This window comes from Sylvia atricapilla, chromosome Z (genome assembly GCF_009819655.1).
Source record: "Sylvia atricapilla isolate bSylAtr1 chromosome Z, bSylAtr1.pri, whole genome shotgun sequence".
Taxonomy (NCBI): Eukaryota; Metazoa; Chordata; class Aves; order Passeriformes; family Sylviidae; genus Sylvia; species Sylvia atricapilla.
In genome coordinates this window covers 53,474,261-53,596,156 of record NC_089174.1, presented here as the reverse complement: position 1 = coordinate 53,596,156, position 121,896 = coordinate 53,474,261, and the positions used below count along the sequence as shown (strand labels likewise).

The following is a 121,896-nucleotide window of genomic DNA, read 5'->3' as shown; positions in this document are numbered from 1 at the left end:
GAACTGTAACCCCAATGTATTGACTAGATAGAACTCAAAATGCTATAGATAACCAAAAGGCAAAACAAAGAAAATAACAGTAGTTCCACTTCTCAAATTACAGCTATTGTTTTGCAAGGTTTTTACTAAACTAAAAAGTGGGAAAGGCATTTGTTGTTTAATGTCCATTAAATTCTAGCATTTATGGTTTATGTCAAAAGAGGGACTTTTTTACTTTTATCTGTAAAAGTGTCAATTTCTAAAATACCATGGTTAATTAAATATCAGGACATTTAAATTTTCTAAATTACTTATGTCAGTCTCCCCAAAACATAGCTACTTTACTGATCTCTTAACTAGAGGTAGGTCATGTGTAGGCCTTGTTAATATGCTGTGAACACTTCATTAGTTCACTAATATAATAGTCTGCAGGGTAACTATGCACAGAGCTCCAAGAATAGCAGCACATGTAATAAATTAAATGTCTAGATTTTATTTTTTTCATGTGGGTTAACATGTCTTTGTTTTCTCCTAATATTTCATTCTTTTGTGAAGAACTTTTAACAAGGAAAGGGTCATGAGATTGAGTAATCTGAAAGCCTTCTGCACCTTACAACTCAAGGCTGGGAGTCTAGCAATATCTATATGCAGCCCTTTTCCCCCATATAGAGTTTTTGCAAATCATGCAGTCAATTCTGACTGTTATCCAGCATTGAAAGTTTCTTTTCCATTTTCAAACTTTAAAAAGCGATTCAAAATCATGTGGCAGTATGATAAAAAAGTACAGTCTATACACCTTGACAATCAAAAGAGACTGAATTATAAAAAGTAAACTGCCCTTATAGCTGCATCATCCCACATCTGTAAGGACAGAGCCAGTTAATTTGTGAAAAAGGCAAGTTCCATGTTTCTGTAAAACACATATTACAGCTTTCTTGTGCTAGTGAACATTTAGAATACACAGATTCACAAGACATTTTCCTTCCCTCCTCCCCCATTTGTAACATTCAAAGAAAATACATCATTTCGGCAAAGTTAAAAGGGTTTCTGTCTTGATGTTTTTGCCTTCAGCTTCATGTTAGAGCCACAAACTTCTGGACTTTTAAGCACTATAAGGCATAGTAGAAACCACCAATCAAAACAACAGCAACACCACCACCACCACCACAATGGAATATACTACAAGTGGGAACAGCTGTGTTATCTAAAAAGAAAATGTTTTGTAAACTGTCATATTGCAATGCTGTGTTAGGTGATTCATATAAAGCTTGCCTTGGCATGCTGAATACTTTTTTTTTCCAGAACATGCTCAAATGATCTAAACATTGCCACAGGTTCAACTTACCTAAAAAATACCAGAAAATAGCCCAGTGGCACACACTCTTGAAAACTTTTGCAATCACAATATAACTATAAAGCATGAGTAAACTTTTGTTTTGTTTTTTGTACAACACTTGGAACCATATTTCCTTCTCCCCCACCCAATATCCTGTAAAAACAAACAAACAAACAAACCCACCCAAACCAAATCAAAACCAAACCAAACAAACAAAAAAAACCCCAAAAACCAAGCAAACAAAAAAAACCCCTCCACACACCACCACCACCATCACCTCAAAAAACCCCCAAACTTTTGTTATATACCACTCTCTGGTGTGGCTTTTTGTTTGGTTCTGTTTTTCTTTCTTCCTTCCCTGCCCCCCCCCACCCCCCGCCTTCTTTTTCTTTCTTCATTTTTTTGGCTACAGTTCCATTTATAGCACTGAATCCAGTGTGGGCCATGTATTCCCAGGTTAAAAAAAGGGATATTATCAACAGTGGAACTGTGAAAACAGAAGCTCTGTTGCATTTATAGCATGATCAGGACCAATATTGTTAAGCTGTATGTAAGAAAGAGTCATTGCTCTGATCCCCTATTCAGAATGTCAGTGTCACTTTTTATAATCTTAATCTACCTGCTTTAGCTTCATTAAGTAAAACACTTTAACTCCTTAAAATTGTTAAGAAAGTGACTTCTTGGTTGTTGTTTTTATACCTAAGGTTTCTACAGTTTCTAAAAGACTGATCTGATGTTTTGCATTATAACATGATATTTTTAGGGCAACAGTATATATGCATTAGTACTTATGTACAACAGTTTGAAATATCTTTGAATTTACTTTCCAATAGAACTATTAGAAAAGTGAAAGTAACCTAATGCAAATCAGTCAAATAAGAATTTAAACTTATATTTAAAGCTTATGTTCCAATACACCATATAATGGCATAAGTTCTTCTAATAGGATTGTTTTCAACGGCTGTATAAATCCCTGACAAGATTTGAGCATTGTTTTGAATGTGAATCACCTCTGTCTTGGTATCTCAAATTTACTTCTACTCAGGAATGTGCAAATGATTTTATACAGCACGATGCTAGTACCGCTCTGTACTATAGTATTTTGTTTTGTAAATAAAAACAACAACAAATCCCTAGTCAGAAATAAACTGACAAAATTTACATTCTTCTCTCTTAAAAAAGTAAATAAAATAACATTATTTAAAATGTGAATTAGCTATAAGACATACGATACAATTACATAGATACATATCAATACAGCACATTCAATTTGCCAAAAATTAATGATTACAAAGCCAATATGGATGCTGCCATATATATATATATATATATGTATGTACAATGATTATAGCATTCATAATTGCACTATACCTACAACCAGTTTTAAATTACAAGGTGTTTTAAGAGGGAGCAAAAAATAGCAACTGTTCTTATTATCCTTCTTTTGGATTTGAGAGGGTAGAGGACGAAAAACATCTCATTAGTATTTACTGTTAACTTTGGCAATCAACCAATAAGCCATTTTTTCCACCTCCCATCTGCTGCTATGTGGCAGCTATTTTTGTGTTAAGTGCACTCTACTGCCAGCTGGCATTACAGATAGTCAATCCAATTCCATGTCTGAACTTTAGAGTTTATCTGCTAGCAATCATACCCCTGGTCAAAAAACACTTTTCAACCCATGCTGTAGAAAAAAGGCTCATCAATACGTGCTGCATTTTTGTTGTTAAAAAATTGCGCATTTAAATTTCAAAAATTATTTTCTCACTGCTTCATTTAGAAGTCTCTCCTAAGGAACATTGAGAGAGGCTATGTTGCATGAAAGCCTATCAAATGCCTGTGAAGCAATTAACAATCAACCTTATCAAAAAAGGCTCCTGAACATGATCTCTCATCAATAACTTCTCGTAATACTACTGAAGGTGCCTTGACATTATTACAGAAAACAATCTCGTCATAACTGACAAAATGTGAGATCTAAACTGTCTTTAAATTACTAGACTACATGTGGGTGCATGGTACACCTCATAGCATACTCACTTACATGTTGGTTTTGGCATTAGAAAATGGTACACTTTCTAAAAAAGGTAACATATGAGCTGAAACTGTGTGTGTTAATCACTTGGCAGTTGATTCAATCAGGTTGGTTCCCAACCCATCCATTTGGCATTTCAATCAGCATCTTACGTTTCAAGTGTGTTGGTTTTATAAAAAGCCAGATTTGGCAACATGAATTTTGTATAATAAAAATAACTTTTCTACTGTGGAAAAAGAACACTTAAAAAAGCTCTAACTTAAGAAAAAAACACCCCATACAACTGAGAAAAACAGTTTCAGGCTGTAGCCACTGGGTAAAATGTAGTGTCTATGACTTTTCTATTTGGCATTTGTGAACATAAAAAGAGAGAAAAAAATATGGCACATGGCAATTAAAAAGAGGTTCTAATGTATTCCATGTACATCCCAGATTGTGTCTTAATTACTTCATTACTGTCTTCTGTGCACCTTTCTTAACTGTAAAACTGTGGTTAAATTTATTATCCTTAGACAACTGTAATGCTGTTTTGCAATCCAAATATTCTAGTTACAAAAGTGAAGACAGAATGAAGACACCAATGTAAAGAATTTAAAAATCACAGTATCAATACTTTTTGATCCTTCAAAGAAAGTACATACTATAAAATTAGAATGACTGATGACTTGAACTGTGATGATAGTGTTTTCCTAACCAAATCTTTCAACAGAAAATATTTCACCCAGGAATGCAACTGGGGGAAAAAAAGGCCATTGTACCTTTTAAAAGATAAGGGGAGTAGGAAAGGAGGGGGTGAGAAAGGGTTAGAGAAAGAGGAAACCAGCTCGATTTTGCTTTAATAGCAAAAAAACTGCCATCCTTTGTAAATGTACAACTGAGAATTTGAAACACATTGAGTCACAAGGTTTTGCCTAAAAAATGAGGAAATGTGCTGTGAATGTACTTCAGCATCTTTTGTTTTTCCTCCATATACTTTAAATAAAATCATAATATTAACTACAAACTCTGTGGATATTCACAGAGTCCAGGCCGGCAATAAATTAGTATTATGCAAATTGTTTTCACAGATTATAATACAGTCCCTCTTGTGTATCTTCAATCATGGAAAGTTGATTTCGGAGGATCCCCCAGGTACAGTTAGACCAGGTTGTACTCCTTCAGGTTTAACTGCAGGATCGTGTCCTTGACAGCAGCAAAGACGAAGCGGATGTTCTCTGTGTCAGTAGCACATGTGAAGTGAGAGTAGATAATTTTGTCACTGTCTGGATTCAGGTCTACGAACATCTTCAGGATGAACTCTCGTGCTGCCTGTGCGTCCCGCTGTGGTCCTGTGAGAAAAGAAATCCAGCTTTCTTAAAGTCAATTTCGTATTTCCACTTTAAAAGAAAATAAGGAATCCTTAGTCTGTGATCTCTAATAAGAGAAGATGAAGAACCTTTTACTAATCAATAGTATCATACACTGGTTGCACTCTTTGTGGTAGGAACAATTAAAAATAAAGATGGAAGGAAGTTTCAGAAGGTCACCAAATCAGAGCTGCTCTTTCACTACTGACTGTCTTCTTTCTTCACCAAGATAAATCAACTGTTTTACAACTGGTAATTTATAAATGCACAGAACGAAAATTAAAAAATTAGCGGTATCATTAAATCTTTAAGAAGTTAGTAGAAATGGTGAATATTCAGTATAAACATATTATATTTAAATTATACTTCAGTTATTTTAGCACTGCAAGATTCATTAGTTTTATATGGATTTTATTAGGAAACATAGTGAAATTATATCCTGATCTGGGTCTGACAGTGTCATCAATAGAACTTAATTTATTTTAAGTGATAATAAAATTCACAGCTGCTCTCCAGCTGAAACTGTTGCCTGCTAAAGGTTCATGTTCTAACCAATCAGTTGGTATCTAAATTATGTATGTTAATGATCCTATCAGATCTAAATTAAAATTGTAACTCTCAGAAAGAAAGAGCCAATTTAACCAAACTACATTTTCAGATTAAAAGATCACAGAAGGTAATTACTTCCAGCCTGGAACAGTGAGTATTCATTCATGTTCACAGGCAAAAAAGCAGTGCAGAAGCAAGAACATAAGCCACATGCTGGTGAATCCTGTTCCATTATTCTAGTGCTGCCACCAAAAGTCATCGTTCCCTTGTTCTCCTGTTTCTGAAATGTTCTATAGAACACATTTTTTCTGTGCTGTTGCCTCCTCCTATTCTCTTCATCAGTCCTGTTAATACACAGCATATAAATATCAGCACCCAGCTGTTACATGTAGCTCTGACCTTCAGCAATTATAAAATCAATAGTTTGGTGCCTAGCACATGTCCACAGATTTCAACAACTGGATAACAGACCTTATTTTTAATACTTCAAGCTTAAAGTCTGTAACACTTCCAATTTGCGTAACTGTAAAATTTAGGAAGAGAATGTATGGAAGAGAAAGCACATACTTTCTGGTGTGCTGCAAATCAGTCTGGAGGGAGAGTAAGCTTTGGCAATATATGGGTGTATGCATGAGAACAGATGTACATATATGTGCATACATACACAGATGATACATTTCCTGAGATTAAGGGATGTAAAAAGATAATAAGTTCTCTGAAGCAACACAGAGGACTGTCCAACACTTTTACAGCTTCTAAAACACAACTGGCTCTAGCCTTTAGCTTGGTCACCAGACTCTACAAAGAGCAGTAACATTAAGTCTCACAACAGCACATACTTGTAAATGTAAATGTATTTCTTCACAAATACTCACATTTGTAAATGTGAGTATTTGTGAAGAAAATTCTTAGGCTTCCAAAGGCAACCATTTCCTCAAAATAAATCACTTTGTTTTTAAAATGGTTTCCTAGAATTTTGTTAAACAGTTTCACAGTAGATGCAGCGTCTTCTCAAAATCCACTGGCCTATTCAGAGATACACCCAAATTTGCACACACCTACTCTTATGTTATTTAAACTTTTATCTGACTGAGGTTCAAGCACAGAAAAGTATGTTTATGACCCCAATTAAAAAGATTGAATGAGTTAAATTTAGATGGCAAAGTGGTTCTGGTCCAAGCAAGAGACTTAGAAAAGAACAATCACGTGAGTTAGTAGCTTTCTACCTAAACAGCAGTCTTCAGCATCTGGCTCTATATGATACCATGAATATCTATCTAAGCACTACACCAATATATTTTTTTTCTTTTCCTCCCAGCTATATCCTCTCTTGGTTTTTGTCCTCTCTCCCTCTCCCAGCCTGTGGGCCAGATGTCTAGTACTAGCAAGCAAAGCGTGTCCTCATGTGACACACTTACCTAGGAGCATGGCTTGGCCTCCCTTTCAAAGTTCTTAGTAATGCACTGCACAGCAAAACTCCTTAATTTTATCTGCCCAATTTGCCACCCTGGCCAGCAGTTCTCAACCCTAGGCTACTTTCTCTCTTCTGAAGGTGAGAGAAGCAATCCAGCTGAAAAATACCTGTTTCTGATACTTTTCTCAGATTTCCCACATCCCACATCCCCAATGTACTGGGAGAGAAGATGGCACCACATGGTGACCCTCTGCAAGCCACAGACCCCATCCTGCCACCAGAAGTAATCAAATCAAACTGTAACTTTGTCTCTGGAGTTAGGTCCTGCAAGAATTGCAGAATTAAGAAACAAAATATTCTCAAAGACTGGCAAGTCTTCACTCCCGCATCCCTTAAAGTCCACAATAATTTTTTCCCCTCACCAAGGTTAAAGGACAAAAGAAACAAAGTTTCTACAAACTAAGTGTTTGAGTTTGGGTTTTTTTTTGGGACAAGCTTTTTAGCTAGGCCTTGTCAACATTTAGGAGGAAGTAACAGCAGACTGTAGGGTCTAGTCACCTTTGGCATGCTGTCTATGGAACTTGTTACACAAAGTAAATTCAAAAGAACCAGCATATTTCTATTCAACTATGCAGTTCTTTTCTGTATATTACCATGAAACTAAATTTATGCTGACTCATAAATAATATGATCAGATCCTGCAGGCTTTTTATTCTTCTCTTCCTCTTTAACAGAAAACAAAAAATACATTTTCCTCATTATTACTTTCCATATTTAAACATGAGAGTTTTGATCTTTTTCTCAAGCTTCCCAATCAGCTATTCCTTCCTGGTGGGACAAAACTGATTTTCTTTTTAAAACATAGGAACATTTAGCTCTTTAGACCTCTTATTATATGAGTTTCACTGTTCTCTGTTTACCAAGGCCTCCTCCACTCAGTTATCTCAAAATACTTAGCTTTTCCCCTCATGAGAACTTCCTGAAAGTACAGCTTTAGTAGAAACACTTATACAGCCCACAATTTTTCTTATGGAAGAACACATTAACATCACATAATTAATGTAAAATTAAAACACAGTTTAAAATGATACAATAAAAAGGTGCAAGGGATGGTTGCTTGCTTCTCTGAGCGCTACAGAGAGCTTATGACACTTTCCCTTAGGTATTCAATCTTATATAAAGCTAACCTCAATACACCAAAAATATAGGTGATTATATGTACAATTGAGGAATTTCTATTTATTTTTAACTCTTGTATTTCAATTGAAACTTTCACCCTAACTTAGGAAAAATGACAGAACGTGGTTCACTGCTAATATGACAATACTCATCTAAAATTCAACAGTTTCCCAGTAAAGTTTCTGCCATCCTACCCAGAAGTCATCACAGTATAAAACAACATCGTAGCCATCTAAAAATTCCACAGATGTTCAATCACATTTTACAATTTTTTTGTATTTATTAAAAGGAATATACCAAAAGATCTAGTTGTCTAGCATTTGGACAAGGCTAGCACAATTTGCCAGCACTACAGTGTAAACAGAGCACGAGCTCTGATGTCATTATACTTACCATCATACTCTGGAAAATAATCAACTAGATGGGAGTACATAATTTTCTCCTCTAGTAGATCTTTTTTATTTAAGAACAGAATAACTGAAGAGTTCTGGAACCATGGATATGTGATAATTGTCCTAAAGAGTGCCTTGCTTTCTTCCATTCGATTCTGGAATAAAAAAGAGAGCAGAATTTTAGCAGTCATGAGATTTTTTTTTTAAATAAATCCGCACATTTCACTCCATTTGGTGAAAGGATCAATTTCCAGTTTGGCACTTTCCTACCAATATATAAGATCAAATTAATTAAATTAAAAATAATAAGCAAGCAGTAAATTAAATATTCACGCATCTTCCTTTTCCAAATTCAGCTAGTTATACATAAATGTTCTTTAAAACACTAGTCATAAGAATATTAAAGTTGTAACAGGTACATTTGTTAGGTCTGAATGTGCACAGTTACAATCAGCCAACACACTGGCAGTTATTGAAATGCAAGTGATTTATGGTACAGACACACATAACATCACAAGACAACCAATTCAAGGTTTAAGAACATACTCTATTTTACATGCCTTTCCCAAATTTTGAATACAGGGTTCAGCAATTCCTAGAAATCAGCCTAAAATAATCCCAAGTTAAGTTAAAACCTGAGAATATTTTAACTACACCAAAGGTTTATGACATAGAATGAAAAAAAAAATTGAATTGTTTCTAGCATTGTTTCCAGATGAAGAATTGTTTGCATCTGGTGGACTAATACAATGCTTATTGTTCAGAACCCACTACCCTATAGAACAACACAACACTTATTCTGTAGGAACTAAAACTGGATAGCAACCAGCCAGCCCAGTTATGTTAACTTTTACCAGTTCACCAGGCAGTATGACTTTGGGGTTGCTGATCACCAGGTACCACCAAAGAGACCACTAGGACAAAAGAGTGCATGTGCAGAGGAGAGGGACCACATGTCAAGGATTTTGGGGAAATGATTATAATATGTATATTTGCTCTGGGCCAATCAATGAATATGTATGTAAAATACAGTACATAAACAAAAAATGTCCTGTAGTCAGCATGCAAAGTATTTGGAGGAGCTACCCCTTCGTGCATGTAGCTGAAAAAAGAATGCCTGCTTCTTAATGCTACACTGGGACTAAGGAGTTTTATTTTTACTAATTTTTAATAATGATGTCATTGGATCAGCCTTTAACTCCTTAGCTGCTCCTAAAACCACTTTGCATTATAGTTGAAATATCAGCAAAGCCTACAGTTATTCCTATTTGTAACATTCTTTTATCATTGTAAAATAATATTACAATTTGATTAGTTCTGAACTGTTAGGCTAACTTGACATAGTTAATACAGAGCCAGAGTAAACATGGTTTGAAACAAAGGAACTAACTTAGTCCTTTTACTATTACTACTATTTAAAGCTGCAACATGAATCCTGCCAATTCTGCTGCTGCTGAGCCATACAACTGTCAGATAACTCAAGACAATTTTGCTGTAAGTGTATATTTACTTCCAATAATTTGCATTTTAGAGAGGCCAACATGAATGGGAACTTGAAAAACTCAAAACAAATACAAAAAAAAAAAAAACGACAGCAAAACAAAATAGTAAACTAATTCAATTTTGTAGTAAAAGTTGATGGTTTAGTCTGTTAAAGTTTATTGCATGTTGCTGTGGTGCATGAAAATAAATAGCTGAATTTATATACTGAGAACCTAAAGCAGAGTAATAAAACATTTACTTTCATGCAGTCAGATCGCATGACTCACTGAATTCAACAGCACCAGGATTTCACTCTGAAAGGATAGTGTCAACACAGCTGAGCATATAACATAACTTCTTAGACTAATTGTTAATAAGATGGTATTTTCTTCTCAAATTCTATACAGACTTCTTCTCTTAACAAGACCTTAAGAAAAGGCAATGGGAACTACATAGTATAGTTATATCTGTTACATGGTCCACCTCAAAAAGTTCAGCTCCATGGCTGAACTCCAGAAATACTTGCTGGCAAAGTGTTTTCTTCACTAGACTAAACAAGCTCAGGTCTCCCACACTGTCTTCACAGGACATTGGCTCTGGGTCCTTCATGTTTTTCCCAACAGATTAAGGTGACCATGAAATTTTATTTACAAACCCTTTGCAAATTATTTCAAAGGGAAATCAAAGCAAATTTTGTTAAGGACAGTGAACTGAGATTTTGATATGCTGTCATTTAGATGTGTAGTCTGCAGATGCTTTGTAGGAATTGAAAGACGGCCTAGAGATTTTAAAGAAAATTTATTTAAATACAGGTCCTCAGTTTGCCATAACCAATTAAAAAGCCATAGTGGTTTCATTATTTAATTTTACTATGATTGATTAAGAAAAACGTAAGTGATTAATTTTTGACTAATCAATCTCTGCTTAACTTTCTGCTTTCATCTCTGTTCAGTGGATTACTAAGGGCAATTCAACCTTTATGGATGTCACAGCAGACAAAACCAATTTTAATTCCTCCAACAATACTGCTTATTATCCTCTAAAATTTGTCTTAAACTGGTTTTCTATTTCTAATGAGAGCTCACTCCTTTGCATGCTCACTCTTGCTTTATTATATATACGTACCACAATATTTTTCATCAGCTTAATTAATCATAAGATGATATGGTTAAACTACTGTTCTGAAAAAACCCTTTTGTTTAACAGGATGCACTATTTCTTCTGTAAAAGATAGCTTCATGTTACCTCATTTTTATGTGAAGTAGGGATAGGATTACAGGGAGTATAGGAAGACTCTAACACTGGGGATCTGACCTGTCAGATGCAACATGAAGACCTATCTCACCAAACTGTTTCCAGAAAAATATTTCAGCTCCAACAAAAAAATGCTGCTGATAGAAACTTAAATATGTAACATACAGAAATGTGCAGCTGGATCTGGCACATGGAAAATGAGCAGCAGGATTACTTTTTACACCATCTCTAAAGATCTGCTGGCCTGGACAACTTCCTTGGTCAGCTTTCATCTGCAGTCATTCCCAAATTGCATAAAAACATATTGGTATCACTGGCTGTTCCTCTACTTTTCTTGTTAGGATATACAGATGCGAGTGTAAAATTCTCCATCTTCTACACAACCTGACAGAATTGCCAGTCCAATGTAAAAATATAATTATGAAGCAGAGTAAGAAATACAGCAGACATACTCCAATACTGAATTTGTTAACTATAAACGGGTTACATAATCTCGGACAAAGTTATCCTAATATTTCAACAGATATCAAGAAAAACCACTGTACATACTAATGAATCACATGACTGTTTAGTTTTATGACTGAAAATATGTTTTTAGGGAACAAAAAACCCTGAATTTCTTTCTATCATGTACCTCTTATGTAAAATATTTTATGCAGGAAAGTTTTTCTATGACATTAACAAAAATACAACCAGAAGTATAAACTATGTTGTCCCACATTTTTATCCACATGCAAACTTACTCTTCCTTAAGCTTTAATGGATTAAAAAGGAGCATGCTTCATTCCAATTTTATTTTTATATGTACATTTTCAATTTTTTTATTAAAATGATGAGTTTCTAGTTTACACATCAATACTGAAATTCTCTTTGCTATCTGTTGCTCTGAAAAAATGTAATTAGTCCTGCAATTAGAGAAATAACAAAATTGGGATCATTTATAAGCACTCAATTGTAAGATCCTGAGGAATATCTACAAGAGTGCTAAAACAGCATTTTGATAAGAGCTCTATCAGCTGGAACCCAGTGAAGGGAAAGCAGCATTACCTAGCTAACAGGCACTGCTTTAACAGAAAACACATAGTAAAATAATAATCACAAACAAGAGAGAAGCACTAGTAGAGTTTCACCCATTACTGTCCTAATGATTATCTGGAGTGGCACCTACTGGGCGTACAGTAACTTACATACTAAATGAAAACAATGCAGTAATTACTTTTCTCTTTTAAAAATTGTAAAAATTTAAGCAGCGTCTGTTGAAAAAAATTAGGATTTCAGAGATTCTGATGAACTACATTTTGCTGGAATTCAGTGAGAGAGAATGTGGCACGGGGATAAACAAACATGCATTTTTTAGTGAACAACTTGTTCCTGTGTATGTAACCAGGTGCATGCTGGCAAAAATGCTTATTTGAGTCAAGAGGGCATTCAGAGATGGTAACCGTGGAAAATGAGATACTAACTCAAGGGAGCTTCAGAAAAAGCAGAGGTTAATATTTCAGAAGGTTAGTGTCACTGTAATGGACTCTATTATTTTGGCTGACAAAACCTTTCATAATGATTTTTTTTTATGTACAACTCTATATTAACTTGGAATGTCTCCATTACCCAACTAAAACTTCCAGCCCTAATTTTCATGGAAGCAATGTCAAGCTATACAGAAAGACCTACAGTGTATTTCTTGGCTAAAAATTTAATGAAGCTGCTACACAAAAGCTGGGAAACAGTAGAGGAAATGAGGAAGTGGGAGGTAAGTGCAAAATTCTCCACTCTGTCAAAAAGTACATACAGTATCAAAATTGGAAATGCTTCACATTTTTGCCACCAGTATGAAGTATAATCTTGTAGCTCTACTGCTGTAACTAGTCATCCAAGTAAAAACTGCAATGGTTGTATAAATATTTTGATGAGTAACACAAATGCAGTCAGAGGCCATTTCAAAGAGAGCTCAAGAATATTTCCTCTATTTTGTTCACTGTCTTCAATCTTTCCATGAACTAGCGTGGAAGAAACAGCTTCTGGTAGAGGACTGGGAAGACATCTCTGCAGGTAAGAATCTTATTTTTAGATCACCTGGAAGAACTCTCAACTCTCCAACAAACTAAATTTGCAACACTGCACTTGAAAATGCATGGCAATCTTAGGTATCCAGCAGAGACACAGAGGAAGCAAGTGACAGCTGAAATCCATCAAACCAACATGTTTAAGAACCATCAAAAACCAAAAATACTTTCCAAACCAAAAATGGTCTATAGAGTAGTCACAAAACATGGTTCAAGTACTGCTGTCAAGTATTTTTCAAATGCAAAAATGGTTCTTATTTTTCACGATAAAACATGAATGCCAGAATTGGCTATTTTATTAATACCTACATTTGAGAAAAATAAGCGAAAATATTTAAAATCAAATTGTCTCCGACAAAAGCTCTTTTCTGGACAGTTCTGACACTGGTTATTGAGGAAAAAAAAAAGCAGCAGTCACATCTTTCCCAGTAGCAGCATTTACAAGCAGCATTTCTAGCAGCCTATTATCATCCAACCCCCTATTTCCATTATGAACCATCCACTTCAACAGAAGAGAGAAAGGCTCTGACACTTCCCAATGCAAATCTTTCCCAGCACTGATAATTTACACTCAAAAGGTTCTTTATGCACAAGCCAAAAATAAATATGAATTTGTGCTGACAGGTATGAACAGATACAATATATCCAGCAATGAGTTTGGTACAGGTAGTTAATGTGCTATTTTCTCAAGTTCCCAAATAAACAATCAGTTCTGGTGATTTGATTTCCGATGTGAAAAATAATTAAATAAATAAGTATGAGGACCATTTGAGGCTTTTAGTTCTAACTGCGAGTTTGTATTATGCCTCTGCCATATGCTCAATTGTTCTGAATTGTTCTGAAGCATTACACTTATTTATGATGTAGAAAGACAGAAGTCCTCTGATCTCAGAATTGTTTTCTTTCAGCCTTCACGCTAAGCCATGTATGACTAGCCTGTGAATAAGGAATATAGTGCTGGAATAGAAGTGGAAGCATGCTCAGATGAGAACAACATGAGAGTTCTGATGAAAAAAACGGAATATGTTGTTCAGATAACTGCCTCTTTGAAGAGTAAACATACCCTGAAATGTGCAGCCTCATGCCATTTCTTATTTTTGCCCACATCAAAACAGTGTGACTGGAACACTGTACCAATTTGTCACCTGTTAATGTATTACACAAATGAACATTACACAAGTTCCATCTAGGCTCATCTGGTTTGCTGATGTACTTTTGCTCGGATTCAAAATGTGTGCCTGCATCTCCACCTCTATAAACACAAATGAGCTAGCAGTGAAGATACTTATCCTGGATTTCATGTAATTCTTTTAATGTAATTTTAATAAATTAGATTTTAACCGGAATTTTTTTAACAAACCAAGCAACACTGATACTTTCTCCGTGGGGCAATCTACAAACAACAAAATTTCCCACCAATCAAAAGAATAGTGCCTTTATTTAGCTCCTTGACGCACAAAAAATTTGCAGAAAACCACTCTACAAAGTTTGTTCAGTTTCAATTTGTAGTTGTGGCTGAGATACTGAAGCCCTAATTTTCTTAATATCCTGTTCTGCCTTCATCTGATAAAACTGCAAGATAGTTCTTCAGTGTAAATTAAATATTGTACAGGTAACTGTACAATAATTAATGCAGTTATCCACTGTCAAACAAAGACGGGTTCTTCATGGGTATAGAAGAAGCTGTGGAAAAACTTTGACATGACTACAAAGATGCTCCCCAAGGAAACAAAGAAAAATCCCTTCCTTTCACTTGTCATACAATGTTTCTCCTAGAATCAAAGAAGAAATTACATGGGAGTGGATTGAGGAGTTGACATGGAAGTCACCAGGTACAACTCCTTGCTCCCAGCAGGAAAAACTTTGTCATCATGTCATTTTACTCATGGCTGTGTTCAGTCAAGCTTTGAACATCTCTCTTCAGGATGGATATCCTACCTCTCTAAACAAACAACTCCGCTTTCAGCTGTCGTGATATAGGAACACCAAGTCAAAAACAGTTTTACCGATGGCCACTGTATTTACGGACCATTAAATCACTCTAATGATCCCCTGTTGGTAATGTTTTGGACAATGCATTTTTAAAAGCAACTTTCTTCCGATAACATTTAGCTCCATGCTGCTTCCATAAGAGACTCAGTCAGATGGGTCCCTTCTTCCTTTCGTCTATTTTGTTCCAGAAATAGATATTCTAAGTTGTCTGAGACCCCTTGAATTCTTGAAAGATATGTGCAGTGGCTATCAGAAATGTTGCTTGAGCCACCTCTAGACCTATTGGTTCTGTTCACAACTCAAATTACAAAATTATGCCTTCCTACTGCTAAACAGTAAACATCTGGTTTACTGATGTAAACAGTAAACATGTAAACATCTGGTACTGGTAAATGAACTTGCTATTTTACATTTCAGAAACCTGGAAGACTTGATGGGGGATCACAGCTACACTTTTTAAGTAACAGCCACTGCTTTAGAAGTCTATAAACTCAGGATAAAAAGCTCTAAGACAATGGGATGCTGAACACAGAATGAGACCATAAGATACAGCAGCAGAATTCTCAACCACTGCCAGCAGCAGTCTTCTGCTGCTACACCACTGTATGTCACATCGCAGCGCAACGCAGCAGGTTTAGACAAGTTCCTGAGGAACTACTTCAGTTCAGAATGAAGAGAATTATAATTATACCTCATGCAAAAATCTATGTTAGAATATTTCAAAAGAGACTTATCAAGACTGGAACAAAAAACATTCAATCTGGTTATCATACCAGGTTAGATGATGCAGGTCCTTAAAAAAGACAAACCATATTGTAAGGAAGTGAAAGCCAGTGGATAGAAGATAGAGAAATTATCTTTATGGCATTTTTTTTTAATGTCCACTGAGCAATACAGCATTTGCCAAGCTCTCAGGAGAGACAGATCCTGGAAAATACCTTAGTAAGTGTGAAAGGAGAACAGGCAGGAAGTAATGGCAGTATTAGACACAGTTTGAAGGCACAGAATCATAGAATGGCTTAGGTTGGAAAAGACCTATAGCATAATGTGTGTAGAACTTCTTAAGCCACAAAGAAAGGAATTTTCCTATTATTTTAAAATCTCAGAATTCTTAAGCCATTCCTGCCTGCTTCATACATTACAATCCTTTTCCACAAGAACCGTAATCTGGGATCAAACCTGTGAATACATGGATTATAAGCAGATGGTACTTCTAATAAAACTTGAATGAAAATTGAGTGACTGAGGATAAAAAGGGAAGGAAAGCTGTTCCTGTTCTAAGAAAAATTCCATGGAATTATAATGTTAAAATCACCAATTCTGGCAGCAGCTAAATCAAATATAATTTCTTAAGACATAGTATAGAATTTAAAAAGGGCTTTAAAACAAATGGTGTTTTTTAAAAGGTACAGTATTCTACTTAACAACGATCTCCTCTTACCAAGGAGGTTAATAATTTACCTCCAATCCTGTAAGAATTTCACATTTTACAATTTAACCAAAATGTATTAGCTCTGATGAGAATAATCTGAACTGGCATTTTCTCCCAAAATATTTTGTGCAAAGTTAAGAATATTCATAATGACTCACATATAAAAATCATCTTTTATCAATGTATACTTCATGCTGTCCAGTGCCTCTGTTGCTTTGCAGCCTCTGAAAATGTCTCAGGGAAGACGGGATCTACTTTTCAATAGTTCAGAAAATTTCTAATTTTCACTTAACCTATAACTTAATTAATTCAGTTGAACTGAGGAAATTGTGTTCTGTCTTTTCTGGTTTTGCTCTAAGAACCCTAGAAAAATAAAAACATACACATAACCACCACAGAGCTATGCAAACTATATGAAATCTTACATACCTTAAAACTTTAAGTGCACTAACAAATATGTACAAGCTTCAATAAACACTGTTCTCTATTTTTCTGTTTCTAAGCACTTAACTAGCTGTGTAAAGATAATGAAAACCACTTTTTTAAGAAACTCTAGTTTACAGATATACTGTTATGTATCTAATTCTTCCATAACTGTAAGTGGTTATGTTTCTTTTACAAAGCTGGAACTCATTTTTCTAATTATTGCACTGAGATCCTGAGATTTGATATGTTGAAAGGACCTATCTCTAATACATATTCAAATACAGCATATCCTGAAAATCTAGGAAAAAAGTACTTTATTTAAAAAAAGTAAGTTGATTTTAAACATAAGAAAAAGTTCTAAACTGTGCCATTTAATATAACTGCCAATTTCTCCAAACTTGCTGGCATAATTCAGAGCCAGTGCATGACCCTCAAGACATAACACTTCATAAATCCATTAAAAAGAGACATGATTCCTTCATTTTTCATCTCACCTCTAATCCTACTGAGTTTTCTGAAAAACTGGAAAGGTCAAACATCTAATAATTTAATTTATAACATGTTGTCCTTTGTCGCATCACATCAGACTGATGGAATATTTACTTAATTTACAGTATTAATAATGTAATTAGTGTATTATGTTCACTGGTTAAAATTTTGTCCTCATTTTCCTAGACAGAGTTTCTATTTTATTAAGGGCAGAATCTGGAACAGTTAGCTATCTCTCCTTTGTGTTTGTTAGAAGAGAAGTACTTCATGACTGTACACCAACTGAAATTTTTGGTGGATTGGTAAAATATATCATCCTTACTGGCTCTACTGTTCTGTATTTATGCACCAAAATCAAGTTATGCACAATCACCACATACACTTAAAAGAGATGCCATTTGAGTCTGAGTATTGCCTGTTAGAGAAATCATAGCTAAAATACAGCTGGACAGACAGGCAGCCAAACCTATCTTCAGAACTGAAGCTCCCAACTCTTCAGATATTTGTCATGGGACAACACAACAATTTTATGGTTGTGTCATTTAGAAATCATCCTGCACATGTCTCTGAATAACAGGCAATCTGTACTCTTATTTTCCATGTATGTCCCCTTATACAAGAGTTATATTCCTCAGAACTTTTAATTCCTAACTCTGCCAAGGGCATAGAAATAGAAACAGTTCCCAGCTCCACCTCATATATCCAGCAAGAGACACTAACAAAGACTCACAACTAACTGTAACCTCATCCAATTTATAATCCAAACGTATTTCTCTTGAATAAGGCATACAAAGAAAGAAACATGTTTACTACTGACCATCCATCAGGCACCATTTTGAAATAAAAATCAAGAGTCTTTATTTCCTAAGGAGGAAGGTCATGTAAGTACCACCAGCCCCCCATAAAGAAAATAGTACTTTTTAAAGATTTCTATTTACTCATGACAATGATATTAATGAAAAACTGTATTAACTAAAAAAGATGACACAAATGATTAAACACTACACTTTTCTTTGTAAAAATGTACTATAGGAAATGAGACTTCTGGCAATATACAGTGGACTAATTAGAAAAATGAAAGCAGGCCACCTTACAAAAATCAGTTTAATCAGGCCATGAAAGCAATGAAAAGGAAATAGCAGAACACTGTAAATTTTCAATTCAGATATTTTAATTTCAATATGAGAAACACAGAAAAAAGAATTTCTAGATTCTATCCTAGTATCACACTGATGGCATACATTTTAAGAAAGTAGAGCATTCACACATACTCCCTCCATTTTGGTGATAAAATTTCAATACTATTCCACAATTTAAAGCTAAGTGTGAAAAGTATCTCTTGGCTGACTACCAAAGTCTTCATGTTAAATCACCATCTTCCCTCCTGAGCTTGTCAGACCTCAGTGAAGAATAAAAACACCTTTGCATGTTGAATTTCTTAATTCAAGGTGTCAACAAACACATTTAAAGCCGTATTTCTGCCACACCACATTCAGACAAACTATGCTTTGCTTAATGTGGAAAAAATAAACACAATCTTCCATTTACTCTGGGACTGCAATGTTTAGAGATACAGGGAAGAGAAAAAAAAGGGAAGAAGGCAGTGTCCTGGCATACCAACAAAATCCAGACAGACAGGTTACAAGTTTGCTGAAAGCCAAAACTTAAGCTGCCTATATTGGTGCTCAGCTCTAAGACTGGATCCTTTCCAGAGTTAAAGTAACATAGGCCTAAGTGTGCTGGAAATCCTACTAGGTTATGTATGTATTACTGGAAAACAAAAACTGATTTGAGTTAAAGTCATGAATATATTTAAAAGTCAAAAAGTTTCAGAAGTTTTCCTCTGTTGTTAAAAAGAAACAGTAAAATAGTTCAGTAGTGAGGTGTAAAAACCATCTGCAAGAAGATTTTGACTTCTATGAAGCTTATTTTGGAATAGTGAGAATAGTATTTGAAAATTATCATAACTTATTTTTCTTTATGCAATTTCCAATAAATTTTCCTTTGCTTAGTATAATTAAAATGTTTAGTATTTGTGTGTTGATTTTATGGCTACAAAAGCATAATGCAAACAGAAAAAACCCAGACATTTCCAGTTTGACTTGAAACAAACCACGTCTGACAGATTTCTCTTTTTTAACTGTCTAGCTTCCAAAATTACAGGAGATGAAGATGGTGCAGATCACATAATTTCTGGAAATTTAGCTTTGAATGACACAGATAATTATACAATTAACATAATAATAGTTTTGTTTCATGAAAACACTACAAACATAGAAGTTTCCAGAGCTCCAAGGCATTTAAAAAAAATTAATCCTAAAAGAAAGTTCCAACATACAAAATGTGATTGTCCAGAGACACCTGTTTTACTTTACATCAACCACTGTCTTAAGCAATGCAACTTGTATGCAGCCATGAAGAAGATACTGTCATATGTTCTCCTTATCTAATTTTTTAACGTATGTGCTGAAAGATTTGCACAGGACAGTGCTAATGAGTAAAACTCATAAAAGTTTGATGAGTAACTTAAAAGAGCTGTCATAAGAGACATAATACCCTCAACATAAAAAAATCATTCTTTGTCTTCATTCAAAACTGCATTCAAAATAATGGTTAGTGTGTTTTGAACCCCCAGCCCACCCACTTGCTTACTTCTCTTGTTTTTTTGAAATAAAAATACAATACACAGCTTGGGCTTTAAGTTGAAGGAATGGAGTTTGCTACCCTAGGGTCTGTTCCTTAAGAATCTATAAATTTTGTCTTCATTTACACCACCTATTATTGTGCCTTTACTCATAACAGTAACAGAGCAAACATAGCTCTGTATTCAACTATATTCCTCTTTGACACAAAATAGAGACTTTGAATCCTTAATGGAGTGGGATCAACTTAGCCCTACTTGAAGACTGAACCCTTTTCTCCTCTTTGACCCTTAAAGTGCTTCTCACTCCATTGGGTGCCAGTTGTGCACAATTGCTTGTAGATGCATTTAGAAAACACTTGGGAATGGACCAGTAAAATTATTTTTTTGAACTCGAGCATTTTGTCGACAATTGCTTACCTCATTATCTGATTCCACAAGCACTTGATCATATTCACTAAGCGCTACTAGGAACATGATAGATGTGACATTTTCAAAGCAATGTATCCATTTTCTTCTTTCTGATCGCTGGCCTCCTACATCCACCATTCTGCAAAATTAACAACCACATCAACTCCATGAACACCTTAACACAACAAACACAAACACAACAAAATTCAAAGATTTTGTTAAAAATGCCATTTAGTTTGGTTTTCTTAATGATTTTTTTTCCACTGATATGTAACAGAATCTGTTGTAAGCAGACAGTTAATTATGTTTGCTTTAAGTCTGATGGGTTTTCTGTATTTGAACTACTGTGAGTCTCAAACCCCTCAGAATTATGAGATTTAAGGTCTCAATGATTTGGCAATGTATGCCTCACATATTCAGCAACAGACACAAACCAAGATGTTGGACCACATTTTCCTCCTGTCACACCAGAACCAAAATCCACAACTTGTTAAAGCTGCCCCATGTTAAGCATACAAAACAATATGTATCTAATGAAGGTTTTGATAGTCAAAGTCAAAACTCATTTTTGCTTGCAGTGTATTCCCACTTCATCCCACGTCTCAGTGTACACATGGGTGTCTAACTTGTAATTACAACTCCATAGTTATTTTTTTAAACAACTGTACTTGCACTAAAGTAGGGTGATCTCTCTCTAAAAAATGACTACACAAATGGTAACCTTTTATTCCTTAATTTACATGAAGGACAAGGACATACAGTTGTATTTTCAGATTATTAGGCATAGTGCAACTTTGATATATTATTGAAAAGACGAATCACAGATTTTCTATCAGTAAAAACTACTTTCAAAAATAACAAACCTAACTGTCATTGATCCTTCTGACATCTTCAACATGAGCTCCTAAATATATGTGGACAATTGCATGAAGATAAATTGACCAAGCTCAAATTTCAGAAACAGAGTAATTACTTTTTATGTGCTTTAATCCAATATCCTTACTTGGCATTGCTAATGTAAAAGAAAACAAATGAAACAAAGGAAGTGGGTGCTAAAACTTTTTCTCCTACCTGAAAATGACACTTTGTAAGTCGAACGGATATTCAATGATCCCTGTTGTTGGGACTCGAACTCTGAGCACATCCTGCTGGGTTGGCAGATAGGTGGAATCTGCTATGCGGTCCAAGTCATTAAGATAGCTATAAACAGGGAGAAACAACAGGAATGCTAGACAGTGGCACCATCATCCCACTGAGGAAAAGAGAAAGGAAAACTTGGGAAGGAAATGGGCTGTGGCATAGGGAGAAGTACAACAGAAAAAAAAACATTATCAGCAGAAAAGAGGGGACAAAATATAAAAATCTACTCCAGCCCCACTTATATAGATTCAAGCTAATTCTACAAGAAAAGCAGCATAATTATTATGGGTTTTTTTTCCCATACAACTTTGCTTGGCTTTCACATGTAAATTCACCAAAAATGTCAATTACATAATTCTATGAAATTTAGAGACATAGTATTATACAAAGTGTGGAAAATACAAAATTGCTTTGAATATATAACGAATTTCTTGATATTCAGTCTGTAGTACCTACATACACACACCTGCATAAACTTAACCTGAACCTTCTAAATAACAACGGGCTGCTACAGAATAGACAGCAATCTATAGCAGTCTGGTATAACTGACTGGTAATAAATCATTACCAGGTATAAAATGACAGATGCACTGTTTTGAAACTAAATTAAAAATTGAAAAGCCCAACCACTGACAATTAAATACTTTTAATTAAAACATTAAAGATGTTACCAGAAGGCAGGACAACTAGTTAGTGGGATCTCTGGCACCTGAAGTCCTGCATTCACACTGAAACTTCTGATTAGGTTGATAAGCCTGCAGTAATTGAAACACACTCCAGTTGGCTAGCAAATAACCCAAAGTTGCTGTAAAATTGCTTGTAAAGGTTCAGTAACTACAACACAGAACTATTCTGCTTATTGGTTAATGGTGAGTTTCAACCATAAAGCACCAGCGTACTGAAGGTTTTAATTAGCTGTCACAAAAAATATCCTCCAGAAAAAGAAGGTACCCACGTGTGTGTCCAGGAGCTGGCCATCTTATGAAGTCAGTGCACCAGGAATCTTGCTCTCCCCATGGTGGACATGTGGCAGAAAGACTGCCACAAGAAACCAAGTTCTTGATATTGGGATAGCTCACAGCAGAAAAATAACCTAGAGTTAGCCACTGAGAAGATAAACTAATGTAGGCATTCCCTCATTTATTCTAGGGGAATAGAGTAATGGTCTTGTAATTTATTAAATGATGATGAAGTGTCACCAATTTCTGAATGTTCTTTTCCCTGTAGTAATTAGTGAAAGCACTCATTTTAAAATAAACCCACACAAGAAACAATCAGACTTCTAGATGTTCTAAATTACTTTTTAATAAAATAGTGAGAAGTTATACTGAAACAAACAAATTTAATTTCTGCCTTACAGTAAAAATACAGAAGAATTTGTTAGCTTTGGGGAAGATTGGGGAATAATTGTGCCAAATTATTTGGGCAATTATAAAATTATCGAATTTCCTTCACTATGACTTTATTAATTTTGAATTTATCAATTCAACAGTAAATACCAAAGAGAGAAAGATGTATTGAACACTATATCTCAGGTAAGCCAGAAGGTACTAGTCTGAAAATATTTTCTAAGAATGCTAATTGGTTTCTGGCAGTGAGAAATAAAAATCTACTCCAGCCCCACTTATATAGATTCAAGCTAATTCTACAGGAAAAGCAGCATAATTATTATGGGGTTTTTTTCCCATACAACTTTGCTTGGCTTTCACACGTAAATTCACCAAAAATGTCAATTACATAATTCTATGAAATTTAGAGACATAGTATTATACAAAGTGTGGAAAATACAAAATTGCTTTGAATATATAACGTATTTCTTTCACTGTCCTGGGATGTGGCAAGTCCATAAATTCTACCAGGAAAGCAGGGTGGAGTTACTTCCTCCACTGGCTTATCTGCAATAAGAAGAGTACTTGTGAAGCCACAGCTTTGTGAAGCATGTTGGGTTTTTGAATGCAGATGGATGAGAAGTAAACGAAAATTAAGATTCTGATGGGCTTTTGTATGTATCTGCTTACTAATAAACTGATTCACTGTGGTTCTAATGCACTTAGCTAATGCAGCCCTAAAGTACTGACAACTATACTGCCCTCCTGGGCAAATAAATCCTACATAGAAACAAAAAATTGAAACACCTAAGAAATATGCAAAGTGTGTTTCAGGATAGATGCCCAACTAGAGATGAATCAACCAACACATCAATCAGTCTTACCAACATCTAACTCTCCAATGTATACAACAATTGGCTACACATGCACTCTTGAAAACAAACCACAAGACTTGACATAACTACAATCTTACACAACAGGAGAGTAGCCAATAACTGCCTAGATAAGGCATTTTTTCAGTTTATTAACTTAAAATTTTCAAGTCAAAATAACAATATGGGTGTTGAAAGTACTCTGAAAGCCATCCTGAGGGTTACTGCAAAAGTGAGTAACTCCCAGCATTACCACAAGAAATTTAGCTGTACAGGTAGCAGCAACTGTGCAAGACAGTTAGGTCTTAGCTATACTGTACTCAGGAGTTCATTTTCACCACTAACTAAGAAATCTTGTTTGATGAGTCACACTGTAGCTATACGGCCTCTCATCCAAACAGTACCTACTCAACTAGGCAATATAGAAAGGAAAGAAAATAGGAAAATACACAGTTCGGAGTAAATTTATAATACAGAAGACCAAGTTTCAAAAGTTAATTATATCTGTAATTAGTTTTAATAAAAATGAATTTTAGTGGCTGATGAGGTAATTTTCCAGGAGGTTGCTATAGTGACAAGCAGAAGGTGCATTACTGTGGCAATGAGTATGTAATGAGCTGCTGGCAGTGAACCTCCCTTGACGCCAGGACAAGCAGCCAGCATCTAGTAACACGCCTGTGATCTGCATGCTGACCAGAAGTAGAGGAGGACTTTTGTTTCCAGTCAGCACCAAAAGCGAAGTAATTATTTTTAATGCACTTTACATCACCTATGACAAGATCCAAGTCTGCGGCCAGCTTCATGGAAGCTGCCAGGTTATGGAGGTGCTAATAATATTGTTAAAAGAAAGCATGTGTCAAAGGTACTGTCAGTCCACATCTCCAAATAAACAGCAGGAATAGGATTATGGGAGTAGACTGACCCTGTACTTTCCTACATGTACTTGCTAGATAGAAATCAAGCAAGGAAGTGAGACTCTTAAGCTTAATAAACAGAACACAGTTGTTTTAACCAGTTCTTTAATAAACTGAGTATGACTCCAGTCACCATGAACAGGTAGGTCAATACTGAGCTTTATTTTCCTAGGGCTACATCACCTAATGAAGACAGACCATCAAAACTTACTTGAATTTTCTTTCAGAAATTAAGATCTTGGAGCATCTTCAATATGGGGCAGACACTTCAAAGAAACACCCTTCTCCAGCCATGAGCTACTGCTTACCAGCATCTTTGAGGCCAGATTTTTCCAAGTAATCAGGTGATAAAGAGGCATTTTCTAAGGAATAAATCCACAGGATGAATTTCTGAAACATTAAACTATGTGCATCGTATACTCTAATTGATCAGGTGTAGGCACTAAGGCATGAGCAGACAAAGGTAGAAAGGGTGAAACCTTCAATCCATCTCTAACACAATTTCCCTTTCTAAGGTTAAAAATGAGACTAGTTTGGTCATCAGTATTGTCTAATAATTTCTCCTAAACTCAGCAGGCAAAACTGATGTAGCAAGGTGCTGAATTAATATCACTAGCACACTATCAAACCCTGTGCTTAGGAGTCTGAGAGACACTTTGAGCACAGAAGTCCTTGGAGAGCAGAATGCCTCTGCTCTCTCAGTGAAACACACTGCCGAAGAGAAAAGGATCTGACTGGCACCCTACCAGAAATACTATGTTATAAATCTCTAAACAAACCCAAACATGTTGAGATAGAAGTAATTATTGACATTGATGGAAAGCTCAGTATAAAACCAGTAGATCACCCAGCCAGCCAACACATCTCTATGGGAAGAATTAGAGTACAGGGAACAATGAAGGGACAAACCTCAAGAAATTCTATTGTTTAATACAAAAGTTTGTTGGTGGTTTCAGTGTAACCACAGCTATAAAAGCAAGCCCTGCCAGCAACATTTCACATGCAAATGCTTTCTTCACTGCATTCAATTACAAGACAGATTTTGGTATGGTAATTACCATAAACATTTACATCTTTTCCAACTGCAAAGTTTGGAGGCTTAATGCAAAAAAAGATCTTTTCCTCAAGATTAAGAGAGTTCATAGGTATGACCCTCCAAAAGCTATTCCATACACACACAATGGCAGTGCAAGAGGAAATAGAAACCTAACCAAAGTCTGTCACTAAGGATAATTAGGCAAGATATTTAATAAGATTTTATATATCTCTCTCCTTTGGAGCCTAGTATTCTGAAATGGGGTGGGGCTATGCTCCATACTATTGTTGGGGTTTGGTGTGGTTTTGGGGTGGGGTTGAAGTTTTTTAGTTTGTTCTGCAAAAGTTTAAGCCAGTTGATGAGGGCACTCTCTGAAAAAACCCTAGCAACAAATCTTGACCACGTGCTCTAAAAAGCCTTTTTTTAAATGTACATTTAAGAAAACATACAACTGGCTTGACTTCCAGCAGGACACATACAAAATTCTAAAGCTGCTGTAGGCAGGATTGTTCCTGCCTCAGAGCTGCCTGAATAATTGACACAAGTGTCCTCTATGCTAACACACAGCAGTTCAGCAAATGGAATCATTTTTCATTGTACAAAACTAAATGTAAACAAGTACTGGATGTGTTCTCAGAACTTCTGTAGAGGTTTGCGTATCTAAGACTCTATGCCATTGATCAAAAGTTGAGGTAAATTACCAGTTTCCAGAACTATCTCATCTTAATCTATAGTAAACACAATAAACCTAAGATTGAAGCGAGATAGGAGGAAGTCTGCACAGCATTGTTTTTACCCATATTCCACCCAAATCCTACCTAGCTGTCTTCCTCAATTTCCTACAACACTAAATCCAGCCTTAGCAAAGGCTAAAAAAGACAAGTCACCAAATTAACAAATGCTCACACAAATTTTTCTTTTCAGAAAATGTGGTATAAAAATTATAAACTCATTAAGAACATGTCATGTGCTGCAGGAAAAAGCATCCTGAAAGAAATACACACTGTATACTATTTTACACAGTCCCACTTCCCTTTCTGAATTTCCCAAGTTCTGTTGCATAACCTGCAGTTTTTAACCTGCAGGAAGGGGTACTTTGGTATGCATGTCCCATCTTTCTTCAGACATTGCTTTTATTTTGGGACTATATCTAAGGCATAAGATAGGATTAGCATGGTTCTGCTGCTAGTACTTGATCTTTGAAATTCAGACTTTCATTTTTATCTGCTGTTTCTCTTATTTAAGTTTATCTTACTCTAAACTTTACATAAGGCTGTGTAAACTGTGAATACACAAAAGCAGAATCTTTGATTCTACAACACAAATTGCCCTCAAGTATAGCTTTAGGACCTTCAGGTACATTTTTACAAATGAAGGTAAGCAAGAACTAATTAACAGTTTATTAAATAACAATGTTCTTTGGCATCTTTTAAATTATGACTATGTGGTTTAGTCACTGCAATCTAATGACTGCTACACAGATATCTCAGACAGTTGTTTAGAATTTGCTATCAGTTCAGCTGCATAGCAGGTCACAGTTTCAGATAGTACTACTCCTTCTGAAAAACCTGTAATGCTCTAAGAGTGCCCTACACCTTTATGAAATAATAAAAAAAAAATTGCTAAAGGCAATGCCAAGAAATGAAGTAAACTGTGTTAGCAAAAACTTAACATTCATACGCTGATCTTGCCCCCAGTGTGCCTCCAAGCATGTTATATTTAACAGGTGCTAATTTAATTCCACTAAATTTACCTGTTTCAGAAGAGTACAGCAGAATGAAGATGATATTTTCAGCTGACAGGTGTAAATGAATTGTTTAGCTTAAGTTTTGAAAATATTTCAAACTCAAATGGAATACCATCATAGAAAAATTACCAGACGACCAAAGCCTTACAACTTCTGCAACAGTTTTACAGAAGGTATATTTAACTGAGCAGACATCACTAGGTTTCATCTATTTCTTTCCTGTTAAAAATCAGTGATATGCTGTAAATGACCTCAAATTCATACCCTTGTGTCGTGGTGCCCTTGAGCTCTTATTACACAGTAGAATATGGGAATCTGCATTTCTATACTAACTGTCCAACTACCTCAGCTCACACTATACATAAAGCTCTGCAACTGCAGGAACTGAGCTGTTAAAGCTGACAGCAAATGCAGAAACAAAAGCCTGAAAGACTATACAGGTATGAGAATACAAGGCATGCATGACCAGTGAAACCGTACGTTATATAATAACAAAATGCACTACAGACACCTACCAGCATAGCTAACACACTAAGCGGAAAATTATATTTAATTATCTGAAGTGTTAGAAAACAGCCATGGAAGGGAAACAGAGCAGATGTGCTCAGCACTTCTGTAGCAACCAGAAGGTCCTTGGTTGGAGGTACACAGCAGCCAAATACTTCAATTTCAAATGGCCAGAGAAAGATGAAATTAAAAATACAAGCCAAGCAAGGCTCCAAGACACCTTCTAGGTCTTAACATTTTCATACATTTTGTTCATGAATAGTAAGTCCTTAGTGTCACACTGGAGAAAAATGGTGATGAATCTTCAAAAATTCCAATTGCAACCCAAATTCTCTAACACAGAAGACTATTGCCTCTCCTTTCCTTAGGCTCTGAAAAGGTATGATACAATCAAACTGGTAACTGATTGACTGGTAACCTTTTCACATTTGGGTTAAGGTCTAGGCATTCAATATAGTATATTCTGAATGATTCCATCTCACACAGCTACTATTAAAGGCAATTCTCCATGTATTAGTTAACATCTACCTTATACTGTGAGGCAGCACCTTAAAGAGAAGTAATTTGATGGTAATTAAGTGGGTAAGTCACATGGTAATGTGCATGGAAAGCAAATAACCTCTATACAGCTCATGTGCTCTTGACTTTGCTACAAAGAAATCTAATAATTGATTTTAAAATAACATAAATGCCCAAGCTTTGGAGAAACAGTGGTCAAGAAAGATAATAGTATGTATTTCTTAAGCCTCCAAGAAGTTCAAATCAATTCCCATAATGCAGGAATTTTCTTTCATAGACACTATTTCTACCTCTTCTAGTAAACATACATTGGATGTATTCTTCCTGAGTACAAGCAGGGGGTATAAGAACATGAAAAAAGAAGCTAATAATGACAAAGAATGATGAAGCAGGTCAAAAGACGGCAGAAACTAAAAGTATTATGATATACAGGACATATTAGAAACCTGAAGGATAATTTAGAAACAATAAAGTAACAGGAAGAAGACTATGGGTAGTAAGAGAATAATTTAGGTTGCTAAATACCTCAAGCATTACTGAGTCTAACACTTTGCAATCATCACCTCATCACTTGGACCACAGCCATAATAGACATAGACGTAGTACAGAGACACAGTACAGTAGGCATAGACCACAGTAGACATAGACATAGTACAGCATCCAATTACTTCTTGAACATCTCTAAGGATGGTGACTCCATTACTTCCCAGAATAGTCTGTTTTAATGCTTAACTCTTTCAAAGAAGAAATTATTCTTGAACTCAGAAAAATAAACCTCACAGCTGGTGCAACTTCAGGCTATGTCCTCTTGTTCTGTCTGTTGTTACCCGGAAAAGTGACTGCCTCCCAGCTGACTGTGCCCTCCTTTCAAAGCAGATGTATAAAGTGTTAAGTTTACACCTGAGCCTCCTTTACTTCAGGCTTAAGACCCTCAGCTCCTTCAGATGCTCCTCACAGGACTTGTGCTGCAGACCCTTCACCAGGTCTGTTCCCCTTCTTTGAATATGCTCCAGCTCCTCAGCATCTGAGCTGCAGTTAAGAGGGCCAGAACTGAGCACAGGATTTGAGGTGTGGCCTCAGCATTGCTGACTATGGGGGGATGGACCTTTCCACACTCTTTCTGATACAAGAAATATCAGATATTGTCCTGCTGACCACACTATTTCTGATCCAAGCCAGGACGCCATTGGCCTTCTCGGCTACAAGCTGGCTCATGTTCAGCTGCTGTCAGCCAGCACCCTGAAGTCATCTTCTTCTGGGCAGCTTTCCAGCTACTCCGCCCCTGCCTTGGCCTGCTGTGACCCAAGGGCAGTACTCAGCACTTAGCCTTGTTGAAGACCGATGGCAGAAAAAAGCAACATAGGCAGCAGACCGAAAATACTACTACTGCTACTACTATTACTATAAAAACACAGTGGAAAACTACTGAGAAGGTGAGAGGCTCATGCAAGGGATGAACAAAGAACACATCTGACATTAACACATACACTTACCAGACATTGGTACCTATGCTTACAAGAGAGCTGATGGACAACAAACCATTTTGGTTCATACATCGAGTCAGAAAACAACGAGCACCAAGTGCTTGTTTCTGCCTCACTGCCTTGTGAATCCTACTAGCAACTTTTAAGTGATTTGTTTCCTTGCTTTGTGACAGGGATTTAATGCCAAATTTGTTTAGGAGTTTTACTGATAAACCCATATACTGTATTTCTGAAACAATGTTTCTTTTGTGTCTGCTGATTTTTTTAGTGGACTTACATACCTGGAAAAAACTCTACTTGCAAGCATAAGTATACATAGAGGCTTTTCTAAATACTCATGCAGTGATTAACAAGTCTAATTTAAAAGATTTTGCAGAAATCCATAGTATGAACTATAATAAAGTCACCAAATCTATAAAAACTCATGGCAAACTGCTGAACATGCTAAGCTTGAGAAATAACCAATCAACTAGCACACATACCTTTTGCAAGACAAAGTACTAGGAATTTTTTTTAATAGTTATTTCATGATTATTCCCTACTATTTTTAATGCTATTGAAAAGATCCACTATGGTGACAATTTAATTAAAAGTAGGTCAAAACTATGGTATTCAGCACAATCTGATCTGCGGTTGCATCAGATCATTATTTCCTACTTAGGAGAGTAATTCTATTTTTAGCCTCTGAGGTACAGCACATGAAATACATACATTTATTTCAAGTTTAAAACCAGTATCACATCTGCTGTGGAAACATAGCTAGGACCTACAAATACAAGAAATTCAAAATATGAGATGAACTCTGCTTCACCTTCTACTTAACTTTGCCAATCATTTCAGTACAGAAACAATGTGAAAATACGTTATTAGTAATGTTTCTCTACAATTTTCCTTTCACTGTTTTGTATCCTGCAATTTTTCTCTTTATGCCATATTATATTTGTTTCCTTACCACCTAAAACTAAAACACAGTATGGTATGTTTGGGGACAGTGAGAATCTAAACAATACAAGAGAGATACCACTCTTGTATGGTATTTTGATGGTATTTTGTACCACTCCACGCCAAAATATACATTTAGAAATGATGGGCTGGGAAGGTAACCAGGACAGAGAACTGCACAGGACAAGAGAAATGCTATGCATAGGGCACAGGAAAGTCACGGCATTGTGACAGTATTGCAACAAATCCGAGGAGACTTATGTCATGCATCCAGAGGTATTCAGCTGCCTAAATTGTATCAGCAAGATCCCAGTTAAGTTTGTCTTGACTATTCCCTTATAAAGTGCTGTACTAGATAAGGATGCTCAGACTACCGTGCAGATAAATGACATTCCACATCTGTGATGTCTAATGTCCTCCTACAATGAGCTTAATGTAAGCTTCACGGTGCATTTTCTTAATTAAGAGGTTTACATTCACATATACATGTCAAATGGAGGTATTATGTCATTGGAATAATTTTTTTCATAGCAAATACAAAAAACAATGTAGAACCCATGGAGGTTTTTGCCACGGCTTTAATAACAAACAAACTATGCTATGGGTTCTGTAGCACTGGTCAGCATCAAAAGGCCATCATCGCTTTCTTCGGCAGCAGACGAGCAATTTTACCTAAGCTGTATGTTACATCACAAAAAAATAATAAAGATTCAGTAAACCTTCAGGCAGACATCAGATTCCAATGACAAATTTTACACTTTTTAAATCAGATTCCAGTCCCAAGAAACTAAAGGTGTAAGATTTCAGACATTTTTTAGTGGCATATGCATTTTTATTATTGTTGATGAACAAAACCCAATTTAACTTGAAGTGCTTTACTGATGTCTTTCTGGCAGCCATGTTCTTTAAAGTTTAGACTTTGTTTCCATAATAGAAAGGCAGTTCAGCATAAAACAAACCCCTTTGTTTAGTACTGTTTACCTCACCACTAAGACTGCAAATGCCAAGGAGGGAAAACAGAAAATCTGGAAAATAGGAGTTCTTGAACATTTCAATTTTTATGAATTGTATGGAGGTCTACTTTGATTGCAAGTCTCAGTATTCACTACTGTCACACTACATGAAATTATTTTTGTCCATCTTGCATTTGTGATTTCGCATATGTTGGAGCAGAGTAGGTTGAATAGGTTTAACAAAAAATCTCCCCCTAACGATCTCCAGTTAGAATGTTAATATAAGACTTTGAATGATCACAGACTGTCATTTTGAGAAATAACTGCAGATATAATCCTAAAATAGATATATGACACTCCTTAATTCGATTTAGTATGTGTATATCCATTTATGTTTGTGCTGCATATGCATAGAAACATATAAACAGACATACAGTACAATAAGCTAAAAAGTAAAAATTACTTTGTTAGAAACAGAAAGTTACAGATAGATGCTCATAGCTACCATGTACTTACTATTTAGTTGAATCGGATAATTGATATTCCCGTCGTCTATCGTAACACTCCTGAATTCCAGGGTCATTCCATAAGCTTCTTATTGCATCTACATACGGGTTCTCAAAACTTGACACCTTCTCTACATCAACTTCTCGAACTAATAGTGCATGAACCTAATTCAAAACAAACAAAACAGTAAAATTTACCTCATTTTCTACGTTTGCAGACAGCTCATATACAACAAACAAGATTAGTATTTCTTCACAATGTTTATATCACCAACACATATACTCAATTTGAAAAATCAAATATCATGAAGATGATTGTGGAGATAGAAAAGAGGTAACCTTTAAGTAAAAGGAGTGAAGTTGCTCTAGGGAAAATTGTATCTTCTTAGACTTCTTTCTTTTGGAACACCAGTAATTTCTACCAAAACGTTGAAACAAAGAAAAAATAAAAATGACAGACAAAACTGAAGGATTCTCTAAGTACTGCCGAACTGGTCATTAAGCTCTAACTACTGCTAGTTCAACTCAACTGTTCAACAACCAAAATCTAGGTCATGTAGGTGACTGTTCAATTCAATACACTTTTGACAACAGCAGCCAACATTTTCCATGGCCTTCTGGGAATATAACAATTTCCCCTTTATTTAGCAGAAATCTTGTATACATTTATTCAATTGTTTTTGGAAAACTACGTCTTATACATTTTGGATCTTCTTCATGGATTTCTACAAGTATTTAAAACAAGATTCCAGAATAAGAAAACTGGAATTTTTGGGAATGGTAATCAAGACACCTCCACTTCAGGAGATACTGAAATAGCTACCATGTCTTCTCCTTATTTATTCCCCTCAGAAAACTATGGGGAGGGTTAAAAACCGATTCTGAGCTTCAAAAGTGTTGCAGCTTTATGCTAGTTTTCCTGGCAATACTCCTTTTGCCACAATCCATAACACACTTAGAGAAGTGTGGAGGTTTTGTATCTAGGCTTCATCATCTCAGTCTTCTTATTACTTTCTTTATTACGTCTTATTTTTATAGTAACAGTTCCCAAGTTACTAGGAGATACCTTATCCTACAGAACCTACTTCAAAAGAGCTGAAAAACTTTGTGTAATTCAGCAGTATTAGAAAAAGGTTCATACTTTCTCTGTTCCTTGGTTTGTAAGACTATGTTAATGGTGGCTAGATTTGCAAAAGATCAGTGAGTAGACATTTCATTACTGTGAAGCACTTGCTTTCTTTGGCTATTTGTGTGCATTTAAATAAAAACTAGGTTTTACCAAAATGCTCTATGTATTTTCCTGAACTACCACAGTGATTATGACAACAACAGCAGTTAGCTGAATAAACTGAGTAAATAAAAATGTTTAATGCCAAAAATGTATTTCACTTTTCCAGGTACAGGAGGAACTAAATCAATCATCTTTCTTTGCATTTTTTTTGTGTAAATCAGTGTACATCTTCAGCATGAAACATTAGCAAAAACTCCGAGGCAAAATTTCATCAACTGAAAAGCTTCGGTCTTCTGTAGCCTTTGTATGAAGCAAAAATCAACCCCAACCACCAGAAGTCAGAAGACTGAGCAGTCATCACTCCTGGACAATTTATGATGCCATTGAAAATGGAAGCAACCAAAAAGCAGAGCGTGTTTTCCAAATGCCTGATTTGTAATAAGCATACCAGGAAAGCCTCTCCATACACATGCCACAGGAAAATCCACAGACTTTGCTTTGCCTCATTTTATTTGTATGTTCGTCTTCTTTGAAAAGAACGTACCACCTAAGGACTGGAGAGGATAACCATCCCAGAAATCTGATGTTGCCACAGGTTACTGTAGTCTTGTGTGACTGAACTGAATTATGAACCAGAAACTGCTACCATGTCTGAATTTTCTCTCATAAAAACTCTGCAAAAGGATTTCAGACCTAGCTGATGGACAGATAAAGAAAACCACTGACTGAACAGGCGACCTAAGAAAGAGATCATCTACTTGCTGCCAAATGTCTTCCAGGGATGGTTTTCTTGTGTGAAAAATCACACAAACCCGAATAAATTTTAATGGACTGATGCACAATAAAAGCAAAGTGTAGTGAAGAACTACTTAAATGTTTCGTTATACACTATATTTTTATTGCTAAAAACCATTCACTACCTAGCTTTGAGGTAGTGACAAAGTAGGTAAAAAAGAACATTATTGACACAGTTGGAATGGAAAATGTAATAAAATAAATACAGTAATATCAATTTCCTTAAGCAATGTTCTTGGCTTCTGGATCATACCATATGATACAAAAGATATGAATGAAAAGCTGAAAGTTTCAATTTTACGCAAGAATCAAGTTCAAATTTTCTACAGCACTGAATTTTAAAAAGTTGGGGCTTACCCAGACAGCGTATTTAGTAAATTCATTTCCAAGAATTACATGCACAAACATCCAAAATTGTAACACCTAAAAATTTATGGGAGATCTCAGAAAAGAGATTTGAAGTAGCTTCTGATCTAAAATATATATAATTTATATATATAATTTAATGAGTAACTAAACATTTCTCTGCCCACTCTACCACACAATGCTCTTGTATATATATTATTATATTAAAATGCTGATGTGACTTTAGGTGTTCATGAATACAAGACTTTCATGTTCCTGTCTAAAAATCATGCCACAGTTTTCATTAAACATCTCTAATTTACATTGTTTCACATGTTGTTAAAACAAAGTAAGACAGAGAATCACAGAATCTTCTGAATTGGAAGGGACCCACAAGGATGATAAAGTCCAACTTCCAACCTTTGGCAGGACACTCCAGGAGTCATACCATAGGACTGAGAGCATCGTCCAAACACTTCTGTGAAGCGAACAGAAGCAAACACTGTCAGACTTGGTGCTGTGATCCTGGGGAACTGTTCCAGTGCCCAACCATGCTCTGGGTGAAGAACCTTTTCCTAATATCCAGAGCAGAACTCCCAGCTGTATCTATCACTATCCAACTGCAGTGTTGGGGAGTTTCATGTCCTTCCCTCAGGTCCTGTCATGGTCACCACAGAAGTGCCTGCCCCTCCTCTTTGCCTTATGAGGAAGTTGTAGCTGCAATGAGCTCTCCCCTCTGTCTCTTCTCCATGCTGAACAGACCAAGTGACTGCAGCCACTCCTCACATGGATTCCCCTCAACGCTCTTCACAATCCTCATGGCCCTCCTCTGGAGCTTAGTTTAATATTCTTGTATTGTGGCGCTCAAACCTGCACACCAGACTCAAGGTAACACCACCACAGTGCAGAGCAGAGCAGGACAATCACCATATTCTAAAATCCCAGCTTCAGAATGACAATGCCACGACAACTTTGGATGATCCCAACACTTTCTAGTAGGCTGAACTTAAATGCAACTATGGATGTCTACTGTAACACTTAAAGACCAAGAATGCTGCAGCTGTCAGTCAGTAAGTATCTGCTATATAGTAATTTACATATAAGGCTGCCCAACCCTCACAAAACTTATTAGAGCAGCATCTTCCTCATCATGGCTCCACTTGCAACATGAAGATACAACAGTTATGAAGGCACAGAGAGAGAAAAAAGGGTGTATTAGAGCTTCTGTGTTTCTTCATAGTGAAAGGGTGAAACCTCAGTTGGGTGAACTAAAATCCATTAGAATTTCAAAACAACATACACAAAGCCTGTGTAAACTAACCTGTGATGTGGACTCTATGATCACTTCAGCAATGCCATTATGGGGCTAATCAAATGTTTAAAATACTACACAAACACGCAAATGAACTGCGTACAATTTGCACTCTGAGTATTACACAACTCTCATGACTTCCCATAACTACATCATATTTTAACAACCCTATGACCAAGTCGGTTATTTGCAAAACATCCCCAAGAACTAAGGTATGGAGTAAGCAGGTGTAAACTCTGCAGGTAAACTCTTCCATGAAGGCAAGAAATTGTACGAGATTTCTGATTAGCTACTCAAAAATCTTACACCTCCAGGCTACCTAACACAATTGTAGTATGGTGGGACATTTTTTTACCTCCACGCAAGTCTTAATTTGCATGGATACCACAGTAATACCACAGAAATACCACAGTATTTCCAATGTTTTCTCTGTGTTTGGTATACAAGGCAATTTACCAGGGATATAGTACCATTTCAGATACACTGGCATTTCAGAGACTTTAGGCTTGATGTAAATTACAGATATTACTTTGGTTTTCAAAAGCAAAATAAAACTGAAATGTATTCTAATATTTGAAATTATTTGACTAAATTTAATTAAAAACATTACAGTAATTTCTAGTCATCTTTTATTCCCTGTCCTGCTGGAATATTAAGAAAAAAGAGCTGAAACAAAAAATATCTGTTATTTGAACAGAGGGGGAACATCTTACTCCTTCTCTCTGCTACACGAGACTTAAACTCCACAGAGATAATGCAATAATCTCCTCAACTGCAGTGACAACAGAGGCAAAAGAGAGGAATTTCACCTTCAGATTTTAAATATTAATTTGCCTTTTATATTTTTCACTGGATCTAATTGACCCACCTGGAGACAGATTCTAAATATCTTTACATTTTTCACTAGGTCTTGTTTTTCCACCTATAGATTTGAACTAAAATATGAAGATTTATTAAATTTATTAAAAACCATAGGCTCTTTTTTCCTCTTTTTTACAAGTTTCATACCTCTAACTCTCCAGGCACATCCTCAAAACTTTTGGCTACTTTCTTTCTTAGAAGGTAAGACCATTAAGCATTACAGCTTTTAAACACTACAACTTGGCTTGTTACTGACTGCATAAGGTGTTAAACTCTTCAAAGACTGGCACGGCTGTAAAGCTAAGCTGCAAGGTGACATCAGTGTGCAAAACTGAACAGCAGGTTACAAAAACATATAACAAAAAATCATAGCTAATATTTACTTTTTTGTGTGTGGCACATTACATTTGCAACAGATTATAGACTAGGCACTTTCATATCTCCTGCTGGTACTAAATCTAGCACCTTAAGACGAAATTTTCACACACTGGTCCTAAAATTTTGCAGCTAATGAATACTTTCCTGATGTGTGCTGTAAAAAATGTGTCATTCTTGCTGTTGAGGATCCTATAAACAGAAACAGTTTTACTCTCTGGAAAACACTTCTGCTTTGTAGAGCTGGGGAAATTCTACAGCTGACTTTCTGAAGTATCTTTATGGACCAGCCAACTGCCACATCCTTTCCATTGCTTTAGTAGTTTACCTCCAAAGAGCTGGTTTGTATTGTTAGGACACTAAGTATTCTGCCCTGAACATAGTCAAGTCAGCCTGAACATTCTACTTGTTTACACTCACTTCCAAAATATTTTTAAAAACCCAAACAAACCTGACACACGCAATTTTATTCTAATTGTAAACAATACTTTCAATTACAGGATTCACTTATATATATTCAATTGATTAGGACTGTATGACATTAATTCACAAGTTCAGCTTGTTTTCCAGGCTTTGCCGAATTCCTTTTCAAAGAAAAGAGAGCAACAAGTAAAACACAGTCCATGCAAGTAAAGACAGATCCAAAATAACAGGCAAAAAGTTATTTTGCCAAGTTACTACTGGGTTTAAAAAGTAAACAGTCCCATTAAATCAAGTTTTGACTTGTTTTCCAAATGTTACTTTTCCTGACAAATTTTCAAAGGTTTTCAGCAGCTGATGAAATTCTGGGAGTAACACTTTGGTTCAGAAAAATCCTTAAGATTCCCAAGGATACAATGGAATAAACCTACTAATGTTTTGACTTTATTAAAAATGAATAATAGCATTTGAGTTCTATTATTGATAATCTGAACGTAAAACTAAACCAAATCTTTTTCTTTTAGACATAGTCATTAACAACAAATTACATCCTCATCAAGTCCTTACAGTTAATAACTGACAAGGTTAAATCTTTTTCAAGCAATGAAACCGATTTACAAATCTAATTAAAATCTTCAATGACAGAAACTAACAAAAACCATAAGAGATTTGAATTAGCATAAGCAAGAACCGGCAACAAGCTCTCTTCTCACAGCAGTTTTTGTAGCTAAAAGGAATTATCCAAACTACTGCTCCAACTATAATCATCTATAATTTGGTATTATCACCAAATGTGTACATAAACACATTCAAGCATGGAGCTCTAAGCAACCTGATCTGGTGGAAGATGTCCTTGCCCACAGCATATGAATTGAAATGAGATGATCTTTAAGGTCCCTCCCAGGCCATGCTGTGTAAATACAATAATATTTTCAGAAAGATATCAATGTTTTAAGGTTTTTTACCCTATTTTTGTTCTTTTTTTGGTATGCCATCTTCTTTTTTCTCCCGAGGACAACTTTTAAGCTGAGATCATCAAACCATTACTGTGTTATAATCCTACAAATAATTACACACAACATATAACAAAATACTTCTACTTCATAAACATTTCAGGGTTTTAGACCTCTAAAACAGGCTTCAGTATTTTTGAAGAATAGTGCTTAAAAAGCCTGGCAAATGGTAAATTTTTCTGCCAAATTTTTGTATAGTGTTCAGTTGAATTTATGGAACGAAATGTTATGGAAACATGGACATGCTGAAACTTTCATTCCATTTGCAAGCAAACTGGCTGTACTTCACAAGCCTCCAAGAATCTGCTACTTCAGTCAATCACTGCAGTACAGAACTAAGTGCATTAAAGGAAAAAAAAAAAAAAAAGGAAGGACAATGTTCCTGTATCAGAATTCTCATATAAGACATGTACCATTGAATAGAACTCCCATAAGCCTCACTCCTGTACTCACTCCTAGGCCGTGGTCTCGCACTACAGACTTTTTTTAAGAGTACAAAAAGTAACAGCCTTGCGTGGTCTCGTGGATTCAAACACCTAGAACTGAGATGACAACATGCCTCTTCACAGAGGTCATGGCCAGTTGATTCAGACAGTTTAGCATCTACTTGCTTACACAAAGAAACTGCAGGAATTGCATTGCATTTCAAGACCTAGAGAAAAAACTATCACAAACCTAGGGCACAGGGAAAGAAACAGCAGTCTATTTTTAAAGGAATAGCCTGGTTTTGGCTGGGATAGAGATAGTTCTCTCCTTAGCAGCTGGTACAGTTTTGAATTTAGTATGACAATCATGTTGATGACACACTTAAGTTTTAGTTGCTGTTAACTAGCATTTCCCACGCTCTGTCAGCCAGCAGGTGCACGAGAAACTTGGAGGCAGCACTGCCAGGACAGGTGATCTGAGCTATCAAGGGGATATTCCATACCACAGAATGGCCACTATATGAAGTGGGGAAGGTCAGCTGAGAGGCACTAATCACTGCTGGGCATTGTTCAGCAGGCACTGAGCAGTTGTACTGAGCATGCCTTGTTTCTCACGGGTTTTCTTCCACTCTCGTTCTCCTTTTCATTCTTATTATTCTTACTATGATGTTTTATTTTGATTCAATTATTAAACTGTTCTTACCTCAGCCCATGTGGTTTAATATTTTTTTCTCTGACTCTTCTCCCCACCATGGATGTAGTGATCAAGTGGCTGTGTGGTACTTAGTGCTAGGCTGGGATTAAACCAGGACAAGGAAACATGTAATCATACCTGTGTTTCAATTCAGGAGAGAAAGTATTACATGGAAAAATAATCCTCTACACAATCCATACTAACTAGATTTGTCAGATGTGATAAGTTAAAAAAAAAAAAAAAAAAGCATATATAAAAGAAAAGCATTTTGCCTCCATATTTTTAAGCCACTCTTTTTTATCTTTAAAGGAGCAGAGTGCCCTCTGCTGACTAGTAATACACAACAGTGGAAGTAGTTATCTCAAACTGGTATTTCTAGAAATATCAGAGAACTGGGAGGGTCCCTTTCAAAATAATGAATAATTCCAGCAGGAATAGTCCTCTGTAAAAATTGCAACTAACTGAAATTATTTGTGTGCTGTCCAACTAAGAAGACTGTCATTCTAAGCAATTATCTTACTCTTTGGAAGTAAACTCTAAAAGCGAGCTTCAGACTTACACTGCACGCAAAGACACATGACACCCTCTCACCTACTTATTTTGAGTGTGTTCATTAATCCCTTGGTGTCCAGAGCAATGAGTTGGCAAGACTGAAGTAAGGGGGGGCAAAATGTAATCTCAAATGAAAAACTGTTGTTTAGAACAGGGTCACAAAAAAATGAATTTAGCCCCAAGATGTTAATGATAGCAACCCAACATTATTTTCTCTAGAGAAACCAGAGATGTATTATACCATGGTGATGAGTAACTATTTGAAAAATTACTTTAGGGAAAATTAAAACCATGTTTTATGCCGTGTGTGACCTGAAAAAGTGATAGCTTCTTTATAAATTAGGTACTATCTTCTCCACTCCTAGAAATAAGACTGTATTGGTGCTGCCCAGTATCAGATGCCAAGAAGAGCTTATTTAAAGGAGGATGACAAAACACTGCTGACTCTTTCAAGGCTTCAAGCAAAACACCAGTGTCCTGAAACATGCTGCCAATTTATATCATTAGGAAAGAGGAAGAAAAAACAATAAAACACATCTTTCCAATAGTGAAAACACAGAAGCGTTTTCCATTATTAAGAGCTTGACAAACTTCTCACTTTGCTGCCTGGTGTATGTAAAATTGATTCTTATGTATTTTTCAATGATTAATTTAGCTTATTATCTATTCAGTATTTATGGTAAGAGGTCACAGTAGCCTTATTAACAACCATTTGGGAAGGCTTATTTACCCACCAAACACAATTGGATGAGACTCCGAGGAGAAAGAAGGCATATTCTTCATAAATGTACCATCAGTCATCACATGAGAGGAAATAGATTTTTGAAGGGTTATGTTTGCTTCCTTGTAGTACATTTTTAATAACCTACATGATTAATTTGAAAACCTGTGCTTTCAATAAGAGTGACATCTATGTGAAGGCAAACAAAATTGAGGGCTTTTTTGAGTTAATTTTTATTAAACTGTACCTGGAAAAAGCTTGTGAGAGGTGACTAACACAGATAGAGAAGTCATAAACACAGTCTACCGAGAAAAACTGTCTTCTCATTACTAGTATAGCGAGGCTTCCGAATTCAGTCACCTAAGCCCACTCTTCAATATACTCCACAGATTCTCCAAGCAATGAGATTAAGATCCACAAGTGAACATGAATGATGAAGTAAACATCACATCCAGACAATCACAATGCATCTCTTGGAGTCAACAGGTTCTACTTAGCCACAAATATCTAAATCTACCCTCTTAATTCTCTCCATTTTTTGTTTGTTAAATTCAGAAATGTCCAAGGCAATTTCCCAGAAAATATTCAAAACAAATTTATCAAGTTAATTTAGGGAAGCTGTTGATGTAAAAAAGACAAGCTGTTTGAGCTATATCCTGCTATCCAGAAAGAACGTTTATTAATAGGCCTTACATACCCTGTTCACAAGTATTATCAGAGACAGGCAGTACTTCAGAAATCAGCATGCAACAAGCACACACACACACAAAAATATTTTTAGTTGTAATTACAGTATTAATGCAAATGCTGCTAATAAGACTGAACTGTATGGTTAACAAAAATAACCTGTAATTAGTCTTTAGAACAAAATAATTAATTCACTGTAAGGACAAAAAAAAAAAAATCGTTAAAAAAGCTAGCCAAGCACTCTTGTCCTAAGTTACCACCTGATGATATTAAAATTTGTTTTCTTCAGTGGGCTTAAAATTCTCAATCAATATGAAAACAAACTCTAATTACTTTTTAGACAGGGTAAAAAAGTATTTTGTTTCAGACTTCTGGCATAAAATGAATCACGAATTGGATTAAACATTAATAACATTTAGCTTCGCTGGTAATTTTAGTACACTGATTTCATGCAATCCCCTCACCTGCAGAACACATCTCCAACTAGGAACACTTTTGCATTTTTGCAGGTAGGTCAGGACATTATTAATCTAATAAAAGAGAGCATTGCTGGAGGGAAGGAATCAGAAAAAGCTTTATGTTGGTTTTGCAGCAACCCAACACCTCCTTCAGAAGTGCTGCAGGCTCAATCTGCAAAGCACCACAGCCCCACAATCACTCAAATTTGCAATGATGGTTGACTGACCTGACAGCCCATGCCACGGTCAGCACCTAGTACGTTGTGCATTTACATATGTGAATCTTGAACAATCTCTGCAATGTTACACACAAAGCAGCACAAGACTTATGCAGGACAAAAGACTCTTCCATAATTGTCATCACAAATCCTAACATGAAATGCTATCAGAGGAGGGTAGAAGTTTAACAGACTAGAAAGTTGGAGAACACATAAGGATATGGCTCTGCCACCTCCTTTGTATGTTGGTAAGCTTTCCTTCATGCTATTATTTTCATGCTATTAATAACATGTATTCAAATGTCAGATTTAGTTAAAAAGGTCAACACAGAACACTTAATGATGCATGTAACCTGGTAACTATGGAATGAAGCATGGAATTTTATGATCTAAATGCCAGTTATAAAAATTGCCTAGCTTTGGATTATAGTGGATTTACAGTAGCTGAATAATTCACTACACTGGCATCAGACTTCGTGGCATTATTTTTAACTGAATATAAATCAATTGAAGGAAAGCTAGAAAATTCACAGTACAGTTCTAAGAAAACACTAAACTTTCTCTTATTTGTGTCATGGGACAAAGGAACCACAGAACTTATGTTTTTCAGAAGATTTCTGTGCTGTTTCCCTTGCACCTTCTTCATATCAGTGACTTCCTTTTATAGCACATTAGCTGCTGTAGCTGTAAAACTGCTCCTTACTGAATGGTTTTAAATTTTAGAATATGGCTTTAAAAACCCAACAAAAACCTCTTAGAAAATAGGGTTTGTAAATTCTGCTGTAATAGGGGTTGAAATTCTGCTGTAAGATTTTTCCATGCAGTAATCAGTCCTCTTTTTGATGAAAAATAGTATTTTTATAATTTTTCAAAATTCAGCAGAATTTTGAAAGCACAGAAGAGACTTCCTTATTTGGGGGTTCTATGACAGAGAAAGTTACCAGTATATCCAGAAGTCCCAGTAATTCACCACCAAGAGAAGTATTTATCCAAATGTAAATTTGGATCAGCAATCACATTTACCTTTCCTAAAGATACTAATCACAGAAGAGTAAAATCATTCCATTCTATAAAACTGTTAGCATTTTGAGGTCAGCAATTCTGCACTTGGTAGGCCATACTCTTTTCAGTTTAAGCAGCAAAAAGCTGGAAGTGTCTGAAGTGTTTCCTCCTGACATAGCACATGACTTAAGTTTAATGGAGGGAAAAAAATCACAAAGAACAAAACAGTTTGGACAAGAGCAAAAGGTTCTGCTTGTGCACACTTCTGTGGCTACTGGTCTGCAGAAACCACCTCTGCCTCTTGCACCACAATATTACAAGTACTGCATAGTGCTAAAAGGTCCCCAGTACTGTCTCAGCTCTGACAAGCCACTTGGAAAACACCTTAGCTAAGAAAAAAGTTAACTAGGTTTGTTAAAATGCAGGCTGTTGAGAAGGAAACACAAGTCTGATGCAATGAAGACCAAGGATTTGACAAGCAGTGTCATCAAATTGTGTTAATATACATTTGTGATTGGTGTCTCAGTGCTTTCAGAGATGTATCATTGCTTGTTTTTCTCCCACATAATTTACTGTCTAACAGGAATCCACAAATTCTGTCATGCCTCCTTGCAACTCCGTTGCTGCAAGCAACTATAACTATAAGCACAGCCTTTAATCAAGAAAAATAAATAAATCATTATCAGCCTTCAAACATACACAACCTTTTTCAATTTACAACTTACAGGATCCATGGCAATGTATTTGGTCTAGCACTAATACTTCCATGTCAAGAAGAAAAGGAGAACAAGGTGGAAAATGAAAGGGAATAAACATCAAAATCTAATTCTTTAACTTTTTAGTAGTTTTGTGGCCTCATATTCTGTCCACTGAAATCTAAAGGCAAGTAATTCCTGTAACTCTTACTGAATGAGCACTGCAGAAATCACTTTTCCTACAAGAACCCAATAAATTAGGCAAACCCCATCACGGTTTTACAGAGATCTGTAAGTTGTGTTGTTCTCCTTGCCTTGTCTTGGATCAGACCATACTGGAAATCCATCAACCATATATATTTGGTGAACGATAGCAACTGATTTGAAAGGTTGTGTTGCCTAATGACAGGTTTTGTATGTCTAAAATGCCTTGCAAGCCCTCTTGTGAGCCCTGCTGTGAATTCAGTGGCCTTAATTTACAGCAAGTCTTACTTCTGTTCATACAAAGTACAGCTCCTGAGTGCATTTTCCTGTTGCATGTGCTACAAAAAAAAAAAAAAAAGCCCAAAATCAACCAACAGATCAAACAAAAAAGTCAATCCAAAATAATGGCAACAAGTAAGTAGAGATGGGAAAGGAAATGACATTTTTAAATATGGGATCCTGTGGGCAGTGTCAACTCCTACTCACCTAAGATCATAGAATTATAATTATAAAAGGAAGATTATGTATCCCGAAGTCAGGGATATTATTAAAAACACTCCTAGAACATTTAAACTGATGCTGCTATACTGGTCTCCCCACTTTCATGTAGAGATTGGGTGGGTGAGGTAAAGATTTTCTTATTTACTAAGAATACCAGAGAAAAACAGCAGTAACCATATGGCTATAGATTTTTTACTATTATTTTCATGGTAAAGGCACTACTATATTGCCTTGTTTCATGTTCAGTCTAAAGCATCTCATTACAGGTAAGGACAGCTCAGTATTAAATGTTTATGTGATGCACCAGCAGTACCCAGACCAACAGAAAAACAACTTTTGAACCTTAAGGACACACCCCCTAGAAAACCTTAAGACAGATAATATAAGTAACCCTTTTCACCAAGAGTCCTTGCCCATAATAATGCTGGCCTTTCCTCTCAACATGAATAAAGATGCTGGAACAAGCAACAAGCAGAACAAGAACTCAGAGAAATCAAATTACTCATCCAAGCGTCACAGTGACAGCCTGCTATGAGTCTGGGATCAACAGCCAAATGGCATCAAACAAAGCAGGACACAGCTGCTCCTCCTAAACTGCATAACAATGGAGATGGCTAATGGCTTCTGGAGAATAGAAGAAGCTGGGCATGCCCAGTGATTCTACACTTTCATAATTAAATTGTTTATTGCATTTGCAGAATACCGGGGGGTGAATCTGACTGTGGACTGTATTTGGTAATCCTTGAAGTATGTTGTCTGAGTCAGGCTGCAAAAGAAAAGCTGAAACTGAAGATTTTGGAGAGGTTAATAACTGCAGATAAACCAGGAAGCAAGCTGATAGAAGATAATTTATGAATGAGAAGAAATTTCCCCTTTTCCATTCCTGCTTCCACTGCCTTCAGACCACATTTCAAAGGAGGCTGATGCCAATCCTAAACCCTAAAAATGCCATCACTACAGTTCCTATCTCAACACTTAAAACTTTGACAATACTGTACATCCTAAATCTTTACTTTTCATAGTAACCAAACATGTGTACTTAATCCTAAAAAAACTTAGAAAGCTCCTTGCAAGTGAGATGATAAATAGTCCACTCAGCTGATCCTTAAGAAATAAGCCTCATCACTTTGGTTACAGTCATATTCAAACACTACACACATTCATACAACTGTGTGAGAAACCAGTAACTCACTGCAACCTAAAAGAAATTGCAGAAACCTTTTACACAATGTACTACAGGAACGTATTTTACAAAAAGGTAATTCACATCTACACTAATTCTAACAAGTTAGGTATACCACAGGTAACAAAACTCTGTTAAAACAACAATATTGTGGTCTGTTCTCCAAACCTAGAACAGACTGATCCTTCTGTATGAATTGTAATTTTTAATTTTCAGGTGTCACACACTATTGAAGTCACTTACTCTGGACAACATTTACCTGAATGAGCCTATCTGAATGCTAGAGGGCTTTTTAGTACAATCTGTATCACGAGCAAAGCCAGTACTGGAGGAGAAAACAAGGCTTTGGGAAGTGATGAGCACAGAGGAACAGAACAGACGCAAGGAGAAGCAGAAGAGCTAGGCTTAATACTGTGACTAAGTGCCAGATACAGCATATGTGCTTCACTACTTTTAAATGGTGTGGCTGGAAATAGTTCAAAATTCTCAGCACAAATGAAAACATGGAGCTACATTAGAAAACAATGAATAGAGGAGATAGTGTGAAAGAAGACCTGAGACTGCCATTCCTCAACTCTACACTAGAGTTTCTCCAAAAGACAAAGAGAAAGCAGCTCCAGTGCCCTAAATCAGAACCTTACAGTGTTCTAGTGACTGTATCTATTGACTTACCTTAAAATGCATGCTTACAGACTGTAGAGTGTGATTAGGGAAAAAAAAAAAAAGAAAAAAAAGAGAGAGAAAAAAGAGCCAAGTAAAATGTTTGATATAAAAATTGCTTTTCTTGGCATCACATGAAATGGCTGAAAGGGCCTTCTCCATCTTCTAACTAAAATCTATGATTTCAACTCTTCTGATCAATAAAGAAAAAAATGCATTGTCTTTAATGAGAACCTGAAATCACACATTCAGAATAGACTACCTTGCCCATATCCTGAAGATTAATCTCTCAGCTATCACTAATATTACTTACCTGGCAAAAAGAAGACTTCAACATAAAAGACTACGTAGCATATGCAATTGTGTTAATGCAATGATAAGCTGGGGGAAGACAGACTTCTGGCAACTCTGGAGCCAGACAGCGACCTTCTAAAATCAGAACTACTAAGCAGACCAACGAGCAAAAGTGAAAGTTGCAAAGGGAAAAAACCCATCACACAAACCACGAATATACTCACGAACTTTTCACCACTGCATCCTTACCAGTAGTGTTCACCTTTTTTACCCAAACCATGCTCCTGTTTCCTCAGACAACCTTCCACTTGCAATTACTTTATTTTTATCCCACACTAAGTTCTTAAAACTTAACAGATATACACAAATAATTGTATATTAACAGCTGATTAATAGTTCAGTCTGCAATTTTAAACTCTTTTGTTCGATGAAGGCCTTGTAGGTAAGTCAATAAACTAACCCCCTTTGAGGAAAATACCCAACAACAAATAACACATCACTTGTTACTGCACTGCAAAACTAACACTCTTTCATGTTCTGTTGCACCACAGGAACCAGACATTTATGCCTTAACTTCCTTTAAAGATGTTAAGCTGTTCTGGGTCCTTCAGAAAGCTTGTAAGGAATCTAGCTTTCATGCTCTTGAGTATCAGTTTATCATATTAAAAAGAGAAGATCAACCAAACAAAACAAGACATACTGTATAGTGAACCCTAAAGGCAAATAACTGGTGTAATTCTGTACTGAATACTGTACTGTAGATGGAAACAGCCACTTTATTTTCTGGACATATAACCTAGATAGGTTAAAATGAGTTCCCTCTTTGGCAGTACAAGAGCTACCAATGAATCTCAAATTTTACTGGATTCCAAAGCTGTATACATTTATCATGCAGTTCACGAGGAACTGAGTTTAAAATAATTACTTTGGGTTTCCTCTTAGATACATTATACAGATATATATATTTACATCACAACTGTAGCTCCAGGTATGCGCTATGCTTGTTGCAGTTAAACTATTTAATTTTTAAATTAATTTAGGCTATTGCTTATGGAATGTATTTTTTCCCTTTTTTTTTTTTTTTAATTTTTTTAAAATTTCTTTGCATGCTTTTCTGAACAGTGAGAAATACAATTCTGGACCCTAATTTTTAATATATCTATTTTAAGAATAAATTAAGAGGTTCTGACATTTTTTCTCCTGCATATGTAAACTCAGAAAAACTAAGTGCAGTGTAGACACACTCATTCAGTAATCAGACCCTCATTCAGATCAGGCTGATAACAGAAAAAAAAGAGGGAACTGTATTAGAATGAAGACTTGGTTTTTATATGGACCTCCTGCTCATCTGTGAGCTCTGCCCTAGTTTGAATCCTGAGTGTGGGATGCTTGAGATGTTCACAGGTGGCATGTGTTTATGGAGATTTTTAGTTACTATTTTCTCTATTACTTAGCCAAGGAATGAGAAATTGGGAAAGACTTTGGAGTGATTTTTGGTCTCTTGAGAATAAGATGAGGTACTGCAATTTTCAAGGTGCTAGATTTATTTCTCTAGATATATACCTCACAATAAATGTTTATGAAATTGCAGTACACTAGACAATTTAGATTTATCACTCATAAAACTATACATACTACTGAGTTAGGATTTTCTGCAAGAAGAATCCACCAGACAGGAGGAACCATGGAGGCAGTCTGCAAGTAAAGGTGGCAAACAACACAAAACACCTTTAACTCTGTTTCACTGTGGAAAACTGTGAGAGGAGTTGGTAACTGGTAATTCTAGTGAGGAATATCTGGTGTACTGAAAGCCTCTGCAGCTATCTCCATTGCAGCAATCCTTGCCCACCCAATGGCAGGAGAGAAGGAAAGATGCAAAAATAATTGTATGAAACATAAATGAGCTAAACACCAAGAAACTTCTGTGGTGTATATATCCTTAACTGGATTTATTAATGAGATGTCTACTAGAAATGCTGCCTTTTAAAGGGCAACAGCTAAAACCATTATTTTTTTAGAAATGTGACATAAAATAGTTTACAATATTTAAATACAGACAAAATGTATTGAAACCGAAGTTTATTCAAAATGCATAATCCTTTGCTGAATTTCCTAAGTGTTCTAATTTCAAACACCTGTACTACAATAATATTTGAATGAAGATACTTATCACACACCCTTTCCTGTATGCATAAGCTCTTTCTAAAGCTGCTGGAGTCTAAGACTTACTGTATATAAATAAATCTCAGTTGTTGTGCTTGCAACTCTTAAAGCGAGACCCAGTGTTATATCAATACTGCTCCTCTTCCACTAAAAAAAGAACAATTATGTATTTTTTCCACTTATACAAAAATTTTTTCAAAACCTGAAAATTTTAAAGGGTGATTCATTGGTTCACTTCATTAGAAGATTACATCATAAGTTATAGTTCAATAGAATAGGTTGGATTAGAAGTAAAATATACTGATTCAAGAAAAAGTTTCCCCTTTTTGTAGAATTAGTATGAGAAATGTAAAACTCTCATTCTTTCTTCCACATGTTATTTATTGAAGAAAATGAAAAGAAGCGTTCACAGTCAGGAACTCTAAAAAATTCTGCTACTGAAAAGGGTCCTGCCCCTGTATATGCCATATACACCTTTTATGACAAATTATATAATAAAGAAAGGAGGTGACTAAATGATTTGTGGCTTTCTATAACCATTCAGGAGTATTTAGATTTGATCACATATGTGTACTTTACTAAAACACAACTGAAAAACATCTACTGCCAAATTAATTGAAGTTTCTCTTCACACTACTCATTTTTCCAATACTGCTTCTTTCCTTATTAGATAATCCTATTTTGTGAGTTTGGAATACATTAAAATATTTTCAAGACAGAACATTCTAGCCCTACACCTAAACTGGAAAATGGAGGTTTAACTCTGGAACCACCATGCTGGAAAGAAAGCCTTTGGTGGCAACAGTGACTTCTTTCACCCCATCACAAATCACAATGGACATTTAAGGTATTCTTAAATGGTTTGGATGAAATAAATAAACAGCAGAGCTATACTGTTTATATGCATTACAACATTGGTTATGATGGAAACATTAGCACTACATACATTTTAACAATGAAAATAAAATGCTAAGTAAAAAAATACATTTTAAAATGAAAAGGTTTCTTTTCATTGGGAAGTTGCAAATCTATTGGAACTTGGGACAATCAAAGAAAAATAATTATCTGCAATTGTTAAACACTGATTGCAACTGGTGTGAATCAGTGTAGATTGATTGAAACCACTGCAGCTCTGTCAGAATTTTCTAATCTTCACCAGTCTCTTACCCAACACCTTGCACTACATCATCAAACAAGCACCACCTTTTGATGAGTATTAGTTTAGGCCAGTAAATAGGAGACACATCATTGGTATTAACCCACAATCTCTTCTGCCAAATGGATTCTAAGTGTTCACAGTCACTCACTTCATCCAGAGAAATTATGTATCTATCATGTATCTAATGCTAAATGTTATAGAGATGTCATTATGTACAATGTAAACATTTTCAATTAAGGCAATCTGATCTGCTATCGATATCAAATTTCTCCTGATTATGAAATAAAAGCCAAATAGGAGGCTGGTATTCAACACAGTTAATACTTATGGTATTTATGACTGACTTCATATTAGATCAAGAAAAAGTATATAATGCAATACATAAAAATGGATTCTAGATAACTTCATAAAATTATTAAATTGGGATGACACGTAAAAATATAGGTACTCTCTAATTTTCAGCCTCCTCTTGGGTGGAATGCTAAGAAGAACACTAAGAAATTTCATAAAAGAGTAATATGACTTCAGCAGAATATTGCATCACAAAGTAAAAATATTTTAGAGATATAAAATTTTAATTTTTTTCCCCCTGGGAAAACATGAAATATGTAGAAAGGAACAAAATACAGGAAACTACTTCCTAGTTTTACTAACCTCTTTAAAGTGTAAGGAACATGTTAAATATAGCTGAAATTGTAAACAGATAAAAAATATATCTGCTTTGTCATAAAATATATTTTTTAGAGCTAGAAAGGAGGCATAGCATAGGTTTTGCTTCTCATCACTTATCTATAGCAAGAGAAAGTAGAAAAAGTTGACAAGAGATCATCCCTACTTTTGGATCCATAAATGAAGAGGACAGCACCCACAGGTGCTGACAGCCTCAGAAACAGAAAATAAATGAAAATTATATATTATATGTAAATAAGGAGAAAATAGTATTTAAAAAAAATCTGGAAAGTGAAGATGCTATGTTCCATATATATTGACTGTAATGTACTTAATACAGATATAACAACCAGCTAATTTGAACTATAAAAGCTGACATTACTTCAAAAGAAGTAAATCCATTCCAATTGCACATCAGTCATCTTTTGCAGGTTGCAATATGTAATAATAATTTAAATCCACTGAAAGAGGCATGGATGGCATCATCTTAAGAGAATGCTGAATTCAAAGTTTTTCCCACACTTCAGGGTTTCCCACACAGAACTCTTTTTAAGCATCAAGTTTGTGGGCAACTGTTATTTCTACAGCCTCATATTTAGTAATATGGATCTTAAAATCAGTGGCAGAGGTGTGTCTGTAATACAGGATCTGAGATAATATTTCATCTTCAGTTTTCAGTATCATTAACAGTTGAATTTAAATTAGAATAATTAATTATCTAACCTATTTACTATGTATTTTGAGTTATTTCATTAATAGAACAACAAGAAACAGCATGCATAGGGAGTTTTCTTAATTCTGGCCTGTTCCACTTACATTTTTTTCTTTCAAAAGGAGGCAGGAAGGCCCTTCTCCACTTGAGAGGAAAAATATTGGAGGTGGATCATGAAAAATTTATAGAACCAAGTTTTCAACCAGACAGAGCTTCTCCATAAGCAAGGATAGATATTCTCAGTGGGAAGCTAAAGGAAGTAACATTAGCTTGGACTTCCTTACAGAACTCCTTGCACACTACTCAGTTTATTCTTTCAGTAGCTTTGTGCTCCTGTATAAGTCATCTAATCCATTTCAAATACTCTTAAATAGGACATACAATTAAAGTGGGAAACATAAACAACCCAATGAAGTTTTGCTCATCTAGACTACATACAACTGTATGGAGAAGTGCCACTAACTCACTTGAAGAGCAGAACTCTTCCTTTCTTTCTGGCATGCCAGTAAGAAAAGTGCTCCCAATGAACAATTTTCTGGCTCCAAGCTAGATAATCAACAAGATCATCAGAAAAGAAAATAATTTTGAGAGATCAAGTTTTATTTTTTCTTCCAAGTCTGCATGTTCCTGCATGCATGTCAAGCCTCAGCTTGGAGCACGCAACAAGTCTGATGGAAGGTTTACGGCTTAAAGAGAAAACAAAGGGGCAGCGGGGGGACAGCACAAAAGAGGTGGCATGAAAAAAATTGCCTGGGAACTTTGAGCATAAAAAGACGCCAGTTCTGGCTAGCATTATACAAAATTAGGTGCATATTACCTCCTTTTTCATTAATCTATGATTGTAGGGTCTGACAGTCCATCTCTCACCCCTGTCCTCACTCCAATCCTCATGCTCTCAGATCTATCCTCCAAACTTATTTGCAAATAACACACAAAAAATTTGTTAGCCTGGACAAGGAGCAGAATAAAACAAAAACCAAATAAAAACCAGAAAAGATGCAGAATGGAACAAAGCAAACAACCACACAAAGACAGCAGTTTCTTCATAATTAAGCCTGAAACAAACTTTCCACTGCCTTCACCAGCACAAAGTAAAGTTTCCTTTTAAGCTTTTTACTCTCTGTAATCTAACAGATGATTCCTTGGAAGACAGTGAGGATTTCAGAAGAGATGAACTAACTACAGCAACATTTGTTTTCTTTTATTTGTTCAGTAAAGATTTGTAACAACTTAAAGAGTTAATGAATTGTCATTTGTTCTCCTTTGTCAGAAAACTCACTCAGCTAGTTTATGAAACAGAAAACTCCATGTGAAAAATAGGAAAAGAAATAACTAGAATTTTCTAGGATGCCTATGGGTTGCCTTCTAGCCTCTGATCTGTGAGAAAAACAAGCCCATTTCCATTCCTCCAGATCCTCCTGTCCAGAAGAGTACAGGTAACCCATTCAGGAATGCACTCCCCAAGAACTTCCTGGCATAAAACTCAGGTGCCATTATGCAAGATTGTGAAGGGAAGATTAATTTTTTTCCCCTGAGATGCAATTACCACATAAATTATGATTCCCAAGGTTCTTGGCAGGGTAGGCATCCTGTGGCTGACATTATATTGCCTCATCAGCCCCACACAAGACCATATGAATCCCATCCAGGCCCAGAAAAAAGGCTCTAAAGGACAAATTGTAAGCACACAAGAACTGAAAAAAATTGAAAGGTAAAACAAAGCAAAGTATAACCATGCAGCATTAGGGACCTTCAGGAAGGCAGGAAAGCAGGAAGAAATCTGGGGCAGAAGGATAAATGGGTCTGTTCCAGGAATTACAAGATAAATCTCAAATTGCTCTCATGATCAATGAGGTTTGTTAAAGAAAATTTCTTAATAAATTAGGAGAAGGAACTTTGATGTAAGAAAATACATGAAGCCTTTTAAAACCCTGATCTTTTTCCCAGTACCTGCAAATTATCTAAAGGCAGAAGTATCTAGGAATAGACAGAGAACTTGGGAACACTACTCCCTTCTTCTGTATGTTAAAAATATGCATAAAAGAAATATTAAAAATATGCTTCAGAAAAAGTGATGATGAAATATGATACAGCAGACCTACTGCCCCAAGTAAGGGCAGCAAACACAAAGATATCTTTATCTCATCAAGATTCTGAAATTAGACAAGTCATCTGAGAGACAGTAAGTTTGCTTATCTGATCTTACAGCAGATCCCTCCAAACAGAGAATCTATCCAGGAAAAAGGATGTTATCTAAATGTTCTCACCAAGCAGTTATCAAAACAGCCAAACAGACCCATTTCCCCAGGCCTGTGAAGTTACGGCAATATTGCTGATTGAAGACTACAAGTCTTCAAAAACAAAAGTAACTTGAAGTACTAGTAACTCAGGTATGTCTACTGCACAGCTATAAAAACACATTCAGAATCATGTCACCATTTTATAGGTGTTGCTATAGAATTAGCTCACTTCTAGGAAAAAGGGCATAGATTTTGAATTCTACTGGTGATATTAATTTTTTCATATATACGGGGAATTATGGTCCACCATGTGACATCCTGACCAATGTTCTGTTTACTGAGATAGCAATACCAAAACCAGTAATAACAGAACCAGTTTCCCTATTTATGGCTTTTTCTGTAAGTACTCAAAACTTATTTGAAACTCGGCAAAAAGCAGGGTGTGTGCATATGTACCAAAGTCACATAAATGGGACACGACTCAGTGGCAAAAATATCACTACTTTTGGTTTCTTGCATTAGATTTCTTGGCTGAACATACTCTGCTGTTGAAACTGCAAGTGTTTGCTGTTTCTTTACTATCAAATTTCGATTCCATTGAAGAGATAAAATGTGGGGGTTTTTTTTCTGCTCCAAGAAATGACCAGTTAAAGCAATGTTTTATTTCTAATTGTCTTTTTGATTCAAATACTTCCTTGTTTTCACATACACGATAAAAACTGTATAGCTTTGTACTGAGAAATATGTAGCCATTGCACTACTTATATTTAGTAACTGAAAATAAGTTAAACCAAAGTGAAAAAACAGATTACAAAAAATATCACTCCTTTAGTGTTTGCTGCATTGTATGACAATTTCAGAAACACGGAAAAATTGTAACTTAGTGTTTATCACAGTTCCTAAATACCAATAGCACACATTAGTCTTTTTAAACTAAAAAATTAGGCAATCCTATGAATACTTTCTTTTTACAGTTCCAGCGATGTGTAACTTGTTATTCCTGCTGAAGGCAGACATTAAACTTGTGCAGTTCTCACAAAGAGAAGCTTATATAGCATATTATGTACTAGCTAAACAACTTCTGAACACTGGAAAACTGCAAGTTTACAATCCCAAAATAAACTATGAGATTTAATTTTCTGAAGCGTAAGTGGAAGAATAAAACCAGGTACAAATTAGTAATTAAAATTAAAGCCCTTATATGGAAGGGCAGAAACGCTAAACTGAATCTAAACTAAGCTAAACTTGTTTTGATGGGAAGAAAGCGACTGCCAGTAAAGAAGAAAATCTAAAGCAATTGATTGATTTTGGTAATTCAGCATATGAAACTATTCTTGCTTTAAAGTCTCTCAAAACTTTTTGTTTTAAAGTCTCAACAACTTTTGTTGTCTACTGTCAACAAAAGAGAAATACGCAATAGCGACACCTCGACAGGTCAAAAGCAGAAGATTAGAAGTGTCTCAGAAGAACTAGGAGACCCTGGCTGCTGAAACAAAATAAACAAACAAAACGCCAAACAAAACACACACCCCTTCCCCACAAAACCCAAAAGAAAATCCCAAAAAACCCCACCAAAAAAATGGGAATGAAAAACTAAACAGAAAGCAATCAACCAGATCCCCCCAAAAACCACACCAGAATAAAACAAACCAATTTTGAACCAAAGCTGAGAACTAAATTATATACTTGGTATTAATGTTTTACTATTATTTTGAGAAGACAACCAGTAATAAATGGCAGGACTGTATGTTGCTACACAGTCAATAACTACATGTTTGCAATCTACTTTTCTCCTGTATGACTCCTTTTCCTTTCCATCTGTTTGCATATTTTCCACTGCTCTCAGTATTTCCTTCAATGATCTTGCAAGCTGCTACCCTAAGAGTTTGTCTTATATCCAATAGTACCTATAAACACTCCAGCTTCCGAACGTGTGTCCAGGGTACAGGACATGGGGGACAACATCTAGTGATATGGGTGTACAAATTTACAGTACTGTACAGTACAAGCCCAAAAACTCCTATGAGATTTCTAATTATACCCTTAATTCTCTTTTTCTGTTATCAAGCAGCATTTCAAAACAGAGCAATACACATTGCACTTATTTTCCTAAGACTCTGAACTGCAAGAGTGAGTTCAGTGCAAACACCTACGGAATTGTGCAGGAGTTAACGAATTTTGAACTTTTCTCTCAAATGTTATGCTTTTATTAACATGAACTCGTGGATTTTTTTCCTCTTATTTCCTGAATATTCAGTAGTATGTTTCTAAGCACTACTACAAATATTAGATGTCCTAACATATGAGGATTTTGAAATGAAACTTGAAATTTTCCTGTGTAGTCAACACTGCTTTTTACATCAACTACAAACTGCTTCTAATTTTATTTTATTACTGTCTTTCTTATACAGCATATGATGCTGAACACTTTGTCTAAGTGATAACTTAGATAACTTTAACTGATATCATCCGGGACGTTGGATTTTTTATTCAATAGCGGAAAAAGTTAAGATAAAGTTATTTTAGCACAGATAATTTAGGGTTGGTATGCTTTATCCGATCTGTTCTAAAATTACTTTAATCAAAAACAATTAAAGCAGCACTGAAAAAAAAATTCCCACAAAAATGTTTATCAGAAGATACATAATCATTGTCACAGAGCTTAAAACCAGTTTTTCAAATAGCTTGGAACTTTTTCTGAAAGAACTACAGTATGACATTCTCCTTTAAAAATGCACATGAATGTCTGTACTAATAAAGCCAAACATCATAAAACTAAGAGCATTATTAATCAGTTAGCAAGATGAGATAATCAAAGGACAGAACAGTTCTCCAGATCCACTGAGACAAACCTTACCCTATCAGGAGTTTACATGACCAGCCATCTCATTACAAACACAGCCATGTTACTAACAGCCTAATGACTGCCTGGTCACCTGTGTGGAACATTTTCTGACCTCTGCCCAGCTGTTTGCCATGACTCATGTTGTTGTCAAGCTAGGAGGTAAAAAACAAAACTGCAGCAATGAAGCCCTTCAGTGTTGTGTCACACCTGGTGCTCACACAGATCGGTCACTGCCTTCTCTTTGGGGCCTCTCACACCAACATCACAAATATCAGAGCCCAGATTCAAAACACTGCTTCTGATTGGTTCCCCACTTCTCACTGAAATGAGAAGAATCTGCTGTCTAAAGGTTTATTTGCATCTAAAACACAGCACATGCAGAGCTTATAGAAAGGCAGACGGAGTTTATGAACTAAGGAGGTAACTGATAAAGCATCTGCCTACTGTGTTTATAGAGAGGGGAAAGTATCAAGAAGCAAAGCAGTGTCATTAACACTAGCAACACCTTAGGCAGACACAGCCCCACTGACTAGTTCAGTTCTAAAAGTAATTAAATCAGAGGAACAATGAAATGGCTCCCTGCCCCCAACCCCTGAATGACACTGTATCTTACAGTTTATATAACCACTCATCTAGCAAGGCAGCATCCAGCCTGCTTTACAACAACTATCAGCCACTTTCCTAACTCCCTTGATATGCTTGTTTTGTTTCAGTTTTCAAGCCTATTTCATTAATAACTTAAGCTCTAAGTAAAGTATTACTACTTTGCTGGCCTTCTCCTTTTGTATTTACAGAGATAACAAGCATGACTCACATGCATATTAAAACAGTGCTGTCTTCCTGAGTTACTGGCCAGAAAGCCAAATTGTTTGTGCTGTTGCTCATTACTTCAACACCAACAGAAGGTCTTAATAAGTTTACTATCAGCCTCATCATTATTTTTTCATCATTAGCAACACAATTAAAATACTATGCTCATTTTATTCTGCTGCAAGTGCTTAAGGTTAGTTATAAAATGCAGAACTGTTGTTCTTCTAGACTTGAGTTCCTAAGGAGGAGGAAAACCTAAAATGCAGCCTGAGACAGTTATCGAGGGAAACATACACACAGAGGCTCTCATAAATAAAGGCTTCTCTGCTTTCTACCTTGACCAGGAGTCTTAACGCCATCACCTAGTAATGAGTCTAATGCAAAAGGGAGCTCCAGAAATTCCAGTCTAGGACCTTTCAGTTACAAAACAAATAACTAAGAGAGTTAGTTATTCTAACTAACTACCTTCTACTAAAGGTAGTTTATATTTGGATATACACTATTAGAATAGACTATTCTAATAGTATATCCAATAGAATAATATGTATTCTATTAGTATATTTGGATATACGAATAGAATACATACTATTCTACTAAACTACTTCCCTTCTCCAGCAGATATTCAGGCAGGTTACAAAGACTTTAAAACAAAAAGTATTGCAAATTTTAGATTTGTGTTTGTTTTGTTGTGGGTTGTTTTTTGTTTTGGGGTTTTTTTTTTGGTTGTTGTTTTAAATAATCATTATTTTGTTTAATTCTGGTTACACTATATTTAGACTCCTTGTGGAATAGGAGTGAAGTGTCTCCAAAAGAAAGAGTCAAATTAATGGACAGATGAATGACTATGACACAGTACTTACAAAAACTACAAAAAAATGTATGACTTTGCCAGGTAACCAGCAAATTCCTTCCATTTACTTCAGCTACTGCCTCAAGAGCAACAACAGAAGAAAACCTCAAATGCAACAACATACTGAAATGAAAAAAATTACTCATTATAGGATTTACTTCAATCAAGGTCTTCAATAAATATTTGTTTCACAGCTTGGAGAGGGAAAAGTAATGAATGAAGCAGATTAAAAAAAAACACAGTTAACTAGACAGTGACTCATCAACAACACAACTAACAACTAACATCATCTCTTCCTAGTTTGCTTGCCATCAAGCATGCAAACCTAAACTCAAGGAGTTAAATGTTGCTCCTGAAAAATGCATTTCTGGAGAAGGATTGCCATAAAGGGTTGCCATCTATACAGACTGAAAACATCTGTATCCCATTATAAGCTTTTTTTCTTAGCCCCTTAATTAAAAAGAAACAGTATTTTAGCAGTTAGATCTTCAGAAGAGGTCTAAAATGAATTAGGTCAGGCAGTATGATTTGAGGTGTACTTTTTTCCACCACCTCCACAAAGAGCAGAGAGAAGTGGAAAGAATGACTAAGGTAGCACAAAGACCATGCCATAGTTTTATATGATTAAGGTAAACAGTATTAAATATATGAAGTTAAAAAAAAATAAATCACAGAATATTCCACCAAGAAAAACAATAGTAACTGAATTTCAGTTCCTTACTATTGCAATCTTTCTCTGGATGTTTTCCCCATATTTTTCATTTCAGTACGCTATTCAGTAATATTAACATTCGTTCGTCAAGGTCTTAACAAAGAAAAGTTTCAGAAAAAAAGGAAAACCATATCTTACAAAAAATGTGTTCATGTTGCTCACCAAAGGACTTACTGAAGCACAGTCTAAAGCCTAATTTTAACTGGGTCCTATATAATAAATACAGAGCATAGAAATAAACCTGCAATTTTCTTGAACAGAGATTTTATTACTGGTAGCACATTGCATGTCCCATATTGTAACTTAGCCTTCACATCCAACACAGAAAAGATGCAGGTAGTCCCCTAAGAAGGAATCTGGTAAGTCCCATACTTTGGGAGGGGAAGGCAGTCAGCCAGAGACTTGCCTTTTGACATTTCAATCATACTAAGCTGATTTATGAAACCTTTGTTCATGCTTATGAAGACTTCCATGAATAAACTGGTATTAGTCTGAGCAAGTACTTACCCACGTGATTAAGAGGACAACCACTGGACTCATCACAACTAATGGCAAGTTATAAGTACCCTTGTATATGAGAAAGAAAATTACATATGGGCCAGATCTAATGCATTTTTTTACTAAAACATGTAAAGAAGTCTTTGAATACTTGTTTAATGTATTTTTCTCCAAAAAGTTTTTACACGAAGAATTCCCCTAGACTGATGAAATGTGCTTGGAAGGATACTTGATGTCAAGAGGGAATGCCTTGTAGAATGAATAAATGGAAAGAACACATTTTTGGTTATAGTTTCAACTACATCTTTCATCTTCATTACTTTGCTGAGGAAAATTTGTAGGAAAGCTTTTTACCATCTCTGTGTAATCTGAAACAAAGGTACTGTGGCTCAGGAATAAAAGCCTAAATACTGCTTAACTGCCAAGAATAACTCCTCCTACTGATAATCTCTGTAAAATCAGAGGCAAATAGGTTGCCATGTGAAAAAGAGCTCTGGGGTAAACTACCCATTCCTGCTAATCGCACATGAAACAGATGGCACTGGTTCAGGCTGCTGATCTGCAGTGGTAGTGGAGTGCTAACCAGCATAATAACAAATAAATAAGAAGAAAGTAACTGTAGATCAAAGATGTAAAACTTGGTGTTTCTTGAGCAAGTTTCTTTTGTACTGGAAGGGGCTTAGTTTGCTTGCCTTGTGCACCCTACTGTCAGCACACCCAACTTACCTGCCCTATGGACTACACATGATGATAGTGCACTTGAACAATCTGTATGGCAGTCACATGCCTCACTAACTGTGAGCTCACACTGGCTAAGACAAGAGGGGGAGGAGGAAAATACTGCTTAGCTGAGTCAGACTCTGGAGTCTGAGGCTGCCAGTGCAATTAAGAAGTATCTTTCAGAAATCTCAGTTGTGCTTTCACTATTCATCTACTAGGCAGAAATCACTTCTGTTAACATCATTTGACTAGAAGACCTGGAATAGGAGGAAAATAAGGCTCTGCCTTCCTAATTGTTACGTCTGACTTCTGCTCAGTTGTAAAGGCCTGTCCTTCCGTTTTCATATAATTGAAACAGTGATAGTGGAAAGGTCAAAAAGCACAGATTAAAAAGATCAAAGGTGGCAATGCAAGGAAAAAAACCAGGGTGGTGGCAGAAATCATTAGCATTTATTTACTACAAATTGTCTGTGTACAATCCTGCAATTTCCAAAATTAGGTTTCGTTTGTTACAACTTCTCAAAGTAGAAGATTTACCTACTCTAAAAAAGGTAAGGAAAAGGGAGTCAGTGAAAGCAGAATTAGAAGTTTAGATATCAAAAGCCTATCCTTGTTTAGAAACTACTAGTACAACTAACAATCAAATAAAAATGCTCTAAAATGGTGCCACATATGTTTTAGTAAGGAGTAGATTTTGGTTTTAATTGTCTAAAAAACACTGATGCCAGAAGAGGCAGCATTAGTTTTGTCCCATTAAAAGAAATTTACTAGAGGTCATCTTGAACTGTTTGTTGAAGCTAAATTCTTTTTCCTGCTTGTTACACAGCCAATATTAAAAGAATTTTGAAGGTAATTTCTTTATAAATTACCTTACTTACATGTTAAATGGTAGTTAAATCACTGCTGTTTCATAACCACAATACAGAATTTCACTACTTAAATGTAATTTTTCCAGCATCAAAAGAAATGAACACTCAAAAGCAGAACAAAACCCCTGACAACGTGTGAAATTCACATTCAGAAACAAACGAAGGGAGAATAATTACTTGACAGGCAACAGTTCACACTTTTAATCTCAAAATAAAGATGAACACGTAACTTTTTTTTACTGGCAAAAATACTTTCTATCTTGATTTTGCTGGTAAGTGAATAGTATCAACCTCTATAAGTTTAAGTGCAAATAAATATTCAACAAACCAAGTCAGCAAGAATTGAAACCTGGTAGCAAAACGTCAGTTGGTTACTTTAGCTTCAGGTAGATAGATCACTTAATTTAGCTTGGGTAAGTAGTCTGTTTCTTGTTTTAATCAGTAGAAGTCATATTCATTTAACTGCACAATCCCACAAGCCAGTATAAACATATATTAAAAATTACATCCAAAGGATCTGGTATGGACATATGTGACATTTTCTAGAATGTTCTATTGTTACATGTGAGGTCTGAGGTCAAACCCAGAAAATCAGCCAAGCAATGGTAAATTAAGGTGGGGGGGAGGGGAGGAGATTAGAAAGAAATAATTAAGCATATGATAGTGATAAATCATCTTTATACCCTCCTGACAGCTGATGCTTTTAGCTTCAGGTACTACTCCAAGTTAAGCTAGAATATCCTCCATGCTGACCTAACTTTCAGCAGCAGCTAGTTGAGTCTGTCAGACACTGCTCTGCTGTCTCTACTTCATCAAAGCCTATGGTGGTCAAATCACATCTCTGTACACAAATACTGCAGGGGAATGGATAAGTGCGGGCACCCCAAGGTTGGGCCTAAGTCACATGTATCCAAAACCAGTGCATTTTCTGAACCAGCTCTCAAGACTGTAGAGCATATACTTCTGTATGCATGTGCAGTTGCCCAAGGCACTGACCCACAAACATGATTCCAGCATTCTGTTCTGCAGTCATACAGGTTTTGAAGTGACACCAAACTAGCAAAGACTAATACTTTGGTAAAATTATGTCATTAAGGGAGGAAGCAGTTTTGATTCATTCAGAGGTCAGAAAGGGGGAAAAAAACTAGGCAATTACCATACTCAAACTAGTTTGCTTGAAGTTTCCTATCTTTGAATTAACTTATATTACTGTTAATTTAAATGTTATGAGATACCATCCAAGATCCATATTTAGGCTCTTAGCTATGCTGCTTGTGGTAAACCTCACATTTTCAGGGCCATATAAACCAGTGAAAGTGACAGGGACCAAAGAAAGCATCCCTACAGCCTACCAGGAGTGTGGGAGAACTTAGCTCAAAGAGACTAGTGTAGTTCATAGTGATCCAAGGCAGCACATGCTGAGCATGCTACTGCTGCTCTCCATTTATGAATCTGTGCTGCAAACTGGATGTGGGCTCATCCTGGGACTACCTGTCTTGCTTGCAGGACAATACTGCTATCACATGTAGGGCAAATGGCAGAGAGTCTGGGGCACTGGACAGAATCACAGTTAAAGACACTGGAAAGGTGGGAGGAAGAGCTCTGCCTTAGAAGTCTCCCCACAACAGCTCTGAACACTTTTCCAGAACTGGTCTTAATTTTAAGGTTTAGTAATTGGTATTTCACACATAACGACTGGTCTACTGAGTACAGGTCTCCACACAGCAAGATGTTGTAAGACGAAAGACAGAGACTAACACTCAGAATGGCAAGATTCCCACAGAACAGAAGAATTCTTTTAAGGGGTATGAGCCTTTCCCTTATTCTGTAATTGGTTGTGCTGAGGAAAAGAATTTCTGTGAAGTGCAGAAGACAATACTTAGCTCACTTAGTGATTTTATTTATAAATGATAACTGTGATGGCACCCATAACATACTGTAACAGTGGAGATTTATCATTATTTCTTTCATTAGACTCATCTGCTGATGTAGTGAAGCATAATTAGGAGATGGACACGAATGCATGTCTGAATTTTGCATGCAGTAGGGTTCTGGTACAGAGTGTTTTTACTCAGCCTTTCCTATGAACTCAATTTTCTAAGACAAAATCACTTCCTAGTGGAAGCATGCATTACATTTCTGCTCATTGTAAGGATGAGATAGTTACTGTCTCTTCTTTTCTTGTATTGTACAGAAGACATGTTATGTATTTTGTGCAATGCAGCCAACTGCAGACCCAAAATGATGGCCCTATTTTCTGTTTGATTTCTCAGCCATTTGGAAATACTTGTTTTTAACAAGAACTGCAGTAAAATTACCTGTAATTCTGAGGCTAGTATAAATCTGTATCTGCAAAGCAGGTGCTGGAGAATCCAACTGTATCAGGAAGCCTATATTTCACAGTTATCTCAAGCATTTTTACAACTATATGAAGCTGTGTTAAATACCGATTCACATGTTTATTTCCACTATCTTGCTGCTAAAGAAAACTGAGATTGTCCTGAGAAACTCACTGAATTCTAAGAAGTCTGAAAGCTCAAAAGGCATATCGGAACCAGGCACAAGGCACAGCAGTGTAAGAGTTCTCATTTAGTACCCTCCCTCACACTCTTCTGCTGAATACAATTGCACAGAATCTGAGAATACCCAAAGTGAAAGGAAAAGAATCCCATAAACATTAACACAAATAGATAAATGGAATAGCCAAATATAAAAAAACCAAAACAGTTGTCTAAGGAAATACCTTACTTGATACACTGTTGAGAAATAACTGCATCATGATCAAAGATTAATGACTTAATGAGACCATCTGAACACTGGGAAAACATTACTAAATAAACTGCAGGGACTAACCCTTTCTTTACAAAGTAGCATCCTCAGCCTCCATACCAACTATGTTCCTCCCTTCACCCATGTCTCTACTAACTCCTCTCCCAAAGGTATACTTAAATTTCCTCTCATTGTAGTAACTTCATATGAGAAATCCAATATTCATCCCTTTCCAAAGAGGAAAGAATTCACAAAATCTAATTCTTGTGTAGTTTAGATCAGTAATGAAGGACATGCTGAAAAACTGCATTAAAATCTAGCAAAGCCAGAATTTGATCGCATTTTATGTTGGCAAAGATTCTGTCTGTTTCAGTACATCCAGACATTTACAACACCTGCTTTGGTTGCGTTCATAAAAGGTTGTTTTCTACTGCATATCCTAGCCAGTAAATGATAAATGAAAAAGGACCTGCTGGATCACAGAAATCCATCGCAGCGTGCCTTAAGAAAGTAACTCTGAATAGTACTGACTTCAAGGAAGAAAAACTAAAAGCATTAGTGTTGCAGGTTCCTTATTTGTCAGATAGGCAAAACATTACCCACATTGCTGATTCATATGGTATCATCAGACAGCAGTGCACAGGAAGCCCTACAGGAAGACCACAAAAGCTGACGAGTGCCCAAAAACGGACAGATAGCCAGAAACATACCAGTAAGAACACACATCCCCCCACTGGAATCAGAAAATGACAAAGCTGTGAGTGAGCAAGCTATAGCTCCTACCAATCATTAAGCCTCAAAAAACTTCTTGAAAAGGTGCAAGTCTTTTCTTTAAGAAATGAGATGAGGAAAACTTGAGTAGTTTTTTACAGCTATTTAAAACATTTTGCAATGAGATGAATGAGTACACCACTACAGCAACGGCAGCCAGTGCAAGTCATTGTTTGTCACACAAGAAGGACATGAGCTACAACGCTTTACTGTCATGCTCCTCTCTGATTAGGATGGTTTTGCCTATAAAAGCTGCTCCAGAAAAAGAACCTTTTTTTTAAAACATGGTCTTTCACGATGAGTCTAATTTAAAATGTCATACAATTTCTCTTCCCTATGTGAATTACTAGAATATCCCACAGGTGAAATTGTAAACTTCCAAACTCATCTTGGAAAAACACTGACAGGTGTTTAGACATTTTTCATAGAACAGAATCTCTAGGCAGTAAATGAACAACACACAACACAATATCATTACAAAAATTTTGACAGAGCTTCTAAAAATTCACAAGCCTGCAAAAAATAGACAAAAGGGCCCTTAGAACCCTCAAAACCACAAAAAGGTCCTTAGAACCTTCCTGTTTGTACTTTAAACACCACTTGCATGGTCTGTGTTCTCTCTTTCAGGAATGCTTCCTTCATGTCAGTGTGCAGGCTCCTCTGCAACCTCTGGAAAGATGCGTCCATTCATGCATTTGTTAATCTTTTCATGCACAGTGTTAAACACCTTCCTTTATGAACAAGTTTGAATCAGACATAAGTAACTCCAACATTCTCTAATAAAAATCCATTTCACACTGCATACATAACAGTAGATACATGTACCGGACATATTTTCATGTCTTCTAGTTATGCCTCAGTTCACTACCAACAGCTCCTCCATTGCTCATTATCGAAGTGCCACTTAAGTTGTTTTACTTCAAAAGAGTTTTAAAAAGCTACTTATGAAGTGGCAAGTGGTTGGAAAAACTCCATCTTTTTCAAAACCAAGATTAAGTATTGAGGTTGATTTCTCCCCCAGATTCCTACTGCATAAATTAAAATACCTATAAGCTATTTTTGAAAAAAGCCACCACATTTCATTTTCTCCTGTGCCCTTCTTCTATTTGTAGACTACAGCAGAATTTACAATATCTGATATGTTTTTGCACTGCTTTGAATGGCTTCATTTTCAAGCCTTTATCTTCATTTCAACTCTTACAACTTCTCAAAGATCAAGTATTTGAAAGTTAAGAGTGACACAGAAAGTAAAAGAAAGAAAAATGGGGAAAAATAACTAAAGAAAATCCATTTAGTTCTAGGGTTATATTTCACCTTTAAAAAGAAATCCTTTTTCAGTTCAGACTTTGAATAAAATCAACTTTAAAAAATGTACAGGGTCAAAGGAATAATAACAACATATATTACAAGTGTTTCAAAAATATTCTGTGTCAGAAATCAGTTTTATCCATTTCCATAGGTTTCTGACTGAGGGTAAAACCTATTAGTACACAGTATCTACAAATTGGCTTAGAAGATTAACATCTAAACAGTTAGCCAAATTTTAACCCTGGCTAGTAGGTCATATTAAGTAAATTGGTAAGTCATCATCAGAAACAACTTTAACTACTACTCTAGTTGTAACAGCTTTTCCACAGTATCATTTGTCTCAGAAACTCATACCTATGACAGGACTAACAAAAGTTACACGGGAGTTAGAGAAATGCTACAAAGCAGCTCTTCATAGTTACCATCCCTACAACCCAATATGCACCTTTTTTTCTCATGTTTGAAACTGTTCACAGAAGTGACTTGCTCATAATAAATTATTTTTTTACCTACCTGGTAACCTAGGTCTACCATAGCAATCTAAACATTAAATAATCTACAGGCAAGATCTCTACACCTTCTTGACAAAGATGAAGCATACAACCATAGCCTTGTGATTGTCTCTTTGTTATGTAACTGATACAAAAAAGCTAAAATGTGATATGACTAATGTCACGCTTCAATTTTCTTCTGCCAACCTACTCTTGCAGAAGCAAACCCCTGGATTCTTGCCTCATTATTCACCTTTATGCGATCACCCAAAGTAAATACAAAGTCTAGGAGTAGAGCTACAGGTCCATATCCTGAAAACAGATAAACATGTGATTGGACGGAGGAAGTGTGAATATGTAATCACCTCTTCACATGCAGACTTTAAGCCTAATTTAACCAGGGAGAAAAAAAGCAAAATAATCTTTCAGAAAAAGCAGAGCTCAATGCAATAATGTTAATACCTCTACTGGGTGATACATCCAACTAAACAAAACAAATTATACTTCAGAAAGAAAAATGAGGTTGGGGGGAGGAAGGCGGGAAGGGTGGGCTGTGTTTTGGTTTTTTTTCTTTAACTACTGTTTTGTCAAGCTATGACTGAATTTTATTGTGAGACAAAACCTGCTTGCATCTCAGACACTGCAATTTTTACCATTTGGAAGAGCACACTGAACAAGGGACTGACACAATCTGGAGAAAAATACTGTCATTTAATCTGAGGAACTATTAACTGATTGTAATAAACCTTATTTCAAAGCATCTTGTGTGTTACCAGGAACTACAATGAAGAAACAAGTAACTTCTAGTCATTCTACACAGTAAAACACAACAGAATCTGAGTTCCCAAAAAAAAAGTTTACTAAGAGAAGGAAATATTCTCATAAATTTTCTGAGGAAAATATGACAAAAATACTTCTAATTTAGAAGTAAGTATTAGAGAAGCTTAGCCTATCTCCTGTAGAAAGTAATTAGGAAACTTGTAATTATCACTTTTAAATATTTCCTTCTTGAAAATACTTACATATGATTATGTTTATCCATTATTTTTATAAAACTTTATTGTATAAATACCTGTATTTATATAATGACTGTTAATCATGAAGAAAGTCAGAACTACTCCAAGGGTACACAAACTCACTACCTTAAAACATATGCCAAACTCCCATTACACATAAAGGTTGCCCCGACCGAATTGGGAGAGAACACACTCATGTCAACATTTCCTTTCAGACACACAATATGCTCTGCAAGCAAAATAATTAAATGACAAACATATTTAAATAAAATAGTCAGAAAGGAAGGAATAAAAATACTAGAAACATGCTTTCCTGCATTTATGGTCCTTTATCCAGCAATCACAAAACCTACAAGAATCTGCCAGCATTATTACCACCCATTAGTTTTCCACTCTAGCAGGAACTGTGAAACAACAGAACTGTGAAGATAAAATATGGTCATCAGGCCTCATGTGAGTGCTTTTTGTACATGACTTACTACATCTCATTAGTAAAAGGCAGTTAATCACTTAAAATGTTGTATTTAAAAAAAACAAAGAGCTTAATGTAAAATCAAATATTAAAAAAGGAAGGAAGAAATCTTTTTCCTTTGTAAAAAGAGTAGCCAAAAATTTTGTTTTCAAATTTATGTTGAACTGCAAGCTGGCAATTTCCCCATTTCATATCAGTAAAATTAACTGCTATTTTACTGGAGAAAGGAAGAGTGCTCATTTACCTATATGTTTATTTCACATAATGTGTTCAAAACTCTTCATGGGAGCATTCAAACCTGCTTCTCCAGCTTACTTCTCATACACCATCATCTTCCCCATATATTTGGAAAAATAGAACTTGGGCTTCTGTTGGGATGAAGTATGAAACACTTAAGCAGAACCTAACAAGATGAAACAAGTAATTTAGTAATCCATTAGAGCAATACAGACAAATGCAAGAGACCGCTGCTCTAAACAGAGAGCAAGCAAATGAGTGACTAGGAGAACAGAACGTAAACTACTATGTATATGGGGGGCTTTTTGTTTGTTTATGTTAATTTTATTCAAATACAAAGAAGGAGAACAGCAGAAAGTAGGACAAAATGATAGGCCACAGATACATAAAGATGCACTGAGGTCAAATATATGTAAGACTGAGCAGGTGCCAGAAAGAAAGGCAGGGAATGAGAAGAGCAAACTACTGACATGAGACTGATAAAAAGATGAGAAAGACAGCTGAGGAGAGGCTGCTGTCTATTTAAGATTGTCAAGGTCCTCATAAAGGACTCTTTACGAAGCACTCAGGAAAAAACTGCTCCTGGCATTATTGGAATCCCTAAATCTCATGGATCAGTGTCCCCACAGGAGGAAACACAGCTATCAGGGAGATGGGCTTTCCCTCCTATTACAGATTCCAGGGGAAAAAAGGCAAGCTATTTTCAGTTCCTTTGTCTGAATAAATGTATTTAAAGGACCATGATATTTTAAATCTTCTATACACTCTTGCATGTTATCTGACTGCAGCTATCTATTTCTTGCTAAAATAATGCCTGTGGAGCTTCCTAGTATTAGAAGCACTAAACTCTTCATCAAGACTTGCTATTTATTGGGCAATTTTACTTCGGTTTTGAGTGCTTGGAGAAATATCTCAACATCTCACCTTAAATACTAACCAAGCATTACAGATTGTAAAATAATAACTAAGAATGATACAGGTTTCTCCATCTGCTTGAAGAGCCATTTGATTATCTCCATTGTAAAGCAAAAAGCATTTTATGTCACTGTCCCAAGAACATAATTCTTGCTTTTATGTTAAATAAAAAACCCACTCTAAACTAGAAGACTTACTCTCACAGTTTGTACACTACTGCTCTAGGGTCAGTCCTTCACACTCTGTTTCAGGTGAGGTGTCTGCAATAGGCCCTTTCCTCCAAACTATGTTTGTTCAAGATCATATTCCACCAAGAGATCTAAACCACTTTAACATCCCCAACTGTTTATCCAAGACAAAACTTTACGCAATTTGATTTCATTTCGTGTCCTATTGTCCCACCTCTGCCTATAATTTTATTAGCTTTCTTCAGTGGATCTGTCTGACATAGAAAAAAACCAAGCTAACAAAGCCATTATGGACTTGAAGATAATGCCAGTAAGATTTTGAATTTTGAAAGCATTTCTGATATCTGCTCGTTTTGACTGCAAAACATTTCCCAAAGGAAACAGGCACAAATAAAGACTAAAATTAATCAGAAAAGACTCTTAGAAACTCAACAGTAAATGTTTACCACAAAACTTGCTTTTATGCTTCCAGTTTCTTGAAAAACTTTCCTGTAGCCTGTTCTTAAAGGTTACAGTTACTTACATTAGTTTTATTGCTATGAATATTTAAGAAGTCTCACAGGAAATTATAGGAATGGGATTCAAGTAAGGTTTCCTGCCTGTTAATCACCATGGAGTGCCACCTTCCTGACACTGTCTGCTGGAACAGTGGCAATTTGTGTTTTCAAAGTTACATTAAAATGGAATACTATAGGACAACAGTGGTATTTGGAGTTTAGTATAGCAGTAGATTCATTTGTCTAAAAAGACAAACTGCAAAAAGCCTAAGACTGTATTTTGTTTTTAAAAAACACACACATTTGAAAGCCTGTGGTTGCGTGAGTTAGTCTGTACTAACAAAATTCTGGAAAAGACAGGCAATTGTCAGAATTACTTCGGAATATTTCTATAAAAACTAACATTTTCCCTTATTTAATGAAATACTTAATAGCCTAAAATTCAAAAGCCATATAACAACTTCACAACTTCTAGTTTAAAAAGAAATAATGGAAGCACAGTAAAATTTACTCAAAAAGAAAGTAAAGAAGTCTATAAGCAACCATTTCCTCTGATAGGCAAATTCCTAAAAGAAGAGATCACACTCATCCATTATCTTAAACCTCAGAAAAGCTCACATTCTGAAATATAAACATGTAAAAATAAATGTCTTTCATGCTATAATGCTCTATGATCAGTTCTGAGATATTAGCTTCCAAATACAGTTACATTTCTCAATTGGCTTTCACTACTCTGATAATGAATCTTTCAAAACACTCTAGGTTATTATAATATAGGACAAAGCATTTTACTCTCTGCCTCTTTAGTTACATTGTTGACTATGAAGCCAAACACAATCTCACAAGAACTGACTTACAAAATTTAGAACTTGCCTCCTGCTATGTTGATTACACTAAAATAGCCCAATGTAAATGCTGTGATATTGTACACCACACAAAGAACACAGCTGTCTACTTAACTGACTGCCAGGTATAAGGGCAATTCAAATTCCATCAGCACTCAGAGATTCAAAATACTTCCATTTTAATAAATCACAATTAAAGGTATGAAAATTGGTACGGTAAGAGAAAACCATTTATACTGTTGCCTGAAAGTCCATTGCAGAACATGAAGAATTTGACCCAAAAAAGGGTAATTTTTTTAGGCTCAACCACATCAGTACCAGCTTGACCTGCAATTTTCTAAACTACAGTGTACGACAGCTACTGTGCTAAAAATATGCTGTTACTCAAACCTCGAGATATTCTCTCCAGAGATGGGACTTCCTGATAGGAGATTCAAATTAATAGGAAGTGCCCTTCCTGTGTTTTCTAGACTGCCAGACTGATGAGTTTGTTTTCAACAGCCAGTAAAAAACGAAGGAGCAGATTTATCTGTTGACTGGTGTTCAATGCTTTGAAGTGAAGTGACCTTGCATACAAAGCCAAAGTGTAGTAGACCACAATCATGCCTATTTAGGCACCATGCTGTAGCATGTTTGGTTTTTCCTGTATTCCTGACAGAATTTGTACAGGAACTGCCTTGAGAGCCTCGTAATTGTTAGTTTTATTTTACTCTGCAAGGAGCCCTATAGAAACTGATGGGAACGATTGTAAAGGGCTGAGCAGAGATTCCTAATTTCAACAAAGTAATTTTTATGTAACTGAACAGCTTTGGACATGTGTATACAGCTATGGCAAACATACCCGACTCACTCAGCCATATAAAAACACTACAAAAAGCACATCTGAAAAATAACTACAGAACACGTACTCAGTAATACAATATAAGGGAAAAAATAATCATAATCTTTCATTAGGATTTCCAGATATTAAGGCAAGTGACAGTCAACACCAATTTTTAAGAAAAAATTATGCTTTAGTATCAACTAACTTTTCAGGCCAGTATGTTTTATGCTTTGCACACAGCAAAAACATGGATCCAAAAGGCTGAAATGCAAGGCTGAAATGCAAATGGAAATACCATTTTCAAGCTAATTAAGAATTTGATCGTGGTTTATAGAAGATGAGAGGAAAACAGACAACTCCAACACATAGCTATACTAAGAAATGTAACAGTCAAGAGTCTTACCAATTAAACACTTTTCAATGTTTTTCAAGTGCATGAAAAACCCCACTCCCCATTAAAGAAGGCCAACAATATTGATTCTGACAGATGGGATCCTCCTGACATCCTACTGCATGAACTCACACTCCCTCAAGACTTTTATTATTGCAACATTACAGCGCCAAGTAAGTGATCATCTGCAATTACTTCAGCAAATGAAAAAAACAAGTCATTGTTAATGTGGTAATAAACTTTATCTTTCCTACTTGTAAGTTGGCTGTCTTAAAACACATAGAGCAGTTCAATTCTAATAATTAAATTTCAGATGTTTAGACACAAAAGACTCTAACATGAACAGAAGTTTATCTCATTTTCTCTTTCCAAGTTAATGGATGCTTTTTTAAAATTGTAAATGTGGCTGCTCTTTGATATTTTCTCTTAATGGAATAAAAAATGGGTAAGAGAACTTTTGGGTAATTTATCAAAGAAAGTATTACTTTCATCCAGGACTGCTAGATAATAACTGCTAGATAATAACTGCTTCTTCACAAGATGGAAAGAAAGGTGAGCCATCCAGTTTGTCATGTTTATTAAATTCTCCTTTCGGCAAAGTTGCAGATGGATAATGGGTCAACAGTAAAAATGCAGACAAGGTCTCATGGAACTGTTATCATAGAATGCCTGCTTGAGCAGATGATCCAGTGTGGTCCCTTCCAATTTGACCCATTCTGTGACTCCGTGATATTCAGAGATATGGACATGTAATTCTGAGGCTTACCATGTATTTTAAGTAAATAGTAGGCATTTCATTCTTAGTCACAGAATGAGACAAACTATTGTAGTTATCACACTATCAAAATCTGAATATTAAAAAAAATGTACAAAAGTCAAGGTAGTCAGAGATGAACCTTAAAAACACTTAAAACGTACTCTGTCTTTTTAAACTGCAGTAACAGCATCAATCTCAGAACACACTGACTGTTTTAAGGTCTTGTGAAGAAAATTTTAATTTAACAATCTATTCACACACAAACAGATACCCTCACTTATTTTTCTAATAATTTGATTTTTTTTCCACTTGTAATGTAATAGTAAACCTTAAGCAGTAAGGTTTTGCTACACATCACAAGAATGGTTCAACTGTGCTCTAACCAGAGGGAAGGACAAGAGCAACTGAAGTCAAATGGCAGCCTGACATTAAACCTCTGTTCTGTGACAAGTAGAAAGAAAGGCAGAGAACTAAATGCAGGACAGGAAACACCCTTTTCTTCTGAGCCTTTAGTATCACTTCTGTGATGTGTCATTCTTTTGAGACCTTCAGTATATTTCTGGAAAAAAAAAAAAAAAAAAAAAAAAAAAGGAAAAACTTCAGCTACAGAAATAAACAAAAATCTCACCTTGTTATTTTCACACTTGTATGGGATTTTGAGGGTATCCATGGCCTTGATCATGGCCTGCATTGCTGTAAATATATTCTGGTACACCAGTTTTGTAAAGCCCCTTTTATCTTCATCAGAGTAACCTGATCCATGAATGATTCTCATCTGCTTGATAAATGTGCTTTTGCCACTCTCTCCTGTGCCTGCAAGACAAATAAGAAGGATATGCTTTACCCAGTGGACACAAACACAACTTTTTTTGCACAATGCTGACAGCTTGATACTGCATGGCTCAACAGTGTCGAATGGTGCTTGGAAGGTAGCTACAAGGACCAGTTCAGGGTCAAACAGCAGCATCAGTAGCAACTGAAGAACAACTGAATTAATATTTGCATTTTAACAACTAACCTAATGATCAAAATGGAACTCCAAAATATACATATTATATGTGAGTTCATATTTGAAAATATTTTGTTTTTAAAGATGTAATTGTCCAAAACTCTAACTTCATGAGACTTTTAATTACAAAAATTCAGAGAGGAAGAAAAAGAATCTTCCTAGGCTAACTCTCAGGACATTACAGTAATCTGGTATTACAGCAATCTGGTATTACAGCAAGCGATGTATCTGTGTTTTGGTTTTCTGGGCTTCTTTTGCAGGGGTGTCAGCTTGTTTGGGTTTTTAGTTTTGTTGCATTTGTTGGTTTGGTTTTTTGCTCTTTTGTTTGAGGGGGTGCAGTTGGGTTGCAGTTTTGTTTTAAGCTATTCGAACAATAAGAACCCATCACATTTCAATCTCAGAACCATATAAAACCACTCTTAATTAAAATTTGGTTCATATTTATTAATGAGCAGTCACTCGTTCCCTTAATTTTTTTCATGTTTTCTTATACTTTGTACTAAAAAGTTTAAACAAAAGTCTATTGATGAAATATGACTATTTCTCAACTTAAAATTAATACCTGCTTGTTGGAAACTTCACAAAGGTTACAACACAGCATTTTTTCCTTTGTTCCAATTCAACAAGCTCATCTGTAACTACAAGACCTTATCTATATTATCCCTGTGTTTGCTTAAGACGAAGAGTTGAATCTGCACAGCTACATAAGCCCTGTGCTCACTCAGCTACTCAGCTCTGCAGAAAGCAAAATGAATTGCTCAGTGCTGTGTTTTTCAGACTTTCAGCCTGGGCTTTATTTTAATAATTTCTGTAAAGCTTTCATGCCTTGTACCATAATACTCATGTTCAGGACAAAGGCAGCCTTGTAGGCTTCTTAGAAAATATTTTAGGTGTCTGATCAGGAAAGTGTGTTTCACAGCAGTGCAGTTTACACAAGCAACCCTTAACGATTTCTGAGATAGCACACACTGCAAAATCCAAGCCTCTAAAAACTTCTGCCCTTACCATGAGCATACTTTTGAAACCACCAATCCCATTTCCTGTACATATATAATGAAGTTCTAATGCAAGTTTTCTTTACAGACACATTCCCAGAAAATCAACGATGTTACATACTACAGAATCAGAATGGTTTGGGTTAGAAGGGACTGTAGAGATCACCTAATCACAATACCCCCTTGTCATAATCAGGGACTTCTTCCATTAGACCAGTTTGTTCAGAGCCCCATCTAACCTGGCCCTGAACACTGCCAGGCATGGGGCATCCACAGGTTCTCAGGGCAACCTATGCCAGTGCCTAACCACCTTCGCAAGTAAAGGATTTATTCCAATATCTAATGTAAACCTGCCCTCTTGCAGTTTAAAGCCATTCTCCCTGTCCAATCACTACGTGCCCTAGTAAAAGGCCCTCTCCAGCTTTCTTGTGGACGCCATTAGGTAACAAAAGGCGGCTAGATCATCTCCCTAGAGATCAAGACACTGACTGATACCAACTTGTGCTTTCTACAGCCCCATCTGTTCACTAAAGAGCAAGTTAAAAAATACACCGTTGCAATTCTTAAAATTTTTTAAATTTTTTAAAATTTTACCTATTTACCATGATAAACAAAACCCACACTGGGTAATAGTCTGAACAGGACCCTTCAGTGGGCCCGTTTTTTCACCTGGTGAAAAGAAGAAAACCTGAAATTATATAAGAAAAGACATCCTCTGAGAGGATATAAATGCCTCATGGGCTTTGTTAGCCACTGCTTCCACCACCAGCATTCTACAAACACCTCTAGCTGATACAAGATGAGAGCAAATGTGAAATGGCAGTTCAGTGGATCAGCAGAATGGACCAATGGGGGACAAAATTATACTGAGACAAATTTTCTGCTACATACTACTGCACATTTAAATTAGTCAAGTCAGTTCTCTGAAGCCAGATGCATAGTATCTTCTCATCTGTAAGAAGACTGCTGAGGCTAGACAATGTACATGAATCTCAGTCATAATCAGAATACCATCACCACACTCCCTTAGTCTTTTAAAAAACATGACTTTTAACTTTCCCCTGTCCCCCTCCCCTACCCATCCCCCCTCCAACCTAATTTAATTCCTTTCCTAGTATTTAGGTGAGAATTGAATATTGTGACTGAATAAAACCCCACACTCCTGATTCAAGCACATAGCTTGGTTGGTCTTTTAAAACTTTTTCCCAAATAAACTCAAACTAATGAATGAAAAAAGATTAACAGTCTTCTAAAAATAATAAAGAAATGTCCGTAACAGTGAACTCCTGATCAGTTATGACACAGAGGATTATAAAAATTTGTAAGAGCTTAGCATCTTAAAACCAGAAAATTTCTGAAAACCTCTTGGTTTTTTTTCCTTAAAATGTTAAGAGCAATAACTATTACTGCACCATCAAGAATTTTACAACCAGAGATCTGAAAGTACTTTTAGCAGTATTACATCCACAAGCAGAATCAGGAAAGAAGTCAGGTTGCTTAAATGCAGAGTAGATCCTTATGCATGCACCTGTATGTACATATATCCATATCATGTACAATTTAATGCATTGTTGCTATTTCTCCTGGTACACATCCTGAAAAAATCAAGCTACAGAATGCAGAAATGCAACATTCTTTGCTCTGTGACATCTACGGAAAAACTTTAAACATGGATAATTTTATATAGGTGACAATGCAGCTACTGGCAGAGAGGTTTCAGAACTTGTGGTGATTGACAAAGAAGAGATGGGAGACTAATTTAAAAGTAAGACAACCGTAGAAGCCTAAAATGACAAGCCTTTCTTTCATGTGCTTGTGCTATGCATACCTGTACTTGTTTTTGCATTTCTCTAGTATCTTCAGATCAAATACAAGACTGTTTTTTAACTAAAGCAACATACCATGCTCTAAGCAAAATTCACTCTGGCACCTGTTAAACAAACACTGCTAAACTACACCTGGTGGTGTTTTTTTCCCAAGTTTGATCAATGAAGAGGCAAGAAAAACACGCTATTTTATTGTTCGAAATTTTATATTCAAATTAGATAGAAGAGGATATTCTTAACATGTAAGGAAGAAGGAGAAAGCCATTGAAATCCACTACCCTATTAGTCACCGTATGCACATATTTACTAGGAACTGTCAAAACAACAGTGTGTACACCTGCAGAAAACTGGCTTTAATCTTGGAGCTTGGATGCAGACAGAAAGCCTAGAAAGTGGACAGAAAACCTGGAAATTGAAGATTCATGGGTCAGAGTGGAACCAACATAGATGAGCAGAACCATCCTATAACCACAGTTTCATCAAACACTCAGATAAAGCAGTCAGTTGTACACTGTCTCACAGATTTACAGAAAAGGGGAACAATCAATCTCATCAGATAGTAAGTAGCAGAGTAAGTCCCAAAAGGAGTAAGAGCTAAAACAGTAATAGAGAGGTATGCACAGGAAGAAAAATACTTGATTTCACTTAAAAGATGCATTTCACTTGGAAGAGAGTTTTATGTCCTCTACCCTATTACTAATTCAGTGACAGAGAAAACAAAACAAACAAACAAACAAAAAAATATTTGGTCTGTTGCTGTTCCAGCAGTGGAATGCAGTGGGATCACATTTCTGCTGAAATCAAGTATGAAAAATGAAATGGCTAAATGAAAAAATAAAACTGTGCAGAATTCAGGCCTTGGACCAGCTTGGCTTTGTAAGTGACAAATCAATTGAAATGTATCATGGAATGCATGAGATCCTCCTGGGAGCTGAAGCAAAGAAGCCAGTCTGTCCTACCACAGAACAGCAGCTTCCAGGCTCACACTTCAAGGCTACTGTTGGGAGGGATACTTGGTTGGCAAGAGTCTGTAGCAAAACGCACTGAGGAGGAGACAAAGTTCCCAGCTTACTCTGTAACATGTATCTGGATAAGAACTAGAGTATCTCTTCTCCATCAAAGAAGGCAGCAAGGCTAGCAAAAAAAGGTGGCTCCCACACAAATAGCCCAGTCCATCTGATGTGCTAGTCATAGACGGAGGCAGACTGCGTTCCTATCTTCCTATCTTATGAAGAGACCTATCCAACAGCCTTGACCACTGCCTCTGTCAACAGCTGCCACAACTGAGTTGACCTCCTTGAAGCTGGCACAGCTATTGCTCAGGCAGTCCTTTCTAAGTGTAGACTGCTAGTACTCTATTAACTTTTTTTCTATACTGCTTAAAAAGAATTATCTCCATAATATTGTATCACTGTATCATACCTCTGGAAAGATACATAAGTACTAGCCTACACCTCCAACCAATTTATACTACTGTAAGTTAATAACTGAAACTGACCATTTTCATCTTGGTCATAAAAACGCCAAAGAATTTAAGTGACAACTCATCCAGAGACATGAACAGAATTCCTGCAAGGAATTACCAGTCTCGATAATGCATACAGTAGGCATATTTGTACTTTTCATAAAATGAACAGTAATACCATTGTATTTTCCTTGTGTGATTATCCAACTCCTTAATTGACATTAATAGATTAAACCATACAAGAGTTGCTTGATATTAGGAACGTTTTCAATGGCAATTCACTTAGTTACAGAAAAGCCTATGAAACAGGAAACCATCTCAAAATTCAAGCAAAAAAAGCCAGAAAGAAAACTAAGGCATCCTGAAGTCTGTTCCTTTATCAATAGCACCATGTTTTGCAGTTATGTTAAAACCTGAACAGAATAACTACAAAAAACTGCTAAATTAGGTGAGAACCTCAGTGATGGCTTTTTGAGATTTAATAATGAACAGATTTAAGTTATGAACCACTTAGGAAAAAATGGGAGAAGGGTACATATTATTCTACTGTGAAGTGCTTGCTCCACTGATGGAGTATCTTTAATTTAAAATCACTACATAATCTTCTTCCTTTTTTTGCTTACAAGCCACATTTGCATATTTCATTTGCTTTAATAAAAAAAAGCAAGCATATAATCATTTCACCATTCACTAAATTATCTCTCCTGTATCATTTTAGTAATTTATAAACATTTCATTTAGATGACTGTCAATATTCTACACAATATTATTTAATGAATTCCTAATGTACCAACAGAAGCGTCTGGCAACATGAGAAAAGATTTATTCCAAAAAAGGATGGATAGCATTTTATGAAGTACCTCATGAAGTAGATAATTACCTCAAATAAGAAACATGAAACATCTACATTCATGTAGAGCACTTTGTTTCATGAATAATATTGAATGTCTTAAATATTTATGAAAAATTAAGCAAATGTTATCCATTACATATATTACTCAAGTTGTTCCATCATTTCCTTCCCTACACTATTGAAATCGTATCAACCATCTTCCTTAAAAAAAGGGAAATAATACCTCCCATTATGTGAACAGCTAGTCTAAGTGCTTTCTACAGCAGAAAAATCCTCTTACAAATTTAATTTGGTTGTTTTTGAGACAATAATAAAGTTAGTCATTCAAGTGCAGCCACAAAACTTAAGAGAAATAAAACACTTATCCTCATTGTAAAAGTGGTGCACTCAAAATTGTTCAAGTGACTACTACTATAAAGCCTAAGACAGATACTGAATTACTGAAAAACTGAAAGGAAATGGAAGATACAATTGAAACGTGAAATTCAGTTGATGTTCTGCAGCTTCTTAACTAATGTTAATTCAAGCTTTTTCATGAACAGAACCTCAAACTCTTTTACAGCAAATGCAGTTAATCAAATACAGCTTTGTGCCAGATAAAACTACACTGCAAAACTACTATTATGCGGCACAGCTCATTACTCAGTCAGCATCCTCTTCTCTCCACCTTCAATTCAGAAAAAAACCCAAACCCAACCAACCAACCAACCCACCCGCCCCAAAGGAGTAAGCCCTCCAGATCAAAACAACCAAACAAATCAACAACAAAAAATACCACTGGCACCTAAGGCCCCACCCAACAAAACAGAACTTCCTCCTTATCTTTTACAGGTACAAACAGACAATTTTCACCATTTTAGAGGTATCTTTTTATGGTTTAGGTGTAATTCAGAAACAAGAAAGCAAGAGAAGAGATGAACTGGGTGACTTCACAGAGGACAAGTAATTCCTCAAGAATTCACACAGCTTTGTAAATGGGTACAAAGCAGGACAGGATCCCACCTTGTGTGACCCACTCCTCCCATCTCCAGAAAGAATCCCTCTGACAAACCAGACTCCCTAAAGAGAATCAACACTTTCCACTCTCTGCATTATTTCCCATTTCATACGGTTTAGATCAACTTAGACAAATTCTGCCTAAAGGACTTATATCTGCAGAAAAAAAGTCACAAATCAAATTTCACTCTCGGAAGTACTTTCTTGATGTTACTCACAACTCAACCGAACAGCAAACTGTTTACAATGAGTCTGTTGGCCACTGCTGTTCCATGGAAATGTTATAAACAAAACCAGAAGCAAACATCAGCATTCATAAAAGAAGGTATCATACAAACTCTTACCTTCCCTCCACAGAGGAAAAGCAAAATCTGTCTTTAGAAACTTGTGATTAATTTCAAATGAATGTCTGTGCGAGGGTGTTGGTAACCAAACTCAAGTAGATTCCAAAGCACAAGCAATTGAATTGATAATTTATTACCTTCTTCGAGATCAATACAGTATACAATTATCTATAAATCAACATATATGTTTCCTGCAAGCTATTTATTAAAAGAAAACTATAGTAATATGCTGACTGCCACCCGATTTTCTGTGAAAACAATCTTAACTACTAATTAAGCTAGAGACTGGGTTTAGGTTTTAAATCTTTTATGTTTCCTTTATATTCCACCTACAGTTCTTCACCTCTGCACCTAAGGTGGAATGAAAATGATGGGCTGAGAGGTCATACAACCCTATATATCCTGCAGGTCTCCGGGAGGATTCTCCAGGAATTTCAGTATGAAATTTAAGTTTCCCTGCATTGCAAGGTAAGGTTTGAGTTAACTCTAAACTTCTATTGAGGAAGATACTTAAAATTTAATTATCTAATAACTCTTTCAAGTTTCTTTTACCTTCTGTTACTCAGAGGGATTATGAACAGATAAACACAACTCCTCCTCCTAGCAATTCTGAGAGACACTATTTCAGGGACAGTATAAACCACTGTGACTAATCAAAAGCAAGGTTAAATACTGGTAGCATTCATAATTGCAATAGTTTTCCTTTATTTTTATTATGGAATGGAATAAAATATCTTTACTACTTTAAACCCTATGTCTTCAGAAAAAGTGAGCTTTAACTCTAAGATACCACAACAGAGTTCGTTTGACCATTTGTGTTTCCCTCATGCCATGGGCCAACTTTCTTCTACCCTAGAGAAAACTGCAAAAGGTGAGTATTTCTCTCTTGATATGTTCTATCATCAAACATAATTATCATGCACATGAACATACCAACAAAACAACAGCTGTATTTACCAAGCACACAAAGCATTACAGTTTGCATGTTCTGCTTTCTTAAGGTATAGTTAGAAATTCTGTGACCTGTTTTCTAACCTGTGTTTGAAAGAAGTATTGTAGTATTCAGAGTATACTGGATGTGCATTTGCATCCATCTGAAATAGCAATATAAACCAGTATATTAAGCTATTTGTTTATTTTTAACAATATGTTAGTAACAACTAAGTGCAAAAACATGAAAACACCATTTCCAAAGTGTTTTTTAAAAATATTTACTCTATTCTATGTTTATGAGCTCTATTTTGAAAGCCTGCTATAAACTTTTGACCTACCACTCATACAAGAAAGCTCCATCCAGAAGCTGAACACATACCTACAGTATTTTCTTTCTTAGAATGGAAAAATGCTTACAAGTGAATTGCTTTGCTATACCAAAACTAGTATATAAATATGAATTTACTGAAGTAATATGAATAATAGAACATTTGTTATGATCAAATATTCAGGTCAAGTAGTACTTCTGACAGTAAACACTATTATCTGAAATTAAAGACTAAGAACAGCAACTGTTTTGCAGCATTTTGGTACATTTTTTCCTCAAGAATGGTTGGTTACTGCTTCTAAGATTGATATTCACTCCAGTTCCAAGCTTTACTCTAGATATCATGAAGCACTCCTTCCAGGGCAAAAATACAGATGAATGAACATAAAATCCATTTGCTTTTCCACATTTTTTTATGTCTTTCATTCATGACGAAGAAAGAACATTTTCATATGGATTGAGATGATTTAAAAGTAAGGAAGAAAAGCAAATCATGCTGGTTCTTCTTACACATGAAGAGAATAAATAATATTTTTTCCACTAAGCTATTTGTGATTTTTCTGTGTTATATTATGTACTCCTAAGGAAGACATTGAAGCTGTTCCCTTGGACTCTTCTGCTTGTGCTTTTTTGCTGTTCATGTTTCAGAGCTCTCCATGACCTCTGTACTAGTATGGTAACACGACAGCTGTATCTGAATACCTAATTAGACAAGAGTCAGCTTACCAGTATAACTATCAAACTTGCACTAGAAACAGAAAGGAACTACATATCAAATGTTGGTATGCAGACACCTGTCAGATAGCTTCCTACATCCATTCACAAGCGGCACTAGACATGAGACAGAGGCTTCTTTCCAGGCTCAAATATACTCCTAGCACTAAAATGATGAAGTAATTTTTACTTCAGTCTAACTACACACAAACAAGTACAAAGTGCAGGTCTTTCAAGCAGAGCTCTGAAATGACTGCAGTAAGGATCAGCTTAGGTAATCAATAGTTTTTTAATACTACACCTTTCAAGTCTATGACACCTTGTGTATCTTTCTGGTTTCCTAGGGGAACACATCTTGATCATAAATGAAATATTAAATGGTATAAGTGAAAGTCTTACTGTAAGTATTTTCTCTAGCATTTAACCCCTATCTCTCATGCCTCTGTGAAGGTGATGCTTCTCCTTCCCTAGGGAGACTGAAGACATTATGGTAACTTAAATCCATGCCCACCTGGTTTCAGGCCCTCTCACTGAATGAGCATCCATTTCACTCCCATACACCACCAACCCAGTTACTCCATTCAGGAAATCATTGTCATTAAACTGGAAGGAGGCTGGGGTGGGGGGAGCTCAGTCATTTTATAAGGAACAAAGAAACCTCCTAACAGAAAACAGAATGGGAAAGCAGCTTCAGCAGACATAGGTTGCTGGGAGAGCAAGAAAGGAGGTAAACTGAGGAGCACAAAGGCAAGTTCAGTGCAGACACTGCTTTCCAATCAGCAGCTGTGAGTAGCCCTCAGAAGAAATTCTGCCATCTCCTACGAGGCAAAGCTCCTCCTGGCCGGCCTTCACCCCATGGGCATGCAGGGCTGTGGAGCCCAGGGCTGCTCCTTTTGACAGCCTCCTTACATGTGCAAGTTTCTCAAAGGCTATTTAGCAACCATTAAAGATACTCTGTCCCCAAAAGACGTGTCTCTTACTACAGGCAGTGTTCCCACGTCTCTTCACCCTCAAGGCACATACAGTCCAGCAAGGCTGACAGACCATGATAAGAAGATCTGGCACAGCAACTGTACAGTAAAAATATGACTTCGTATTTATTTTGATCCCACAAATACTGTGAGACACTCAAACGCTAGGTTTGTGCTCCTCTTGTTCCTACATTCACAGTGTTGCTCACAACTTTTATGTGTTTCTCAATGCACACTGGCAGGGGTGTGCACATACACAGTGAAATGCAGGTGGGCTCCAAGGCCGAGCCCATTATAAATCCACCCAGAGGGAAGCACAGCTCCAGATACTGTGGCACATTTCCTGCAGCTTACGGCAGATCATCCTTAACCTGAGAGTGCTTTTTGACTGTTGCTTGCCCTGGAGAGTCACTAGTTTTTGAGGGGTTTTGCTGTTCTCTTCCATTTTATGTCTTCTGAGGCATTGCAAGAAGCCATACACTAATTAAGCAGCTCCTCCAAAATAAAAGTAGACCCCTTGGCACACTTTTTCCTCCTACAACGAGAGAGGACCTGGGCAAGTCAGCTCATTAGCTGGATAGGTGTGACACAACTGCTATATTACCGTAGCTCTTTTTTCAACCATTCCAAATCTAGCAATTTTGGAATAATACCAATAATGATTGAACAAATCATGTTTTAATCATGTTCCTTGCTTATTTTAATATAAATACCACCTATGCACATAGTTGCATGTGCATACATACACACATGAAGTGACAAAGGCTCTAAAGACATAAATTTACCACTGGCACTCTCTGAATTTAAGAAATCAGGTCAAGGTTAGTATTAACAAAGAACAATTTTATAATTAAAAAAATATAATTAGATTATCCAACCCCCCCACTTTTTGTTAAAAAAAAAAAAAGGAAATTGAATAGCTAAGTTCTGAGAGGACATCCTTGCTAGCTTTACACACTACATCATATAGGTACTTCAATTCTTAGTACATGACAGAAATTTAGCATTCTTTTGAGATGCTGCATTTGCTCAAGCAAATAGATGAAAAACTGAAAAAAAACTTTAAGCTTGGGGAAAGTGAGGGATGAAACTACCAGGTCAGTAAGAAGATGGACTGTCACAGTCAGTAAGCACAGAGACAAGCAGGCAGATTTTACATACAGTCAAAGCATGCATACCGTTTAAAGCATCGCTTTGGTATGGCTGAACAGAGTGACATTCTAATGTTCTGCTTCTCCAGCAGGGAAAGTCAAGAGGCAGCACTCTGAAGTACCACATTGTCACAGAGGCAGCATCCACGGTTAGTGCCCCTGCAGACTGCCCAGACAGGGCCCAGCTCCCATGCCACTGACCTGCTCAGCTGAGCAACTTCAGCAGTTCAAAGGAAGAGTTTCCAGTCACATCTCTGACATGCCAAAACAGACAGCTACAGAACTCTTGTTCTCTTCAAGAGAAGCTTCTGATCCTCCTTATAATAACCCAGTTGCTGAAGTTACATATTTCTTAAGACCTGATTATATAATCTGATTATATACCAGATTATTATCTACTCTGAAAGTTCTTAGATATTTTTTGTATTTTTATTTACTTTACACACGTACTATAAACAAAGAATGCATAGATTAATAAATAACTACTTTTTACTTATCAAGGTAATAAAACTCGTAAGATAATGTCGATCAGAACCCAATTAGTTGTGGATAAGCATCATGCCTTCCTGAGTCACAGAAAAATACTGTTTTGCTGGATACTCTTACAATATTAGAAGAAATCTCCAGAAATCCATAAACAAGATGGCGTCTAAGATATAACTATCTTTTTTTTACTCAACTGATCTTTTTTTTACTCAAACATCAGCTGCTCTAGCCAACAACATGTACCACCTAGACGTGGATATGTAACTTAGGAAATGCCACCTCCTTTCCTTCCTAGAGTCATCTCATTGCTCTGACCACTTCTGAAATTGCATTTGGCTTTCTGTTTAATTAAATAAAGTTCACACGCTTTTAAGTAAGTTATTTCCATTATAGATCCTGGGTCATCTGAAAGAAAGTTCTAAATTCACTTAATATCCTTAGACATTATGTCATGGTGAAAGGTCCTTGTTTTATGAACATTCATGTAATTCTGGTTTTCACTTTTTGTACTTGCTTCTGGTTTCAAAAAGAGTAAATTGAATATACTTTTAGCCACTTCCAGTGCTATGGTGAAACATACTCAGCATGATAACACTAAGAACCTATTCTTGTTCTTATTTAATACAACAAAGCAATAACAAATTTAACTGTCAGGGCAAAGAACTGTAACACAATTGCAGTTCACACAGGCATGAGGTGGCAGGGTGAAGGACTACTTTCTGTTAGCCATTATTTTTCTTTCTAGAGCAAACTTTTCCTTTGAGGAAATAAACATTTATTTAACACATGACTCCTTTGCACAATAGTCAAGTAAGAAGTATTTGAATCCAAATTTTTATGTTTTAGGCTATTAAAATGTTATCCAAGTCAACATTCTTTATATATTTTTCTAAATTATAATTTCAGTTCAGCTAAAAAAACCCACAGCCAAACAGCCAAGTGCATATCCAGCTGTCACCACAAACCACAGTTAACTATTCAAAGCTAAACAAGAATTTACTCACAACACAATGGTATGATACTGAAAGGTGACTCATTATATTTGGCACCTCTGTATTTACTTCTACCTTTGCATCATTCTTTTTATACCCTTGCAGTAACAATAAAAAACAAAACTAACCACCCCACTTATTCTGGACTTACACAGGCCTGCAAATGTAAGGAGTCCCTGTCCATGAAGATGTGGAGGAAACATGGCACGAAATTCATTCAATTCACCAATTTTTAAAAAATACTTTTTTGGAAAAAAGTAGCCTCTGATCCCTTTTGTATAGGGTTGGACTGTCTAAAAATCTATCATGAAAATCTCTCAGAAGTCCAACAGAAGATATTAAAGATGTTCTTTTTGTTATCAGGCTTGTTCTAGGAGAAAGAAAGGCAGGCAGAATGAAACTACCTGCAATAGTTTACCTGCCACACCTTTTGGATGCTAAAAAAAAAAATCCCCATGTCATAACACCCCTATTGCTCTAAAGGCTTTGAATCTTGTGAAATAGAAGTTAATTTTACAGAGTACAAATGCTGAAAACACTAACATTTTTCAAAACAAGAAGAAGTCTTGAGACAAACACCAATTTCCTACACTAATATCACCATTTCTAACCAACAGACCCGTCCACACAGCTTTTGCTACTGTTGTGCATAATTTGCAAAATCACCACCAAGCACAAAGGTGCATGTCTTCTCCCAAACCCTACAGCAGCTGTCCAGCCTCATCCTGCAGGTTACTGCACTGTGCAAGCCAGGAGAGGAGAGCTCCATGCGGCAGAAATGATTTCTGCCTGGGACATGATGGTGAGAGCTGCCAGCCAGCCCTCCTCAGCCAGGCAGAGCTTGGCCCTTGGGAAGGGAGTATCAGGAAAAGAGCCCTTCCTCCTGTCAATGAGTAGAAGGTGACAAGGCAGTTCCTTACGAAGGTCATGGTGCAGAATCATTTCTGGAGAGTTTTAAGCTCCCACCCCACCCTTCAAGTACTAGCAACATGGAGCCATTTTGCTGCCATCACACTGGTGAGCAAGAGGTGTCTGCAAAAGAACAAGGCTGACACTTTCAGCACCAGCAGGCAATCCTTAGTCCACCCTTCACAACACTTTTGTTTTCAAGACAATGGGAAGCAGAAAACAAAGTGACAGCCAGGGAGTTCTGAACTATCCTTCTTTTCCCCTCTGGTCAGTTGTCAGGTTTTGGGATGTTTTACGGACTCCAGCTGTCTCATTTGTCATAAAAAAAAAAAAGCTGCTTCAACATCTGTACTACCCTACAGATCCAACCACCACTGGAAGCCTTTGAGCATTAGTAAATGGTTAAGCATTGCACCCTTCCAGGCTGTTGAATCACATGTACACATCCAGTACAATCAACACCTCACACTAATCACAAATTATCTAAACCACTTATAACACTTAAAAAGTTGTCTGCCATGAAGAAGATACAGGCAATCTTCTCTTTTAACATGATCTCCAAAATCATATAGGCATTCTGACATTTACTGTACAAGGAAGGATGCTGGTCCTCTAATCTCTGCCACATGGGAACAAGTCCCATAAAAGGCAATTGAAGAGCTTGGGGATGCTCTTTAATGTGTAACAGCTCTGGGAAAATGTTATCTACCAAAATCTAGGTTTACCAACTCCGATAAAGCAATTAAGTTAACTAAAATATGTAGTTAAAGACTACTTTCTCTACTTTTATGGCTGATGAAGAATAAAGGTATGGAATTGTGTTTTAGACAATAGCTCAAGAGAATTCTGGTGCCCTGTGTCATTCCCTGAAACAAAATCTAAGATGAATGCTTCTGCTCAGATAAATATGAATCCACTTTTCCTGTCATCAGAGATAACTTTTTTTGTTGGTCAAGTTTTCTCACACCATCTTAACAGCTTTTTTTATTTCTAAAGATGAAGAAAATTAAATTTTAAAGCCTTCTGCACAGGTTTTCAGAAACTAGCACTTTTGTCAAGTATCATGTAACTTCAAACTGTCACAGTTTTTGTTTCCCCAACAATAAACCACCTAAGTAGAAATTAAGAGAGAGTTTCCTACACTTAAAAATGAAATTTCCAAACTGTGAAAATCACAAAAAGAGAAATTTGAGTTGCAAGTGCAAAATTGGTTCTGCAATCTAAGTTTCCAGCAGAAAAAAAGAGCAAATTAACACTAATTGCATAAAAATATGAACTTTTACACTATGCAGCCTACAGTCAATAAGTAAATTCCAACCACCAGAACTAAAAAAAATTGCAAACCTTGCTGCAACTAAGAGGACCAAAGGTATGTTCAAGGTATGTGCAGGGAAAACCTCTAAACAACCCACCACCACTCCCCAGCTTTGCAACCGTTACTTTCTTCTATATACTGACTCCTCTGATGTCAGTAGTAAAGACAAATCCCTCGTATTTCAAAGAAATTAAGTTACTGAAGAGCTTGGGGAAAGAAATTAAAGACAGTGATAATGACCTCAGGAGAGGTTAATTGTACCCCTCCCCTACTCTTCTATCCTGTGATCCTTACTCTTTAAGTAGTCCCAAGAGATTACTGCAAACTATGCCCTTATTAATATAAATGATGGTACAAAACTGAGAGTAGATATGAAGAATACTGTACATCCACTTTAATAATTTTAGAAGTATTCTTGAAAAACAAGGGATAGGAATAAAGAGCATCAAATGTTTTCCAAAATTCTCTGCCTATCACTTAATAACCCAAGTACTTGAAAATTTTCTTAAGATGGTGAGAGTCTAAGAACAATGACGTGACCAGTTACCTTGTATTAGCTGCTCCACAGTGGTTTTTGCAGTTGCTTCAGTTATGTGTAAATGTTAAGTTTTATCAAACTCATTTGTTGGTCCTTTTTAATTTCAGAGAACCCTGCTGCACTAAATAGCTAATTAGAAGATTAAATACCTTTAAACATTGTCCTAAAACATGACTTCACCTATGTTAGACCATATTACCAAATGAAGATAAAATTAATTGAAGAATGAAGTCTATAATTTTATACTAACTTCTTATTTTTTAAACTGAAGTATCAGATGAAAGTAGCATTACATTTTTACTAATTCTCTGATTTTATTCTGCTGCAGCTCTGCTGTTACAAGTTTATTATAAATGTGCTCTTTAACTTCTACTTGAGAAACAATCTTTTGACAAGGTATTTTCTTACATCACACAACTAGGTGTACAGGTCATGATCCCATTCCTTCTCAACACAGAGGTGAAACATATATTTACCTGAATGAGAACATTTCAGCACAGTGTGGTTACACCTGTTGTGGGTGATGTACTAGTCCTCTGAACAGCTCCTTATGAATGTGTTTGTTACTGCTGTTAATTCTTATTACAAAAAAGATCACTTACTTATTCTATTTAGGAAATAATCAAACAGACCAGTTATTACTGACTCATTACTTAATTACTTTTAAACATTACTGGTACCTAACCAATAAGCACCAATTAGCACTAGTTTCACCATTGTTTTTCTTGAGGTTTTTTTGCCTTACTATAAATCTCATCTGCATGGTAGATTTTACTGAGACTCAGAAAAAAAATCCACATACCATTTTTCTACATGAGCTATCCACCTCAAAGCAGTTATTAAAATGTTATCTTCATTTTGCTTTGAATATTTATTATTTTTAAAACAAAATGCAGTATTATCAGGAATAATCTCAGTGCAGAGAAGGTGCTCCATTCTGACTACATCTACACACACTGTCATTGGGATTTATTCAAAATCCTGCTTACAGGCATTCCATGATGAAACCCATTCCTTTTCAATCCCATACCTTCCAGCAGAAAGTGTGTGAGGCTATCTTCAGTAAAACATAGATGCTGTGACAACAATCCGGGATGAAGTAAGTGCAGATGCAATGATTTGTACATTATACTCCGTATCGAACTCCAAAAACACAAACACTTTTTCTCTCAATACACGACTGCAGGCAATCTAGTATTTGCTAAACTCTGGAAGGCATGTGAAATTTGAAATAAAAGTTCTACATTTTTATAGCCCTAAATACTGCAACCTAAACCCTAAATTAAGTATGTTAAATTCTTCTCTTCCCTTACACAGGTATTTTCTGAATTACCAAGACTGAAAGGCAACCATTTCTATTTCTGTAGAAGAACACTATACAAACTTTATGTTGGAAGGCACCTATAGCACTGGGTTTCAGACTGCATCTAGTGACAGCTACTACATCACCAACATAACTTCCTTGGACAAGGAGTCAGTGCTTTTATGTTAATTACCATATGCATGGCTATTGATTCATATTCAATACTATACATATTATTTGAGACTGTACAACCATAAAACAGACTTATTAAACAAAAAACACTGACTTGACTTTTGCAAGGATGATTGCTGACATAATGCTACCTGAACATATATGTCTTTTTATATATTCTACCAGTAACTTCAGTTAGAACATAATGCATCATATAATTACACTACAATTTGCTTGAACTGATCACCCTTCTAATGAAATATGCTTTCCAAAAAACAAGTTTATACATTTATTAGTTTGCTGCAAAGCCACGATATAAAGTCTGTAATTCTCTTTTATTTGTGAACTTGGACATAAACATTTTGTATTTCCATGTCTCGTAAATTCAGCTAGCAGACTATCTAGCTCCAGATCCAATCCTGCCATATAAGTGGTATTTTACATATTGTGCTTTCTCATTTTTATTTTATTCAAGAAACAACAATTTTTCTTCCAACCAAGAATAGTACAAGGTCCATGGTGGTGAACTGTAGTCTAAATAGAGCCAGGAACCTCTTACTTTCCGTACTATGTAACATCACCAGGCAGTATTTGACTCCTATAACATTAGGTAGGGGTTGCTCCCTTAAAAATGCAATTGATGGACTAAGGTTCATTTTTCCTATTTACTGTATGGTAATTTCTGACACATACTTCCCCAAGACTTCAAACATACTATATCAATTACCTGATCAGAAGCTTCCTGTCCCATTATTAAATTAAAATTTTCTTTCCCAATTTTACTGGTAGCCAAAAATCTCCTGAAGAATGTGTGAAAGATAATTGCACAAAGTTTAAGGCATCTAGCTGACTTTAATGCATGAAAAAGTTCCATACAGAGTTCCATACAAGTTCCATGGGAAAGCCAGCATCAAACTTCTCATTCTAATAGCTCTGTTGTGTAGCTACATAAACTCTATAGGCCAAAACTGTTTTAAAGGTTGCATTAATATAATTGCACATGCAAAGAGAGACAGAAGGATAGCTATTCTTTTGCTTCTTGACAAAAAGACAGCCTGAAGGATTGTATTTTTCCCTGCCCAGTTCCTTTTTTTTTAAGACCAAAAACATCTGTTAACATCTGTTTTTGATGCTTCTGTTGAAGAATATTGATATGAATTGACAGTAGTGTTGCCATTAACTGAAACAAAAAGTCAAATCAAACAAAAACGACTGCTAATTTAGATGTTAATAAAGACACTGCCTAATCAAAGAATAAACACTTCTCTGATCAACTAGTCATGCTGCAATTTAAACTTACTGCAGGGTCCAACACTGAAAGCAAAGCAAAGGGGGAGTGAAATGTCATTAATGGTTTAGACAATTTAGAATAAAAAAAGATGATAAAGAGGAAACTTAATCCAAGTTTTTTCACATAATGGACTAATTACTAATTAGTACTGGCACTGAAACACAGAAAAAGAGAGTAAGTAGCTCATGTTCTTCATAAAAATCAGACTTGATCAGAAGATCAAGAAACGTGATCATCAAGTTTTCTCAACATAAATCAACCTACTTCAAAGAACTAATATTTCATTATCTCTAGCAGTTATAGGAAAACTCCCAAGGTGAAATCAAGTTCTGTCACTTTTATGCAAAGTAGCAGCCAATTGCTAAGACCAGATTCTTTTTTATGTATATAAAATGCTATTGGGAGATGTTTGCAAACACTCACCTTTTTTTCCAGCTGAAATACCCTTAGCATCTCTGAAAATCACGGAAGTATAGAATCACTTTGATTGGAAAAGACCTTGAAGATCAAGATGAAGTCCAACCATTAACCTAACACTGCCAGGTCCACCACAAAACCACATGCCTAAGCACCCTCCAAAGATGCTGACTTCTCTGAGCATCCTGTTCTAGTGTTTGACAGCCCTTTCCCTGAAAAAATTTTTATTGATACTCAATTTAAATCTCCTCCAGCACAACTTGAGGCCATTTCCTCATGTCCTGTCACTTGGGAGATTAATCCCAACCTTGCTACTCCCACTTTCAGGTAGTTGTAGACAACCCCTGAGCCTCCTTTCTCCATGCTAAACAACTAACCTGAAGATATAGTGAAGCTTCCACCTCAAAACATTTGCCAGAGCATCCCTGTGGGTAGACATATACTAGTGTTTATTTTCAAAAGTGTTCTCTGAACCTAGCTTAAATGTCCTCAACTCCTTTGCTGACTGTGCTCTTCCCATTGCTATCAAAGTATCCTCAAGTAAGAACATAGATTTTTTTTTTTATCAAAAGCAGTAAAAATTGAAGTTAAGGACCACAACAAATGCATTCTAACCACAAACAGCTTTAAGTCCCATAATGGCATAAACATTAGTCCAACCATAAATGGCATTTAGTTCCTAGCATCAGATTAGACCTGGCTAAAGCAAAAAATATCCCTTGACCATGGACATCGGGTTCTCCCCATCTACTGTTTTGCCCTACAGACCCACTCTCATTCTCAGTATTTGCTAACTTAGATAGCCTTTGTCTGCACTCCCCCACCTATCATCACAGGGATAATAATTATTAACTATATGGAAGTGACAAAGTGACTGATTAGCTAGTGGGTAGACAGCACTCTGAAAAATCTGCAGTGCTATGTGGCTATTCCCTCTCATTACAAATATTCTTGTGCACCCACCATCCAAAAAGACAGCAGTGTATAAACAAGAATCAATCCGGAACATCCTTGATTTCTCTACAGTATGACTTTGCTCCACCTGCTGAAGCCACTCTGGTGACAGCAGATTCATGTCATGGAACTTAACAATGATCTGACATGTCCACTCAAAGTATATGCATTGAACAGTGAGGATGCTGCTCAGTTCAGCCAAAGCCTGCCTGTGGAAATACAAGTCTGTCCATATATAAGCTTTTCTGTATCTGAAAAGGTTATTCAGCATTTATCAGCCAGGATCCAAAAACCCACTAACAACGACTCCCCAACACCACTGTTAAACTGTCATATAGATTGTTATATACACTGTTACATACACTGTTATATAGAAACCACAAGTACCTACTCTGGTTCTAATGCATCTAGTGCTTATTTATTCTTCCTTAATAAAACTAAAGACAATGTACAGAATTTATTAGTAAGTACTTCAGAGACTGCAATTTTGTTAATTACTATCTTACATGTTTCATTTTGGGACTGTACTTATGCTTCCAGAGTTCCTTACCTCCCAGGCTTTGTAGTAAGGCAATAGCCCCAGACGGGGCTCACCTGAGGAGTCAGTCTACCAGAGCAAGCCTCCTATAAAGTGTGAGGCAATTTTCACTGCTTCAAAATACAACTATAGGAGAAAATAACCCTTTCTACTTCAAACAGCTTTCTGCTTAGCTTAGTCATATATTACACAGAAAAACTTTAATTATCTTCTCTTGCTTGGCCAAATCAGTTCAAACATCCCATTTCAACCTCTCAAGAAAGATGATTTGCTGTCCAACTACACTGCCATGTATTGCACATCCGTGTATTGAAAAGCAGGATGCATCATGAGATGAAGGAAGGAAAGTTCTCACTCTTGATAAAAAATTAGTCTCAGCTTCTGATCCTGCGAGTTCTAGCTATTTACACACATGCTTATTCATTCAACCCAGTTCTCTCAGGGCTTCTAAATCAGGTAAAAGGGTAGATAAATACTTCAGTGCTCACTGGCAGAGGTCACAGCTCTCTCCAGGAAACCAGCAATATCTCTAAGAGATTCTTCACCTAGACAGTATGGCATGATGAAGATGAATATAAACGATCAGGTGTCCAAGCCTGCCAAAAGCTGCAGTTTGCAAAACCAGTAATTAAAGAAACTAGAGATACTGCAAATAAATTAATGAATTTCAGTGCCTTTAAAGAGATGCTTAGAGGAGTGGATAGGACCTTTCATGTACAGTCAAAAATATTAGTCAAAATTACTTCCAAATACCAGTATGACTACAAAGCTTAGACCAAATAAGAGAGCATTAAAATACATTTCACAATAAGGTTTTCCAGAAAAAAATTAACTACTGGCACCAACAAAAACATAAGTACCTGACTGTACACGACAGAAAGAATGAAAAAAGAACTTCTATAAATAGTCACTTTTTATGGAATTGTAACAAGATGTTCCCAAGATATTTAAATGTGAAGTTTAGTTCAGACATTTAGGCAGCATTGGCTAAGATATGAAAAACCTATAACTGCTAGGCAAGCATTTCCAGTGCAATGTAAACTAAAATCTGCCTCCTTGGTAGCATTGGCACCTCAGTCTCTTTCCTATCTTAGTGTATAAACTGGTTGATGTGCTGGAGGGGGAAACAGTATCACCCATGAAAGTAACAACTACTACCTTTCAACTTACCCTGCCTGAAAATTCAGTTTCAGTATGGCACTTTTCCAAAAAGAAAAGCAATTGTGTGAAGGTAAGATAATGATCCCCACAAAGCCATGAGTTAAAACCTTATTTATCATTTAGGAAAGAATCATGCATTATGATCCAAACAGTAATGATCATTTTAAGCGGATCACAGAAAATTAGCAAAACTGGCAACACGTTGTTGGTTCCCTTGTAATATACAGCATCAGAAGCATTACAAAATAAATTGAAAGAAAAAAAATAGAAAAAACTCAACCAAATCCAACCCTTGATCAGTCTGAATCATGATTTTGTTTGAGAAATGATGGTATGGATTTATTAATTGATCCAAGAATAAAGCTTGGGGTCATCCCCAGTATCATTCTGAAATGTAATTCGTAACACTATAATTACAAAGAGATTACTGGGAAGAGTAAGCAGCTCAAGATACTTAGTTACAGAGATACCATTAATTTAAGAAAAAGAGGAAATACTCCTAGGTGACTTTTGCGTCACAACATAGAATCAGAAAAAAAATCTACCTTGCTTGCTGATGGACTTAATGGGTTGCCTAAAACTGAGTAAAGATTACTGTGGAAGTAATAAACTTCACAGTTTGCATTATGAGTTGTTGAGGAAGGTTTTCTCCTTCAAAAAAACTTCATCAGATCATAATTTTTCTCCTCTCTGTGAAAGGGCTTCATCAACAAGGTTAGTCCAAAGGAAGAATTGCAGGAAGATTTATTTTTCATCTACAGTTAATTTACAATTGCAAAACTGTAAATTTAATTTACAATTCATTTACAGTTGCAAGTCTGAGATATTTCAAGGTAACTGTATAACATGAAAGAGGGTTGTTTTGTTTTCAGGGATTTGTGGTTTTTTTCTAAGGATGTGGGTTTTTTTCTTATTTTTAGTTTTTGATTTTTTATTTAACATACCTTATTCTGAGGGGGAGTGGGTAGACCAAAAGACAAATCTTTGTAGGAGGCAAAGGCTTTTGTACACTTAAAGCAGGCTATTAAGAAAGGACAGGGGAAAAATATGATCCATCCAAGGCTTTTACCTTCCTTCTATTTACTGGTTTTCATAAAGAAAAAAAAGAAAACAGTATATCCCCAAACAGCTGACTTATTACTGGAATAATCTTAGGAGAGTCTGGCAAACAACTTGCCAGTATTCGATTTTACAGATTAAGACACAAAGAAATTTTACAGATGGAGAGCTCCAAGGACAACCAAAATCCAACACCAAACCAACAGACCCTAAACAAATGACAGTGTTACAACAAAAGGAAAATAAATCCAAGAGTCCATTTTTAGCAAATAACATTGAAAGTATCATTTTTAGAAAGTAACAGCAAAGAGCCAAGCATAACTACATACTTATTTGCTAAGGTACAGGCCTTCTCACAGATTCCAGTGTCTAGTTTCCATAGGAGCACTGAGCACCAGTCTCTAAAACACAGATCTAGGGATGGGCCAAGGTTCCAACTCCAGTGCAGCCTAACAAATGTCCCATGCCTCCCTAACTGTACTGAATGAGATGTTTTACCAGAAGACCATGCCAATATCTCCATTTCTCCCTGCATCACAGCCAAGGTAGAGAGAGTAAAGGTGTGCTTCACAACCTCCCTCATGCTTCACTGTCCCAGGTATCACAGAGATCAGTGGACATGGAGACAGCAGATACTTTAAGGTACTGAGAATGGGACACTGGAGATGTAATGTACCGAATCACTCATCTGTAGGGTACAAACTCATCTTCAAACACCAGCTAGGAGAGGTGTTCTTAAAGATAGCAATAAGGATGTCGGAGTAGGATTGTTACTTTAGAAGTGGGTGCCTCTCTGCATAAAAGCCTCTATCCTGCCCCACCATTCCCACAAATCCCCTGAGGGAAGCCACCAGGCCCTCTAGCAGGCATCCATATGCTAAAGAGTAAAGTCCTGTCAGCTTAGACAGTAAAGCTCTGCCAAGAACCAAGGCAGGTGCTGGTTGCTGTGCTATTATAGTACCTGGCCTGAGCATGGCAGGACTACAGACTGGCAGTACACGCACTTCTTACTCCCAACCTTGTCAACTTTGACTGGACAGGCTGGTTATTTTAAGAAGTTACTTGTATGTATTTTAGAATACACATATTTGGTGCACAGTACCTTTGTAGAGAATCACAAGTCTTATGTATTTCTTTCTCTCATGAAAAGGTTTTTTTACAGAAAGGACTGGAATGGCCTAGCCGGGGAGCTGGTGGAGTCACCATCCCTGGATGTGTTTAAAAAAAGAATGGATGCGGCATTTGGTGCCATGGTTTAGTTGAGGTGTTAGGAGTGGGTTGAACTTGATGATCTTGAAGGTCTCCTCCAAGTAGTGATTCTGTGATTGTGCAAACCGAGAATTAATATTCATCTTTGCAAATGATCTTCTGACTTTGCAGAATGCATCTAATAGTGATAACTATTTTGATGTAGGAGAAGAGACTATTTTTCCTTCTGCTACTTTATCTAGAAATAATTTGTCTTCTGCAAAAGGAATTTGCTGACAGCAGACAGAGCATCTTTCTGACTACCAGTAAAACAACTGAGTTTGTGATCACATCCATGTGCACTTACCAGGATGTTTTGATACTGACCTGGGCTTACATTCACAGTTAGCATCATGCATCTAGCTTACACATGGTCTCAGGATGTTGCCAAAGCGTGTGTTTCCAAGCTGGAGGGTTTCAATCCTGCTGTGCCTACTTAGTTTATAATAATGTGTCAAACCCCTAAAACTACAACTACCCTATATAAAGATGCATAATGATGTGACATTACCAGGAGCACTGACACTGTATCAGGCCCAGAAACCACTCAACCTACAATTCACTGCTTAAAGCTAAGCCTGTGTTAGTCCTGTAGCTGCGCAGGGATCAGCTGAAAGACAGTCCTATATCAGCCCACAATTCAGGATAACGAGCTACCTTGCTGTCTTCCCAGACTCGGGCTGCACAGGTGGCTGCTTCGGGAAAAGCATGCTGGCATACTGCCACTGAGACTTCTAAATTGCAAAACTCACATTTTCAGTGATTTCTCCTCAGGTTAACTGTGGTCCAGGACTACTTACAAAATGATTCTTTATACACCTACAAGTACTGATAAGCAAGTGTAGCATAATGAAATATAAATCCCATAGGATTTCCCCCACATTGTATGATTAAAGGTCAGGGCAAACCGATGACTCAGCTGATCTGTATCTGCAAGATGATGCTGCAGCATAGTCACCATATTTCACAGAATCACAAATTGGTTGAGGTTGGAAGGGATCCCAAGCAGGGCCCCAACAAGCTGCCCAAGACCATACACATATGTTTTTTCAACAAAAGGCATATGCTACAACCGCCCTGAGCAACCTGTGCCAATGCCGAGTCATCCTCACAGTGAAAAAGTGTTTCCTGATGCTCAGAATCGCCTGTGTTTCAGTCTCTGCCCATTGCCTCTTGCCCTATCACCAGTCATCACTGAAAAGTGCCTGGCTCTGTCCTCTTTGCAAGTTCCCTTTGATTACTTACATAAATTGAAAAGATCCTCCTGAGTCTTCTCTTCTCCTGGCTCAACAGACCTCTCTCAGCATTTCCTTACAGTAGAGTAAGGAAATTACCTCATTACCTTAGACACTCCTTGCTTGAATCCCTCCAGAAGCTCCACACCTGTATCTCTTGTACTGGCAAGCTTAACGTCAGACTCACTGCCCATTAGGTAAAAGGAAAAGACGACTAAGTACTCTCTCTACTTGATAAAGAAACCTTTTCTGCAGAGTGTTCAGGCTGCATCTGTGTCAGTACAGTGTTAAGTCCTGACCGTGCTTCAGCTGCATTAACACACATCTGAAAATTAAGTAGGAACTTTCTGAGCTCCATAGGTACACAAGAAAACACAGTCCCACAGGCAAGCAGAGGTCCTATGGGCCTCAAATTTTCGTTTTTGTAAGATCAAATCTATTAATGAAAGTCTGATACCTAGATGAGGTAAGTGGAAGAAAGGACCCTATAAGCATCCTAGACTATTCCAACTGCACTTAACTCCTAGAACATCCAGATCTTCATTGATATCACAAAGTACTAACTTTCTACAGATAAATCCGACTCCTCTGCAGAAGACGTGGAACTCCTTACAGCAGGCCATTAGAGACAGTGTTCCTCGAGGTACAACCTAAAGCTGCTTTCATATTTCAGACAAGAGCTAAGCAGCTGCTACCAGCATTCAGAGCATTGACCCTTACATAAAAGCACTGCTGCACAGTCTGTACAGTCAGACAGTGCTCCCAGGGTGGACAAGCCATGATCACTGTGCATGAAGTTACAGGAGAAGCCTGCAGGTACTGAGGCGTAGGCACAGACAGCTTATAAGGGATTCTTATGTCATTTATATGTGCACTTTATTTGGATGCAAGCAACACCCTGCAAATAGCTCAAAGGAATTACTCAACACTTTTTAATAGAAATAATGACAGCAATATGGTACATGTGCCTGAAGTACATTCTATCAGACTAATTATTCTGAATCTTGTAAATTATAAATATCTAAACACCTAACATTTATCATCCTGACAACTACTTTAAACATTACTGTGCTATACCAGAAGGAAACAGAAAAATCTGGAGGTAAACTCCTGGACAGGAAAAGACTACATGACAGAATTCTGGGCTGGGGACTAGTCTCTGGATTTCTGTGGAAAACAAAGTTGCAGAATTTGGGCAATTTATATGGTCAGAAGAGGAGGAAAAGCATTCTGAAAGAAGGCTGGCAAGAGATGTTGAAAGTGAAGGGGAGGATGGGGAAGAGAGTGCACTTATTTAGCAGAAAAACTGAAGGATTGAAATTAAATGAATAACCGAAGAATGTGGAGAGGTTGAACTGCTTGTACAAATATTCTAGACCAGTGATAAACCCACTGAACTGCTGATACACAGATGTCAATTTTAAGAAGGAGGTATAACTAAAGAAAGAATTTACCCAAGTTGAAGTTCAGTGATTTGCTTTATTTTATACTTCAGAATTGGCTGAAAGCCAGTGATCTTTATATTTTTGGTTTAAATTCTAATAGAGAAAAATTGAAACAAAAGCTGATGCCATAGGAGATGACAGTCACAGATAAGGTGACAGACAAGCAACTCAGGCCCCTCTAGTGCTTTCATGGAAAGGGAAAAATATAATCTCCTAAGGCCATGTAACTGATGCTACAGGTCTCAAGTAAATTACCATGGTATTTCTGCAAGTTTAAAAACTGTGACTCCTAAACCAGAAAAGCACCAAACAGAAATACCTCTGAAGAAAATGTGCACGTGTCAGAACTACAGTCTTATTGCAGGAGCATATGATTATGACTGTACACCACTTGCTATGTGTTAACGAAAGAAGTTCAACACCAGTAGTAAAGGCATGTTATAAGCATATTCATGAGTTCATGAGTGTTCATGAGAGCTACTTTAGCAAAAACCTGACAGAAGTAGAAGTGTAGATAACTGGATTTAGATTTAAAACAGGAATAACTGGGAGTAATTTCAGAACATTTTATGAAGTAGCCTAGACAGCCACAATTATACAAAGAAAATAAAAATGAAAAACAGTTACACCAGCCTGGATAAGAGAGGCAGTAAAAGAAGAAAACTGAAATAGGTAAGCCAAAAACATGGGAAATCTCAACCAATTTTAAGAGAAAAAGTCAAACTATGACCTCTGGGGCTCCACATAAGACCACACTTTTTTTTAATGACAAGCCACACTAGCCCCATCATGAAACTGCTTCTGTAGACTACTTAATATTTATTAACACAGAAAAACACCCATATATTTTTTTTCTTTTTTTCTTTTAGAGAAGCACAGACCACATTTGCAATACAGTGAAAGAGTGCCTACCAAAGACCAACAACACAGAGGATTTATTCAAGTCAGAATGTCAGTCAGAGGTTCAAAGGTTTTAAGAAGGACTGGCTAGTAAGGCATACTGACTTGAAACTCTTGAACTATCACCCAAAAAACCTCAAAGGGTGAAAAACAGGTGAGGGAAAGAGATTGCATACCAAGACCAATGGAATTACAGTATTCAGATGGTGATGGTTTGCTGTACAAAGCCAGTGGTTTTGAAGAACTAGGCATCTGCTAAGCAACTGATTGTACAACAAACCAACACAGCATGCACTCAGTAACTGTTGTTTGTCTGGTACTACACAGGCAAAGTCCTCAACAGACAACTGTCTTCCAAACTGGATCCCAACAATATTAAGACTTCAAAAAACCTTAAAAATCTTCACCCATGTGACAAAATAAAATCATTAAATTATTACTGACAGTACTCACAGGTGACGCAAAAGCTGTGAACTGGTAAACAATGATTATATCATGCTGAAAACTGTATTAGAATAACCTGTAAAACAGAAAATCAGGCAAATACTGTGTATCCAAATACTGTTAAATATAAACTTGTCAAACGATGACTAAACCTACGCTAAAAAGCAATTATTTAGAAAAGCATTTAAGTTACAGCAGTCATCTAAACATAAATAGTTTAATGTCATGGCTCAGTAGGCTGTTACACTCCTTGAACACACTTCAACAGTAGTATTCCACCTAGCAAGACCTATATACTTGTAATAAAAAATATATATACACATCACTGTTCAATTCTCATGATCTGTACTTGAGTACTGACCTTGAATTAGAAAGAAGTAAAAAACCAGCTACAAAAACAATTAAGGAATCATAAAATCCACCCTACAATTACGAAGTCAGAACTGAACTATGGAACCATCCAGACTGAGCCCCAAGATACTGGAATAGTTTCTTTCTGTCTTCAAAATTGATAAAAAATGTAATGTTCATGATTATGATGAACTTAAAAAATCAGTTATACAGTTATTTTACTTCTTACACTTTATCTAATGTCAGCAAACAAATTCCACAATATATAAAGCTTATCAGACAGGTTGCTGGCATTGTGTGCAACCATGTATTTTGGTTCAAAGAAACACATACCACCCTCTCAAAAGACACATACACACACAAAAAACCCCCCTACCATAAATATCACAAAAACAAACCCTTCTAAACCCACAAAAAAGCCTAAGTTACTGCGCAGAGTGATATATACAATTAATGTCACTATACCCAAACTACAGTCTAGATTGGTAGGTTGAAATACTGTTTTAAGTAAGAGAGTTATACTCAATCAACAAATTAACATTTGTCTTGCTTATGGCTCAATTTTTACAATTTCTCCAGATTTTTGATCCTCTGCGCACATTAAAAAAAAAAAAAAAAAAAAAAAAGGTTGCAAAGAAATGGAAAGGTATTAGAAAATTCTTTGTCACTAAGCAGAAGTAGCTTGGTATCATATAAACAAGACAAAACAAACAGACACGGAAGGTGATCACATGTTTCTGCAGCTACGAATTATTCCAGAAAATACTGTCACTCTTTGAAAATAACTAAAATATAAAGCAAAAGCGTTACAAAATATTTTTATGATACTTCCTCCCTCCCTTTTTTTCAAGCTATTCTAATAAAAGACTACATCCTAGCAGCCTGATAAATCATATGGTCATGTATAGTAATTTTAGGCATGATTACCAATTAAAAAACATCCCACTATATTTTGTTTTTTAAACAACAAAAAGACAATCTTCTCTCACTTTAATGGTTTTACTTAATGGGAAAATTCCACAGACAAAAAACACAACATAAATATTTAAATCTATCCTTCTTACTTTACCTCATGAAACTGCAGACCAAAAAGGTCTGTAAATCAAAACATTCAGACAGTATTTTCTGAGAACAACCAAATGAAGACTGCACTAATAAAACTAACCCGATTGTAAATTTACAAAACAAAACAAGTAAGTCCAATAATGTCATTACCCAGAGAATGTTTGTGTCACAAATTTCTCCAAGAAATCAATTCAAAGGTATACTTTGAACTTTGCTGTTCAGCATCAGAGGTTTGAATTTGGTCTAAGAAATACAGCCACAATTAAGCTACTAGCAAATTCTGCTTGTGTTGTTTATGTAATTTTGGTTCAAAGGCCAAAATTTTCAGAGATTACTGTGAGTCTAGTTTTTAACCCTAATTAAATCTAATAATTAATTCGAGTGTATTATTATATTGTGGAGTCAAACAGAACAAAATCAAAGTGAATCCAAATTCACTATTATCTTGCCTTGCAGGTAAGAGGATGAATGCAATAAACCCCAAGAGAACAAAAATTCTTCTGGGCAGAGCATGTTTCTGGATTTCTATGAACACTAACAGTGTTAAAATCCAAGCTTAAAGGAATTTAAGACAAGACATTTTACTGATGCTAACTGTGGGGGTGGTGGGGCACTGGCACAGGTTGCACACAGAAGCTGTGAATGCTCCATCCCTGGCAATATTCAAGGCAGGCTGTACGAGACACTGAGCAATCTGGTCTAGTGGAAGGTCCCTGCCCATGGCAGGCGGTTGGAACTTCAAGATATTTTCCCACTCGAACTGTTCTGTGATTCCATGAAGCATGCTGCAAGTCAATTTAATGAAATGCAGTGAATTCCAGTAAATCTTTGTTCTGTTTGTAGAAAATACCCACTTTCACATTTAGATGAAAGCATATTTACTCCTAAATTGTCTGTTCCACTTTTCTATGAAATAAGCTACTAAACCAGGAGAGACAGTCACCTAAATGAAATCCATCTTTGCATCACTCAGAGTAAATGTTTATCATCTCCTTTAATTTATTTACCAATTCAATGCTGAGCTAAACAGAGACCAAGAAAAAACTGAATGTAGTACAAAAATAATCCCCATGTTATTTTCTTCTCAATATTCTCTTCTTACCAAGAAAAATAGAAGTAGGTTTAGGTGCATTTTGTTTTCAGAGGTGGGAAAAAATATGTATAAAACCATTGTTTCATACAGCTATCAAGTTAGGAAGACATACAACAGCTTTAACTTCAGGAAATCACTTATTACCACAGCAGTCCATTCATAGCATCACAGAACAGTTTGGGCTGGAAGGTACCTTCAAAAATCATCTGTGCCACTCATGACACCAGGTTGCTCAAAGACCCCTCCAGCCTGGTCTTGTACACTTCCAAGGATAGGGCATCCACAGCTTCTCTGAGCAGTCTGTTTCAGTGTCTCACCTGCCTCCCTACAAAAGATTTCTTCTGTAAATCCAATCTCAATCTAAGTTAAAGTTACTCACTTTGAGTTGAAAACCACTGCTCCTTGTCCTCTTATTGACAGACACAGGTAAAAAGTCTTTCTACAGCTCTCTTATATACACTCTTGGTATACTGAAAGGATGCTTCAAGGTCTTTCTGGTATCTTCTTTTCTCCTGGCTGAAAAACCCGCACTTTCTCAGCCTCTCGTCACAGGAGAGGTGCTTTATCCCTCTGATGATTTTTGTGGTTCTTTACTGAGCTCTTTTCAATCTAAAAGGTCCATGTCATCCTTCTTGATGGATGCAGCATTCCAGATCCCACCAGACAAGAATCACCTCCCTTGACCCCCCCAGCCAGACTTCAGATGCAGGCCTGGCTTTCCTGGTTCCAAGTGCAGACTGTTGTCTCAAGTCCAATTTTTCATTCACTAATACCCCTAAATCTTCCTGCACAGGGCTAGGCTACTCTCAATCCATTCATCCCCTGCACGGTACTCATGTTAAGGGCTGTCCCAATCCACAGGCAACACACCCACAACCTTAGACCTGGTACTGCTGAACCCTGTTGAGGTTCCCACAGGCCCACTTACCTTCCATCAAAGGTACCAACTGTACCTCTCAGATTGGTGGCACCTGGAAATCTGCTCGGGGCACAACTTCCCAGTGCTTTTGTCACAATGAAGTTATTAAAGAGTATGATTCCTTGAGGGACACCACTCATTACTGTTTCCACTTGGCCATTATACCACTGACCATAACTCCTTCGATGCAGCCACCATGTCAATTCTTTATTTATCAAAGAATGTATCCATCCAGCTTCCTTCACTCCAATTTAATAGTAAGAATGATGGGAGGTGGCACCATATCAAAGGCCTTACAGAAGCTTAAAGAGATGACATCTCTACCTCTTCCTTTGTCCTCTGATACAGTTACTCCATCATAGCCACAAGATTAGTCAGGCATTTAGTCCTTCGTGAAGCCTTGCTGGCTGAATACATAACAAACACATCCACATCTTCTGTATGCTTCAACAAACGTTTAAAGAATATCTGTTCCATGATCTGAAGACTAAATTATAGCCTGAGTTTTGTCTTGAGTTTTAACACTGCCAAAGAGATTTCTCCTACTTGGGGGGATTAAAAAAAGTTTCTCAGGTATTTGTCATGGGGTTTTACACTAAATCCTTTTGCCATAACATGCAATACCTGTAACTTCCCAGATCAAACCTCTCACAAAAAATCACTTAATGGATTGGGGAAATGGTAATGAGCCAAACAGATTTTGATCTCTAAGTCTCTGTGAATAATGGGCCAAGCTGGCCAAGAGAGCTGTTTGGTGGCCTGCACCCTGGGATTGACTACTAATCCCATTACAGTTGACAATGACCAGGTGCATACATCATAACCACCCCTCAAAAAACCAGGCAGTTTCAGGACAGGAGAGATTCAAGTGGCATGAAGATTGTTGCCATGTATGAAAACACTTCTAAGAGTCAGGTTCTATTAACACACAAACAAGAAACTAAAAGAAGGAAAATAGAATACCAGAGTTATTCAAATATAGGCGTAAGAATATTCTTTGGGTTTTTCTCCCTAGCACAACTACACAGTGTCTCTGTTTCCAGGCTACTATTATTTTCTTTTTAAAAACAAACAATCAAACAGAAATACAAGGGAGTAATATCGTAAAGAATCATTATTTTCCCTCCTAAAAGATTAACTGAGTAAAAACAAACTTCACAAAGGAGTACTCTGGGTTTGTTATTTGTTTGTTTTTTCATTGTTCCTTTTTGCAAACCATCTTTGAAAGGTTTTAACTGTCAACATAAGTATTTTATTTTAACACCATCTAATCAGCACACTCCAAAAACACAAGCATCAGATCCTCCAAGTACCCCAATGGCTTTGTAAGAATGTACTCAAGATACATGAATGATGCCTTTATTTTTCAGCATTTAACTTCAATTGCTTTTGCTGGTCCGGTCTGTGAGACTAAGAGGCATTTACAGTGCTTTGCAAATCCATTATCACAGCAAATTGTAAGTTCCATACTTGATCATCAGTTTCCCAAGCCCAATCAGTTCCCAAAAGCATAAGGAATTATGGCATCTTTTCCAACTTCTATGCGTTTTGCATTTTTCTGGTGTTCTGAGCTAGCAGCTGCTTCAGAAGCCTTCTGTTTGACTTTCTGGATGTTCACCTGGAAATGTGGGCTAGAATACCTTTCAGCATTCTTTCTCAACATTCCCTAATATAAGCAAGATAATGAACATTAACATTGAAGATTAAGGAGTTAAAAACTCTTGTGATGGTTTTGTAGAACAAGGAAGTAAAAGCAAATTTGCTTAACTCACAGAAATTCTCATTCAGTATAAGGATTCAAAGATTATCAGTAGAGCAATGAATTAGTCAATGACCAAAAAGTGTATGCAAGCGTGTAGTGAGCATATAGCTCAGATGCAGTGACAGACACACTAACAAAACCAGATAGCAATGTACATTCTGTGTTGCAAGAATAAATACTATTATATTTAAAATATTTTTTCCTAATGAGTAATTTCAAAGTGTACCTAAAACAAATTCACTGTGTTATACCTTAGCCTATAAAAGTATGAACAAGAATGGGATCTCTTTAGATTGATATAACGGCTATCTAGTAACTAAATGACTAATTTCTACCTTGATTCCTGTTTACTCAAAGAATCTCTAACAGGCTGACTTTTTCTCACATCCAGATACACCAAGTTCCTACAGAAGAGAAACCTGTGCTCTTACCTTAGATTTAGCTTACAGGTGGCTAACCCTATCTGGGCAAACACTATTCTGATGCACATTTGGTGATACTTACTTTGCACATTTGAGCTGTACTTTTCAGTTAACTCCAAACGACTTAAGGATATAACTGCACTCAGCTCTTTATAGAGAAGAAGATTCGAGGTAGAGGGGGGAAATATAACATATTTCAAAATTTAACTGCCCTTTCCAAGATTTCCTTTGGGAAAAAACCAAATTCTCCTTCAACAGACTTTTGACAGCTGGGACTGGCATTCTCCTAGATACAAAACAAAAGACACAGATCATCAGTGTGTCCAGAACAGGGCCTTGGGTAGAAATCTTAACCATGTACTCTGATGAAAACAGACTCAGACTCTGGTACTAGTCTAAACAACCTTGTGTCATTCATTCCTAACAGATGCTTCTCCCACACTCAGGTCAATCTAAATTACAAATGGCAAAGCTCCCGGATGAAGCTGTTAATACACAGCTCAGCTGTACTGAGGCAATAGTGATATAGTCTTCAACTTTTCATTTACTGAATCACTAGTTGCTTCTACCTTCATAAACTTTGTAATGCTCTGTTGCTTAGTCAAGCAATACATGTATTGCACACCACATACTTTCCACAGAAAGATGAGCTGAACCAACACAGTGGGGCTCACCTAAATCATACAGTTAATTACAGTAGCTTGTCAGATGATTCTGCCTTAACGGGTTGAAAAAGGAATCTTGCTTGGTGGGGTTTATTTTTGTTTCTGGAATAGCCACACCACCTTCTCAAATGCAGAATGAAATGAACAACAGTACTTTTCTGTTGGCAACTGCATCTGCCTCAGGGTTCTGGGATAAAACACTGCAGTACTGACAAACAGAAAAGAGAGTGTACAAATTAGGTAGTTTAATTATTCCATGCCATTTGTCCTTTGAAAACTTACAAAGGACAAAAAACTGTAGACAATCGTGCTTCAGTTTAGTCTCAGTATCAGCACTACTTACTGAACGACAATGTGCTTTCAGAACACTTCAGATTTAAACCTTAGTATAGCCTGAAAAAACATTTGTGCTGTTCCTGGAACTCCCCCAGTAACCTTCAAAACTTTTAACTTCTAAAACTTTGGTATCTCCTGGACTTCTCTCATCCAGTTTTAACACATCTGACTTGTTTGCACAAAGTAAATAATATTTAAAACATGTGGCATGTTTCTTTCTTTTCGACCAACACCATGTGTATGGCTTCCAGTGTTTCCTCTATGCTAATTCTTTCTTTGTTTTCTCTTGCTTTCCTGCTCTTTGTTCTTGCCAGGTTTGATAATTACAGTAAATAAAAGGTGAATACTGAAAAACTTCACAATTTCATCAGCAACAGATGTTCATACACAGTTGCATTTGTGTACAAGAACAGATTTTCTTCAGTCTTCTACCACTCAGCTTAAGGAAGTTGATAGAAAAAATACTGTGCTTATAGCATTCTACTGCTGCAACAAAGCTAACCACCATTCATTGGACATCTACCTTCCTTTATTTCACACCTATCTGTGATTAGTTTTGCAGAGATTACAAGGTAGTGCTTCCCCCTATGAAAATACAACAACCAAATTAATACGAAGCAACTAAAGAGCAGAATTACTATTTCTTCATTTTGCAGCACACACTCAATGCCCATTCTCCAAAGATTCCTCTGCTCAGCACGTATTTTTTCATTCTACATTTACTCAACGCTTTTTGTCAGTATAACACACACATTAGGGGCCACCTGGCTTTTTGACATGTAAAGAAAACTAACGTAGTCTGAATTCTTTAACTGTTTAGACCCTCTGCTAGTTCCTATCAACTTTGGTAGGTGTAGATCACTTCTCAAAAAGTAAAAACAAAAGAGTAACAACCCTTTTTAATGGCTGCACACAAAGTATCCTTTTGTGGTGCTCTAAAAATAAATGTTCCTAGATTTTCTAAACACATGTTCTTTACATTATCATACTTATACCCAGATGATGATTTGTGTTTTCCTACCCCACAAAAAAGATGTTCCTATATATTGACATATCTGTATATATGAGAATACATCAAGGCGTTACTATCCAGAATGAAAGTATATTTCCTGAGAAACACTTTCTGCTAAATATTTACCTATCTAGCTACAATAAGTAAGAAGAGGTAAGTTAATTATTTGTTCATTTTACAGTAGTAAATATGTACTGTATCTATTGCCTAAAATAATTTGAAAGAGTTCAGTGAGAGCAAGGCAGACTGATAAAAATGCAACTTATAAGAAAAATAAGGAAGCTTGTTTCTCCAGCTGAAGAAATTATATGAAACAAGAATCTGTCATTGTTGGCTTAACAGACCCATTTCCTCTTCAATGTATCTACACAAAGTCTGTCTCTCTGTGAATACAACAAGTTCTGCATGTTCAACATCTAATTCTGCTGACACAGGCTTAAGAAATAATAAATATATCCACCTTGTGTTCAAAATCATCTTTTGGCATAAGGTTGCTGCTCATGTCAATTCAAATGGCTTATCGCCCATTTACTTTCTGTGCTACAGCAGGGAGAATAGAAGGACACTTGTATCAAGTCACGTCTCTTCACTGACACATTCACTATCTTCAACATAAGAAGCACCTAAGTATTAAAAGCCACGCTTTGCAGGTGACACAATACCAACCAATATGCTGCAAAAAAATAGGACTGTCACACATCTCCAGTACCTAATCTGGCCAGGGTTTAGAGACACACACAAGGCACAGCTAGTACAACATTTGCAGATTAATTTCTCAGATACTCAAGGCATATCCCAGTGAGAAAACGGTGTACGATATTAATGTATAGAGCCCACAGGAAGACAATATCCAGGACTGACGGTTTATGGCTACAAATCTGCCATGCAGACCCAAATGCTGCTTTCTGGAGCCCTGGAAAATTTACATGGATGGCAGGAAAAAATCATATACAGAAGCAAGACAAAAAATTATGTATGTAAGTACTTAGCTCTTACTACTTAAGACCTTAAAAATAAATATGTACATACATGCTTAAAATAAAAGCATGCAGAACACATTGGCATAGGCAAACATAAAACAAATCTCTTTGTTTTCTCCCCTAATTACAAAAACAACGTGTTTTTACAGCTAACAGCAAACAATGCATGGATATTAACACCTGTAAGCTGTGGAGAACACTCACAGTGTTTTACAAAGCATTCAGCAGTAATGACATTCAGAAGAGTTTGAAAAATACAGATTAAAATCAAATTTGGTGGAAGACTGTATTAGTTCCAAAGTGTCTTGAAACACTACAGCCAAGTTTTGCTAGCCGAAGCTACTGCTATGTAATAAGCTTCAGTGCATATTTATGGATTCTGGCCTTCCACAACTACAACTGCAAAAACATACTTTGTCCTGTTCTAATATGTTAAAAGAAATTAAAAAAAAAAAAAAAAAAAAAAAAAAAAACAACCCACCAACCAACAACAACAAAAAACCACCAAATAATGATGTACAAAACAGTACCTAAAAGCGGTATTTTACCGTTTAATCAGAGAGTGTTTATTTTTAAACTAATACCTACAAATAATCTTAGCACACACTAAAAGCTTTACACAATTTACATTGGATTTTGAACTCTTTGATTTCATGGAAAGTAAAAAGGTATCATAAGCACATTAGAAGAGTGTATCAAGCAGTGTGTATTGGAGCATGGGTGTGTGACACAGTAACCATTAAAACGAACCTACTTTACCAAGAAGGCAGTGTTGTCTTTCACAAGTTGAGGAGGAAAAAAACCTTTTCCTTTGAAGCAAAAAGATTATTTTTTTCTTTATCTTTGCTACATATGTGTATTTTCATGTGTATACATCTAATTTTTAGGCAAGTGTAATAATAAAACAACCTAGCACAAATACACTTGTTTGTCCCTTGAAAGGTAGATAATACTTTTCACTTTGCACTTGCAACTAGTCTGAAAAACATGCACAGCCACTTAACAAGCATCAGCTTAAAGTGCACTAGTATTCTCTTTACAAGTCAAAGGATATTCCTTAGTCGCATATGTAAAAAACCTTAACACGCTATTGGGTTTTTCATACCCAATAATACTTAAGAGACTGGGACTCAGAAATTGGCACTTTCAGAAAAGAAAAAAAAGCAAACCCAAACAAGTTTGCTTATGTTTACATGAAATTAAGCAGCACTAGTGATTTTCCCCCTAAAAATGAGGGGGAAAGAGATAAAATGGAACAGTAAACATCTATTCAATGTAAAAAATCAAATGATTTTAAGCATGTTCAGATGGTTTTCATGCTACCAGCCTCACCATTTTTAATGAATATATTTTCTTTTGAAAATGGTTTAGTCTGTTTCACAACCATGTGAATGACTCGTACCAACAACAAATTTAGTAACTGAGCAATTGCTGATGCTGGGGAAGCAATGAAAGTGACTAAAAGAAAAAAAAGTGCTCTAAGGTACTTAAGATAAACCCACTTATGAAAGAAGCTTCCCTAAAACTGTTTTAGAAATTGAAACCTGAGTCTGTGCAATACCAAGACACCAAGGGTCATTTACTACACACTGCATTTCACAAGACAAGATCATTAAGTGTTAATCCAAATGTGCACATACATTTTCAGTAAAACATGACAGTGGATGACAAAACAAAAGACAAAAAATGCACGCACCGTAACAATTTCTGTACTGGTTTTATTACCCAGGCATATGGATGTGCTATTAAGTACATGCAGTCAAAAGTTCATCTCTTTAGATGTCTAGTACACCATGCCTTCACTTTCAAAAGCCTGTTGGAACTCTTAGTTGGCATTGATGATGAATCCAGCAAACTTTTATACAGTAACTTCACAGAGTTTTCCCTAATTCTTTCTGTGGGTTGGCTTCTCCCCGTTGTGCAAATCACCACACATTATCAGGTCCAAAGTGATGCCGTAAGTGGGCTCCAGCCTAACAGCATCTACCCCAGTACTTTAAGTAAGTGGTTAGAAGGACCTTGCAAAGCAGCTCAAGTTCGCGTTGCTAACTGCAGAACTGAATAACTGAATTTCTTCTCTAGGTAATATATATTGGTCTCATTCAGTAAATTTCAAACATATCTGAAAATCTAGGAGAAACCTCTAGCACTATTGTAAGAGAAACCAAGAATACACAGAAAAAATCTAGACCTGAGTAACAGGTGCCGCTTTTGAACCAAGTGTCTATCATTAATCATACTTAGACATCCATAATATTAAGCGAGGACAATCTATTTTATCTTCTTTGTGACTCTTGGAAGTCACATCATGCACTGCCAAAAACCAAAATCAGGTCAAAATCCAACAGAACGTCATTACTATGAGTGCTGCATCCATGTCCACTACTTCTCTCCCACACCAGTTAGAGATCCCAACCTTCTCTATATGCAGAAGATAACCTTCAGGAAGTACCACATTAATATGGAAGCTCTAAAATGTATCCAAGCTTTTCCTTTCAACTTGCCTTACCTCAGTGAAAAGGCAGTTTACTTCCTCGGTATAAAACACTACTTCCCATACATATGGCCCAAGGAAAAAACATCCCATATCCATTTGGAACGTACTCACTCATCCACACTCCAGATAGCCGTGCAAAAATACTTTAAGGCCTGTGAATCCAGGCAGGAGCTATTACCAGGGAGCTACACGACACAGTGCATCATACTGGATGCCACGGGCGGGCATATTTTAATTCGAAAATTTTAACATAAGCCAAATTTCTATTAGATAAATGCTGCCTCTGCATACTTGCAACTCTAAAATAGCAACCTCTGTTTTAATTGAAGAGAAATTATACAGTTGACTTTTATATCCAGTGGGTGGATTCCAACGGCATTAAAGATCCTATAATCATCCTGCACACTTCAGGTTACCCCTCAGCTTGGCATGTGCATCTGGGCCTTTGCGGCTCCCTTTCTTTTACAGACCGGCGCGCAAGCTGAGCACAAGCCCCTTATCCCACTTTACCTCAATAAATAAAAACCACAATAAAAAAAATGCAACCTTCCCGAAGCTCACGGAACAATGCAGATATCACACCCGTTACCGTCGACCTGCACAGCGATTCCCTTAATCCGCTTCGCTACCATCGCTCTCCCACACACATCGACATTTGCCACTTGTCCCGCAGCCCCCTCACTCACCCGCCATCAGTTCCCTCTCCATTTTGAAACGCCGCTTCCCGTTCCACAGCGAACCCACCCGCCGACGATGCCCGCCGGGCAGGCACACACGCCCCGTTCCCCGCGGCGGGGGCTCGGCCGGCGGCTCCCTGCGGCGGGGGCGACGAGCGCCCAGAGGCACCGCGGGCATCGTGGCTGCCGCCTCGTGCCCGCCGCCGGGTGCCTGCGCCCCGGCACAGACCGCGCCGTCGGCGATGCCCGGGCTGCAGCCCGGCGGCACCTGGGGCGTGCACGCCGGCAGCGGCCCGAGGCGTGCGGCCCGAGGCGAGCGGCCCGAACCGGGCGGAGGAAGCCCCGCACTCACCCAGCAGCAGCAGTTTCAGCTCGCGGCGGGCGTCCCGCTTGTCCCGACGCAGCTGCCGCTCGATCTCGTCGTTGATCCGCCGGGCTTCCTTGGCTTCCTCGCTCAGGCAGCACGCCATGATGGACTCCAGAGTCATTCTTCCTAACTGGTTCAGACACAGCCCCCACCCCCCCTAAACCCTCACGCACACTCGCACACACGCACCCCGCCGCCGCTCCGGCCCCGGGGGGCACAGGCGCTCTCCGAGAGCCCGGGGGCCGCCGCAGGGCAGGCGCGTAGGCACAGCAGCCTTGATGCCACAGAGAGGCAAGAAGAAAGGCAGGGCCGCTGGCGGCGCGGATCCCCGCTCCCTGCCGCTGACACCCGCCGCTGCCAACTCCTCCTCTCCTCTAAATCATGCACCGAACAACATGGAAACATCCACCGCGGCGGCAGCAGCAGCAGCAGCGCTACCCAGCCGAGCTGCCCCCCGCCCCGCCGCTCGGCTTCCCCCCGCCCGCAGCCTGCGCGGTCCCCGAGTGTCCCTGGCGGCCGCAGAACACCCCCGCCGCCCTCCGACGCGACCACCCCACCCCCTGTGGAAGCGCTAATGCCCACTAATCCCGCCCCGCACACGCACACATCTCGCCGCCGCTCCCCGCCCCCGGAGCGGGAGCCCGGCTCCTGTGGGGTGGGCGAGACCGCAGCTGCCCGGCAGGAAGAGCTTCCCCGCGGCCGCTCCTCCCCGCCGCCTCGGCCGCTCGCCGTTCCAGGCAGGAGGCGGGGAGTGGTGGTGAGGGAAAGTGGAGCTCGCTGTCACGGAGCTGCCGCTGTTCGGCTCCGCTCGCTTAGGCCCTGCCCGCGGTGCCGACAGAGCAGCGGAAAGGGAAACGAGGACACTAGTAGGGGTCGAGCTCGACCGGCTTATAAATGGTTGGGCTCCGCGGGCGTGGTGCAGCAGGAATATGGCGGCCCGTCTCCCGCCGCTGCTGCCGCTCTCTCTCCGCCCCGCGGCGCGGTGGGGGCGAGCGGCCGCAGCAGCCGAGCCCCCGCCCGCGCTGTGCCGCCCCCAGGGCCGCCCCGCCCGGCGGCGGAGGGGGGCAGAGCCGGAGGTGCGCGGGGAGGCTGAACGGATTCTCACGGCTAATGGCTGCGAGGAGCCGTGTCTGCTCCGGTTCGTCCCGCCGGGCAGCGCCTTCCCCAACGCCGTGTTTGCTTTCGCTTCCTTTGTTTTCAGTCGTGGGCACACATTTTTACTCGGTTCCTACCCTAGGAGAGATGAGTTGGGTTGGCAGGGACTGGCGGAAAATGTGGCCGGCAGAAAAGGAAGGAGTAAGGAGACGAAAATGCGTTTTCCACCTTTGGCCGGAATAGGAAGGCGGAGCGGGATACACGCACACCGTCAGGCGCCCAGAAGGTTTAGCGCCCTGACTCCCTGCTGGCAAGGCAAAGCCGTGCGTTCGGCACGAACGCGCTGGGACATCCCACGGAACGCCACCGGTGTGGCCGATATTCGGCTGCGGTGAGTTCTATTCGCCCCTCGCCCCAGCACCTGCCCCAGGCCCGGTCCCTGGAAAGCTTTCGGTAGCCCCTGAGTGATGACATACGATCGAGCAGAATGCACTGATGCACCTTCTAGTTTTTGTGAATTCATAAATTCCTCACAGAATTCCCACACCTGCACTTCCTTTGGCCACCTCCATTTTAAGCTGCTTGTATCTAGGAATGTTGCCAAGTCGGCTGTGAATCTGGTACTAGCCTAGGTAGTGGGTAGAAAGGCACATCGCTCTCTATCTACTAGCTCCATGTCTGATACCTCACCAGCACCTGCTGACATATGTTTTGAAATTCATATGCTCTTTCCTAAAAACTTCCATATGGCCTGACAAAATTATTTAAGGTTGGTCTGCCGTAATAAGTAATACAATGAGGGAATTAAAAATAAGCAAAAAAGAGAATAAAACAATGAGGAAAATAATACATTTGATCAAAATTTTAGAGCACAAAAAAAATTTGCTTAAAAGAAAGCATGATTTCCACATAGGTCTTACTGTACTAGTATATATAGTGTATAAAAATGGTTGATGCAACTTGGAATCTTTTTTCTTTATTCCAGTCAATGACTTGTAGGCAAAGTTGGGTAGTTCCAACTATTAGGAATATATTATATTTCATTCAAAGCATAATCTCTCTTTTAAAACCAGTATGTATATAAGCGTGTCTATGTATTCACCTGTTACTGTGTTCTGGTTCCAGATGCATTAATATTACATGCAGTTAAGAGTTCTAAAGTGGCAACACTGAATTAGAGAGATAGCAAGTAATAAAAAAAGAGAGATTACTTGAAGAAAATAATTGTGAGGGGTTTTGACGTAAGTACTAGACTTTACTTCTAAATGCCTGGAGTCCAAAAGAGTGAAGGTGAATGCATGGTAAAGCTCACTAGAAATACTTGCTGAGTGTTTTGTACATCATGTCCAAATCCACAGCAATCATCTCTAGGAATCACATCTTGAAGAAAGGTTAGGAACAGGTCAATGAGTTTCCAACCTTTAGGTAAACTGAATCATTATCCTCTCCAAAACTGAAGGCATACTGTTCTAATAAAAACTGTAATAGTCTGCACTAGAAGAAGTTGGACTAAACTTCCTTAACTGTTTTATATAGTCAGTATAGAAGGCATGAACACAGTGTACCTCAAATGCAGAACTGTCATTTAATTCTGCATTTTTAGTGAGAAAAGACACCCCACGGACTACAACTGTAATCTGTATGTACCACTTTCTTGATATCACTTGATTTCAAATCTTTACAGAATAAGTATCTTCAGATTTTTAATGGATGAGTCATATAATCCTGAATATGGCATTAGCAGATAGCCATTATAGACTGTTTTACTCATTTGCTTCATGACTTAGTGGAAGTCAGAAGAACCCCATTATGGACAATTACATGCTAATAAACCTATGAGGAAATTTCTTTCCAGACCTCAATTCCATAATGGTTGGCTTTTGTTTTGAAATGTGAAACATCCTTTATAAATATTTTATCCTAATAACAGCTATCAGTAAATGACAGAAATCTTTATTGCCCATACAGGTAATAATTATTATTATTATTATCCATAGATACTATCCATACTGTTACCTAATCCTGGACAGATACTTCCCGAGAAGCCTCCCCCTATAGCACTAATCTCATATTCCTCTATCCAAGCAGTCTCCAGTGCATGGCTCATAGCAACCCATTGCCTCCAAGACATTTTATTGTTGCTTAGTGCCATGGGAATTTAAAAGTGAAAGTTACACAGGGAGAAAAGATGGTATAAAACACCTGTATCTTTGGTATTCTTACTCTTACATTCAACTGATATCCATTTGTTCCAGTGTGTGTAGTTTTGACAAATTATCTTCTGGATGTTTCTCAGTGTTACTTATTTCAAAGCAAAAGGGGCCCGCCAAGGTGCAAAGGTACAGGCTAATGACTAGAGAAGAGTTAGCCCCCCTGTTTTTTCACCTGATTTATGTGGAATTTTAGGCACTTCTTTTCTTCTACCTGTTTGCACGTCGAGATTCTTATGGATGACTTATCTCAGAAAAAGCTGAAGTATTTTTCGAAACGCTTTTGTTCTTCAGACTTACTTGTTAGTATTACCTTGCCCCGGCCCCAGAAGAGGGGTGCTGTGCAGGGAAGCCCCCCAGGCGCGGCGCAGGGCAGGAGCCAGCATTGTCCACAGCGCTCCCCGCCGGCGCGCACGGCCGCCGCCCGCCTCGGCAGCGCAGGCTGCTAGCCGCACGCCCTGGCTCCTCAACCGTGCGCCGAACTGAGCCTGGTGTATTGTGTTGGATGGGAATTTTTTGGTCGTCAGGGTTTGTTCGTTGTTTGCTTGCTTGCTCGCTTGCTTGACTGGGTATTTTCTCAGAGTTTGCTGTTAGTTTAAGGATTTGTATTGTCTTTCACAAAGTTTCGGTTGACCCTTCAATCCTTCTCATGGAAAACGTCTAGTAGGCACAGTGTGATCCAGACCACCCCTTCTGTGGGAATAAGCTGCTGGATCACCTTCATGACCCAGTTGTTCCTGTATTGTTCTGCACAAGTCTGGTGGAACAGGATCATTCATAAATTTTAACCCTGAAAAAACCCAAAAACCCAAAACAAAGCAAAAAGTCTCGCCGTGCTTGACATAGCCACATGACACAAATTACATTAATAAATTGGTAGGGTATGAACTGATACTACAGTAATATGGCCACTCACTGAAAAGGAATACTTAAGTCTTCAGTATTGGCACCTGCTGTTTCTCTGATTACTTTTGTCTTATTGTACTGCTTTTACCATTAAATAGATGTCACTTGTGGATCCTTATTTGTATTTTTATTATTTGACAGTTATATAGGTTAAAATCTCCTCCCAAAAGTTTCAGCAAAGCCTGTGATGAAGCGTTCAGCCCAGGATATAGTAGGGGGGATACTAATCTTCCATCTCCATGATGTAAATTAAAAATTCATATTTTGGCATCTTAGAAATACTATTGTTTCTGTCAAAATGCCTTTTATGTGCATTTATTATTTTCATCACATCACATTTTTCTTTCAGCTTCTTGAATTTTTAACAAGGTGGCTTTTATTCTTTATGGGTTTCTTATTTTTGTGCAAGTCCAAAATAAGTTATTAATATATACAATCACACATATTTATGTGTGAGAGACTTAGTATAGTGTCTAGTCCATTTGCCATCAGTAGGACTTCTCATGCTCTGCTGGATTAATAGCACTATATGTTTGGATTATTTATCTAAGATCTCAAACATTTTATTCTAGCTTTTACTCTTACTCTACAGTCTACTCTTGGATATATGCTTCTTAATTCTGATTTAATTTAAGTTTCATAGCCTAGTAACTCTATCATTTGCAATGGAATTGCATTGTTTTTCATTATCATACACAGTAGTGTCTGTGCTCAGTAGACACTGAGCTCCCTTTAAGATATTTAACATATACATTGTAATAGTGTAACTCCTCCAGTTTGTTTAGTGACTATTTCAGAAATAGTCTAACCATTAGAAAGCATAAACTGATAGGCCCTCATGCCCATCCCAGCTCTCATTGTGTCACAGGACAGGAGGGCAAGAGTTACACATTACCCAGACAGAGGTAGTTCTTTTAGTATTTCTTGGAAAAGTATTACTTATAAATCTTTCCATCATCCAAAGAGTGCATCAGCTAAGGTTATTTTCTTGCAATCCAAAGTATATTACCGGAGGGACCATGGATAACTATCTCATTGCCCATAATTTTATAATGGAAGGCTAATACAAAATCAAAACATTCTTCAGTACTTTTCACAATCTTCCATCAAAGTTTAGTATGTAAAGTGAAAAATTATTTTTCCAGTGAAGATGAACAGAAAATAAATACCCATTTGCATGTAATAATACCTCATAGAATTATCTTTTTAATATGCAATTTATATACAATTTAAATGCAAGAATTTAGAAGCTTTAGGAATGAATTCTGTACTTTGTATATGCTTCATGTCTTGTATTAATATGAGCATTAATATATTTTGCACATTACTACAAAATCTCCTAATGAAAATCATATGGAAATGTGTGAGGAATAAGTGACATAAGGATAAAAGTTATGACCTAGTCAACTGCATTCTCAGATGAGCAATTAAATTATTTTTATTGATACATATAATTTAAAACATTATAACAGAAGTCCATCAGGGGACTGCTTCAAGTATTTATGGTTTTAAAGTGAATCAACAGAAGGATCTTAAGACAACAGGTGATCAGTGTTTTCCTGTGAAAACAGGAAATCAGAAATCCAGTGGAAGTATAGTAATAGGGAAAGTATGTTTCTTTCTCTATATGAAAATCTATTAGAAAACTTGTAGTACTTAGAAAAAATGGCCCTCATTAAGTCTTAGGTAAAGCATACACAAATTCTTGACAAAAGTTGTATTTCCATGGAAATATTTAAAGTAGTGGAGAAAACTGAGTTGGAAGATAGCACAGTAATAGCTTCCATTTGATACTTTGGGAAATACTGAGCAGGAGTCAAGGCACTTAGTTACATACTAAAGTAAAAATGTGGGTTGAATTGTAAGCCTCATTTTATAACTATAGTTACAGTTATATAACTTCAGTTATGCCTGTAACCTCAGTTTATATAACTATAACCTCAGATAGCCAGATAGTATGTTTACTGAACCAGTATGGGATGATTTGTGAACTTAAATTTGGGCAGGAATACAAAAAATTCTCGTCTGAGATGCACAGCTATCAATAGTAGCGCAGTGATTACTGTTATTAGCCAAATTCCCCTGCAATTAACATGGAATTTAGATAGTGCTCTATACTCTTAAAGAAGATTGGTGAATCTATAATAATATTTAAGGGAATTACAGAAATCCATTGGTAGGGAAAAGGATAACATTTGTTTCATTTGTCCTAAGAGACAGAGAAAAGAGACTTTTAAACACTTAGAAAATGCTGCTTTGGACAAATATAAAGAATTGGAGAGAGTGCTAAGATTGTTTAAATACCAATTTGGATAAAAACCTGTGTATTACTTTGGTATGGGTATGATTGTGAAGCAGGCTGTCAGGTACTGTATTTCTATGGGATTGCTTCCTAATCTGGTTGTATTTTGAATTGTGAGTTTCCATTGATTTACATAGAATCTACATATAAATCCTCTGAAATTTTGGTTTTGTTTTGATTGTTATATATTTAAGGAAATTGAAAGAAGATAATTTTTCTTACTCCAAAATAGTGTTTAATGGAACTAAAACTTTAAAGTAATTGGGAAATTTTCAGAAGAATAAATAGTTACATTTTAGTTTGTACACTGACAATAATTGTAGCTGCATTTTGAATTATCTAGGATATTCAAATCTCTTATATTTATGAGGGGAAACTTTTGTCATCAATACCTGCTTCTGCTAAGAAACTAGTCAGAAGTCTGAGATTTACAAGAAAAATAATAAAAAAAAAAAGCTTTGAGCTCCCCCTACTGTTCTTTCCATCCAAAAAGATAGAAAATCTGAATTTTGTTTTGATGGGTAAAATACCAGTCAGATAGAAGAGAAATTTAACAATACAAAGTACCATTTTAAGTTTCTGGTAATGTGCTATTAACAGTGGAGAGAACCTGACTTTTAATTTACTTTTAAATTTAATTCACTTTTTTATTTTTTAATTTAATTTACTTTTCCAGATAGCTTTCAAAAAGCTGTTAGTTATTCAGGTGATTTGGGAACTCCCACTGCAATTTATAATAAATTAAACTTGTAAATCTACTTTTTGAGTTCCTTTACATTATTACTATTGCAAGTTACAAAGAATGCTTAAAGAATTACAATTCTGACCCATATGCTGATTGACATTACAAAACTTTTCACTGAAAGTGTTTAATCTCATAATGGCCAGGTTTGTCTATAATACATAGTTTCTGAGTTCAAGATCATCATCAGTGCTCATAATCAAAGCACTTTTATATGTTTACTAGTATTCCTTTGTTAATAAGATTTTTTTCCCGAAAAAAAGCCTGTCTTTGCACATAGGCTAAGCTTTATTTGGGGTTCTGTGCTTTCAGCTTAACAGCTGAAAAGTATTAATGTGCATATTATTTAAAGTATTGTTATACCCATTTTCTGCTAGTCTCTTTACAGATGAGACTAACTACTTAAGGTGGTAGTATTGTAACAAAAGAAAAAGTCAAAATTCTCTCTAGTGTATCATATATGCATTAGTACTTCCTTATTTTCCCTATATAGTTCAAAATTCTTCTAATGAAATAATCTTTCTTTTTTTACCATTCTGATTTCCAAAAAGTAGTTAAGCAAACCTCTGTTTCTTTGTCCTAATAACAGCAAATACCATCTGTTCTGCATGGAGTGTGAGTTGAGGTCAGTGAGCTGGTGCAGAAGTCTTTCTAGATTTCAATGAGAAAGGCCCACTAAGAAGTGGCTTAATAAGCTTACTTCAAAAGGACAGGCTAAGAAGAGGGGTATAGATGGTAACATCTTACATCTTCTCAGGGGCTGGGAACTCCATGCAGCATTAAAGAGTGCCCCAATGGATTTTCCAATGGCACACTGCACAGAGCAGATCCTGTCTGGGGAAAGAAACTCACCCTTTCAGTTACCTGAGGTCATCTCTAACTTCCTTACAAGAAAACAGGCCTGTTTAAGGGCAAGTCCATGCAGAAGTATCAGTATCATGGCAGTGCTGAGCAGGAGCTGACCACAGGCAGCTGCCTGCACTGTCCCATGTTACTTGCAGTGTACAGTGGTCTCCCAGTCAGGATCAATACTTTCTGTCCCTTGATCCCTATACAGTTCACCTTTCCCAAATATATGTTGTAATTCACAAATCATATTAATAACATGGTATTCTCAAGTGTAAGTTCCAATAGGAGAAATGTAGCCTTTCCAACATCAACAGCTCCTCAGGTTTAATGTCTTCCACAAGGATCCCAATACACTATCTACCTGCACTCTTTTCAAGGATCACCAGTAAACCCAAGTGATTGATTTTTGATGCCACTTTGTGTTCTCATGAGAGAGACAGCACTCTAAGATTAATGAAGACATTTTTTTTACCCTAAGATCATTCACAATTTTTCTGTTCCCTACAGAAAAATTGTCTAGAGAAGGGCAATGAAGCTGGTGAAGAGTCTAGAGATAAGTCATTTGAGGAGCAGCTGAGGGATATGGGGTTGCTTAGCATGGAGAAAAAGAGACTTACCACTTCCTAAAACTACTTGAAAAAAGGCTGTAGCCAAGTGAGGTCGACCTCTTCTCCCAAGCAACTAGGATGAGAGGACAATCTGAACCAGGGAAGGTTAGGCTGGACATTAGGAAGAATTTCTTCACAGAAGAAGTTGTTAAGCACTGGAACAAGCTACCTGGAGAGGCTGTGGAGTCATTCATCCGTGGAGGTGTTTAACAGATGACTGGATGGAGCACTTTGTGTCATGATCTACTTGACAGGGTGGTGTCTGGTCAAAGGTTGGATTTGATAATCTCAGATGATTGATTAATC

At 36.9% G+C, this 121,896-nt stretch overlaps 1 protein-coding gene across 1 annotated transcript; it reads right to left on the bottom strand.

Annotated features, from left to right (window-relative positions):
* Positions 1-2,452: 2,452 nt before the first annotated feature.
* Positions 2,453-113,395, bottom strand: LOC136373985 (guanine nucleotide-binding protein G(q) subunit alpha-like). The gene is made up of 7 exons (XM_066339084.1): positions 112,864-113,395; positions 73,370-73,554; positions 32,379-32,533; positions 21,492-21,620; positions 20,430-20,559; positions 8,232-8,385; positions 2,453-4,678 (listed from the first exon to the last, which is right to left on the bottom strand). Exons 1-7 carry the CDS (start codon positions 112,997-112,999, stop codon positions 4,488-4,490), a joined length of 1,080 nt encoding a protein of 359 aa, XP_066195181.1. The 5' UTR covers positions 113,000-113,395; the 3' UTR covers positions 2,453-4,487.
* Positions 113,396-121,896: the final 8,501 nt, after the last annotated feature.

What these genes read in the sequence shown, in the direction of transcription:
- LOC136373985 (XM_066339084.1), bottom strand. Translation starts at nt 112,999, where the DNA reads ATGACTCTGGAGTCCATCATGGCGTGCTGCCTGAGCGAGGAAGCCAAG. An exon ending in TTATCCGATTCAACTAAATA is followed by an intron (nt 21,621 to 32,378) that starts GTAAGTACATGG and finishes CCCTGTTTATAG; the next exon opens with CTATCTTAATGACTTGGACC. An exon ending in TTATTTTCCAGAGTATGATG is followed by an intron (nt 4,679 to 8,231) that starts GTAAGTATAATG and finishes CTTTTCTCACAG; the next exon opens with GACCACAGCGGGACGCACAG.